The 104,244-nt window shown below is 42.4% G+C and overlaps 1 protein-coding gene and 1 pseudogene across 2 annotated transcripts; both read left to right on the forward strand.

Annotated features, from left to right (window-relative positions):
- Positions 1 to 31,333: 31,333 nt before the first annotated feature.
- Positions 31,334 to 32,235, forward strand: LOC127684756 (40S ribosomal protein S2-like; annotated as a pseudogene).
- Positions 32,236 to 45,780: 13,545 nt separating this feature from the next.
- Positions 45,781 to 79,771, forward strand: Upp2 (uridine phosphorylase 2). 2 transcript variants are annotated; one of them, XM_052182507.1, is made up of 9 exons: positions 45,784 to 45,845; positions 46,363 to 46,378; positions 53,025 to 53,071; positions 54,549 to 54,666; positions 61,718 to 61,876; positions 64,396 to 64,510; positions 68,096 to 68,305; positions 70,403 to 70,549; positions 79,615 to 79,771. In XM_052182507.1, exons 1-9 carry the CDS (start codon positions 45,784 to 45,786, stop codon positions 79,764 to 79,766), a joined length of 1,026 nt encoding a protein of 341 aa, XP_052038467.1. In that variant the 3' UTR covers positions 79,767 to 79,771. The 2 variants fall into 2 exon arrangements, with proteins under 2 accessions (XP_052038468.1, XP_052038467.1); XM_052182508.1 differs by lacking the exons at positions 46,363 to 46,378; positions 53,025 to 53,071 and having other exon boundaries at positions 45,781 to 45,845.
- The last annotated feature ends 24,473 nt before the right edge of the window (positions 79,772 to 104,244 follow it).

Here is a 104,244-nt window from a genome sequence, read left to right on the forward strand (position 1 = left end):
ATGAATAAACTCACATGGTACAGATACACAAGGTTTTCTCCTGCCACAGTGAAGAACAAAATGTGCTTCTCAAGAAAACAGATGGAACTGAAGACGGTCGTGTCCAGCCATAACATTTTACCTGTAGAATTTAGATTTAAATATATGTCTACACATGCGTGTGTATTACATTTATCATAATATGAAAGTGGAAGAGGGATTAAGAGAAAAGAGGAAGAGATCTAAAGGTACAGTGGAGGGAACAAGGGAGAGTATCGGGGTAGGAAAGAGGGAAAATATTGGATGTTTTCTCTCATACATGCACACACACACACACACACACACACACACACACACCATATGATTTATGCCAAATATCACACACATCATATCACATTACATCACATAAAAGGATGGGCAGTATTTGTGGGGAGGAATAGGACCATTAGGGAGGGATATGGTAGTGCAAAAAGCCCTTGTGGCTTTCTAAGATGAAGTAGCTACAGGCCAGGCACAGCTGGCAACTGGATAGAGCATCAAGTGACTCACTGCACGCCCAGCCTACTCTCCCCAGTTTGCAAATCTTCCTTGTTAGCTTCCCTAAAGTCTAGCAGAGGCCTCTCCTACCTCAGCCCTAATTCATTAGGGCTTCTTATACTTTCTGAACGATTTAAGGGCTAAGGAGAGAGGGAGTACACAGACGAAACAGAGTAGAGAGTTGAGTTAGGGGCAGGCAAATGCATGGCTGGAACCTTTGCAAGCCATAGCTACATGTTAGATGCTAAAGCTAGATGCTCAGCCGCAAGAGGAGAGATTGAGTTAGGTTGCTTGGCAGCTCCTCAGCACCTAATCTGTACAAGGCACAAAGCGATTGTGGGCATGGAATAAGGAAGAATCCAGGTCTGCACCATCTTCTCAGAGCTGCACTCTGGCTGGAGGGAATATGTAGCCTTGAGGAGTTAGCTGGGACAAGCCCATGGGAAGCTGGCTATTGGGCAAGCCTTGGGAACAAGGAATTTTTAGAGGGGGGATTCATTTGCTGAGTGGATCATGGAGAGCACTGAGGTGCTCAGGAGAATAAGAGACTGAGGGTTCCTTCCTCACTGGTGTTTCCTCTCAATATCAGTCTCATGTTATCTGGGTCTTCCGTGTGGGTGAAACAAGTGGGTAAAGATCATTGTTTTTAAGAGCGTTAAGAGCTTTTGCAGTGTCAGTATCGTAAGCAATGAGGTTTATCCGAGGCATGATTATTGCTAATTAAAGAGCAGTAAGTCACTAACCCTCTAAGGCCTGCTTCTGTCTTTAGCCATATCCTTTCTTTTCTGAGACCTAGCCTTTGTGTAGCTGGAAAAGGAGGAAGTCAAAAGTCCCCCAGTGTAGTGTGCCAATTTCAACCTCTCCTCTTGGAACTCTGCCATCTTGAATTCCAGTAGCTCTGAGGACCAACACCAGAGCACACAAAACTGGGATGATTAGTGTTCTATTATAGAGGAGAAAGGAGTTTAAGAGGGAGGGAGCTTACTAGCTACACCCTATGACTTAACTCTCCTCCATATATACAGGTGTTTAGCAGTTGGCTGAGTGTGGGTGGGGACCACGGCGTAGGGAAGGAGGCATTTTCTTAGGTGGTGTAGCCACCTGTAAGTTGCCCATGTTTCTCTAGGTAACTGAGATTAAATTCACTGGTTTACCAAGCTAAGCTGGGTGGGATTGTTACCCTGCTCTGGTGCTGATGCTTTGTCTTGTGTGAGTAGATATTTTTCACGTCTCCCCAAGAAAAGTTAATAGAATACCTACCATTGCACATCTCAGCTAAGCAAGGAGAAAATGGATGTGTCCCCTCTGTCTCTTCTTTGTCTGCTGTAGTATCTCTTCTCTAAGTAGCCACATTGTTTCCATGGACCCTGACATTTTAGGTATCTCCAGTGCAGCACCAGACATGACTCTTATCTATGCTATCTCAACTTGTTAACCGTTTGATTGTATAGGGGCTCCTCTAGAAGATTCCTACTAAGGAACTACACTTGAAAATAACGTTGACTCTGGATCCATGTCTCCAAAGACAGACTTAGAGTGTAAAAGCAAGACCCAAGCAAGAGACTGATTCGACTCCGTCGACATCACTGATGCTGGGCCCTGAGAAGGAAGAGTCTAGGGATTTATAAGGGTGGCATTCTCAAAGTCTGAGCACCCAGTAAATAAAAGCGTCTCTATTAACACAGTCTTCTTCCTTTAATCTAACTTGTTCTCAGGTGCATTGAAAACCAGAGGACACCAGGTTTTATGTCACCCTGTCTCCTGATTTGCCTTCATAAACCTCTTCCCTCATTTGTGGCTCAGCATTTATTAGTGGCTGTCTGGGTCTTCAGCCTCCTTTCCTTTTAGGGAGTCACACACTCGCCCCTTTCTCGTCTCGTGAACAACAGGTGCACAGAAGTCACATTGGAGAACATGCTGAAGCAATCAGGCAGACATTCTTCACGGGCAGCAGGAGAGTGGGCAGCATAATGATATCATGGCTTTGGGATCAAAGACCACTTTAAAGACCTTCGTCCAAGGTAAAGCAGTTAGTCAGGTCTCATTTGGGATTCTGAGGGGAATGGGGAGTATTACCTGGGGAGAGGACTTTTGTAAGCGTTTCATATTAGTTCCTTATGATCACATATTAGAATTGAAATCCACTGTTTGTTTAAAGCCTAAACCCTGCCGACAACTTTCCTTTGGAAAAGGCTTGAACAGAATGGCTTCATGTGATTTTGTTTATGAGAGCTAATGCGGCCAATTGCAATGTGAAAGAAAAGTTCCCTTGGCTCCCAGTTTTCTCTGTCACCTCGATGATCCACTATTTGATTTCTAATAGTCAATCTCTCTGATGGTCTCCGTCTTACTATCCTTTCATTCTTTTTCCTTAAAATAATAAGACTAGCAGGCGGTCCTCAAGTGGGCGGGGTTTTATTCCTCATTCTGTGTGCACACATTTAGCTTGTTGTGTGGTTCAAGGTATTTACAAGAAATAAATGCCTTTATAAACTGAGGTTCTCTAGGCACAAGTTTTGAATAGACATAGTAAACATATTATTCTTCCCTTCCTGCATTTTTAAGACACCGTGAGAGAACCATTTATTAAAAGCATAGTGTGGTGGCGCATGCCTGTAATCCCAGTACTTGGGAAGCAGAGGCAGGTGGATTTCTTTTTTTTTTTTTTTTTAAGTTTTTTTTTTATTCGATATAATTTATATACATTTCAAATGATTTCCCCTTTTCTAGCCCCCCACTCCCCGAAAGTCCCGCAAGCCCCCTTCTCTTCCCCTGTCCTCCCACCCACCCCTTCCCACTTCCCCGTTCTGGTTTTGCTGAATACTGTTTCACTGAGTCTTTCCAGAACCAGGGGCCACTCCTCCTTTCTTCTTGTACCTCATTTGATGTGTGGATTATGTTTTGGGTATTCCAGTTTTCTAGGTTAATATCCACTTATTAGTGAGTGCATACCATGATTCACCTTTTGAGTCTGGGTTACCTCACTTAGTATGATATTCTCTAGCTCCATCCATTTGCCTAAGAATTTCATGAATTCATTGTTTCTAATGGATGAATAGTACTCCATTGTGTAGATATACCACATTTTTTGCATCCACTCTTCTGTTGAGGGATACCTGGGTTCTTTCCAGCATCTGGCAATTACAAATAGGGCTGCTATGAACATAGTAGAACATGTATCCTTATTACATGGTGGGGAGTCTTCTGGGTATATGCCCAGGAGTGGTATAGCAGGATCTTCTGGAAGGAAGGTGCCCAGTTTTCGGAGGAACCGCCAGACTGATTTCCAGAGTGGTTGTACCAATTTGCAACCCCACCAGCAGTGGAGGAGTGTTCCTCTTTCTCCACACCCTCTCCAACACCTGCTGTCTCCTGAATTTTTAATCTTAGCCATTCTGACTGGTGTAAGATGAAATCTTAGGGTTGTTTTGATTTGCATTTCCCTAATGGCTAATGAAGTTGAGCATTTTTTAAGATGCTTCTCTGCCATCCGAAGTTCTTCAGGTGAGAATTCTTTGTTTAACTCTGTACCCCATTTTTAATAGGGTTGTTTGGTTTTCTGGAGTCTAACTTCTTGAGTTCTTTATATATATTGGATATTAGCCCTCTATCTGATGTAGGATTGGTGAAGATCTTTTCCCAATTTGTTGGTTGCCGATTTGTCCTCTTGATGGTGTCCTTTGCCTTACAGAAACTTTGTAATTTTATGAGGTCCCATTTGTCAATTCTTGCTCTTAGAGCATACGCTATTGGTGTTCTGTTCAGGATCTTTCCCCCTGTACCGGTGTCCTCAAGGGTCTTCCCCAGTTTCTTTTCTATTAGCTTCAGAGTGTCTGGCTTTATGTGGAGGTCCTTGATCCATTTGGATTTGAGCTTAGTACAAGGAGACAAGGATGGATCAATTCGCATTCTTCTGCATGCTGACCTCCAGTTGAACCAGCACCATTTGTTGAAAAGGCTATCTTTTTTCCATTGGATGTTTTCAGCCTCTTTGTCGAGGATCAAGTGGCCATAGGTGTGTGGGTTCATTTCTGGATCTTCAATCCTGTTCCATTGATCCTCCTGCCTGTCACTGTACCAATACCATGCAGTTTTTAACACTATTGCTCTGTAATATTGCTTGAGGTCAGGGATACTGATTCCCCCAGATTTCCTTTTGTTGCTGAGAATAGTTTTAGCTATCCTGGGTTTTTTGTTGTTCCAGATGAATTTGATAATTGCTCTTTCTAGCTCTGTGAAGAATTGAGTTGGGATTTTGATGGGTATTGCATTGAATCTGTATAGTGCTTTAGGCAAAATGGCCATTTTAACTATATTGATTCTACCGATCCATGAGCATGGGAGGTTTTCCCATTTTTTGAGGTCTTCTTCCATTTCCTTCTTCAGAGTCTTGAAGTTCTTGTCATACAGATCTTTCACATGTTTGGTAAGAGTCACCCCAAGATACTTTATACTGTTTGTGGCTATTGTGAAGGGGGTCATTTCCCTAATTTCTTTCTCAGCCTGCTTATCCTTTGAGTATAGGAAGGCCACTGATTTGCTTGAGTTGATTTTATAACCTGCCACTTTGCTGAAGTTGTTTATCAGCTGTAGGAGCTCTCTAGTGGAGTTCTTTGGGTCACTTAGGTAGACTATCATGTCGTCTGCAAATAATGATAGTTTGACTTCTTCCTTTCCAATATTTATCCCTTTGACCTCCTTATGTTGTCGAATTGCCCAAGCTAGTACCTCAAGTACAATATTGAAAAGATAAGGAGAAAGGGGGCAGCCTTGTCTGGTCCCTGATTTCAGTGGGATTGCTTCAAGTTTCTCTCCATTTAGTTTGATGCTGGCTACCGGTTTGCTGTATATTGCTTTTACTATGTTTAGGTATGGGCCTTGAATTCCTGTTCTCTCCAAGACTTTAAGCATGAACGGATGCTGAATTTTGTCAAATGCTTTTTCAGCATCCAATGAAATGACCATGTGGTTTTGTTCTTTGAGTTTGTTTATGTAGTGGATTGTATTGATGGATTTCCGTATATTGAACCAACCCTGCATTCCCGGGATAAAGCCTACTTGATCATGGTGGATGATCATTTTGATGTGTTCTTGGATTCGGTTGGCAAGAATTTTATTGAGTATTTTTGCATCGATGTTCATAAGGGAAATTGGTCTGAAGTTCTCTTTCTTTGTTGGATCTTTGTGTGGCTTTGGTATCAGCGTAATTGTGGCTTCGTAGAAGGAATTGGGTAGTGTTCCTTCTGTTTCTATTTTGTGGAATAGTTTGAAGAGTATTGGTGTTAACTCTTCTTTGAAGGTCTGGTAGAATTCTGCACTGAAGCCATCTGGTCCTGTGCTTTTTTTGGTTGGAAGACTTTCTATGACTCCTTCTATTTCTTTAGGCATTATGGGACTGTTTAGATGGTCTAGTTGGTCCTGATTTAATTTTGGTATTTGGTATCTGTCAAGGAAATTGTCCATTTCCTCCAGATTCTCCAGTTGTGTTGAGTATAGGCTCTTGTAGTAGGATCTGATGATTTTTTTGGATTTCCTCAGTTTCCGTTGTTATATCTCCCTTTTCATTTCTAAGTTTGTTAATTTGGATACTTTCTCTGTGCCCTTTGGTCAGTCTGGCTAAGGGTTTATCTATCTTGTTGATTTTCTCAAAGAACCAGCTCCTGGTATTGTTGATTTTTTGTATGGTTCTCTTTGCTTCTGCTTGATTAATTTCGGCCCTGAGTTTGATGATTTCCTGCCTTCTACTCCTCCTGGGCGAAATAGCTTCTTTTTGTTCTAGGGCTTTCAGGTGTGTCATTAAGCTGGTAATGTATGCTCTCTCCATTTTCTTTTTGGAGGCACTCAGGGCTATGAGTTTTCCTCTTAGCACTGCTTTCATTGTGTCCCATAGATTTGGGTATGTTGTGTTTTCATTTTCATTGTGTTCTAAAAAGTCTTTAATTTCTTTCTTTATTTCTTCCTTGACCAAGGTATCATTGAGTAGAGTATTGTTCAGTTTCCACGTGTATGTGGGCTTTCTGTTGTTTCTGTTGCTATTGAAGACCACTTTTACTCCATAGTGATCAGATAGGAGGCATGGGATTAGTTCGATCTTCTTATATTTGTTGAGGTCTGTCTTGTGACCAATTATATGGTCGATTTTGGAGAAGGTACCATGAGGTGCTGAGAAAAAGGTATATTCTTTTGTTTTAGGATAGAATGTTCTATATATATATCTGTTAAATCTAATTGGTCCAAAGCTTCAATTAGTTTCATTGTGTCCCTGTTTAGTTTCTGTTTTCCTGATCGGTCCATTGAGGAAAGTGCAGTGTTGAAGTCACCCACAATTATTGTGTTAGGTGCAATGTGTGCTTTTAGTTTTAATAAAGTTTCTTTTACGAAAGAGGGTGCCCTTGCATTTGGGGCATAGATGTTCAGGATTGACAGTTCTTCTTTTTGTATTTTTCCTTTGACCAGCAAGAAGTGTCCCCCAGGGTCTCTTTTGATGACTTTGGGTTGAAAGTCAATTTTATCTGATATTAAAATGGCTACTCCAGCTTGTTTCCTGAGACCATTTGCTTGTAAAATTGTCTTCCAGCCTTTTACTCTAAGGTAGTGTTTGTCTTTGACCCTGAGGTGTGTTTCCTGTAAGCAGCAAAATGTAGGGTCCTGTTTACGTATCCATTCAGTTAGTCTGTGTCTTTTTATTGGGGCATTAAGTCCATTGATGTTAAGAGATATTAAGGAATAGTGATTGTTACTTCCTATCATTTTTGACGTTATTTTTTAAATTTGAATGCTTAACTTCTTTTGGGTTTGATGAAAGGTTACTATCTTGCTTTTTCCAGGGTGAAGTTTCCCTCCTTGTATTGGTGTTGTCCTCCTATTATCCTTTTTAGGGCCGGGTTTGTGGATAGATATTGGGTAAACTTGGTTTTGTCATGAAATATCTTAGTTTCTCCATCTATGGTGATTGAGAGTTTTGCTGGATATAGTAGTTTTGGTTGGCATTTGTGTTCTCTTAGAGTCTGCATGAGATCTGCCCAGGACCTTCTAGCCTTCATAGTCTCCGGTGAAAAGTCTGCTGTGATTCTGATAGGTCTTCCTTTATATGTTACTTGGCCTTTTTCTCTTACTGCCTTTAGTATTCTTTCTTTGTTTAGAACATTTGGTGTTTTGATTATTATGTGACGGGAAGTATTTCTGTTCTGGTCCAGTCTGTTTGGAGTTCTGTAGGCTTCTTGTATATTCATGGGCATCTCTCTCTTTAGGTTAGGGAAGTTTTCTTCCATAATTTTATTGAAGATGCTTGCTGGCCCTTTAAGTTGTAAATCTTCACTCTCATCTATGCCTATAATCCTTAGGTTTGGTCTTCTCATTGTGTCCTGGATTTCCTGGATATTTTGGGTTACAAGCTTTTTGCATTTTGCATTTTCTTTAACTGTTGAGTCCATGGTTTCTATGGAATCTTCAGCATCTGAGATTCTTTCTTCTATCTCTTGTATTCTGTTGTTGATATTTGCATCTCTGTCCCCTGATTTCTTCCCAAGGCTTTCTATCTCCAAAGTTGTCTCCCTTTGAGTTTTCTTAGTTGTTTCTACTTCTGATTTTAGATCCTGGATGGTTTTGCTTAGCTCCTTCCCTTGCATGTTTGTGTTTTCCTGTAATTCTTTAAGAGATTTTTGTGTTTCGTCTTTCATGACCTCAGCCTGTTGACCAAAGTTCTCCTGTATTTCTTTAAGAGATTTTTGTGTTTCGTCTTTCATGACCTCAGCCTGTTGACCAAAGTTCTCCTGTATTTCTTTAAGTGTTTTTTGCATTTCCTCCTTGTTGGCTTTTGTATTCTCCTGGATTTCTTTCAATGATTTTTGTGTTTCCCTTGCAAGGGCTTCTAACTTTTGATCCATTTTCTCCTGAATTTCTTTATGTATGTCTTTCATGTGTTCCTGTACCAGCATCATGACCTGTGATTTTAAATCCAAATCTTGTTTTACTGGTGTGATGGGGTATCCAGGACATGTTGGTAGAGGAGAATTGAGTTCAGATGTTGCCATATTGCCTTGATTTCTGTTAGTGACGTTCCTGCGTTTGCCTTTTGCCATCTAGTTCTCACTGGTGTTAGTTTATCTTGTCAGTGCTAGACTCACCAGTGCAAGCTGCCCCTTCCCAGTTGGCCTCTGGTGCACAGCTTACCTCCTGCGCTGCTTGTAGACAGTGTGCTGCTGCCCAGGCTGTTCCGATCCCAAAGCAGGCACCCGAAGGCTCCCGCTGGGGCCCGCTGGATTCACTGGAGCACACTGACTTCTCCCAGCTGGCCGCCCGGAAGCCCAGCTAGCCACTTGCAGGACTTGGAGATGTAATGCTGCCGCCCAGACTGATCTGGATCCGGAAGCTGAGAGAGTAGAGCTGAGGGCTTCTGCCTGAGGCCTTGCCCCAGATTGTGTCTGTGGACCAGATGGAGCCTGTGTGCACCCCCAGGGAGTGCCGACAGTGTATGCTACTGTGACCTCCCCTGTGTTCCGCTCACTCCGCTGGGCAGCCGATCCGCCAACCGGGCTGTCGCACACAAGGTTAGCCTGGCCGCCCAGTCTCTGAGTCCAGGCAAAAGCCTGGGAGGCCAAGGTCCGAGCAAAGTTCCCCTAGGGCTATGACTGTTAATTGGGTCCACCAGGTGACTAGGATGGCGGGCATGCGCGCCCGCGCTCCCTGAAAGCGCCGGGAGAGTCTGCTTTGCTAACAATCACCTGGGCGGGTTGACTCACAGATGGCCCACCAAGCCGCCCAGATCTTGGGGTCAGTCCTGTGCCTTTTGGGGCCTGGACCCCCGCTTTGTTAGCCTTAGGCTATGCCTGTTACAGGTCTGCCTGCCAGAGCTCTCTGTCGTCCTGCAGGCAAAATGGCGGCGGCGCGCACGCAGGCCTGGGCAAAAAACCTCCTGGCTGGGTTGGCACCCCCGATGGCCCCCCGACCCGCCCAGGGCCTGGGTGCAGGCCAACGCCCGTCGGGCTCAGACCACCGCGGTGTTGGCCTCGGATTATGTTTGTGTACCTCAGTCTGTCCGATCCCCAGAGTCCGGAACCAAGATGGATGCACCTCTCCTGACTGGTGGGAGGTCGAGTTCTGAAGTGGCCTCCGTGCAGGAAAGGCGCCGCACAACTGCAGCTGCTTGCTGCCCGGCTGGTCAGCGAAGGTCAGTGGTCGTAGGTGCAGGGCCTAACTGGTCCCTGTGACGCCTTGGTTCCACTGCTGATGGCCCTTCAGCTGGAGCCGCCACTGCTGCTGCCGCCGCCGCCGCCGCCGCCGCCGCCGCCGCCGCCGCCGCCGCCGCCGCCGCCGCTGCCGCCGCCGCCGCCGCCGCCGCCCAGTAATGGCAGGTGGATTTCTGAGTTCAAGGCCAGCTTGGTCTACAGAGTGAGTTCCAGAACAGCCAGGGCTACACAGAGAAACCCTGTCTTGAGAAAAAAAAAAGCATAGACCCTTCAGACAAAGGTCTGAAGACCAAGCAGGGCCTAGTTGGGCTCTCAGTTGTTCTCAAGGGTTACTTGGCTTAGATCGCTGGTTCTCAACCTGTGGGTCAGGAACCCTTTCCCAGGGGTTGCCCCAAACCACCAGAAAACACAGATATTTACAATATGATTCATAACACTAGCAAAATTACAGTTCTGAAGTCACAACAGAAATATATTTATGCTTGGAGGTCACCATAACATGAGGAACTGTATTGTAAGGTTTCAGCATTAGGAAGGTTGAGAACCACTGGCTTACAGTCTTTTTTTTCTCATAAACAGCTCTAGCCTATATTTATATTTATAATATGGTGAGGGATGAACATCTCCATCAGCTCCAACAACCACATTTGGTCTCCAAAGTGGGCTTTGCAATGAAAGGCTCTGGCTTTGACTGAGTGGACGAGGACAAAACTCAATATTCAAAGATGTTTTTTCCAATGAACCTCTATTTGCTGCTATCCAGTGTGACAGTGGACTTTGTGGTAGGTGGAAGTTATTAGCAGACAATATAACTAATGATAAATTAGGAGCATTCATTGAATAAAAGCAATCCAGGGATATAGGTAATCTGTTCAATTTTCCTTTAAGGAATTACAAATCATGAGAGTATGTTATATACTTTATGATGAAATCAACTTTAGTGGTCACTTCCATTGTCCATTAAATTGTGGTGGGATGAAGTTGTTGGGAACCAAGCCTGGCAGTGCTGTGCTGAAGGCGTACTGAGGAACACATCTTGTTAAGTGCAAACGAATGGAGGGAGTATTAAAAAACAAATAAGCAAATTTACTTAGAGAGAAACTTAAAATCTATACCAGATCTAATACTATTCCGGTGCACTTCATTGAGTGAGCACCCTTTCTCAGATGGGGAAACTCTCAAGTAAGTCTATTTCGTGGAGGCAAAATGTGAATGATAAAATGTAGTACTTTATATAGATGATCCAGAACATGCCTTCTTGTGATAAATCTGATGACCTTTTGTCTGGTCCATGAGGCCTTTCAAGTCAATGTCTTCTCACTCTGCAGTGCATTACTCATCAAGTCACACACATACTAAACTAGAGGCAAACTTCCTAGAATTAGTGAACAACAATAACAAAAAGTATGTACAGGCTGTATATGCTCAAAATATTGTATATGATATACTCATACTAAAATATGGTCATTGTGTTTCTAGTACTCTAAAAACAACAACAACAACAACAACATCAAAATATTATACTCTATTTTGTTCAATAACTCCAGAGGAGAGGTAATGGGCACATGCTAAAAGGGGAGGAAATTGGAGTCCATTAATAAATCTAGAATCCAGTGAAGTTTGAGGGCTTCTCCTAAAGAAGAAAAAAAACCTTCACTTATTCCTTTTATTGGAAGATATAATGGTACATAGTGTGACAGTTTAGAGACCAAGATTTATCTGTAAACCAGGAAATAATTCAATTCCCAAGGGCAGTGCTAAGAATTACCTTATCTGTACTGGCCATTGCCTAGAGAAGGAAGATCTTATGTTCTCAATGGATACTGTCCTGTCACAGTGGGCACTTCTTTTATGTGGGTACTTAAAAACAGACCTGAGAACAACTTCAGTGACTGTGATAGGTCTGTTGCTGTCATCAGATCACTGATAGCGTTGGGCCTCTATAGCTTTGTTGGAATGCTTTATGGCATGCAATGACCATTATTTATAAGAATTACTGTACCTAGTGAATGGCTGATTGGTGTGTCCTCACTGTCATCTGTCACTGTTTCACATGGCTGGAGACGGACCCCTGTGCATGCTAGGTAAGTGCTGTATCAACGAAGCTGTATTCCCAACACTTATCCTCAATATTAGCTTCTCCCAGAACAGAAACTGGTAGGTATTTTCTAGAGACTTCCAAATAGTAAATATTTTCAAGCTTGGTGGGCTTAAAGTCTTTGGAGTCTGAACTCTGCCACTGTCATATAAACATAGCCATGGGAATGCATAAAGGAGTGGACTTGACTCTCCTCCAATAAGCTTAACTACACAAGGCAAACCATGGGTTTGAATTGTCCTTAGGATTGTGGTATGCTGGTCCTTGACTGAAAGGAAGGCTCCACAATTACTTCCACAAACTCTTTTCCATGGGGAAAGCCTGGGAAATCAGGGCCATGGTGCCTGAGAGCTGGTAAATAAGTTGTAATTTAATGAATCTCTGGTAAAAGATGGATGGGGTGCAGAGAGGAGAGGGCGGTAGAAGTCTTGCATGCAACACTGGTTTGTTTTTGTCAGCTTGATGCAAATGTAGACATATCTGGAAAGAGCACATCTCAACTGAGAAACCACCTCCCACAGATTGGTCTGTGAGAATGTCTATGGGACAGTTTCTCAATCACTATCTGATAAAGAAGGGCCCATCCCAATGTAGACAGTGTTCTCCCTGGGCAGGTGGTCTTTGGCTTTCTAAGAACGGCAGCCCAAGGCAGCAAGCGAGTAACAGCATTCCCCTTTTGGTTTCTGCTTCAAGCCTTGACTTCCCTCAATGATGATTTCTAGCCTGTAAGCCAAATAAACCCTTTCCTCTGCAAGTTGCTTTCAGTCAGCATTTTATTACAGAAACAGAAACCAAGATCGAACAGATGGTAGTTCTAAGACAGAATCCTAATGGCTAAAAGATTTTTAATGTGCATTTTTGGCTTTTTTTTACACAATGTATTTTATTGTATTCTTTCTCCTTTCCCAAGTCCTCCCAGATCCTCCATTCCATATCATCCTACTTCATATTCTTTCTCTTTCTCAGTAAAATATCAAAACAGAACAAAAAACCTGCACAAAAGAACATGGAGTCTATTTTGTGTTGGCCAACAATTTCTAGGTATGAAAGTAGAATATATTTGATATACCCAGTATCACTGATTCAGTATCACTCTGTTGGAGAGAACTGATTTTTCTCTCTCTCAGCAAGTATCAGTTGAAAATAGTTTGTTAGTGGTGGGATGTTGTACCCACTTTCCCTTTTCCATGATGAGATTTTGTCTGGCTTCACCTTGTGTGGGTCTTGTGTATGCTATCACAGTTTCTGTGAGTTCATATGTGCCTCTGCTCAGTTATAATCTGGAAGATGCTATTTCCTTGGTGTCATCTACCACCTCAAGCTCTTACAATTTTTCTACTTTTTCTTTACACAAAGATCACTGGGCCTTGAGAGGAGAAACTTAATAAAGACATCCCAGTTAGACCTGAGTGCTCCAGTCTCTTATTTGCTGCATATTGTCCAGTTGAAGGTTTCAGTGTTAATTACCATCTACTACAAACAGGAGCTACAGTGTTAAGGGTGATGCCCTGATCTATGGGTATGTCAGTATGTCATCAAGAGTTATTGTATCATTATATTCATTTAGCAGACTGATAGTAGTAGGTTCTCCACTAAGCTATGACATATCCTCAGGTTCTTGGCTGTATTATAAGTGCCCTAATATAGCTTCTATCTCACATAATGTGCTTTAATCCATTTTCTTTTATAATAAACAAAATGGTTGGTTACTTCTATAACATTTGTGCCACTATTCCACTAGCAAACGTTTCAGGCAAGTTGTGCACTGTAGGTCACAGGATTTTTGATGATAAGTGGGTAATATTGGTGGCTACCTTTCTCCTCCACTAGCATGCAGATTAACTTCCAGCACCATAAATGCTACTCAATAGGGATGAGGCTTCTAGTTGGGTACCAGATCAACTTCTTCACATTTGATGACAAAGAAAATGTTGTCTTCATCATTAGGGCCTTACTGTAACCAGTATCTTTCAAAATAATCTGTTATTTGGGGATATTGTTTATGGGAAGTCTTTTGGCTGACAATTCAACAAGATGTAAACTATTCCCCATAGTGGGGGCTTTTCTTGGTTACATAAATGTCTAGTCAGGGAATTATATGGTAGCTCCATTTAAATTCCTTTCATATATACAAATATATTAGAAAGTATCTTAAGTAGTAGGTTTCCACATGGATTTTTAAAAAGTTTCTTGAGTTAGTTGCCTTTTTCCATATTCCTTCCTTTACCCTCCCCTCCCCTATCTAGGTCATCCAAGACTGGGGAAATAGGAAAAACTAGAATAGGAGGAAAATAGTTTTAAATTTAATGTGTCTATGTGTATGTCTTACGTGTGTGTGTGTGTGTGTGTGTGTGTGTGTTGAGTCATCTCTCAATCTTGAACTATTTTTGAAAAGTCTCTGATTCTCAGACTATCTGATAAAGATATACTATTTGACAGAATCCTGCGAGCAATAGCTATGTTCTGTGTGGTTTTTTTTATATCTAGTGTATGTGAGGGCTTTCTCATGTGTTGCTCAGTTTGCTAAGCACTTTATTAATGCAGTTCATCTAATATATCCCTAATTCTCAAAGAACTGACATTTGTCTCTCCTCACCTCATAGAAGAAACAGACTCAGAGACAACCAGGGTAACATAACAGATATTCAGAGTTCCGATTCAAGGGCCTGACTTCTCATAGAAGGTCTGATTCATGTACAAAATCTTCTTCAGTACTGTCATGGGTTAATTTTGACATCAGCTTTCCATATATCAGAATTCTCAGTATAGGGAGCCCTGGCTGAAGAGACATCCTGATTGACTGAACTGGTTTGAAGAGACCCACCCTGACTGTGGGTGGGACCTTCTGGTAGCAGTCCAGGTGAGAAAGGGCATGGCAGAGAGAAGCTATCTTGCTGTTGCTTTCCTAGCCTTTTTTCTTGCTGCCAAGCTGACTTATCCTCCTGCCGGTGCTGCTAATTCCTTCAGCTAGTGTTTCCAGACTTCCACTGTGGCCTAAGGACCAGTGGCATCTCAGGAAGCTTCCAGGTTTCTTGCAACAGACTGGTACTGCTGAGGTACCCAGCTTCGTGTGACTACTGGGTTGTCAGCAGTGAGAGGCAGCCACTGTGGGACCACTCTGACAGCAGAGACATCTCGCCACTGCCAGGTTGTCAGCCTCAGATGTGATTCAGCTGCTATCATTATTTCGGCATAAACTGTATGTATTCATGTAAATACACACAATAATTTCAGGTAGACACACTCTTTCCATTAGTTCCATTCCTCTAGAGAACATTGACTAACACAAGTTTCATCCCATAGCATTTGCCCAACAAACAAATGAATGAGTAAATGAATGCATTTTTAAAAAGCAAAACAGCACTCTGCAGTGAGTATTGGCCCTTTACTAGAACTATCAACACATTCAAAGCCCACCAGAGATGCTCCAAAGTTACTTTCCCAGAAAATAAGAGCATTTTACCCCTGGAATGCTCAGTCATTCACATTCCTTAGTGGTATGATGAGACTTTTATCTTTTGCAATTCAGATCTAGGGAGAAAGGTGGATTAGTTACTTTTTTTTTGTGGTTCTGTATTGTTGTGGCCAAGGCAACTCATAGAAGGAAGATCATATTCTGGTTTATGCTTCCACTGGGATGTGAGTCCATCACAGAAGCAAGACACAGCATCAGGTAGCCATGGCCAACAGCAGAAGTAGCTGAGATGTCATATATGTAAGTGTAAGCACAAAGCAGGGAAGCCACAGTGGAAGTGGGGTGAGGCGTTCAGCCCAGAGCCCAGCTCCAGGGAAGTGTTTACTTCAGTGAGGCCACACCTCCTTAACTTCTCCAAACACCAACTGGGATCAAGCATTCAAGTACCAGAGCCCATGGAGACATTTCATTTAAATCACCACAGAAGCAATGAACAGATTATAGACTTTTGTAATCAGAGGTCAGAATAGTGAATAAAACAGTGCAGGATTCTTTCAAGGAAAAGGATAGTGTATCTGATGGTTTCAAATGTTTTCACATTTCACTCTGACATAGAAATAGTAGTGAATTTAGAGTGAAAAATCTATACATTTCCAAAATAGCAAAAAGGAAAAAATGCAGGCTTACCAGCAACAAGGTCGTCTTCCTTCCTTCTTTCCTTCCTTCCTTCCTTCCTTCCTTCCTTCCTTCCTTCCTTCCTTCCTTCCTTCCTCCCTCCCTCCCTCCCTCCCTTCCTCCCTCCCTCTATTTCTCTATCTGTTTCTCTGTGCCTCTGTCTCTCCCTTCCTTCCTCCCTTCCTTCCTCCCTTCCCTCCGTCCCTCCCTCCCTCCTTTCCTTCCTTTCTACCTCCCTCCCTCCCTCCCTCCCTCCCTCCCTCCCTCCCTCCCTTCCTTCCTTCCTTCCTTCCTTCCTTCCTTCCTTCTTTTCCTTCTTTCATTCTTTCAAATACAGTCTTCACACTACTTGGAAGCACACGGGTTTACTGAAAATGAAATCTTGCATCTTTTGATTCTATTGCAAAGAATCACAGACTTTGTATGTTGAAAGTCATTTCCCTGTGGTATTGTGAGATTGTGCTGAAATTGCTGTCATGGGCCATGGAGAAGTGCTTGGCTGGTAACAGAGCAGCAACACCTCCGATACAGTGGCTGCTGAGTGAAGGGTGCGGGCTGGGCTCCCTGGGTAATTTGCTACACAGTGCTATTTTCCACCAGAGTTTAGACTCTTCTCCAGAAATATCCTTAATATTTTATTCAGTTATTCTCATTCCCATGAGCATGCAACGATTTGTATATGGAAGGGACAGTATTATAAGTCAGTTATATCTCACTAATTAATTTTTCTAATACAAAAGTCAAATTCTGCTACAGTATAAACCCATAGAATTTAACATTTTAACAATTTTTAAAAGACCATTATTTAACTAATTAATTGATTGATTGATTAATCACAGTAGGGCACAGGTGTGTGCCATGGTGTGGATGTGGAGCTCAGAGGGAAACTTGGAGGACTTAGTTCTCTCTGTCCACTATGTGTGCCTCTGGTATGTAACTTGGGTCATTAGGCTTGGAAGAAAGTGACTTGAGGAACCGTGTCATCTTGCCCACCCCTTCTCACCTACTTTAAACATGTCATTAAGTACATGTCATGAACTGTCGCCACCATCTTTCTCTAGAACTCTTCATCTGAACTGTGACCATCAAACATTAACTCTCTCTACTCCTTGATAGTCAACATTCTACTTCCCATTAGTTGTACTGCTGACAGAGTGCATAGAAACGGAATCGTTAAATATTCTTCTTTTAATGACTGCTTTGTTTCACTCATATGTCTTCAAAGAATCCTACTTGAAGGCATTCATCTATGCTGTAGTGTGTTAAAATAGCCTTCTCTTTTAAGCCAAATAGCATTCCATTGTGGAATTAATTAACTAATTGTGGTCTACATCACATTTTATTCATCCCTTTCTCAGTCAAGGGACATTTATATTGCTGTTGGCTTTTTTTTTTTTTTTGGCCCTTATGTATAGTGGTGTGTTGGTCATGGCTCGGAATAATGCATTTTATGTGACACCATACGAGATCACAGGTGGAGGAAACAGGCAACTCCCTAGGAGTTTGTAGTTTAGAGCGGTATTACACATGGCCAGAAACTGTAGCATTCCAGTCAACCTCTCATGCCTGTACTCTATTTTATCAACGTTTTGAGATTTTGTTATATGCCAGTGTACAGGGGAAAAATTATTGATTAAGTTAATGTTGTGACCTTCACATCTTGGAAGCAGTCTCTGAGCCCTTGAATTTTATGCTAGTAGAGAGAGTTAATGTTTCATGGATACAGAGTTCAGATGAAGAGTTCTAGAGGAACTCTATTCTAAGGTAAGTCATACCTTTGCTTGTCTGGGAACTTTTGGTCATGCTGGGTAGTCTGATGGTGTGATTTAAAGAGGATGGCTATATTCAGAGAGGCTCAGAGCAGGCCTGAGCATGCCAGAGAGGCCACAAGTGTTCCATAGAATGATAATTTTTGATCAAAAGATAGCTGCAGGCCTAGGAACAGAAATAATTTTATGTCAATTAACCATGCCTGTGTCATAGGCCCTAAGGAAGTGTAGAGGTGCAGATAAGATTGTTGCTTGTCAATTTCCCATGAGTTCTGATATGTGGAGAGCTCTGTGTCCTGAAGCCGCATGGAGAGGAGCACAGATGCCATCATGTTTTTGGAATTTTTAGATCTGCCTACGGCTTTACTTTCTCCAGAGTCTGTATCCTTCATCTGCAAAAAACTAATCATAAAGCTCAGTCACTGTCACAGCATCCTGGGCATCCTGGTGAAAAACCAAACCAGAGAAAATAGGGTAGTTTGGAGAACCTCCTGAACTTGAAGCTGATATCAGATATGAGGTCAGTCTTGAGGACAGTACCCTCTAACTTTGGGCAAAGTTAAATGCAACACGACCCCTCAACATAAGTCAAGAGAGAAGACGGTTCCAAATGCTTCCTTCAGACTACCAGAAGACATCAAAGTATGAAAAATCACAGTGTAATGCAGAAACAGCAAGACCTGTTTCGTGTGGTGGAACATGAAGGCCGGGAGGGAGACAGAAGGGTCCCCATGTATTTGAGGCCCTGCCTCCAGAAACAAACCAAAAGCACCCAAACAGAAATGGCAGAGAAGTCTGGCCCAGCCGGTCTTTCTCTGTGCTCTCCATGTTTCTCTGCATCAGTGAATGACGTCTCCATCCATCCAGTCTGTCAGATGTAACAGCTAGGAGCTCCCATTGATTTCTCTTTCATTTTCTATTGGCAAGAGCCATTCATCATCATAGCCCATGAATTTTGCGTTCTGTATGTCTCAGGTCTAAGTCCTCCCCATCTCCTCCACCATCTCCACTGAGTCCAGCAGCAACCGTCAGCTTCCCCCTCTAACAGTGTTCTTAGCAGCCTGCCGATATGCTCTTCGCACTGTAGCCAGAAAGATATTTTAATAATTTAAAACTGACAATCTTGTCACTCCAGCCTTCCTATAATTTTTTGGTTTTTTTTAGAAAAAAGTTTTCCATTACCATTAAGGAGAAACAAAGTTCTTGTTGGCTTGGATTCCAGGCACCGTGAGGCCCAGCCTCTGCATCTCTAGCATCTTACACAGTGCAGCACAGTCATTCTGACCCAGTCATGGTAAGTGTGCTATTTCTTGACCTCTATGCTCGCTTGTGGCTGGCCTAAGGCCTTGCCTCCTGTTAGGAGGAAAGGAGGAAAATCTGCCCAGGATTTTCTTTTCCTCTTCCTTATCTACACTGTCTTCCCAGCTCAGTCCAGGTTAGACACCCTCAGGGCAGCCTCCTCTAACTTCAGCCTCTGCCTCAGCCTCCTCAGAGTTGGAGCAGAACTACAGGTGTGAGCCACTATGCCCTGCTATGAAATGGCTCTTTTAAAAATATTTTTTTTAGAATAATTTATAAGAATACGTTTTTACTAGAGGAGGAGTGGGGAGGGGAGGTTGGGGGAGGGAATGGGAGGAGAGGAGGGAGGGGAAACTGATGTCAGGAAGCAAAAAAAAAATGTTTTTACATTTACTTATTTACTCATTTCTGTTTGTTTGTTTTTGTTTGTTGGGTGTAATGTGTGTCCATGTGTGCATGTCCTGGGGCATGTGTGAAGGTTAGAGGACAACTTGCAGGAACTGGTTTTCCCCTTGTACTATATGAATCCTAGGGATTGAACTTGGGTTTCCAGGTTTGGCAGCAAGTGCTGTGCCCATAGGGCTATCTCACATTAGAATAATTTTCTATTATTGTATATATTATATACACTGCAATTGTTAAATGCTACAATGCAATTGTTAAAAACTCAAGAAGCATAGTTACAGTTCCCTTATATCACACTGAACTTGCCTGCTCCCAGCTCAAGGGATACTATGACACACTTACTGCAACTCATGCACAAATAGTGACCCATTTAAATAATCACAGCTTATGATTTATTCAGCTTTACATAGTGTTCATCTTTGCATGGATGTGCCTAATGTCCGTTTTCTCTTGTTCCAGGATCGTGGAGTAGTTTCCTACAGCTGCTTAGCAATTCCACAAATTATATGTTTCCAAAGGTCAGAAATGTCTTACCTCACAGTCAGGAATGGGGGTGGGGATGGCAGAAGCCTGAAACCTAAGGGTCAGTAAGAGGATGCTTCCTCTAAAACAGGCAGGGAAACCTTGTTTGTCTCCCCCTACACTGTGGTGCTTTCCTGGTAGTTTTGGTGGTCATGGCTTACAGCTGAGCAATTTAAGTTCCTGCCTTCACTTCCATCGCAGAAGGCATCTTCTCATGGATGGATAGATGGATGGATGGATGGATGGATGGATGAATGGATGGATGTATTGATTTACTTTTGCGTGTAAGGGTGCTTGTGTGTATACATGTGTGTGAACAGATGTGCTGGTTCATGGGTGCACATGTGTGAAGACTAGAGGTCAATATCAGGTGTCTTCTCATGAACCAGCCTGCCTCCATCTTACACTTAAAAGGTATCTTATAGTAAAGACAAACTGGGCTCACTCCTATTTATGATTAAACCTCTGCTTCTCAAGGATGGGGCTATGACCCACTTGTAACCTTCATTACAAACGGTTCTGTACAGCCTATTCCAGAAGACAACAATCATGTCTTTGTTATCATCAACCATCTTGAAACCCTACTTCTGTTTACAAGGTTGTTATGACTACCTTGTTATGACCACCTTACAGTCATGTCTTTGTCTCAGGAGGTCATTATGACTAACTTGCTATGCTTACGTTCTGCTCCCCTAACTCCACCAGTTTTTCCTGCCGACTCCCACCCCCCCCATTTGGAAACTCCCTACCCCTGAGTTATAAAAATCTTTTCTTCCTCTTGTCTAAAGATGATCTTTTGAACCTTGTTTTTAGGGAGAGGCAGCTCCTATACACAAACTGAAAAAAGATGTTTCCTTTAATTAACTGCCTGCCTTAATTGATTTGGTCATGATGATTTGCATCATCACGGTCTCTCTTCTTTTGTATTTGGGACTAATACTTCCTTAACACTTCCTGAACAAGCTCAGTGGATCTGTCTGTTTCCACTCTACCAGCACTGGGTAGATGTGTGACTCTGCACCCAGTTTTCATGTAGGTGTTGGGGATTTGAACTCAAGTCTTCATGCCTGGGTAATTTAGCAAGCACTTTATCCAATGAATCACCTTCCCAGTCCCGTGGCCATCTTCTTATAAGAAGACCAGTCAGTCATAATACAAGGGTTGTATCCTACTCTGGGTTGACCTCATCTTAACCAATGACATAGCATGGGCTTTATTTCTAGTAAGATCATTGTATGAAGTCTTGATAGTTAAGTATATTTCAAAAAATATACCTGCCTTTTTTAAAGGAACACAATTGAACTCGTAATAGATCTTGCTCGTTATACTGCATTATGTTTAGATGTTATGTGTGCTTAGGCTCTTCTTGCATATAATTTCTTACTTCTCTTATTTTCACACGACTCCACAGACTTAACTATGCTCAGTGTTTTGGAGAGGACACCACTACTAGGTACTTTGCTCATGATCTGCCTAGGGCGATAATGTTGCTGGAAGGAAGGCTATCAAAATGATACGTTCAGTATATCATTGGCTATAATGTGACTTATCTCTGTAGACCTTGACCCTCATCTAATGTGACAGATTTCTATGCTATAGAGTTACTCATTTTCTGTCTTTCCACACTGTGCATGTTAGAAGTTAACACACAGAGCTGAAGAAACTCTGTGTATGTTCTCTGAGGGTAAATATCTATATAAGTTACTTTGAATTCATTTGCGAGAAGATCTGTCTCTTTAACCTATTACTAAGCTATTCAATTATTTATGTGTATCAGTATGAACTGGTAACATTTTTATTTTATCTTTGGGTTATATACATTGCTACTTTATTCATCTTGTTAGCCAAATCAATCTGGCTTTGTTATTGGAAATTCTTTCAGTAGAGTCTTGTATTCCTTTGGTGCAGTCACATTATAGGTATAAATGTCCTGAAAATCACATAGTCAGATTAGCAAGTGATGAAAGTTAAGGATGGTTGTAAGGGTGGGACTTTATTCTACTAGGTCTGGTGTCTTCTCTTCTGGAAGGAACATTAGCTCATGCTCCCACCTGTCTCTCCCCCAGCCTCTTGTGTCTGTATGTGAGCATAGAATAAGGCCTGTGAGAACAGAGTGAACAGGTGGCCATCACCTCTAAGAGCACCTGATCTTGGACTATTAGCCTCCTGAGCCATGAGAAGGAGGAGTCTGCAGCATTTTGTCAGGTGGCCCCAGCAGAAGAATGTGAAGCATTGCTTTATTGCTTTATTTATTTAATATATTTATTTATATGATGCAGGAGGCTTGCATTCTGTATTTCCTGTCCCATTCCTACCTAGAATGAGCCCTTTCCAAGGGTTACTGGTACTTTTGATTAGGCCAATATTCTATTCATTGGCATGCAATTGGACTCACTATATTAATTATACTTTCAGGATATGTTCAAAATAGATGTCTTTTAGATGAGCTGTAAGTGGTTATCTCTGAGCTGGATAAGGAAGTCTTCTTCTGCAGTGGCTGAGGTCACTGGAGTATTTCAGAGGCTGAACAGAAGCCACCAAGCTGGAGCCTAGGTTTTCCCTCTGAGGAGAGTGTTCTCTCCCTGCAATGTCTCAGTGCACAGCCTCAGTCACAAGGTTGGAGTGGTAGTAGAGATGAATTAGCCACAGCCTGAACTCCTAGAAAGGAAGAATGCAAACATTTCCCCCTTTGCTGCCTTCATGTCATGAGAAAGCACTGTACAGCAGCATCCGACTACCTCCACCATTGCTTAGGGGCACAAAGGAATTAAGACTTTTTTCCCAGTGGGTCTGAATGTCCAGGTTTATGCTCAGCCAAGGTAATGGGAGCACAGTGAGCAGAGGGGCTGGACTTCCCACAGTTCCTAAGAATATCATGCTCTCTTGTTTAGACCATCTGTCTTGGAGGTGGTGTGTTTGGGATTAGGTTTTGTGTCTTTTTGTTTCACTTTATTTTGATGCAGGGTCTTACCCTGGAGCTCGGTCTAGACTGGAACTCATGACTATCCACTTGCCTCGGCTTCTTGAGTATTGGGACGGTAAGCATGAATTACTCTCCTCAGCTTTGGGGTTGATTTCATGAGTTCCTTTGCCTTCTTCCTTGGTCCATCTATAAATGGGTTTGTCCTGTCCCAGCGAGCCAATTCTAGCCTTGGCCTTTAAGTGCTTAGTTTTCCTTAGGCCGACTGGGGAGCCATGCAGTAGTTAATCCAGATTCTTCCATCTCTATCAGAGGTTTACAGAGCCAACACATGACTCAGGGGTAATATACAAGAAGCAAACTCGGTAACCCTCTTCTTTTTCCACAGCCCATTCGGTGTGGGTGGGCAGGCATCCTCCTCTTTCTCATACATCTGAGACTCCCCTTACAATATGCCGTATCTCCCTCCACCCTGGATAACATCGATCCCTCTCCCTTCTGAGGACTACCAGATGGATGAGGCCCAGAGATAGAAACCAGCTTAACTCTAAGGGAGGTCCATCATACTGGCATTCTAAAATACTATTCTTGATAGAATTGCTGCATTAACTCGATTTATGTGTGGTTAAAAGCTTGACTATGCTCTGATTCAACACCCATTTGTCGGATGCCTGGCATGTTTCAAGTGCTCAATCCATTGTAAGAAAGAGTCTCTGACCTGCTCCTCCCCCACCTCCCGTTTCTCTCCTTCCATACACAAGCTGACCAGCATCGCTTCACAGTCATGCCTTTGAATCTGTTTTCAGCAGTTCCAGATTGGGTACTTGAAAAGGATGCGCAGCTTTCTCTTGAATAATTTGCATCTTGTTCTCACCATTGCCTTCTGTGGAACACATTCCCTGCTCAGCTCCTGAAGACTCACATCACTCACCCACCTCCTGCAGCGTCAGCCTGCTCTCTCCACTGCTCATCTCTCTCTACAAGTTTTCCATAAGCCTCATTCGATGACGACTCCATTAGTTAATGTCCTATCTGAAAAAGAACTATATCAGCTCAGGACTCCCAAGGCCAAGTTCTCAGCACAAAGGAGATTTATTTGCCCCAGAGGGACATAGGGCAGGGAAAAAGAGACAAAGACAGGAGACAGTAGATGAGGGAGAAGGGAAGGGAACAAGAGAAGGAGAAGAGGTATTTGTCCCAGAGGGGGACAAGGACTGCCTCTGGATGGAGAGGAGACAGGCATAAAAAATGGTGCTTTATAAGGCAAAAGGGGAAGCTTCATGTTAGGATGAGGCGTTTCATTTAAATTGAACATATTAATTAGTTGAGCCAAAGGGGTTTTTTGATTGTTAGACTTTACTACTTTAATAGCTGGTAGTCAGCCTCAGAAGGATGAAAGGGCCACATAAGACCTTGGTGGCTCAATTTAGGAATGTAATCTAATGTTTGTTTGTTTGTTTGTTTGAAAAGCAGGAGGAATGAGAGAAGGGCAAGGCCTGCCAGAGCCGAGTTCGCCATGCTCGGGCTGGCTAGAGTCCCTCCACTATCTCCCTCTTGACTCACTGCTAGTTTCCCTGCTCTGTTCATAGCACACTGTGGTAGTTTGAATACGCTTGGCCCAGGGAGTGGCACTCTTTGGAGATGTGATCTTTTTGGAGTAGGTGTGGCATTGTTTGGAGTAGGTGTGGCCTTGTTGGAATAGGTGTGTTGTTGTGGTTATGGGCTTTAAGAACCTCCTTCTAATGACACCCTTCACAATAGCCACAAACAGTATAAAGTACCTTGGGGTGACTTTTACCAAACACATGAAAGATCTGTATGACAAGAACTTCAAGACTCTGAAGAAGGAATTGGAAGAAGACCTCAAAAAATGGAAAAACTTCCCATGCTCATGGATCGGCAGGATTAATATAGTTAAAATGGCCATTTTGCCAAAAGCAATATACAGATTCAACGCACTACCCATCAAAATCCCAACTCAATTCTTCATAGAGTTAGAAAGAGCAATTCTCAAATTCATCTGGAATAACAAAAAACCCAGGATAGCTAAAACTTTTCTCAACAACAAAAGAAAGTCTGGGGGAATCAGTATCCCTGACCTCAAGCAATACTACAGAGCAATAGTGTTAAAAACTGCATGGTATTGGTACAGTGACAGGCAGGAGGATCAATGGAACAGGATTGAAGATCCAGAAATGAATCCACACACCTATGGCCACTTGATCCTCGACAAAGGGGCTGAAAACATCCAATGGAAAAAAGATAGCCTTTTCAACAAATGGTGCTGGTTCAACTGGAGGTCAGCATGCAGAAGAATGCGAATTGATCCATCCTTGTCTCCTTGTACTAAGCTCAACTCCAAATGGATCAAGGACCTCCACATAAAGCCAGACACTCTGAAGCTAATAGGAAAGAAACTGGGGAAGACCCTTGAGGACACCGGTACAGGGGGAAAGATCCTGAACAGAACACCAATAGCGTATGCTCTAAGATCAAGAATTGACAAACGGGACCTCATAAAATTACAAAGTTTCTGTAAAACAAAGAACACCATCAAAAGGACAAATCGGCAACCAACAAATTGGGAAAAGATCTTCACAACCCTACATCAGATAGAGGGCTAATATCCAATATATACAAAGAATTCAAGAAGTGAGACCCCAGAAAACCAAATAACCCTATTAAAAATGGGGTACAGAGTTAAACAAAGAATTCTCACCTGAAGAACTTCGGATGGTGGAGAAACATCTTAAAAAATGCTCAACTTCACTAGTCATCAGGGAAATGCATATCAAAACAACCCTGAGATTTCACCTTACACCAGTCAGAATGGCTAAGATTAAAAACTCAGGAGACAGCAGGTGTTGGCGAGGATGTGGAGAAAGAGGAACACTCCTCCACTGCTGGTGGGGTTGCAGATTGGTACAACAACTCTGGAAATCAGTCTGGCAGTTCCTCAGAAAACTGGGCATGCCACTTCTGAAAGATCCTGCTATACCGCTCATGGGCATATACCTAGAGGATTCCCCAGCATGTAATAAGTATATATGCTCCATTATGTTCTTAGCAGCCCTATTTATAATAGCCAGAAGCTGGAAAGAACCCAGGTATCCCTCAACAGAAGAATGGATGCAAAAAAATGTGGTATATATACACAATGGAGCACTATTCAGCCATTAGAAACAATGAATTCATGAAATTCTTAGGCAAATGGATGGAGCTGGAGAACATCATACTAAGTGAGGTAACCCAGTCTCAAAAGATCAGTCATGGTATGCACTCACTAATAAGTGGATAGTAACCTAGAAAACTGGAATACCCAAAACCTAATCCACACATCAAATGAGGTACAAGAAGAGAGGAAAAACTCAGTGTAGCAGTATAGGGCAAAACCAGAACAGGGGAGTGGGAAGGGGTGGGTGGGAGAACAGGGGGAGGGAAGGGGGCTTATGTGACTTTCAGGGAGTGGGGAGCCAGAAAAGGGGAAATCATTTGAAATGTAAATAAAAATATATCGAATAATAATAATAAAAAAAGAACCTCCTTCTAGCTGCTTGGAAGTCAGTCTTCTCCTAGTGGCCTTCAGAGGAAGATGTAGAACTCACAGCTCCTCCTGTTCCATGCCTGCCTGAACTCTGCATGTCCCCGCCTTGTTGGACTAAACCTCTGAACCTGTAAGCCAGCCAACACCTAAATGTTGTCCTTATAATGTTGCCTTGTTCATGGTGTCTGTTCACAGCAGTAAAACCCTAGGACACACACTTGTCAATCATCCATACACAGTCATAGGGACCCCTGAGGCAAGCTTCACCGTCTCTCAACCAGGTAAGGTTTTGCTACCCCCCGAGTGCTAAAGTCTTAGGGTCCTGGACATGGCTGTGCCCCTGTCCACAATTCACATTCAACTGGATACTTCATTCATTCAGGACTTCCTCTGCTCCCTACAGGGTCTTCCTGCTTTGCCCAGCAGTTCTCGACCTCCAGGGGGCTAAGCTATCTTCCCACCTCAGTCTCCTAGGCAACTGGGTGGGGCACACACCAAGCTGCTGTCATCCGTTTCTCACACCCATTAAAAAAACAAAAACAAAAACCTTCATTATAAGTTCTCTGTCCCCAGTGTCAAATTCCTCTCTCAGTAGTTCTGGGTGTTTTGAAATGTGTTTTATTTGACCATATTTATTTTTGTATCCTTCACGTTTTAGATAAATAAGTGGGCTCAAGCTTATATCTGCAATTAACTGCAATATTTTCAAAATACTCTTTACCAAGGCTTCTTTAAGTTGCAGTGTGTCTTAAATCAGGCTTCTATCTTAGAAATAAAGAGGCAGTAAAGAGTAAAATGCCCAATTATTTACTTTAAATGAAGCACTATGTGTAAATGCACATCATTAACCTTGCCGAAACATTGATTGCTACCATCAACACGATCAGCAAATGCTGCAAAGACTTTGAGATCAAATTTTCTTCCTTGAGAAATTATTTAAGAAATGGAAATGGGATAACATTTAGTTACTTGATGAAAGCAGCATAGATTTCCTATTCTGGGGAGTGATAGAAATCGCTACAACCTCACTGCTTGGAGAGTAATGGCGCCAAGGACAAGGGCAGAGAGAGAAGCAACGGAAGCAGCAAAGGGTTTCTGCAGCAGTAATTACAGATTGTGAGGCAGTGGTTGTGTTTAAGGGATTTTGAATGGGATTTTAATTTAGGGAACACTAAATATCAGGGTAGTTAACCCGAGGACAAGGAAGACCTGATAAGCTCTGAGCTATTTTCTTGCCGAGGAGGATTACCTGATATTTCTTCCAATAAGCTGATTTTATGCAAATCAGCAAAGCCTCTGTGATGCAGGCAGGCCAAATCCAAAGCAAAATTTGAGAGAAATCAGTAGAAAAGGCAACTCGGATACCACCCACCTTGTGTTTTGTTTGACTAGTGGAGGTGGTAAAAGGACAGAGGTAGTCAGTATAAGTGTTAAATTGTTGCATTTCTCTGAGCCTTAGTCTAGTCATTTATTAAACATCACAGAGGAGTCATTGAGGGACCACACACTCACTGGCTTACTTTAGAAGGATCTATGTGGGGGGAGCTTGCCTATCATTTACTCTGGTGAGCCAGGCAAATATGGCCTCCGTAAGCCGGTCACATTCAAACTTACACAACTATTCACAGGGCCTGGGTTCTGTCAGCAGGCTTTTGGGTGGTTGCCTCTGGGATGAATGATAGAATGATACAGTGTATGAGTCTAAACCTTTCCTTTTGGTAAACTGATCTTGAGATCCTTCTGCATATGTTATTGAGAGATTGCCTCTCAGTTCCAAATGTGCTGAATCGTGCCTCCCCCCCACCCCCACTCTGTGCTTTCTGTAAAGTGAAGCTGGCCTCTTTATGGGCTTTTCTGTACACATCGAGTTTACCAGTAGAGGGTGCTAAAGAGACATTACAGGAGAAGAGTTTTGTGGCCTTTTTTTTTTTTTATGCCTTCACCCACTTCTTTACTTTTGGCTGGGGATTTAAGGATTACACCCAGGGCGCCTGCACCTTGAGCAGATTTTGCGGCATTTGGCTCCTGTAGGCACAGGGCTTCTCTTACTAATGCTCCCTTAACATTAGTCACTTTCCAGGAAACCAGTCTTCTGCAGGGTATTCAGCATGTCTATACCCAGCTCCAGCAGAGCATCAAGGCTGGCGACTTTCCCAGGAACCCCTGGGAAACTTTTACAGTAAAATCTCTCTATTGAGACATCTCCCTTTAGGTAGCTTCTCTGACAAGCCACAACGCCCGGCAAGGCCTGCCGGCGAGTCACTGATGACTTCATTGTTATTTTGCTAACAGTTTCACCCTTCAGCAAGGGCTCCAGCAACTCAGAGTACTAGAACAATGTGCTGTAGAAGGGGTAGGAACTTACTCCTCACAGCTCTGCGGTCTGAAGATCTGGGATCAGTATGCCAGCGTGATTGGGGTTCAGCGGACTCATGCAATGCCAGGGCTCATGTTGCTGAATTCTTGTACCCTCACAGGGGAGGCAGACAGAGGAAACTCTCTGGGCAACCCGTACAAGGTCATTGACCTTGATGCTGAAGGCTTCAATCTCAAGACCTAGTCCCCTCTAGTCTGCATCTCAGGGTTAGGCAGAAGGAGTAGCATCTCAGATACAGTATCTCATCCTTAGTTGGTGGTTAGAAATCTACCATGTCCATATGCAGACTGTTCTTTGCTTCTTAATAGTCAAATTGTCATCACTCCTGTCTCTTCATGTGGCTCAGTCTTGGTAGTAAACTCCTTGTTCAAAACACTGGGTCACAATGGACTCTAAACTACCCAAGTTGCTATGTATGTTGGTGTCCTTTCTGCAGAACTTCATGCCCAGTCAAACAAGACACCTCTGCCTATGCTTACACGGATGTCAGACAGGACTTAAAATACATGTTCAGGTCTCTTGGCTTGAATGAAGTATTAATTATCCAGATTCATTTAATAGAGGAAATATCTTCATTTAATAGAAGGAAATAGATTACATAGAGTAATCTGATTTCCTCATAATGGAATACCACGTTAAATGTGGGTGAGTTAAATAAGGGGTTGGAGGCAGAACCCTAGCATTCTGATGCCAATCCAATGTTCTTTCTTTGCTGTCACATTAAATCTATTCAGGGGGAAAACCCTGTAGCAGTTACTTGCATATGACTTCATTAGATACTCACATTCTAGGGATGCTTGTTGGCGAAGAGGACGTTGAGCAGGTGTGAAGTAGAGCACCAAAGAGTCATGTTGTGGACCATCTACCCCCCATGAGACCTAGAGGGTCAGTTGTTGTATATTTAAATATCTACATTATAGGGTTGTTTATTAAGGGAATAAAGTCTCACATACAGGAAGCTACTATGATGATCACTAGACTAGAAAAACAAGCTAAATGAAAAAAATCATTAAATCATAACAATCCACTGGAATATAATAGTACACTCCTGTGATTACAGCATCTGGGAGGCAGAGTCAGGAGGATGCCAAAGCCTGCTTTGGGACTACTATCAAGATCCTTTTCCAAAAGAAAAAAAAAAAAACCCCACGATAAACCCATCTCCCTTTACTTAATTATGTTCCTCACATGTCCACACATTCATTTTAGGAGAGAGAGATTTCAAAATCCCTTTCTAGTGTTTTTCCCTGACCTGCCATTATTTCTGCTTCATCATAAAGACTTTGTGTCTTATAGCACAGTGTGGAATGTGTTTGAATGAGTCTAAAGGAGATGGGCTTCTCCATCGCTCCGTCATCCTTCCTTTGCACGGCCAGTGTGGATGAATGGAAAGTTAGCTGCATCTGGATTCATGTGCCCTCAGAGCCTCTCTCCTGCCTACCTGGCCCCATTGTCACAGAGTCACATAGGTTGTCCTGGGCTATAATCTTCTGTGATTGATGTCTGACTCTAAGGCTGAGATCTGTACAATGTTATAGACGTCTCTTTAACCTCTCAGCAGCCAGGGAAACTCTTGCAGGACACTTTAAGAGACTTGGATTCAATGTACCACAAAGAAGTTCCCATTTCTTCATTTGCATGTTTTTATTTTTATTTTGCATGTTTAATTTTAGGTAAAAGCCCGTGCTGAGATAATAAATGATATATGGAAGTAATGGCTTAGAAGAGATGGAAGGGCTCTTGCTGCTCTTCCAGAGGAACTGAGTTCAGTTCGCAGCACCTGCATCAGATGACTCACAGCCTGCTGCAACTCCAGCGCCCGGGATCCTACTCCATCTTCTAGACTCCATGGGCATCTGCACTCACATGCGTGCATGTGGACATACATGCACACAATTAACAATGAATCTTAATAAAAAGTAATAAATGACATTGAGGTAAAAGTTGATAGACTTTGTTTTGTTTCTATACTTAAGATATATTTTCTCCTGAGTAGTAATTATAATTTTCACTTTACAGGAAAAAAAATTTAAGTGTGGGACAATAATGCTGGTCCATCTGGCTTAAAAAGATTACCTTCTCAGTTGGCCACACTGCTTTAGCTAGGTTTGTCTATCATCGTAAACTGGTACAGCCCTCATGTGTATTAGAGTTGTGCTGGCTGTTTCCTGCTGCTTCTGGAGTCAGGATTGTAGTCTTTCTCTGAAGGCAATTACTTTCCATTTATTCATACACAGATTACACTCAAGAACAATGCATCATTTGCTGCATTGGCTGCCTGTTTTTATGTCTCGACGCTCTACACACTTTGAGTTTATTGACTCTATGGTCCTCTTTCCTAGCTAGCTTAACTGGATCAGGACTGACTAAAGCCTGGCAGTGGTTTTCCTGCCTTCAAACAGAATCATGACTTTCACCACAATGCCTGCCGTCTTGTGTTTTATCCATCAGACTGCGGGGGCATGAAGAAGAGAAAGAGGCAAACAAGTAGATGGTTAGAACGAGCATCTTTAGCCTTTGTGCCACTGGCCCCCTTCTCAGCCCACAGAGACTCTTAGGAGAGGACAGGGGCTTCTTCTTCTTTGGGGAAAACACGACATAGTGGATGACCCACCCCGGTGCAGCTGGAGGGCCTGGAGGACCCCGGGTACCAGGATTAGGCGGCTGCGGCAGCTTCCGCAGATGATTTGCCAGCGGTCGTAGGGGCTGGGGCCGTGGTCGAGGCCGCGGGGCTCATGGAGGTAAAGCTGAAGACAAAGAGTGGATACCCGGCACCAAGCTGGGCCGCCTGGTTAAGGACATGAAGATCAAGTCCGTGGAGATCTACCTGTTCTCCCTGCCCATGACAGAGTCTGAGATCATTGACTTCTTCCTGGGTGCATCCCTAAAGAATGAGGTTCTGAAAATCATGCCAGTGCAGAAGCAGACTCAGACTGGCCAGAGGACCAGGTTCAAGGCTTTCATCACTTTGGGGGACTACAACGGTTACATTGGTCTTGGTGTTAAGTGCTCCAAGGAGGTTGCCACTGCCATCCAAGGGGCCATCATCTTGGCCAAGATTTCCATTGTCCCTATCCAGAAAGACTTGTTCCTGGGGGTGGGATAGGGTGGGAGGGGACAAGATTCGCAAACCCCACACTGTTCCATGCAAGGGGACAGGCCGCTGTGGCTCTGTGCTAGTGAGTCTCATCCCTGCCCCCAGAGGCACTGGCATTGTCTCTGCGCCTATGCCCAAGAAGCTCCTGATGATGGCCGGTATAGACGACTGCTACACATCAGCCAGGGGCTGCACTGCCACCCTGGGCATCGTTGTCAAGGCCACCTTTGATGCCATCTCCAAGACCTACAGCTACCTGACCCCCCAACCTCTGGAAAGAGACTGTGTTTACCAAGTTTGCTTATCAGGAATTCAGGGACCATCTTGTAAAAGCCCATGCCAGAGTCTCTGTTCAGAGGACCCAGGCCCCACTGTGGCTACTACATAAGGGTTTTTATACAAGAAAATAAAGGAATTTAAGTATGTATTTTTTTAAGAAGAAAAAAGGAGAGGAGAGGAAAGTTGCACAAAAATTCTAGTTGTTTTGCCTCAATTTGTCTCAAAAACATATTTTATACCATTTCAAAACAGTATCTTAAAGACATTTGATTTAAAGTATTTTCAAGTAAAACTTATAAGAAAAAAAAAAGTGCTGTACCTGAGTCCTGCCGTGAAGTTTCTTTCCAGGGCCATCACTTTATGCACGGGTACAGACAGGGCTCAAGAGTGACCAGGAAAGCTACAGATAGTTGCATTCTGTAAATTAAATCCCGCAACACAGCAGAAATGTGTGAGATGCTTGTTTTGGAATAAGATGTTCATACAGCCAAAGCCTCCTCACATCAACTCTTTAGTGGCCAACAAAGACAGCACCAGTGTTCAATGCTTGATGAGAGTCAAGGCTTCATTCAAGAAAACCTTATATCCCGAATCACATTCTTTATACCGTATGGGTTTCTTCTCCCCAGCACAAAATCAGTTTAAAAGTTGCCTAACTATTCTTTTGCAGTGTTTTGTTTTGTTTCTTATCGAGCAGAACACACACAGCAGCTTGGCACACCGACACTTGGACAAGCATTTTAACAAACACAGGCGTGTGCAGAGTAGAGTTTCATGGAAGTTTGCTTTAGGGACTGAAAAAACATCAAGTGACACCATCGGCTATGAAGCCCAATCAATTGCATGAGCTGATGTTACCCTAACCCAGAGGAGATCAGACTTGAGTTAAGTCTTCACTTTCTATTTCTGGGGGGGCTGCAGGATGTAGACACTTGCTTTTTCCTGGTAGGAGGTGGTGGAGGGTCATGAAAGCCTTTTATTAAGCTAAATACTATCCTTGGATATTGTGTACATTATCGCTAGAGTGGCTTAAACATTCCAATCATGAGTCTTGAGATGTAAAGAAAACTTGTGGGCAAGTACTGATCAAAAAATGGTTTGCAGGGAATCCCTAGAGTCAATTGTCAGTCATGTGTGCCTACAGAATGGTAGTTGATGGCACTGCATTGTGTTAAAGTTCTCAGATAATGTCAGTGAGAAACAGGTGCTGCCTGGGAGAGGTCCTCAGCCTTTGGCGAAAGCAAACGACAAGTCAGTGTCTAGGCACACGTCACAAGCCACTGTGTCCTAGATCCCCATGAAGGAAGAAGAAGAGATTCACACAAACATTACAGCTAAAACCAGGAAGCAATGCCCAGTGGAGAGGGGGAAGCCACAAGAGAAAAATGAGCACAAGCAAGAATAAGGTAATTAAATAGTGTGAGACAAGTTAGGGATTATCTATGTTTAAAATGATAGACAGCGGGACTTCCAGTCAGATGGGGCACTAGAAACCATGTCACAGTGAGACTGGTGATAGGCCAAGAATCAAAGGGAGCAGGAATATTTTATCACTCCATGCACTACTTCACTAACCCATGCATGGACCTGGTCAACAACCCAGACTGTAAGACCATCGGACCCACTGATTTCTTCCACATCGGACTGCACCTGCTGCTGCGATTATAACCACTAACAGTAACCGCCTCCACCCCAGTGGGGTTTTCCTCTGATCCAACCAGTCAAACTAGGCTAAAAGACTCCGGTTAGGACATCTACAAAATCAGGGCAGTAAAGGTTTCATAGAAGGGGTTCCCAGTGCTACCAGGGTCACCATCAGTACAAGGTAAAGCTGTGGGTACTAAGCCAACTTGATCTACATAATAAACTCTAGCTGGAGAGACATAACAAGGCCCTGTTTCAAAACCAACCTAAACCAGAGTCAAACTCAGTATTATAGCTTTGGTGTGCAGCGGTCCTTGACTCTCATGGATTCAAGGTTTGGTCACTCTCCTCTGGCTCTGTCGGGAGGTAGCAGGAACAACAGGGAGACTGGAACAGGAAGTGTTCTTCAAGTATGTGTGGTGGGGACACCAGTTCGTCCTCTCTCTTCCCTTCCCTGCTGCCACAAGGTGAATGGTTTTGTCCTGCGGGATTCCCACCACGTGAGCCTCCTACATCTCCAGAGCATCGGCCATGTGACTCTGAATGAAAACCTCCACAGTGTGGAGCCAAAATAAATATTTTCCCTTAAGCCGTTTCTCATGGGTATTTTGACATTGTGGTGGAGTGCTGACTAATTCAAAGTGCAAGGGCAGGAACACCTGGCACTGTCTTATTTTTCCCCATTTTCTTGATTAAATTGGTGACATAATCAGAAAGGGCAGGACAGGACAGCTGTTTATGAGGAGAGGGCTCTGTAGGACACTGCATAATTAACTGGAATAATCATCAAGAGTGTGGCTTCGATTTGGCACAGCTAGGTTAGTTACAACTAGAAAATGAGTGAAGGTGGATAGTCCAGGTAATGTCCTCAGCTTGTAGCAAAGAGGCAAATAGAATACACTAGATAAGGCACTAACAGGACAGGCCGAAGTGACTTAGTCGATATCTACTGTCACCTGAGAACCTGCCCTGGGCTCCATAGTTAGGAGAGAATCTGTTGTAAAAATTGAGCAACCAACCACAGAGGCTCGGTGATCTATAAGCCAGAAAGCCTTGTCCTGCTGTATCCCCCGAGTGAGGGAAGACTTGGAGAGGCGATGTAGAGAGCCAGGGGTGGGGTGGGGGTGAGGGGTGGAGTGGGGGGGAGGGGTGGATAGTGATAGGCTCAAGGGTGACCGGAGGCTGGATCAGGCTGGGAAGCACGTGATGAGATGAACCTCTGCTCTTGAGGTTTGAGAATTGCTCTCCTAAGTTGAGAATAAACCTGGAGTTCGATAACTCTGAGGCCAGGAGGTAGATCAATATTTTTAGTCTATCTGTCCAAAGACTCTGATGTTGTAGGGATACCTGTGTTGGTATCGCCTTAGTTGGGTGTTAATACTCATGAGGTCTGGATGGTATGAAGGTAGGTCCTCTTGCTGTGCTGCTCTTAGTGATACTCAGGCTGCCCACATCCCCAACACACCAGGAGACACCCCATCAGCTAAGCATTGGCCATCCCATCCAGAATGGCCTGGACAGTATCGGAGGTGGGGAGAGTCTGTCCAGACACAGATGGCCAAGCTAACTCGGCCAGATGAGGCTCCAGACAACACGAAGGGGGAAACTCCAGCTGGGATGACAGGCATGGCAGGCGCAGACACAGTCCTCCTCAACCAAAACCAAAGGAAAGACAAGGCTCCCCAGGTCCTGCTGAGCCCTGACTCCATGAGCATCGCTGTGGCCTCCACCTCCTAAGGACACAGAGCAACTGCTCTGGTACTTCATTTCCTCCCCTACATATTTAGCAGGGATTTTACAGTTTTTGTGATTTTATTGTTCACATTCGTATGTTCATCTAATGTGTTTACACACTTCCTTACATGTTTCTGGTAACATGTTTTCTTTTCCTTTGCTTCATTATTTTTGTTTTTCTATCCTGTGTTTTGTCTTTGCCTCTGATAAGTTTAATAGTATTATCATCTTATCTTACTGGCTTTAAAAAATTTACATGTTTGTTTTACTCCTGACATTTACAAATTCTGTTTTTGAACTTTTTCAGTATTGTAAAATCTCCCCTCTACTTCCTAATTCTCTACTTCCCTTCTTTTCCCTTTATCAATTTAGCTTTGTTTCTCCTTTTTAAAAACTCCTCCTTTCTGTATCTTATGCATTTACTGTTTTCCAAACTTACCCTAAATCCACTCCTTTCTGTAGACAGACAGACAGACAAACAGCCATAGCCACAGCTGGCCTTGAACCAGTGACTTTTTATGCCCTAGCTTCTCATGTGTTAGGATTAAAGTTTCTGACATTACAACCAGCATCATAGTATTTTTGAATGTATTACATGCAGATGAAAGATGGAATTTTTTGTTATTATGCACAGGGTCTTACTATGTAGTCTAGTCTTTGCCGTCCTGGTATTCACTGAGGAGATTAGGGTGGCCTCAATTCATAGGCCTCTGCCTCCTGAGTACTAGGACTAAATGTGTGTGCCACCACACCCAGCCCAAAGGTAGTATTTGAAAACCCAGCCTGTACATTGCTCATTGGATAAATTCCTAAAAAATATTGACAGAAAATGCTTGAAAGTACAGAACAAAATACACACCCAACAAAAGATTAGTGTGCAACATACACAAAGAATTACTAGTGAGTAGGTCAAAGATGAAAAGTCAAAAGACACACAGACGACATGTGGGTAAATCACAAAGAAGGAACTTAACTACATACCAGACATTCATAAAAATATTTAACCCTGGGCTGGAGAGATGGCTCAGTGGTTAAGAGCACTGACTGCTCGTCCAGAGGTCCTGAGCTCAATTCCCAGCAACCACATGGTGGCTCACAACCATCTGTAGTAGAATCTGATGCCCTCTTCTGGTATGTCTGAAGAGAGTGACAGTGTATGCACATACATAAAATAAGTAAATAAATCTTAAAAAAAAATTAACCTTAGTAATAGTTAAGGAACTATAGAATATATCCAATACAACAGCCACGTTGGCAAGACAATTATGTGGCTTACAATACCAGATTTAGTGGCAAGAATATGGAAAACTAGAAAATCACGCATGATTGGCAGAAATGGATCTTGGCAAATCATTATGTAGGGTAGTGTCATAATATCTAATTCAAACTGTTTACATATCAGCTTATGACCATGTGTACTAGTGAAACTCATGTAAACATGCAAATATGTATACATGTATTTATGTGTAAATATGGATGTTTGCAGGAAAACCTTAATGCAGCACAAAAGAGCAAATTGTAGAACATAGGTATATACACATTCACACTCATACACACTTGCATACACACACACACACACACACACACACACGCACATACACGCACACGCACACACACACACACACACACACACACACACACACACACACACACAGCATCTCTAGCTTAAAGATGTGAAGTCTGAGGTGCTCCAAAGTCTGTAACTTTTTGATCATGGACATGTCAGGCCATAGATGATAGGATATATATCTAACTTCTGGTGGATCATGTTTTGGTCCATGTATAAATTACTTAAAATGTTGAATACAGGTACTTTCAGGCTAGGTGTATATGAAACATCAATCAACTTTGTGTTTGTGCTTGGGTCCTATACCTATGAATATCTCATTATTCATACATAAAGACTTTAAAATCTGAAAGAAATTCTAATTTTGAAACACTTCTCTTACCTGGACTTTGGGATAAAAGACACTCAATATATATATTAGCACCTGTAATGTTTTATGAGATGTTATAGTTAATACATAATATCTACACAGAAATCTTAAATCTCCTTGTGAAATTATAAGTAAATACTAAAAAGTAATTTTCAATCCCATCTCATATGGTCGCCAACAAAATCCCTCCTTTCAATAGATACCTATGAAGTATCTATCTCCTTTTGTTTTAGATATTTTATAACTGGACATTTTCAATGTAGGGTGCACACATAGGAACACCAGTAATGACTGAAGGGACAAAAAATAAAAAGCAAACCAAGACGAAGTGCTAAAATGTAGATATCAGTGAAAATCAGGATATAACCAGACAAACCACTGACAGAAACAGAAACCCAGCCATGGTTGTGTAACAAAGGGCTCTACCTCCTTAGGAAAGAATTAATGTTTAGCCACCACTTGGAGTCACTAGTGGGGAGAACGCCATAAAACACGTTATTCTCAAAGCCAAATTAGGATCAATTGGCTTTGGAATGTCATAACCCCGTGGCGTTAGTTGTGCTGAGCAGTAACAACACAAATCTAAATTGTGTGTTTGAGGTTACTATGGGGGAATAGGGGGAGGGAAGAGGGCTTATGGGACTTTCGGGGAGTGGGGAACCAGAAAAGGGGAAATCATTTGAAATGTAAATAAAAAATATATTGAATAAAAAAAAAAGAAAAAAAGAAAAAAGAAAATTGGCCCCCTCTCTTCGATGACTGTGGTTAACTGGCTTACAGGTTCCTTCCCACCCCAAGGCTGACTGCCCAGGACACTGAATGTTCCTGTATGCATCATTGAAAAACAAACACAGGCTCAGGTCACTGGAAAGGTGAGGACAGCCAGCAAGCTGGTGAGGAGGTCATAGAAACAACCTCCGGCTCTGTGTCTCTAACTCACCTCTGTGTCCTGCCGAGGAGAACAGCACAAGCCGCAGGTGGTGTGCTGAACCAGGCCGGCTTTTGACAACATCTTAGGGAAGTGGTGCTTTTGACGTGACCTAAACATCAGGTGCTTAAATTTTAACTTGAAGGTCGAGTTAAAACCTGGCCAGTAAGCTGATTTTTCAAGTCAGCTCTCCAAACAGGCCTTCCTTTCAGTGGGGGTGGTTTTCTCCTCGGTGCCTACAGAACACATATCCATTTTAGCCCAGCCATGGCTTCTTTTTCTGTAAAGGAGTGAAATTAATTCTTATAACTCTCAGGGTAAAAGGTTGAAGAGATTAACCCAAAATTCAGATCCTATTTTACCTTGAAGACCCCGAGCAAATTCCTGTCTGTTGTGGTGTCCTTGGACTCTTGTCCTTGTCGGGCTGTACTGTGTACAAGGTGTTCCTGGTTAAGTGGGTGGGGCTTCTGTGAGTTTGCATTATTATCGGAACGCTGATCTCCATCACCTCGTTCCTTACTCTGAGCTTTAGCTTCCTAACTGAAAGCTGGGGAAATAATAACAGTCATTTCACTGGCATAAGTGTGGTGTGGCACAGAAACTGCCTAGCCCTGTTCAGCCCGAAGGGGGGAGCGGGATCTGATGCAGGCACCGATGTCACACATTCTTCTGACTATTTCATCTCCTCTCCCTCGTCCTTCAGATTTCCATTCTAGATTGAATGTGGTTATTATTTTTGAAAGCAGTTATTTTGAGCTTAGTGAAAAGCTTTCAATTTGATTCCCTACTGCTATTGATTTAAAATACCATGCTTGTTTTGGGAAGATTAACTTTTTCATTTTTCTTTTCTTTTCTTTCCTTTTTCTTCTGTTTTTTTTTTTTTTTTTTTTTTTTTTTTTTTTTTTTTTTTTTTTTTACTCCAGTCTGATATCCTGTGCTTAGTGAGAAACATAGCAATTCTAAAAATGAAAACCCAACTTATTCAGAAGCCTAGCATTTTCAGTCTTAAAGAACTCTGTTGACCATGCCATATAGGGCTATAGTGTCATTGAGTTTTGAGTTGTCTGTTGACTCCCTGTGGTACTGTGTTTGCATTCAAGTCATCCATTAGAGAATAGGAATCTTAAAAATATATATTTATCTTTATATTCTGTGCATGAGTGTTTGCCTGAATGTGTGTGGGGTTGTGTCCACAGAGGCCACCTGTGTCAGATCCTCTGGACCTGGAATTACAAGTCTTGAACTACCATGTGGAGACTGGGTATTGAATCTGGGTCTTCTTCGAAAGCAACAAGTGTTCTTATCTGCTGAGCCATCTCTCCAGCCCTGAGCACAAGATAGAAGTTTGGCCACACTCTGTATCATATTCCTAGTAAGAAAACCCAGGGTGTAAATAACACTCTTCATTTGGATGCCGCCGGAAGAACAAGCTTTTCCTCTCACTTCTCAGCTCCAAGTGTAGTTGACCGTATTTTCATCACTCTGACCGCAATATCTGATATAAACAACTCAAGAAAAGAAGTATTTATTCTGCTGTTTCCATGAATCATGCTAGGAAAAGCAACGACACCAGCTCCATTCATGACGGTGAGAGCGTATTGCAAAGGTGGCTCAGAATTAGCACATGAAGCACAAAGCACATCTGGAAAGGGGGTGGGGTGGTCAGGCTACATAACTACATAATCTACGAAGTTCCATCCCAGTGACCTGCTTCTCCCAGCTAGGCCTCCCCTACTGAACGTTCCCATCGCCATGTCCTACAGAAAGCGGCACCAGTTGGAGACTGACCATTTGAAACATGAGCCTGAAAAGCACATTTTGGATTCAAAACGGAATATCCCTTCCCTAGCTTTCAAAGGCTCGTGGTCATCCCATAAGATAAAAAGCATTTAAACACAGCTTTAGGAGCCCTACCCCAAACCTAAGAGTTTCAAGGCTGTTTAAATGTCAAAGTTCAAGTTTTCATCTAGGGCTCAAGGCCAACTCTACGTCTGTGAGCCTGTGTAAAGTAGAAAATGAGGAGGTGTGTTTTTCTAATATAGAATGCCACGGAGTAAACATTCTTATTCTAAAATGAAGGAACAGGAACATTGCAAGGGAAGGTTGCACCAATGCAAGACCAAGACCTAAAAAGGAAAACGTTACATCCTATAGCTTCCCTGTCTATCATCCTGGGAGTGTGACAATGTCATGTGAGCTCCAATAGGCTTGAATGGCTCTATATAGCCTTGCTTCTTGCAGTCTTCATAGCCTGTCTCCACTTAGTCTCTGGAGACTGCTAACTAGAAACTAGAAAGAACTCAGAGCGATGGAGGAAATTGACCCATGCGGGTGGAGTCGGGGGTGGGGGAGTCAAAAGGGACCTCACCTCCTAATTTGAAAGAGAGCAAACAGGAGAAGCACAAGACTTCCTGTTTCATTCCAAGGGATGAACTTCTAGGGAGACGGAGCAATGCATGTCCAAGTTGGCATACCTTAGCCTGGGCACCTAAGTTCTAAAGAATCACATAGTCAGAATTATTCACAATGCAACTCCTTTGACAGCCCAAAATTTCTCTATTTGTTTCCTTTGTGTCACGGTGATCACAATGCCTGGCCAAAATAACTAATGGGACAAAGATTTGTATGGGCTTGTGGTTTCAAAGAGTTTCTGTGTTGTGCTTGAAAAGAGTCATTGGCGGGCTCCTTCCACCTGGCTCTGGAATGCAAGGAGCTCTCTACTGAGCTCAGCCATGTTTAGCCCATTCAGGAAACACACCACTGTCCATTAAGGCAGTGATTCTCAACCCCTGGGTTGTGACCCTTTAGGTGGCAAAATACCCAAAGTGGAAGTTTCTGGTTGTGTCATGTGATACAGACTCATGTGCTGTTCTGCTGAGGCAAGACCTGTGAGAGGGCATGTGATGTTTGGAGAGAGTATAAATAGAACTTAACAGACAGTGACAGAGCACTTGCATACCCTTCATTGGTCTTGAGAACATGACAGACTCCTGGCATCCTGGTTGGTCCTGGTCATTGCTGCTAACTCCTGTCATTTCGGTGGACGCCTGGTGGTTTCTGCTGTATTATGCCACCACTGCTGATTTGTGTTTGGTATTGTAATACTACTGAACTGGACTGTTGGTATCCTGATTAATGGAGATTGGAATTGCCCAAAAGAACTACTTCTAAACATGTCCACATCCCCTTGTTCTATTTACCATCTTTTCTTCCTTGCATTTGGACTAGAAGTGGAGTGAAAGTATTTGAGAACCCTTGTTAAAAGTATTTTTTTTAAAAGTCTAAGCCTACGTGACCCTTTCACATGGGTCAAATTTCAGATATCCTGCATATCAGATGTTTACAATATAATTCATAACAGTAACAAAATTGCAGTTATGAAGTAGCAATGAAAATAATTTTATGGTTGCGGTCACCACAACATGAGGAACTGTATTAAAGGGCTGTAGCATTAGGAAGGTTGAAAGCCATTGCATTAAGGCTAGCCACCCTAACTGTCTCTCAGAACCCATAAACTACATGCAAGGAACCCCAGAGTCCTCAATAAAAACCCTGCAGACAATGTTGACTTGCCATCTGACAAAAGAACCAAAGAATGGTAAAAGAGCCTTCTTCCTGATGGCTAAAACCAAGGAAATTCCTTCATACACACATCACTTCATTGGGTCAACTTGAAGAGGATTAGTAGGCAGAGGGAAGCCAGATATGATTTGGACTTCTCTTAAAGAAAGTGAGCAGGAAGTTTATAGCCACTGCTCCCTGCCCTGACTCCCAGAAGGGTGAGAAATGGTGAGAAAGTCTAACTGAGTAATAGAAAAGAAGGCATCTTTGGGAGGTTTTGCACATAGCACCAATAAAATGCATTATCAAAGGAGTTAGGTGCTATTCATTAAGTGTGACTATTGCAAGTGCATTACAGTCAGTGAAACCTTGTTTGGGCACTCAATTTTTGAAATTTGATTTTCAAAAGAGGCCACTAGTGCCGTTCTGTTGCAAATATTTGGCCATGAAAACCATGTAGCACTACTAATAGGGCTTCTGGAGTTTCTAAAGAAAAATAATGTCTAACATTTCACTGCAATGAATCTACAATAAAAAGGAGAGAACTGGGCATGGGTTAGGAAAGGAAGACCAAAAGATCAGGAAGGCTGACCTTTTGAGCCAAGAGTCACTGTCAATACAGTTGCCACATGTGCTTTGACAAACTTGAGGAAGGTAGAAACTTGGGTCTTCTCCATAGATAACATATTAGTCCAAAGAAATAAGAGAAGTAAGAACTGTCTTACTTGTGCCTTTACCTGCAGCACTTCCTAGACTTCTTGGGCATGGTATATGCTCAGTTGATAATACTGAATGAAGGCAAAACTGTAAATAAACTGTGCAGCAACAGAGTGGATAGACTAAGGTGTTTTTTTAGAGTTCCTGTAGGCTAGTAACAGGCCAGTAGGGGAATCTGGTTTGAAAGGGGACGTTCTCATTGTTGCCCCATGCCTGCCCTTAACCACTCATCCCGAAGAAGGAAAACAGGACTGGGGGGTAGTATTTCACTATCACGAGGGGCATGGGTACCAGTGCATGCATGCCTGTCAGGGACGTTGTTCCTAGAACAGAGATAGCTTGCTGAAGGCCACCATCGGCCTGCATAACCAGGCCAGGTACCTTGAAGAGAAGCATCCTGAGGATTGTGTCTCAGTGCAGATAAAATATATTAACTAAAAGAGTTAAGGTGACTGTTATCAGGAGTGAATATTGAAAGTGTTTTGACATTTGACTTCTAAAATACCAGCGTGCTGAAAGAAAAAAAAAATAAAGGTCATTAGAGTTGTTTTGTTGCAAATACTTAGAAGTAAAAACCATTTAGTACTAACATTAAACTAACATTGAGCTTGAAAAGCAAACTGCTCTTCAGAGCAACAGAACACCGCTGTAGGAGGTAGGTAGGCAGGATTTTAACTCCACGTGTCTTTAGCTCCTGGACTCAGTAGAAACTGCAGCCATAGAGAAGAGACCAAACAAAAGTCATCAAGATGAACATCAGTCGTTTGAAGGCAGAACTAAGCCAAGGAGAAAACAGTCTTGGGTGCAGGATCCTCAGGGGCTGGCACTGGAGGAAGGCTGGAAGACTCGTCTCACTGCAGCTCCAACACTGCAGAGCGGGACTCTGGTGGAGTTAAGGCAGGGCCTTCCTGATCTGTGCTGTAAGAAGTCATAAAGCTTTTCTGGAACACAGCCCATGTTTGCAAACACCCAGGGGGCTGGGCCAGAGCTGACCTTTGGCATGCTCTCCCGAAACAAAACTTTCCCCCAATTCCTGTTAGGGCTTCAGGTAACAGCTCACTGTAAGAGTTTGAATTAGTTTTTAGAAGAGAGAAATCAGGAGAGAATGATTTCAGATTCCTCACAAGATATCACCTGATCTTGGCGTTTAGATCCTCCAACTCTATTCTAAACATCCCTTACATGGTGAATACCGGTCTTAATGCCCAAGGCAGGGAAAAGTTGTTATATGGGGTACACAGACTTTAGCTTGTCCTCTCTGACATTGTTAGTGACCAGGATCATTGGTTGACAGAATCTGCATTGGAGACAGACATGTTAATTACCCAAATTTGCTCGCTGAGATAATTAATTACATAATAACTAATTAGCTAGCACTTTCAACCTGTCATGAGCAGTCATAAATGCCAGATGCAATTTGGTGGTCTTCTTCTTTATGTTCTAAAGATAAACGGAGAGATATGGCATATATACAACCAATTAATAGCCTGGTAACAGTCGATGTCAATGTTTTCAGTGACTGTTGGCAAAGGGAAGCAGGTAGACCAGCTTGCAGGGTCAAGAGCCTTGAGGGGTTCACATAATTATAAGCTCCAGGCATGAGTCAAGGTCCCAAGTTTGAAGCTAACACTCATGCCCGGAGTAATTTTGCCTTGTACCTATCATTACCTTTTCTAAGGCAACTTTCATAATGGTTTTTGGATAATTTAGGTAAAATTATAAATGCCAGATGGACAAGTGTCATGGTTTAGGCTACCTTGGTTATTTCCCAGCATGCATTTGCCTTCCCATTCTGAAAACGTTGCTAGCTATCTACAGCGAACCAAACGAAGCCAAATCCATGGTTTTCAGCAGAAAGTGGGGGGACCTACACCCGAAGTTAAGAACCAGAGTATTTTCTCCTTGGCTGTAATGCACATTCTTAAACAGAAATCCACACACGTCAGGAAGTGCCACCATACACCCGCTTCTTTTTTAGCACTTGAGAATATTTTAACTTCAGATTTGCTTAATGATGCTAATGTTCTCAAAGCTCATCTTCATGTGGGATGTCAGTGGACATGAACCAGGAAAGAAAGGATCATGATGAAGCAGATTTCCTCACTCCAGAATGAAATACACTGGAAAACACAGAGAATCCATAATTTTTCTCCCTCATTTCTTCCCTCCCTCCTTCCACCATACTTCCCTCCCCCTTCCTTTTTTCCTACCTTCTTTCCTTCCTTCCTTCTTTATTTCTGAGGCAGGGATTGCTTTATTCCCATATATGTTGTAGAACTCTGTAAACTAGGCTGCCCTCAACTTCCAGCAACTCTCCTGTCCCGACTCCTAAGTGCTAGAATAGCAGCCCCGCACAACCCCACAGGCTACCAATTAACAGATTTCCTTTTATAAAAATACCATGTCTTCTGAAACTATTAAGCTATAACTCTATTCTACCTTCACTGACACCCAGAGACATGGGTTAGTAGATGGTACAGTCAACCTAGTATTTAGTTAAATAGAGAGGCCTCAGGAAACCAGCTTTGTTTAATCATCAGACCTTCTGTGTGAGCTCAGATGGGCAAAGTTCAGACAAAGGAACCTTTCTGAGGTCCTGACTTTGGATGGTCTCCTAACTAGTAATCACAAGGAACAAAAAACAAATTGACAAGTAGTGGGGCAGGATGGGAAAACGAAACATTTGAGAACTGAAAGTTCTCGCAAGTACTGGGCACATTTTTGATGAGGTTAGCATAGGATCTGAAAGCCAGCTTGTGTTCATGCACAGTTGTCTCAAAGCAAATAAGCCTGGGAGTCACACTTACCTTACTTTGGGACCAAGGTCACATGCCCTGGACAGGTGCTGTGATCAAAGTTAACAAGCTAACCAACCTGGTCAAAGAGAAAGGATACCACACCTTCCGAGGGAGCCTATCTTCTTGGGGAATGATTCCCTAAAAGCTGGGATGAATATAAAAAGCCATCCAGGGACAGTATTTTGACATTGTCAGAGGAGTTCAAAATACTCAGGGAAGATTTTAGAGAAAATTTTGGAGAGAAACCTAAGTTTGAAGGGTAGGTGTATTCTGACTTGAAGCTGCATCACTGTGATTAGCTCTATAATTTAACAGCAGGTCCTAATATTGCTTTTTCCTGCTATCTGCCCACTGCAGAGCATGGCTTCCATTTTGCCTGCTTCTAATAGATCCATGAGGCCTGACAAGAATGCATATGAGAGGTGAGTAATTCTAATCTTTATTGTTTCAGTTAGATAAGTGTCCCTTGGATTTTATTTTAAATGTATGTATTCCAATACTATTCATAATACAAATCCACAGCAGAAAAAGAGAGAGAGAGAGAGAGCACTGAAAATGTTCATTCATTCTTTGCTTCTTATGGAGTTGGCAAGTTGGTTCATGTAAGAACACAGAGCAGAGATAAAGTCCTTGCTGAGCAGGCCTGACCACCTGAGTTCACTCCCCAGAACCCGGAGACAGGTGGAAGGAGGAAACGGACTCCAGAGGATGAAATTGTCCTCTGACCTCCATGTGCATCCTGGCATGTCCACCTCCTCACAACTTTGTGAGAGAACATGATAAACAAACACACACACACAGAGTGATAATAAAGAAAAAATGAGGGGGGGGGGGAAGATAAAGAAAGTAGGTCAAAAGAACTTAACAAAAACCGTGAGAACTTTAACCAAGTCACAGGAGCAGACAAATTCAAAGCACAGCCAGGAATTCACTGTGGAGTCCAGGGCCCTGGGCTGTACCTGAGAAATAATGAAAGGGCCCCGTGGTGCCCACGGCACGTTAACTGTGTTGAGTGTGTCGAGGGGTAATTTCATATGCTTCATGATGGACGGACTTGACAGAATCGACTTCTGAAATACCGTGAATGTTATTCATTTCAAAGGTAGACATAAATCTGCCCAAGCTGCCTGCAAATTAAACTCTAATTTCTGCCTCCGGTTAACAGAACATAATAGAGCATTAGTCTTCATGAGGCTTAAGGAAGTTTTATAAATTCCCTCTGATTCGCTGAGAATTGTGGGAAATGTCTTGCCATGACGTCAGCGTACAGTCAGTGCTCCACTCCCAGGCTCAAACAGACCCCTTCATTCCTTCAGGGAAGCCAAGGAGAGATGGAGAAATATACAAGCGAAGGCAAAGGAACATGGAAAGCCTCCCAGCTAGCACTTTCCTTTGGTGATGTAGAGCACTGGTTAGGAAAAAGAATAAAAAGGGGCTTTAGGCATGGAGAGATGGCTCAGCAGTTAAAAGCACTGACTGCGTTCTTGAGGATCTGAGTTCAATTCCCAGCAACCACACAGTGGCTCACAACCATCTATAAAGGGATCCGATGTCCTCTTCTGGTGTGTCTGAAGACAGATACAGTGTATTCATAAAATACAACAAATAACTCTTTTAAAAAAGATTTGCAGAGGAAACAGTATGTATGAGTCTATTTAGTGGTAGAGAAGGAGATTATTAGAAAGAGAAAAGTGTTGGAAGAGCCAGGTTCACACTGGTTTGAATTTGGCATGAAGTCTCAGGCAAGCCTTTCCTCAAAGATTCTTAAGATGTTAATTTGTTTTTAGTTGAAAGTCTGTATTTATGAGGTATGGTGTGTTGGTGGGTTTTTGTTTGTGTGTTTGTTTGTTTGGTTGGTTGGTTGGTTGGTTTATGGTGTTCTGGACTGAAGCAAAGGCATGCTAAATCTATCTCTGATCTATATCCTCAACCCATTGAGAGGTTTTGAACTGTGTGCGTGTTGTAGAAAATTCTATTGATCTAGATAATATATCCATCACTGCAACAATATCTCATTGTTTGGTGATAAGATTGTTCAAATCTATTTTAAAGAAGTTGGAAGTATATGCGTATCACCTGTGGTTACCAGACAAGGTAGTATAGCTCATTCACTGAAGGCAAAGCTGCTTCAGTGGAAGTGTTCTCTTAGACCATCTCTTTCCCGCACCATCCTGGTGCCTGGTCTTTAATATCCACCACTCTTGGTTTCAGTTAGAGCAACAGTTTTAGAGTCAATACAAAGGAGAGGTAGCATAGTATTTGTCTTTCTGGGATGTTGTTATCCTTAGCATACTCTGAGTTCCATCCACATCACAACTAACAGAATATTCTTCTTTATAAAATCTGAGAGGCCAGTGAGATGGTTCAGTGTGTAAACACTTGACACTAAGCCGGGTGACTTAAGTTGGCTCCTTAGGAGCCACAAGCTGCCCTCTGACTTCCACACGTGTTGTCGTGCTGTGATAAAGTCCAAATTGCATTGCATTTTAAATATATATTAATAAACCTATATTTATAATATATACAAATATGTAAGTAAATATAGTTCACTATTATATATAGTGCTATAATCAACATGGGAGTGCAGACATCACACTGACACACCAATCTCTAGTTTTTAAAAAAAAGATTTATATATTTTTATGTCTATTAGTGCTCTATCTGAATGTACACCTGCATGCCAGAAGAGGGCATCAGACCACATTACAGATGGTTGGGAACTACCATGTGGTGCATGGGAATCAAACTCAGGACCTCTGGAAGAGCAGTCATGGCCTTTAACCTTTGAACCATCTCTCCAGCCACTCCCCCACCTCAATTACTTTGATTACATAACAAAAATTGAACTTTCTGTAACATGATAGTTCTATTTTAGTCTCACCCCCAATATTTTCTTAGACTAGTTATATTAATTTATACTTCCACCAGTAGTATACAAGCTTTCTCTTGTCTCTAGCCCTCATCAATATCTATTATCACTGGCCTTTGATAATACTAATTCTAACGGGTGTGAAGAGATTCCTTATTGTGTTTAAATGTTCATTTCCCTAGTGATTAGTGATATTGAATAATTTAAATATATTTGTGGGATGTTTGGATCTTTGAGAACATCTGTCCTAATCTTTAGGCTGTACTCAACCATATTCTACTTCCTACCTATTATATTATTTAGCTTGGATAATAGAATCCTGTCAGATGTATAGTTTGCAAATACTTTCTCCCAGCTCATGAATTGTCTCTTTACCATATGAGTTTAGTTTGGTACAATCCCCTTTGTTTGTTTGTTTGTCTGTTTGTCTTTTCTTGTGGAATCCAACCCTAGTGACCACTTTCCAAACAAATATGGTGGAATTTTCCCCTGTGGTCTACTGTGGCACAGCTTCAGGTCTTACATGTGCAGCTGCTGTCTATTCTGAGTTGACATTTGGACATAATCCAAGGCCAGGTTCAATTTCTTTCTTTTGCTGGTGGGGATCAAATTTTCTCAACACCATTTATTGGAACATTTTTCCTTTCTCCATTGTGTGTTTTTGGCAGCTTTGTCAAATCCCAGGTGTCCATCTATAACTGGGTTTATTTCTGGATCCTCTATCTTACTTCTTTCATTCATGTTTCAGTGCCACACTGTTTTGATTACAATCATGTGTGGGTTTTTGTTTCTTTGCTTGCTTACTTGCTTGTTTGCTTTTAGACAGTATTCCACTGTTTGGCATAGGCTGGCTTAAAGCCTTCTATATATCCTAAACTGGTCTTGAAGTTAGGATTAGTTTGTCTCAGCTCCACTAATTAGCAATCAGACATCACAGAAATCTAAAGAACACCTGCAAAGCATGTTAAGAGATTATTATGGAGCTGGAGAGATGACTCAGTGGGTAAGAGCACTGACTGTTCTTCCAAAGGTTATGAGTTCAAATCCCAGCACCCACATGGTGGCTCACAACCATCCATAAAGAGATCTGATGCCCTCTTCTGGTCTGTCTGAAGACAGCTACGGTGTACTTACATACAATAAATAAATCTTTTAAAAAAAGAGATTATTATAACAAATAAAATACAAGAGAATGCAACTAATGACTATACTGCTTTGAGATTTTCTTCTTGAAAACAGAAAAGATGGACCTTTAAGGCTCAGGTGTCCTTGTCCAATTGAATCAGAAATCTGGAGAAGGGATCGAGATGCTCTTTAAAGTCCATCTAGTGATTTCACTATGTGGCTAGAGCTTAGTTCCATATTATAGGTGCACAGTGTCACATATTTTATATTTCCACTCCCTGAAATAGTTTTGTATTTCCACTCAAGGTCTATGATGTCTCTAACTTTGTTATTTAAAAGACATTAAATTGCCAGATGGTGGTGGAGCATGCCTTTAATTCCAGCACTTGGGAGGCAGAGGCAGGCACATTTCTGAGTTTGAGGCCAACCTGTCTACAGAGTGAGTTCCAGGACAGCCAGGGCTACACAGAGAAACACTATCTCAAAAAAAGAAAAAGACATTAAATTAAATACACATATATATGCATATATGCTTGGTGTGCGTGCGCGCGTGCGCGCGCACATGTGTATACACACACACACACACACACACACACAAACAAACCCCAATAATTGATAAATTCAATGAAGTTGTAAGTTAAAAACTCAGCAAACAAAGATGAGTAAGTATTTATATATACTAACAAGAAACTGCCTGAAAAAGAACTTGATCAAACAATCCCAATTAAATAGAGTAATACTGTATCCTGAAAACCACAGAATACTGGTGAAGGAGCTTCAAGATATCATAAAAGGATAAAAGGATAGTTTGTGTTGGTTGGCAGAGGGGCTAGTGAAATGTTCATAGTACCCAGCGTGGTCCGCAAATTCAACACAATTCTACTTAAGATTCTAATGCCCTTCACCACAGAAATAGAACTATCCTAAAATCTGTGTGGAACCAGAAAGATTTCAAATGGCTAAAGAGCCTTCTCTGGTCACTAACAGACTAGTCCCCTTAGCAGTGCGTTTTCATGGACCAGTGGGACAAGACTCCCTGTCAACATCAGACTTTAGCTTTAAAGTTGCTCCAGCGATTAAAGAGTCGTTGGAGATGACTGACTGTGTTTCTTAGTGGTACAGTTTGTAGATTCGGTTGGAAACCCAAAGGAAAATCTCCAGATCATGAAATCAGCTTTGGCAGAGTGAAATCAAAAGTAGAATCGAGTTTGGAGGCGGAAGTGAGTGGCAGTGTTTCCAGAACTTTAATGTGCATATGACTCACTGGGGTTTATTAGAATGCAGGTTATAATTCAATGGTTCTGGGGACGGAACATGGTTTGCCTTTCTAACTAGTTTCCTGAGCTGGGCTGTGATGCCCTGAAGCTTCATTCAGCACACTGCAGAAGGGTTGGGAAAAGGCTGACTCATTCCTCCCAACTGTAGCAAGGAGGTGTCTGTGTCTGCCCTGCCTGGGGATGCAGGGGCTTGTTCTGAAGTAGTGACAGTACAGCAACATCATGGAGAACCCGTCTGTCTGTCTGTCTGTCTTCCTTCCTCCATCCCTCCCTTTCTCTCTCTCTCTCTCTCTCTCTCTCTCTGTCTGTCTCTGTCTGTCTCTGTCTGTCTCTCTCTCCCTCCCTCCCCCTTCTTTCATTTTTATTTTTGTTCTATCAAATTTGGCATGACTCACCAACTAATTAACAACCTGTTACTTATAATGTTTTTGAGGAGGAAAAAAAACTAATAGTATTTTGTTCCACTCTCTTAACAGTTAAATTTAGGTTAACAAATAGGATTCGTTAAGTCTTAAGAGATTAAAGAAAGACGCATTAGACAGCCTGCATCAAGGAGTTTACAGTCTTTTTGAGGAGACAGAAAGTTCACTCCATTTTAATAGCATTAGCAGAACATAGATGCTTCAGGAACAACAGTGAGGGGAGATATTGATTAGGGATAAAGACTGCTTAGAAAACTCTCCCGGAAGATGTTGGAGTGGGAGTTAAGGAGTGAGTGGCGTTTGATGAGGAAACGGTGGAAGGGAAGAGGGACTGGGAGCTCGTGAGCCAAGGCTTACTGCCGGAGCTCTCAGCATCAGCAGCACATTTGATGGCAAACGATAAAAAATACTTTCTGAGCATCCAGTAGATTTTGCTCCGGTCACCAATGTTTTTCCTTTGAATCCCTTTGGTGGGTTTTAAGGCACATCCCGGATCAGATGAGAGTCTCTGGAGATGTCTAAGGTCATGAGGTTAGTTGAGATGGTTTAAAGTATTTAGAAGGAAGTAGGAAAAGCTAAGAATTTTTCCAGACTATTCTTGGTAAGAGGTCTTGACCACTGCACTTTGGGACAGATAATTTGTTTTATCACTGATACCCAGAGGAGTGTTTTTTTTAAAGATTTATTTATTTATTTATTTATTTGTCATATGTAAGTACACTGTAGCTGTCTTCAGACACTCCAGAAGAGGGCATCAGATCTTGTTATGGATGGTTGTGAGCCAACATGTGGTTGTTGGGATTTGAACTCAGGACCTTTGGAAGAGCAGTCAGTGCTCTTAACCACTGAGCCATCTCTCAAGCCCCAGAGGCGTATATTATGATAAACAAAGTAAGTGAAGGCTGTTAAGAACGTGCTTTGTAATTATAAAGTAGGTTGAATTAAGGGCCCACCTGTAGGGGCAGCTCACTACCTTGTATCACATAGATTTGCCTAGTGAGACGGGAAGGACTGGTGACCCAGCTAGGACTGCTGTGGGGGGCGGGGCAGTGGCCTTAGGTAGAAAGCAAGTATAGCTGATGGGTTCTAAAAGGCACTGATGCTTGAAGTGTTTCCATAAACCAGTGTCATAAGAATGTACACATATGTGCACATACAGAGAGAGAGAGAGACAGACAGACAGACAGACAGACACACAGACACACAGAGACAGAGAAGCACAACAGAATCTAGATTTCTGAAAGAAGAGCCTTTTCAGGCAAGAAAATTTCAGGCAATTCTTCATGATTGCTTTTAAGAAATCCTGGCACATGGAAACGAGCACAGGACTCATGCATTGTTTACGCAGGTATAGCCAGACCAGGAAAGTGGAGAAGGAAGCCAAAAAATGTGTGGAGATGGAGACACAGTGCTGAGAGATACCTCCTCAGTGGAGCACATGGGACACGGCTATTGAAGCATAGAGTTGCTCCCAGGGAAGGATACAGTCAGGAAAGGAGCAGGGTTCTGTCGGCCGGGCAAAGGGGTGTTGGTTCAGGCCTTGAGTGTGACGCTGTCTCCGGGATGCAGGACTAAATGGAGCAATGGGCTGATGCCAAGAAAAGCCTCTAGGCCTCCCACCCTTTCTTCTCTCTCTCTGGGGCAAGTTTGTCTTTCCATTGTGTTCCCATCCCACACTCTTCTGATTTGGTAAAAGAATGAATGCTACTGGGCATTTTCTGCCTTAAAGGACATGTCTTTAAAAGAAAACGAAACAAAAGACATTTTGTTCTGTTGTTTTTTGTTTTTTGAGACATGGTTTCACTGAGAGGTTTCTAGCTGTGGCCAGTGAACTTGCAAGTGATCCTTGTTCCATTAGAAGGTTTAGGTGAGAAAAAGACCTTCGAGGCCGGAGAGGTGAGTGCAGAGAGGTCACCTGGTTTCCTGTACAGACCAGGCTGCCTTCAAATCCACAGGTCACAGCCTGCCTCTGCCTCCTGAATACTGGGATTGAATGCATGCATCACCATGCTCAGCTAAAGAGTTCATTTTATCACACCCTCTGTTTCTAAGTTTCATATTTTTTACAATAGTTTTTGATTTTGTTTTATGTGTTTAGTAAGGTCAAATCCCCTCTCCTCACCTCACTTCCGCTCTCCTCAAGCTCTTTAGGCATGCTTCTTCAGATTTCATCTTAAGCATTTTTTTTTTTTTTGGCTGGCTAACTTTTTTCCCCAGGACTGTACCTTTATCACTGTACCCCAGTCTTATGCACCTCAACTCACATTCCCTGGGAGGCGGGTGACCTCTCTACACACATCTCTCCATCCTCTGGGGTCTTTTTCTCACTTCAACCTTTTAATGGGATGAGGATCACTTCCAAGCTCCCTGACCACAGCTAGCAATCTCTCCAGTGATCAGACACCAATGCAGTCTGAGCTCAGTGGCTTCTTGCTTAATGCAAATCAGGGGTGAAGAGGGTATTGACTCCAGATAGCCATTAAGATAATGTAACCCAGAGTTAAACAGTACAAAAGACAAGTCATGTCCCCACACTCCTTTGTCCAAACTCAGTCATATGACATTATCTTACTGGGGATTTACCTAGTAGTGTACCCCCAAATAAACAATTGGAGGTTCACAAACACAAAGCACTTTGGGTCACACTCTTTTTCTGGTTGATCTTAATAAAGCCTATTACAATATCGCAAGTATAGCGATAAAGGATACTTCTATCACTACACCTAAGGCTTTTTACAAGCATCATCTCCCCACCCTCTCTCTCATGTGTGTGTGTGTGTGTGTGTGTGTGTGTATGTGTGTGTGTTGCTAAGTCTCATGCGTGAGGATAAGTGCTTTGTCACCATATATCCCAATGCCTTATAATTATCACGAAATTCAGGGCTCACAAACTTGCCTAGTAGCAGTTTTCACCATCCCTACTTCACAGATGTGGAAACAGAATGACAAAGTTAGCTTGCTAATGCTTGTACAAAGTGTGTATGTCCAGTTGGTTGAGCACCAGAACAAAGGTGACAGTCGGAGAGGCATGTCCCTATATTATGTAGCCTCACAGTAAGAGAATGACAGTTAGGGACAGAGCAAACTGAGGAGAGATGACTGTAGATTTCCTGGTTGCATGGGATGGCTGAACTTCTAAGTGTCTTCATTTGTAGCTTAGATTATTAATATTACTCATTAAATGAATGGTTATGGTATTAAATGAGTTAATGCATTTATTTCATCATTTCCTGGTATGGTATAGTTTCCATGCTTAGGTATAAATGTGGTATACAGAAATTGTAAAACAAATGTCAGATATATTATAGATTTATTTATGAGAGGTTTGTGTGCAGTTGCTGTGTTAGTGGCGATCATGGGTATAGACTGTCATCCTGTCTCAGATGTGCTTTCTCTCCAAATACCTTGACATCTCCATTGTGTTTTCCCTAGGAGAAGGTCTGTGTACGTAAAGAATCCATACCTGGATGCTATGGATGAAGACATTCTCTATCACTTGGATTTAGGAACCAAAACACACAACCTGCCAGCAATGTTTGGAGACGTAAAGGTAAAAATACTGCGAATGTTGGGAAATTTACTATATTTCCCCTGTTATTTTTTTCTTTTATTTCCAAAATAAATTTCACAGCCTTGAGTAGAGACAGGTCAGAAGACCCAAGAGCACATGAAGCCACTCTAATTTGGAATGTGAACATCATGAATGGTCATTCCCACCCCAACAAGATTCAAAGATTTCCAAACTAAGTCCGATGCAAACATGATTATTTCGCTGCTCTGTTCCCCGGAGATAAATATAATTTTATTGACAATACTGTTGGGTATTCAGAATTCATTATGTCTTAATAGATTCTGCTCACAGCTTAACATCTACATTTATTGCTAAACCTCACTAATTCTCATCTTATTAAATCATAAAAGAATCTGAGACTAACAACGCCTTATTATTCTCTTCTCAAAAAATGACCATTTGCCCATATTTTGTATCATTAAGATTTTATTATCTTATAAGAAATATTTCATGAGAAAGTTGTTTATGGAATAGTAATGGGAGAATTATATTACTGTTATTTATTTTATCATATTCATAGATTGTAAAAGCGATTCTTGGTCCTTATTTAAAATTAGGAAAACATAGGCAAGAACATTCTGCTTTTAAATGATGCCTTATAGCTCTTCTTCCTAGACCAAGACACCATCAACCCACTTTCTTTTCTTCCATTTCAGTTATTATTTTTTTCCTACTGGTATATATTCATTGTACTTGGTACTAGGTTACATATGGACATTTTCTTACAAGCACATAGAGAGCTTTGAGAAGATTAACCCCATACGGCCTCTTCCATTCTTTTTTAATAAAAATATTAAAATACTTATAAGACTAAGGGTACATCTCAGCATAGACTGGTGGAGTGGTGAGAGCCTGTATCACCAAAACTTGGGAAATTGAGGCAGGAGGATCAGAAATTCACATTTAAGATCATCTTTGAAAACTGGAATACCCCAAACATAATCCATACATCAAATGAGGTACAAGAAGAAAGGAAGAGTGGCCCCTTGTTCTGGAAAGACTCAGTGAAGCAGTATAGGGCAAAACCAGAACGGGGAAGTGGGAAGGGTGGGGTGGGAGGACAGGGGGAGAGAAGGGGGCTTATGGGACTTTCGGGGAGTGGGGGGCTAGAAAAGGGGAAATCATTTGAAATGTAAATAAAAAATATATCGAATAAAAAAATAAAAAATAAAAAAAAAAGATAGGAGATGTTTTCATACAGACTGGCCTATTATCTACATGTCTAAGTGCCTGTCTTTTCTCATCCATTTATGGACCACCTTCTTTATATATGATTCTACCCAATCCCACCATGATGTGGGTGGGGCTCCTTCCTTTCTTATACCTACATGTGTGTAATCAAAGCACATAGGAGATATAGGCAAAAACGTCAGGAGTTAAAGTCAGGCTTTGGTTGCATTAGAAACTAGACATTATCTTTTCTATATAGAAAAGGACACTAAGTCTCAAAATGTATGTGGTATTAAAACACACCTGTCATATTTATCAATCTGTAGGAGACACAACCAGTAAATGGAAAAGCTGAGATTAAACCCTAGGTTTCCCTGATGAAACAGTTACTCTCCTAGATTGGCAAATTATGTGATCGATAGCGTTTTAGAACAATCACACATGTTATGTGTGTGTGTGTGTCCACACAGACACACACACAGACACACACACACACACACACACACACACACACACACACACACACACATGAGTGCATATGGTCATATCTCTGTTACATCAGAAGTTGGGACATCATGCTCCCACTTCTCTACCTGGCTGGATTTCCACCAGTGTGTTTGCCACACTGACTCTCAGAACCACTGTCACCCACCAGGACAGTCCTTTGAATAGCAGACATGTGCCATTTCAAAGAGTTTTGTCCCTGACAGCACCCTACTTATGGCCCCGTTTTGATGGATAGGAGACAAAAGTGTGTTTAGTTTAAGAGCAGAAGAGAAATATAATCATAACAGAAACAGAATATTGGGAACAGAAGATTAAAAACCCAGTTGTATTGTTGTAGATTCTGTCCTCAAAAGTGTCTCTTCACCCGGCACTCTCTTATCTCAGAGTGAGAACATTGTAGATTCAATTTCTTCCTTAAGTCTCAGGTCAGCAATTCTATCTACAAAGCACAGGACACAACCCACCAATAACTAAAAATTCACTTCTGCCCCACAAATGATGGTGATAATTATTTATCAGTACTAACTTCAAAAGGAGGGAAGATGGTTAAGATACACAGTTGAAACCTGAAGGAGTTAGGTATGGTGGTGCATGCTTATAACCAAGGCTCATGGGAGGTATCCCATGAGGGTCAGGGGTTCAGGCCCAGCTTTCACTGCATAATAAGTCCAAGACCATCCCCGATTACATGGGATCCTGTCTTAAACAGTCAAATGCACAGAAAAACAAATTTGACCAACTCTGACTGTCACCCTTATTCCTTCATAGCCTTCTAATATTTTGAAGGATTTTCTTGCTTGGTATTATATAGTTTCTGTGGCTCGGTACAATGTAGGTTGACCTTTAGTTCATAACAAACATAGAGAGGGTGATGGCTGGCCAGGTGGAAGAGAGGCCCAGAGACCTGGTCCTTGTGCATCCTGCTGTTTATAGATTGTATATATGTACAATATATCCTCCTGTGGGATGGGGGTGGGGTGCATCTGTGAACCAGGCAGGAAGTGGGCCACTTTACTTCTGCTCATATTTCAGGGGCTGGAACTCGGGCATACGGCCTTGTCTACCTGGAAAGAACCCTGGGAAATTAGCATTACCTGTAAACCCAGAATGAAGAGGAAATAGTCCTGGCATAACTCACCAGTTTCTGCCATACACATAGGAAATGAAAAGAATTGAAAAATATGACAGAGGTGCTAGAAAGATGTTTTCCAAATTCATTACCCAAATAGATATTTTATCATGTTGTCACAGATGCCTTTTATAACATCACTAACTGGTGCCCTCTGCTTCGTCCATGCAATTCTTTTAATTTTATTGAGCTTATAATATAATTAACATTTCCCCCTTAATTTTCCTCTCTCCAAACCCTCCCCTCCTTTCCTTCAAATTCATGGCTTCTTTTTGGCTAATTGTTATTGCATGCATATATGTATATACATACACAATCTGTTATTATCTGGTTCTGTCTATATAATGCCTATATAATGTTCGTTGTATGTATGTTTTCAGGGCTAAGTATTTGGCACTGGCCAACCAATTAGTGTACTCTTCACTGAAGAAGAACACCTTACCCCTCCCAGCTTTCTTTGGTTGCTCTGTGTGTGTGTGTGTGTGTGTGTGTGTGTGTGTGTGTGTGCTTGAGGTCTCACGTGCTTTTCTCCAGTGCATGTCCATTGGTGTTGCTCTTGTTCAGCTTACATTTGGGTAGTTAGTTACCTTGGTGAGATTTTAGGAGTGCAGCTTCTGATGTTACTGGGTGATACCATTTCCCAACAAACTCCCTGGTCCTCTGGCTCTTACAAGACTTCCCCTTGCCTCTTCCATAATGCTCCCTGATCTTTAGGTGCAGGAATACTTTGTAGTTATATCCACTGAGACCAGGCTCCACAACTCTAAATTTTGACTGGTTGTGGTTTTTGTTTTGTTTTGGTGTGTGTGTGTGTGTGTGTGTGTGTGTGTGTGTGTTGGTTTTTTGGATTTGTTTTTTTCGAGACAGGGTTTCTCTGTATAGCCCTGGCTGTCCTGGAACTCACTCTGTAGACCAGGCTGGCCTCGAACTCAGAAATCTGCCTGCCTGCCTCTGCCTCCCAGAGTGCTGGGATTACAGGCATGCGCCATCATCACCCGGCTGGTTGTGGTTTTCTATAATGGTCTCCATCAGTTGCAGAGAGGTTTGCTTGATGGGGTTCGAGGTAAAGATTATACTTACCTGTGGTTATAAGGACAAGTAATGATAGATTGTTGTTAGGAATTGTGCTGGTTTAGTAAATTAGTGGTTGTAGATTCTCCTCCAATAACCATGCCTTTCCGAGTTCTGAGTGATTAGCTAAGTTTCCAGTCCCATGAAAGTTTTCACTCTCGTTGAGTGGATATTAAGTCCAATTAGAGAGCAGTTGGTCACTACCAAGATATGTGTGCCACCATTGCACACTTAGGGTAACCATGCCATAGTGGTCATGAATGTGGTTCATAGATATCATAGCTACACAGGACTGTAGGTTGCCTACCTCCTTTAGAAGCTTGCATGATGCTTTCTGGTACCATGCAAGCTCATCTTCAGGTAGGGAACATTCAGATCAGTTCAAGCTCAGGGGGTTTTGGACCATGTTTCTGAAATACATGTTTTTTTCAGAATTTTAAGTAACATGGAAAGTCCTTGCTTCATAAGACTTCATAATATGCATCTAAATGTTTATAGTCCTTCTTAATACACAAAATGCATGAACTCCATTTATGTTGTAAATTAATGCCATATGGCAAAATCTTTTAATCTATTGAGGATATTTGAAAGTGAGTTTGTTCTGAAAATCATTAGGCAAAATCCTGAACATATTTTTTATAACGTTTCTTATTCCTGCCTGATGCATTTCTACCTTTTTTTTGATAAATCTTGGACAATGATCATTTTGTTTGGAACATATATCACAATAAATCACAGTCAGTGCCACCAAAGACCAGTGTTGGCTGGTGGTTTTTAGCTGTGTGTTCCTTCTTATTAAAGTGGCCAGGCTGGTCCTGGTGTGTCCAGGCGATGAATCTGACTTGGGAGTAGGTGTCAGGAGCTAAACTTGCTTCTGTCTACACATGTCTCCAGACATGCAGACATTCTGGTTGATTACTGCAGTGTCTACAGTTCAGAGCAGAACACAAACCGCACACTTTTCTAACATCTGTTTTGGCTTTATGGTCAATCAGAATGATTGTAATTTAGATGTACTGGCACCACACAGTGAGGTTATTTTCAAACTCCTGTATTTTGTATATTAAAAGGGGCCTCCTTCTACTCAGACCTTGACCTACGCGCAGCAAGAAAGCGCTTAACTACTCACAACAGGAAAGGAGCAAAGTCCCTGAATAACCAACAGTATCCAAAGCTTACCTTAATGTTGGCCTGCCATCTTGTCTCTAGACTTTATGGCTGGCTTCCATTGTGCATTACTGCCTTAAAACCTCTTAGGAAATTCCAGAGAAGGCAGCAGTGAAGGTAGATGAGAAACTCAGTGCTCAGATGAAAAAGAATAATTCTGTGCTGTGATTGAGAGTGGCTGTATGCTGCCCAGGAATTATTGTTAAGTGGAAACAGGATGCATTGTGAGAGCAGACCACCCAATACTTCTGATGATCTTTTGCAGGCGGGACACCCACTCAACAACCTCAGGAATTTCTTCAGACAGCCCCTGTGAAGGCCCTTGCTGGTCTTCCTTGGATCCCCTGCCCAATACTGCCCATATCAGCCACATCCTTTGCTATATTAAATCCTACGTCATCCTGATCAAACCTGAGCATGCAAAGATGGTGATCTGAGGAATATAAAAGTTTCATGTATTGCTGAGCAAGTGACTGTATCAGTGATGAGCTAGTGCTCAAAGCCAAGTGTGCTTACATTCAAATAGCAGCTGCCCAGCATTCCTTGGCTTTTGCTTTCTGCGCTTCACTCTACACCACACCATATATACCATACCATATATGGTATGGCACTGTATATAGCACATCACATATACAACACCTTATATACCACACCATATATACCAACCACATATACTGCATCAAATATACCACACCACATATACCACAGCATATATACCATATCACATGTACCACACCATACATATCACACTATATACAGCACATTGACCACATCACATATACCACACCATAGATACCATACCACATATACATCTCATACACCACATATATCACATCTCTTACATTATACCATATAGACCATACCGTATACATTATACTGTACATACACTATATACACTGCATCTCTTATAACACACTGTACCACATTTGCCCCACACCACATGGCTTTTGTTTCTGAGTAGATTTCCGTCTGAAAGCCTTCTGTGTGCTCTGCTTCTGTGTCCTCCTGGCCTTCAGACCTTCCTCTCCTTCTCTGACCCTGCTTGGTGCCCACCTGGATGCCTACTCATGTAGGCTCCCAGCAGGCTTCTCTTCTCCTTTCTCTCTGGCATATTCTCCCGTCCTTGGGGTTGATGTATCCCTAACAGGTTGTGACATGATCAATTATAATTTTCTTTTGAGATAGGCTCTCACTGTACAGTCTGGTCTGGCGTCAAATGCACTATTCATATGTATGAGCTGCCCTCAAACTCATAATCCTCTTGTCTTTCTACCTCAGAACTCTGGCACAGGTACGCATTACCTTGCCTTACTGCCGATTATTAAGATAATTCATTAGACATAGCAACCTTTGACTGCAAAATCTACCCTAAAGTCAGAGAGTCAGATCAATACAAAAGCAAATTAGTGGGATGGATGACCCACTGCAGTCAAGTTCTGAACCTACAGTAACAAGCCTTCTTCCATAATGATATTTTTTCTCAGTGAAGAACAGAAAAGTCTTGAGATGCTTCCTTTAAAGCTTGAGGTTATCATAGTAAATTGTAAAATAAAGGCTCCTGGTTAGGGTGGATAGCCAGAAAACACAGTAAAACTGGCAGGTGTCCCTTTGCTTTCCAATACATTCCACATCCTTAGCCCTTGACACTAAACATGTCATGTGAGACCCATGTCATGTGAGCACCCACCACTAAGATGATCACATCCATGAAGATGCGGTGGATGCCACTATAAACAAAGCCATCTCCTTGAACATTGTGTACGCTTACATGATTTTCTTCACTAATTTAGTCCATAACTCATTTCACCTAGTTGCCTTCTTTTGGGTTAAGGACACAAATGAGCCAAATTTTGAACACAATCCAAGACATCTATACACACTCAGAAGGAAACTAAACGTGCTACCAAACGAAAATGTTAGAACTGAGTGCTGCCCCTTGCTCTTGTCACGGTGACGCTAGTAGGCACCTGTTCATTTTGTCGACAGTTTGTCTGTGTTGGTGGGAGCCCGAACAGAATGAAGGCATTTGCACAGTTTATGCACAAGGAACTCCGGTTGGAGGGAGATGGAGAAGACATTGAAGACATCTGTGCGGGGACAGACAGATACTGCATGTTCAAAACAGGCCCTGTGCTCTCCGTCAGTGTAAGTAGAGGACAGCTCCTGGTCAGCCAGCTTTTGTGGGCTGGACACCAAAGAACATCCGAACACAGTCCCCCCAACTCTGCTGTGTCTTCTTACCCAAGGAACACAAGTGAAGAGGTTAATACAATCCAAAAAAGTTTCGGGACAGGGCAGAGCTTGCAGAGTCACTACCTGCCTTTATACTCACTTCTTAACTATTAGGTAAGGGTAAAGGTCTTCAAGGCTCCTGCCTCTATCACGCTCCCCTTCCCAGCCATGTCCTTTCCTCTCTTTCACCCTGCTTTAGGAGCCTTGAGCTATTCATAGAGGCCAATTCTCAGGACTGCTAGAATTTAACACAAACAAACTTGCTAAAAAGCAGCAAGTGCACTTGCACAGAGGTCTTGTGATGTGTTCTGCTCTCGTTCAGAACCTGAGAGGTCTTCGGGACTTTCTAAGAAATGATGAAAGAGGAGTGATTCTTTGAGCAGCCCCCAGCAGTGGCAAACACTTTGGAGGGTGTCTGTACACAGTCACCCATTCTACCCGACTCAGCTTCCCACACATGGCTATATTCTGAAGAAAAAAAAATTCAGGTCTGTCATGGGTTTGGATGTGGTGGTCATCTTAAGGGGCATAAGAAACAATGAGTAAGTCCTGCATCGATGTGGCAATTCTCAAGAGTTCTGTTGTAAAATGCTTTTGATGTTAGGGGACCATCACAATTCATTAATCTTTTATGTGACTCACATTATCCAGTGGTGGAATGTCCCAAGAACAGGGAACATGGGGGAACCAGAGAAAACATGTATAATAATGCTACTGGGGCAGTGGAGTGGATCTTATGGGGCCAAGAGTTCCTGAAGCCTGTTTTGACTTCTAATAGCAGAATCCATTCACAAATTTGTTCAGTCAATTAAAAAATTATAGACTACCTACCTTAAAAGAAGCTAAATGTCCCCTGATATTTTCCTATTAACTTTTCAGTTAAAAGTCCTTTAAACAATAATTATTCACTCTATTTTGTACAATAAATGGGGAGAGAAAAAAGAACATTCACACACACACACACACACACACACACACACACACACACAATGAAACTTCTCTAAATGATCAGAAACACTTCATCATAAGACAAAGCCAGAGGTGATCCTGGTGTCCTGTCAAGAACCATGACACAAATGGTCAAAGCTAGCCACTTAGAGTATTAAACAGACAGGCCCTTCCCAATACAGATCCCTTTGCAAATCTCCAGTAGCTACAGGGAGAGAGGGAAAGAGGGAGGGAAGGAAGTAGAAAGAGAGAATTTTAAGAGAGACGGGAGTTTATTTGTAATTGTATTAACATATTGAAACTAAGTGCTGATCCTAAACTTAACAAATGGCTGATTTTGAAGGAACCTAGGAGATGAAATAATAGCTCATCTGCTAATTTATGGTTGAAGCAAATGACAGTTTATTCATTCACTTCAGAGTCAGCGCCAAGGCCCCAAACTTGTTAATTTAGAGCACATAGATCAATATAGACTTGATTCTTGGATCCAGGGGTTTATGAAGCTTTCAGAAAGTAGGGCATATTGGATGGGAATAAAAAAAATGGTGACCTCAGAGGCCTACAGTTTCCACAGTTTAATATTCTTGGTGACCAGAAGGAGAGGGAGCTCTGGTTGTGACCAACGACCGCAACTCTACCGGTTTTCCATAGTCTCTGCTGCCGTGGATCAATACACAAACTCTGCTATCAGGTTAGAAGGGAAGTAGCCACTGATAAAACCCAGCTCCGGTTTCTACAAGCCACTGCATAGAAGGTCTTTCTGAACATTTGTTAGACATAACGGAACCACCAGAAGTGGCTGAATCTTCTAGTTCATGTTGACTGACCCTCTAGTCTGGTGACTGTGATTGTTTTGACATAGGTACTGAGTTAAAGCAGGCTGCCATCATGATCTATGACAATTTAAACTTCTTCACAGGTTCAGCATAAGTTTGAAACTCTTGAGCGGGAACTGAAGCCACATTTCTCCATTAGAGTCCTTCTGAACTCACGCAGAATTAACAGCAAACGATCAAGACTACATTTGAACAATAAAATTAGTTTTACTATTTCACACACTAGGGTGAAAGTGAGGCTGTGTGAAATGGAAGCCAAAATTGTGCTTCCTCTGTCTCCTGTCTGATGTGTATAGCAGCGGAGTCCTCTTCACATAAGCTCATTGGAAAGAACCCCACAGGGAGATGCGAACTGAAGCCGCCCTGACATACCTGTGCTCTCTGCCATCCACCTCTGCGTTTGACAGTGAGGGATGACTCAGTTTAACTGGCTGTAGGATGCCTCTCTCTAGTCCTCACAGATGGACGCATCCATTGGCATGCCACGCAGGCATCACTTAGAGATGACTTACGTTTTCCCAAGTGTTGGCACAGTCTTAATGGTTATGTAAATTTATACAAGGGCTGTTAACTCATAAAGAAGGAAAAATACGTTCTGCTCACTTATGCGTGTGTGAGATGTATAATGACTCTCCTCTCTCTCAACAGCACGGGATGGGCATCCCCTCCATTTCTATTATGCTCCACGAACTCATCAAATTACTCCACCATGCACGCTGCTGTGATGTTACCATCATCAGAATTGGAACGTCAGGGGGAATTGGTGAGATGGATTGATTTCTACCATTAAAGCTGAGTGATTCTTCTTCATACGTCCCTGTGTTAATTCAAAGTACACCAACATATGTAGAGCCTAACAGAAATCCAAATGGACTGCAAAGTACTGGAAAGCTGGGGCTTGAGGGTTTAAAGCCCCCCCCCCGTCTCTCTCTCTCTCTCTCTCTCTCTCTCTCTCTCTCTATGTATATGTGTGTGTGCACACGCGCGCGATTCCACTATTGTTCAAAGATGTTCATACAAAGAAGAGAAGAATTATTAGGATGTATCATTTCATGGTATGTTCTACTTTGTTTCTTTGTTGTCCTCAAAAGACTGACCAAAATCAACATGGGGAGAACAGGGTTTATATGGCTTACAGCTCGCAGCCAATTATTGAGAAAAGCCAAGGAAGAACTCACTGCAGGAACCTGGATGCAGGAACTGAGGCAGAGGCCATGGAGGAGCGCTGCTAGGCCATTCTTACAGAGACAGTTCTTCAGTTGAGGCTCCCTCTTCCCAGGCGACTTCACTTTGAGCTAAGTTGACAAAAACTCATCAGCACATAGTAAGGGTAGGTTTGGGGCCTGAGAAATTCTATGTGACAGGAGTGGAGGTGTTCAGGTAAAGAAAATTGCAAGGATTTACCTGTTTCATCGACTCAGTATCGAACCTCATGACTGCTAGCAAAATGTTGCCTTTGGTTCCTCTCAGTGGTTACAGCTCTTTTCTTGGTCCTGTCTTTTCCACAGCTACACAGCAAAAAGGACCATGTAGGCTTTTAGGAAAGGTCCAGTGACTGCTTAAGTTTGTCCAAGAGCTTCCCCCCCCCCCTCCACCCGCCAACCTTCAATTGATTCTTAAAGATTAGTTCTTACCAGGGTGTCATCTTACCATGTGACTACATGCTAATGCAGACACAGCATTTTAAATGGAAATGTTTGATAGACAGAGCAACAGGACCACATGGTTACGTAGAAGGGGGTGAGTTTTTAAAACGACAAACCCCCTTGAATTGCTTCAGTAAGCATTTGGGAGCAAGAGATGATCTCAAAAAGATCTTCAAATGACTAGAGAAATGGCACGCTCACAGACGATTCTGACTAAGATGGAACAAGTTAGAAAGGACCATAGCCTTTCTAGGGCTATAAATCCAGAAACAAAGCCAGCCAAAGCACCTCACATGTGAGCAATTTGTGTGTGTGTGTGTCTGTCTGTGTGTGTGTGTGTGTGTGTGTGCTTGTCTAAATGGAAAGGGAGAATGGAAGCAGTTAGTGTTGGCCAGACATCCTTCTAGATTGTAGTTTCCCAAATGATCAGTTTCAGGGAACAAAGCGCCTGGGAAAGACATGGGAACCGTTATTTAGGCTGCTTGTAATTCTCAGTTTGTGGTCTACCTTCTGAGCTCACAGCTACACAGCCTGGCCTCTTGACTGCTGCAGTTGCCATTTGATATAAGTGAGCCTCCAGCTAGTCACTCTGGTGACTGTCCAAATCATGGTCATGGTCTTGTGTTTCATGATAACACGGTAAAGGCTACAAGATTGTACCGACATCATGGAGGCCTATAAATGGAGGCAAGGCAAGCTACTGCACTGTTCAAAGAGCTTCATTTCAGTGTTGCATCTAAGACAGGCTCGTCTGCATTGTTTGAAGCAACACTGTATTCGAAGATGAAAAATATAGATATCACTTATTCTTTTGCTGACATGATCATTTCTTAACTGAGCAAAAAGAATATCTTGATAAAGGAACTGTACACAATTAAAAAGAACTTTTGTCTTAGAGAGACTAGGTTATAAATGCTTCAATGTATCTACATGTTAAGCCAGTATGAGGAAAACACATTTTCAACTGCCTTTTCAGTGGTTTAGGGCATTCTGAACAAGGTAAGGAGTCCCTTGTTTGGCTTACTTACAGTAAGAACCATATCTTCAGAAGCTACTGGGATGTTTAGCTTCAGTTGACACAACCTAGCATCTACCTTGGGTTGGCCTGTGGGTGTATCTGCTTGGAGATGGTCTTAATTCAATTCGTTGATGTGGACGTGACCATTCCTGAGGCAAGAGGTCCTGAATTGTGTAAGTGTAGGGAAATGTAGCTGAGCATAAGAAAGCTAGCAGGCGCATATGCACCCATTTCCCCCCTCTGCTCGTGACTGTGGATGAGACTGCTTTGTAGTTCCTACCTTAACTTCCTCACAATGGTGGACTGTAAGTCAAAATTGTAAACCACATAAACCAGATAGATCTCTCTGCTTTTCTTAGGTTGTTATCACAAAGACAGAAATTAAACTCTGACAGCCACCTTGTGTATCTAGTAGGAAGTATAAAGTGCTCCCTAATTAACTTTACTTTGGCATATTGGAATATATATGAACCCAAGATGAATCTGCACTCCATAGCCAGGGTTGTTCAGAATTTTCCCTGTATAACGCCAGATAACAAAGGTTCTGTGCTTTGCAAACTGTGCGCTTTCTGTTGCTACTTCTTAGTATCACATCATAGCTCAGATACAGCAAGGACGTTATGTATAGGAACGTGTGAATCTTGTTGCAACAAAGCTTTGTTTGCTAAGACAGGTGGCATGTGGCCTGAGGACCAGGATTTGCAGGCCTGTGTTTTGCGGTATCTTGACAGAAGCATGTACTCACTGATTTCTATTGACTACTCATGATGTGCTGGGTACGGTTCCAGGCCAGGTGAGAGGGAAGTGAACTGACACTGTTCTTAAATATAGCTTTCATCAGAGAAATAGTAAAACAAATGACAATTTAAACAAAAAAAGAATACTATGTAGATATATCGTCACACTTAGGCTGTCAGTAGAAATTGGCATAAATCAAAAGATGGGTCCCCGAAGGCCTTGGGAAATTCTCTGGACCCGTCATTGTTACCTTTCACTTATTTCTGCTCATTTTTCTTTTTTCTTTTTTGGTTCTCTCTCCATGGCTCAGACTTTTGGAAGGGAGTGACTCCAGCTGACACCTGAGGAATATTAGCATTAGTGTGAACCAGGCAGGGAGAGTCAGAGATGACAGGAAATTGCATCTCGGTGGGTCCACCCCCTGAGCAAGCCAGACTTTGCAGCAAGGGAAGGTCAGCCATGAGGCCTAATTTGCATGGAGCCTGGGAGAAAAGGGAGGGTATGTAATGAGACTCTGAAGGAAGAGCTGGAGAGCTGACAAGAAATTATAGTAATCGAGGAGTTTGTAGGAAGATTAAATATCAAGTAGTCACATCACTTTATGAAAGCTACTTGCTGGAAGACTCATTTACTTTACTCCTGACCTAATTTATTCAAATTTGAGCCTGAAGGCTGGTACTAATTTGCATGTCCAAGAGTCTTGAGTGTTTGTCTTGAAACCTAAACCCCACCACATTGTAAATGCAAATCAGCAAAGCCAATGAGAATGCCTGTTCTAAAGGTTATTAGCTTGCACTTAGGGAAAAACATATTCTTAAAGATGGAAGCAGGAGGAATCACTAACAAACAGCATTAATTAATGTTGACAGACTAGGTCACATACTCCATGACCCAAAAGTCAACTGGAAGCAATCTTCTGGGATCACTTATTTGTTCCACGTTGCAGGGATCGCACCAGGCTCTGTCGTGATAACAGATACAGCGGTAGACTCCTTCTTCCAGCCTCGGTTTGAGCAGGTCATCCTGGATAATGTGGTCACCCGAAGCACCGAGCTTGACAAAGAGCTGGCTAATGATCTGTTCAACTGTAGCAGAGAAATCCCCAACGTTCCAACCCTCATCGGACACACGATGTGCACCTATGACTTTTATGAAGGTAAGAATCATGTGCATACCAGGAAAACAGTAGGAAAACAACAGCCGCTTGTCACACAAACCCATGATTTATATTAAAACTGCATGCTAGAAAATTAATAGTGTGGATTTTCAAGGGGAAGCAAATAGCCTTTTTACTTACTAAAGCATAGCAACATAAGGGCTTAATAAGCAGCTGAGAAACATGCAGAGTGACTTTATATCAAGAAGGGGTTTAATCCTGTATCAATTTGAATACTGAAATGCAATTAGTGATATCGACAGCATCTTCTCTGTACCCATGTCTTTTGTTGAAATTGCTGACTTTAAGAAAGAGGAATATGCTGGTTCTGTGCCTTTGTTGTTCTCCTGAACCCCAGGCAAGAAAGAAGACTGGGGAATGGAGAGAAATGTTTAATTAGACAGCTCCTATGGGGATGCGGTGGTCTCAGAATGGGGCATTTAGCCTATAGCCAAGAGTAAATGGTCTCCACACCTAGTGTAGAGTGGAAGGTCGCTGTCCAAAGGATGAGAGGCAAGGCAAAAGAAAAACAGCACAAAACAATCTCCAAGGATTCTGCTCATTACAGAAGACTCAGCACTGTCTTGACACCATAGAATTTCACAGTAAATCTTGTGCTGTAGTTATGTTTATGTAATTATTATAGTTAATGTTAAGATTTCATTGTCAACTTCTACCTTTATCTCCATCAAAATTTACATATTACTTAAAACGTCATGCATGTAGATTGGGTATTCTGCTTGCATGTGTTCAGGCTAGTAAAGGTGTTGGAGGTGTTTATACAACAGGCAGCAGGGAGGTAGATGAACAGGGTGAGACTGTTCTAGGACGTCAGCTCTTAGGCCCTTCATTTAGAGCATCACCCACCCCTGTGTTTATGCCACAGTTCATTAGCAGAAGCCTGGTAGAGTCAGTGTTTCCATTGGTCTGTGAGATACTGTTTCAAATATGAAAGATTTTTGCCAACATTTGTAATTTCTAGAGCTTTCCATACGAAAATCCAGATTTTTGGCTCTCTCTGACATAACATAAAGTAGCATTAAAAAGTACAAAAGAGTTGATTCGTGACAGCCCTGGAAAGATCTGGCCCACATCTGGGGCTACTTGTGCTGGGCCTTCCTGAGGTGAGACAGCTCCTATATGGCCCCATAGACACTCACATTCTCATTACCTAGGGCCTCTGGGCCAACTGAGTTTGACTCAGCCGCAATAGCACAGAGGTGTTGGCAGGCAGCACTAAAGAGGAGAAAAGAGCAGGGGAAAGTTGGTTGCCAGGATGGAAGTCAGAGGGAACAGGAGGAAAGGAAAGGAAAGGAAAATAAAGGAAAGGAAAGGAAAGGAAAGGAAAGGAAAGGAAAGGAAAGGAAAGGAAAGGAAAGGAAAGGAAAGGAAAGGAAAGGAAAGGAAAGGAAGGCCTTCCTGTGGAAAAGACTGTGCAAGTGATGAATGGCCAGTAGCATCCATCCGGGCACTGCTGGGTACAAATGGTCGGGACACACACATGGTGAAGGGATAGCCTCAGATTGTTCTCCACTCCCTTCTGTGCCCACTGGTCAACCCAGTGAGGTTAAGCAAGGCAGAAGTAATAGGAACAATCTGGCTGGGAAAACCTGGGTGAAGGAATAGCATAAAGCCTACCTAGGGGTGTGCGAGGGACACAGCACACACCAGTTGCTTATGTCTGGCCATGGTGGCTGTAGAGAGTGGCAGTATCCAAACCATTTGTCTCCGGGGCATCACTGAGGTATGAAGTCTTTCTCCCCTGGTGTTTCCACATGGCCTGTGCCCCTCTCACTAAGCCAGCTGAGGTTCTCCTCAAAGGACAACTTTCTCTGTGACCCCCCTCACCCCATTCCTGATGTCCCCACTGTCCTTTAGAACTCGGGCTCTCTGGTTCAGACATTCTGCCCTGTGTATAAGATGTGAGCCAGGTGAGGCCATGTTCTATAGTCCTTTGGAGGAAAGAGCACAAAGTCAGGTCCCCAGAGGAGGCTCACTCAAGAGGTAGGGAGGCAGGGACATAAGCAGACAGCCTTCTGAGGAAGCACTGTCACTGAGGTGAGTCAGGAGCCACTAAGTCACTCCATTCTCTTTCAGGCCAAGGTCGCCTAGATGGAGCGCTGTGTTCCTTTTCGAGAGAGAAGAAGCTAGACTACTTGAAGAGAGCATACAGAGCTGGAGTCAGGAACATTGAAATGGAATCGACAGTGTTCGCAGCCATGTGTGGACTGTGTGGCCTGAAAGGTAAAGTTCTTGTGAGTTCTAAAGGTAACTTATGTTCATTCTTCAGGAAAAGGAAAGGAGGGGGTCCAAACAAATTTATTTTGTGCTGAACCGGTGCCTTAAAGTTATTTATACTGTGCATTATCCCACGGAGATTTGTGAGTAGGTAAGACACTGTTCTCCTCAGGGATATGAGAAAAAGAAGCTCAAAAATCCAAGGACTCCTGCTGGTTGATGACGTAGCTAGAACTTAGTTGCAAGTTCATCCTTCTCTAGCTTGGTAGTGGGTGCTACTTTTTTTTTTTAATCATAATTGAATTTGTTGAGACAGGATGCAAATGAGAGATTCCTAGAATAGTTTACCAGTCATAATTTTAATTAGCATGGTCAGGTAAAGGTAGGAGGAGAAGGTGCCATTTGGGAAAGGGCACATGGAAACCTGGGAGGCACGAAACCTGGAAGTGTAAATGTAAAGCTAAATATATATACAGGAGCATGCAGGTGTGCTGCAGGAACAGGTGGCGCCAACTGTGTGTGTGGGGGGGGGGAGGATGTGGGGTGTGGGGGAGGGGGGCCAGGATGCAGGTATCACCGCTAAAACTTTGACTTTCTGACTGGAAACTGGAAGGTCCTGGAGGACTCTGAATACATAAGCTTCCGTAGGCTTTCTCTGAAGGCCAGGGTTGGGGAGAAGCTAATGGGAACAGGTCTGAAGTGAGAAGAGGATTAAGGGGCCAAAGGCGGCAGTCTAGCAAGGCAGGAAAGGTAGCGGTGACAGCAGACAGCTGTGGGTACAGTCACACTCTACACAGTTCAAAGGAGAAACCCAAAGAGACTGGCTAACAGTTTGGCATGAGTTTTAGGAAAGGGGCAAAGTCTAAGGATACCCAGAAGAGTGAGCTCATCACACCTGGGACAGACGTGTCTAGGTGAGGATTTTGTGACTGGGACCTTGCAGAGAGAGGACAGGTAAGCAGTTGGACCTGTGTCTCTTGGGTTCAGATGAAGGGTTTGGACTGGGGGAATACACGTATATGTTGACGGTGTAAAGTGGCATTTGAAGCCCATACAGTAGGTGAGATACAAAGAAATAGGCACAGACAGAAAGATCAAAGCTAAAAGTTAGAGAGATGAAGACGACCAAGGTAGAGTGACCACTGATGTCACCAGGACACCAGGAAGGAATTCTCTGCTACCCTGAGAACAAAAAGGCCCTGCACCAAAAGGATCCTGCTTTCTAACATCTGTCCTTACAGCCAATCCATTTCCTTATGTGTGTAATAAACACTGTGCATGTGGTAACAGGTCTGAGAGCATACTTTGGAAATAGAGAGAGTTCATAAGAGATTAATTGCAGGGACACTATTTTTAACCATTATTACCTCAGGATACATGTGCATGACAATCCCTCCTTGTGCAGTTTAGGTTTTCTGCTTTTATGTGTATGTGTGTGACATGCAAGTTTGCATGTGTGTGGGCACATGTGTATGAGTGTGCATGCCACGCGGAAGCTGGGGGTAGGGAATCATCCTCAGTGGCTCCCCTTACCTCAGCCGAATCCCAAACCGATGACATGGCTTAGTCCTGCTGGCCAGCTTGCTCTGGAGAAGACTTTTTCTCTGTTTTCGAAGCTTACGATTTCAGGCAGGTCTACACCCTTACTAAGGCATTTAGTTAGGTTTGCATAGAAAGTGCTTTAACCGCTGAGCCATCTTCCCAGACACCACCGCACACACTTTTTGTTTATTTGCAAACTCATCCTGAATGCCCAGTTCCAGAGAAACTATAACCCTAACCAATGAACAAGAGTGGGGCAGTTTGGCCTTGCTTGAGCCGCAATGCAAAAGATTTCTGCTCCAGGAAAGGCCTTCTGAGGTTTCCTAATTATCGAAACACGTGACCGCTTGACTCATATCTCTGCTAATATGTAAATGAGCAGATTCTGGTAACCAACATAGTCAAATAGGAAATGCTGAGCCAATCGGCTTCCAGGTATAAGTGTGGTGATGACCACGAGTTGCTTCTGTAAAAGTTATCTATTGGCCCCCAGGGAACACTGCAGGCTAGTGAATCCTGGGTATCTTTGTCTTTTGAGAATGCTTCAAGAGACTGGAGGGAAGCATTCTCTTAAGAGAACCTTTCTGTCCTTGTGGCAGATCTCATGACCTCGGTTTCCCCTGCACCTGCAGACAGATATCCCTGCTTCATAACTTGCCTTCCTTGATCTTTCTACAGCATTCTGTTCTTGCTGCTGCGGCGGCTGCCGTTGGAGCTTCTGGCTGCTGGTTTCCGCATCTAGGCATCTCTCTCTCTCTCTCTCTCTCTCTCTCTCTCTCTCTCTCTCTGTCTCCACGCAGACCCTTTTCAGCTGCCAGCACACACCCCAAAGGCTCTGCCCGCAGCTCTGCAGTTCTGCAGCACTGCAGTTCTGCAGCGCATCCAAGTATTACTGTGCAAATTTCTTCCCGGTCACAAAGACTGTTAATCTCCCCAAGACATTATTTTAAAAGGTGGCTTTCTAATATGTTGGCTCTGGAAGGTCAACTCTCAGGGGCCAAAGGTCCATGGATGGGTTTCTATCATGTCCTTGTCTTTCATTGCTACTTCATAACATTTTCCCTTGCCCTTCCTGGTGCTAAAGCATGGACACTGCCAAACAACCCTCTTTCACTTTTGCCCATTTACTAACTCACTCTGTGCGAGCTAAGAAAGCTTGGGGCATGGGGGAAGGGCCGAGGGTGCAATCACACTCTGCTGTTCTAGCAAAAAGCCAGGAAGGACATAAATGACAAGCAGTGTGGAGATGTCTCACGTGATCCCAGAGTCCAGGTTTCATGGGTTTCTGGCTCTCAAGACCTGACTACCCTCCACAGTTACTACGGGGCCCATCCCACTCCACTCTCCCGGCTGCCTTCTCTGGTGGACATGGCTCTCTTTTTATACTATAAAGAGATGGCAGAGCAACCAATTCTCACCTGTGTGAGAACTCATGCAGTTTCTGCCTCCAGACTACATTGTGCATTAATTCCACCCTTCTAGGAACCACAGTTCTAACTCAAGGACTCAGTCACAGAGTTAGCAGAGACGTGTCACTCTGCATCTGCCTGCCTTGGGGAGGGCCTGTGCCCACGTAGGTCAGCATTCATCTTCACAGCTAAAGGGACTTCGTCTCTCAGGAGACCATTATATGACCACACAAACCCAATCACACATATTTATATCATGTATTTGACCTCTATGTTGCATATTCAACACTGTTATCTTTATTTCTGGTGTGCTTATACATTAACTTCTGTATTGCTTTATATAATGTCCTACTGTGCTTTCTGTTGCTGGGACACAACACTCTGTCAAAAAACAACTAGGGGAGGAAAGAGTTTATCTGGATGGCTTACACTTCCACACCGAAGTTCAATATTGAGGGGAATCAGGCCCTGTGATGCTTGCTGGTTCGCAACCCCTGGCTTGTTCAGCCTGCTTTCTCATATAACAGAGGACTACCTGCTTGCAGATGGCACTGCCCACAGTGACCTGGGCCCTCCTCTATCAACCATTAATGGAGAAAATGCTGCATAGGCATTTCCTATAGCCATATACAATTCCTCAGCTGAGGATTCCTCTTTCCAGCTGACTCAAATTTGTTTCAAGTGATAAGAACTGAATCAACACAGTGCATAAAGGTGAACCTTCATTCTCTCTCCATTGTGATGTGGCGCCTGAAGAACAGGCGCTTTGCCGTTGCTCCATGCCCAGCATTATTCTGGAATGATGTCTGTCATGTGGGAACTCAGTAAATATTTGCCGAGTGAATGGATGTAAAGAATGATGGTGAGACTCTACTTGACCTTGGGAAATGGCCATAGAAAACCAGATCCTTCATTCTTGGATCACATGAGTAGTTCAGAACTGTTTGAAGGATGGGAGCCAAGAGTTCCCTTTGCTGTTAGGGTTATGCAAACCTGCAGTCCCAGAGCCTGCTGTTATTTGTAGGTGAACAAACCACCTGGAATAGGGCCACCAATACCCATCTGCCGCTGCTGTTCTTTGGCTCATCGTCCCCAACAAATGCACCACCTTAACAAAGATCGAGGTTAGGAAATAAGGGACTTCAAGTCAGCCCACATCAGAAAGCTGTACCTTCAGAGCAATGCAAGCCTGGATAGCAGAAAAGCAGCACAGTGCCCAGTAGGTGCATCTACAATGTGTCTGTCCCTGTCTTATGGTGAAATTTACTTCAATAAAGCCCCTGGCTTCTGATCAAAGATGATAACCCTCTTGGGCTATGAACTCAAGATAAATATATTCAGCCTGTACCTAGTTTTTATAGATAGAACTGCGTTTTGACACAAACTTGCACAGCAATATATAAAACCTAATATTTGTCTAATATTAGGCTCTGCTCAATGCCTTTAGTTGTCTGTAACTCGCTGCGATTTTTCTTCAGAGTAAAGGAATAATCCCATGTTATTTCTTTTGACAGCTACTTGTAACTTAGGGAGGTATTCATTCTTTAGAAAATTAACTCTGAAACTCTTCAATAAAAGGAAGCAGAAACTTAGCTTGGATTGGACTTTTTAAATTCTTCTGTGGCTGTTTCCAGCAATGAAGGATTTTGGTGTCTGGGACCTGCATGCTGACCAATGACGAAGGCAAATGATGTTACTGCAAAAATGAATGATTATTTTAGGTTTGTAGCTAGTATATTTCTTAATCCCAAAATAGAAGTGAATCGGGGGAAAAAAAAGAAGTGAATTGGGTTTTTGAAAAATCATTCTACATGGATATTTGGCAACCACTTGTATCTCTCCACGCCTTCACAAGAAGAACAGTGGCCAAGCATTCCTTTACTTTTGCACCTTTTCCCAACTAAGTCTCTGGGCTGGAATTTGACCCCAGTTCTGTGTGTCTGAGTTTGCTGCAGCTGCAGAAACACTGCTGCCTCTGGCAAGAGCTTCTCCATAAAAACACAAGGCTGGGGCCATCGGGAGGGGGTTGGAGGGCAGGGCAGGTGGGGTGGTCCTCTGGACCAAAGAACCAAAATGTGCATCATGCAAAATCAAGAGGCCAGTTTTGTGCTGTCAACATTGTGAGCAAATCATCACCTTGCTTCAGCAAACAAGCTGTGAGGACCGGGTGGTCCCAAGAGTTAGTGCTGGAGTCAATTACAAAGCTCAGCAGCCTTTGAGTGACGTTGCATAGCCATGCCATGGCGACCCGACTTGCAAATCTTAAAAATCAGGTGTAAATAAGTAGTTAGTTTATTACTTTGTTTAGGGTAGTCATGGTGAGATGTTATTATATGGCTTGGGCTGGTCTTGGATTTGAGATCCTTTGTCTCAACCTCCCAAATTCTGTGATTACAGTTGTGTGTCACCCCAGCACACCTTGCACTGATTAATAACCATGCAAGTTCCAATATGTGTAGCTTGTATGCTGGCTGGTTTTGTGTGTCAACTTGACACAGGCAGGAGTTATCACAGAGAAAGGAGCTTCAGTTGAGGAAATGCCTCCATGAGATCCAGCTGTAAGCCATTTTCTCAATTAGTGATGGGGGAGGGAGGACCCATTGTGGGTGGTGCCATCCCTGGACTGGCAGTCTTGGGTTCTATAAAAAGCAAGCTGAGCAAGCCAGGAGAAGCAAGTCAGTAAGAAGCATCCCTCCAAGGCCTCTGCATCAGCTCCTGCTTCCTGACCTGCTTGAGTTCCAGTCCTGACTCCCTTTGGTGAAGAACAGCAATGTGGAAGTATAAGCTGAATAAACCCTTTCCTCCCCAACTTGCTTCTTGGTCATGATGTTTTGTGCAGGAATAGAAAGAAACCATGACTAAGTCAGTCTGTATAGTGAGCAAATTGGGCATATCTATCACCACAAACATTTTTCTATTTTTTTTGAGATGAAACATTGAAAATACTGACATTTAGGTATTTTGGGGGCTGTTAATTTGACAAAGACAAGGTTAAGAAAATAATACTTTGCAATATTTTAATGTACTTTAACAGAAGCCAGTACAGTTTTGGTCGAGTGGCTTTAATTCTAATCCCCAGCTTCTCTCACTACTGCCAACACGCCTTGTGTATGGCTGGCACAGCCTGTACTGGCCTCTCTTTGCTATGGCCCCAGAACCAGAGACCAGGCCTAGGATCTCGGGCTCCATTGCTCATGCTTCCCAAGACACCTTTGTTTCATGGCCCAGCATGCAGCAACAAATCACGGCCTCATGCTGCCGGGCCTCCTCAGGGATGACAACATGGTCTTCCTACTGACAAGATGATGTGAAGCCTGAGGTGGAAATTGGGGGCTTGGGAGGCCTCGGAAAGACAACCTTTTCTGAGAGGATGAAGCCAGGTCTAGAGAGAATAACAGAGCAGCCTAAGGAAACACAGCTAAACAAGAACAAGGATGGATGAGATCTGACGTCACTGCCTTCCAACGGATGCTTCCGTCATATGGTGCTGCAAACTGGCAGATACTGTTGAAAGGCGATGTACACACGCCTGTGCTGGAGAAAACACTAGCCACAGCTTTTAGTGGAAGAGGAATGTTTAAACAGTATTTAAAACAAGAGAAAAAGACCAAGAGGTGGTTATTGTAAGGGAGTGGATGTATTCCTAGGAGCCTCAGTATCAAAGAAACTACCCAGGGATCCAATGCTAAATGTAAACACCTAGATTTAGTTCTGGGCTTCAGGGTGAAGATGAAAGCACGCTGTGTTGTTCAGCTCTCCTTATATAACGAAAGAAAGCATTTGAGGTGTTCTCTTCTTTTGTTTGTTTTGGCAAAACTTTATCCAAATGTTAAACTTTCCCCAATTATTAAACAAGAGGGACGGTCAGTAACAGGAAACATCTTTAGTGACACTTTCCTAAGAGATCCAGGACAATCAAGGATGGAATGTGAATGCTCTAGTTAATTCAGCATGTCTGTATTGACCTAAAGGGTCAGGGTCTAGGTAGAGACATTTGTGGCAACTTCGATTCAAGAACAGAGTTGAAAGTCTTTAGCTTTCAGATAGTCAGTCAGCCAGACCTGCTCTAAGTATTTACTGTCTCCTCCCCTCCCCCACCTGCACTCTGGTTCAGTGTGTCCGGAATGCAGCCTATGAATCTGAATTACCTGCAGTCTCTGGCTCAGACACAGGTGGCCAGCAAACCAAGTTTTGAGAGACCTGAACATACAAATAAGTTATTCGTAAGTCCCTGGTCCTGTGGCCCCTCTGAATGTGAACTTTGCTCCCTGCTTTGTGACAGGTTCCCAATGGCTTGAGATCAAAGTCTCAGAGGAGACACAGGAAGTGGAAAGGCTTTGGGTGAATGATAACATGATTCTAGTATCTTCTACAGGATGAAAGTGTGTTGGCTTTGTAAACTGAGATGCTGAGGAGCAATAGCAGCAGAGTGGGAGAAGCAGAGGTTGGGGATAAGGAGAGAGAAGCAGCAGACAGATAAGCCCGGCTGCGAGCTGCAGCACCAATCTTTGCTGTTGCCCTGTTCGTCCCACAGCCAGCTCATTTGCTTGCTGCTGTGTGCACGGGTCTTGTCTCCCAGCCCTGTTATCTTTGTCCCCCATTAATGCAAAACCTTGCTGGAGTTTTGATCTGAACCAGAGAGGCACTGCTAACACAGCAGAGCAGAGGGGTTGCATGAGAACCTATATTTAATGTATGAGCTTTGAGGCCCTGGGTCCCCCAATTATCCAGAGGTGTTTTGTATGCATAGAAATCCACATAGTTTGCTATGCGAAAAAGGCACAGTGGCAACTTCCCTCAGCTTCTGAAAGAGGCCATGAACGATGCCAAAGGGCTGAGAATTGCTAGGCATTACTGACTGGGCTCAGAACACAGTAAGCTTGGCCTTAGAGCTCTGTGTTCCCATTACATTCCTCCTGGGTCAGGTAGCTGACAATGTTCTTGGTGACAGCTAGGTCACCAAATGTCCCTGTGGCCCCAGGAACTACCCACCATGCCTAATCTAAGGATTATGGCAACAAAACCACAGGCTTCGTTTTGACAGGTTGTTTTGAGTAATTAGTCCCTTTCCTTGTTCATGGAAATAGGTTGGTGACAAGATCATTATACACTGGTTGTTAGGGGCTCTCCAGGGTGGCGGAAGCAAAGCCAGAATGACTGTTACTTGCTCTCTCTGGATTTGACCTTGCCCTTGAAATCCAAGGGAAACATTCTGCTGTGTGCCTGCTCTGTGGAGAGTACAGTTTCCTTTTATCCTTCTGCCAAGGGAGGGACCTGAGCTGGACTCTGAACGCTCCCTGCATCAGCTAGCCACATCAACACTTCACAGACCAGCTGCTCATTAACTTAAAAAGCATGGCGAGGGCTAGCTCACAGCTTCCCTGTTTACCTGCTCAGGCAAGTTGCTTTACAACAAAGTGAGTGGGGTTTGAGTAAAAAAGGGTCCTAGGGGATGGATTATTCTTTTGCAGTTGAGTATTTTCATTGGGTCTTACTTGACTGTAAGCATCAGTTTGCTGGGCAGGCCAGGGCAAGTTCTAGCAGTTCACCAAATACGAGTTCAGGAGAGGACTGGATAAGGCTGTTTAGGAAGTTGGGGATTTGCTGCCTACTTACTTAGCCGTTCTATCCTAATGGGCCATTTGTTTACCCTTTCTAAGCCATCCTTTCATCATCTCTCTAAGGGAACTAAAATATTACCTCATTCATGACATGGCTGCCTGAATTACGATATCATAAATGCTTGGCATGCAGCAAGAACTAAACAAACAATAAGATGCATGAATTGGGAAAGTATCCACAAATTGAATAACAAGATGTTTACATACAAACTACAAAGGAATTCATACAGTGTAAGAGCAGGGAAAGAAGTAGATTAGTGATCATTGAGCACCTGACACAATGGCTATGAAAAGGCAAAGAATTGCAAGTGTTGTGAGGAGATAAAAAAAGAAAGAAAGGAAGGAAGGAAGGAGAAAACTAGAAAATCCAGCAGATTGTGTCTACATTACAGGAAACCCATTTAAAATGTGCATGTTGAAAATGTGAGTGCTATAGACTAATATCCTATAGAACAGGCCAGTACATTCACTTCACTGACCATATGGCTTTCCTTACTAGCTGCTGTGGTCTGTGTGACGCTTCTTGACAGACTTGAGAGTGACCAAATCAATTTATCCCATGAAGTCCTGGTGGAGTACCAGCAACGGCCACAGCTCCTGATCTCAAATTTCATCAAAAAACAGCTTGGACTTTGTGACCAGATGTCATAACTCCAAATCCCTCCCCTCTCCTGAGAGTTGGTACATGTGTGGTTTGTAGCATTTTTATGTAATTCTCATCCTTGGGCTAAAATCATAAAAGATTTTTATGAAATTTTTTATCTTAAAGTTCAATTTATTGTAAGAGAATGTAATACCCATGTGAAATTAAGTTCAAATTCCATTTTGGAACAAGTTAACTAAAGCAGTCTAATAATTAATATTTTAAATTCATGAAATGTGACATTTGGAGTTTCACATGTAGCATTAATTAAGCTTACATCAAAATAGACCGCCATTTGTAGATGGTTACCAGTTGCTTGTTGAAGCAGATCCAGAAGTGTATGTGAGGATGGCATCAGCACTTCTAGGTGTTGGACAAGTGACAAAATTTGATCATGCACACTCAAAATATTTACAAAAATGTGTCAGTGTAATATAGGCTGGTATGGAAGAATTATCCTTGGGGAAATGTGGCCATCTCTTTTCTCTTGTCCCTGTACAATTTCAGTGTACACAGAATGGAATTAGAGACTTATGAATGTATGTTCTGTGAGAGTCACAGAACATCACAGCTTGAGATCACACTTTTTTTCTTTTTCAAATGAAAAACCATTGGTAATGCAAAGACCTTTATTTGCCCCCCAGAAATCAGAAGTGACTCAACTGCCTTCTCACAATCTTTTTGTTTCTATAAGGAAATATATCATGAGAAAGCTGTATTTGTTGTTTCAATAAGAACTGAATAAGCTACAGAATTAGTTAACAACCAATTTAAACTTGAAATCAAGATAATAACTGAATCCGTCTAGTAACCGAATCTGTCTGTGTAACTTTGAGGCAGGTCTCCTTCAGAGCCTGCACATAAGCCTCCCCTGCTTGGCCCCAAGAGGCTGCATGTGACAGAGGCTCCAGGAACTGATCCCACCTTCAAGGTTCTTTTGCACATTTGGAAACTGGAGACTGGTTGGGGTAAGAGCGGAGGAGGGCTTGCAAACTTGTATAGTATGTAATATTGTGTGTGTGTGTATATATATATTTATATGGTTGTGGAATGAATAAAATGTATCTCTCACCATGCTGTAGAATATTTGGATCCTGGATCATTTGTTCATTGTATGTGGCTGAATAGGTGCTCAGGGCAGGATTCTTGCTGGAGACAGCAGGCTCCGGGCTGTCAGAACTGGTCCTTGCCTCTGAAAAGGGTGGATTTCTCTTTCAAGCAGCAGCAATAAAGGATCCCCCAAAAGTGCTTTGGTTTGTGAACTTTTTGGGGCAGCAAGAATGCTTGGAGTGCTACTTTCCCGGTCTCCCAATAACTGACCATCAGACACAAACATCTAAACTCCAATATCGAAGGGCAAGGCAGGAGAGCATCCACTTGTTTAGCAGCGGTTTTTTTTTTTTTTTTTTTTTTTTTGACTTCCTATTTTGTTAAGTGAAATCTACTTCAAAGCACTTCAAGAAGCTTTTGGGTTGAACTTTTATCTGGCTGCCCTTGAAAGACTTGTTTGCTTTCTGCTTTGCCTCCAGAAGGAGAGATTCTGAGAAAGAGATGAATGAAATAGTGACCACCTGTTGCGTCCTGACCAGGAGCACACTAACGCTTTCTCTGCCGGTAGTTCCTGGGTCAGCAAATAGTGTCTAGTGTCCATCCGGATGCCTGCAAAACCCTTTGAGGAGTCTGCCTTCCTCATTCCATCCTTCAAACAGCTGAGGAGTCAGATGAATAGACTCTCCTGCATCCCTCCTCAGTCTGTCCCCCGTTTCCGTCTCCCTCATTATTCCAAGTCCAGATACCCTTTACTGCCTTGTAGACATCTGCCAGGGTCTCACCATTTCGATAGCCACACCTCTATTCTGGAAGTTCAATTGAGAGTCCTAGGTGGATGGGCCCTACTTCAATTCCTGCTCCTGGTTTAAATCTGAGCCCAGTGTTCCCCTCCTTCTGAGCCTCCAGTGGATCCCATGTGGTCTTGCTTCCCTCTGTGCCCCCTACTACTTCTTCAAATAACTCATCAGGGGCTGGAGAGATGGTTTAGTGTTTAAGAGCACTGACTGCTCTTCCAGAGGTCGTGAGTTCAGTTCCCGGCAACAACATGGTGGCTCACAACCATCTGTAATGGGATCTAATGCCCTCTTCTGGTGTGTCTGAAGATAGCTACAGGGTACTCATGTAAATAAAATAAATAAATCTCTTTTTTAAAAAAAGAGCTCATCACAACTTGAGTTTTATTGTGATTTGGGTCACTGTTTAATGGATGGTTAATGCCTTGACAGTAAGATTCTGGAGGGCAAAGACTACATCTGCTTCATTTCCTGCTGTACTATCTGTCTCTGGGTACCTAAACCAGTGCTTATCAATTGCCCAAATGCATGTTTGTCAAATGAGGAATGTATGTGTGCCAGAGTACTTCCCTTATAAACTCTTACTGTAACAAGCACAGTAGGGATGTCAATTGACTTGCTCCAGGATACTGCCTTGTGGTTCTCAGCATTGGGGCATATTGGGATCTGTCAAAACCTTTCAAAAACACTGCCTGAGGCCTCACTCAGGCCAACACAGCAGGATTCATTGAGAGTAGTCAGGTCTGTGGTGAAGCAAAGCTGGGAAGATAGCCATTGATTTAGAAGAATGTGTCCTGCGGGTGCCCCTCCAGCCGCACTGTTAAATGCCTTTGAACCATTCTCCACTGGAGCTCTTGTCAGAAGAGCAACTCCTTGACACCAAGAATAGAATCTTAATATCCTTATATACAGCTGCTGACTGGTGCAGAGTAAGGCTGGATGTATTAATCATATATGTGCGCATTATTGTCTATACCTGTTAATAATATAAGAATCTTATACAACTATAAGTCAAGAATACCTTAATAAATAACCATTTCTATAAGGGTATATGCCTGCACTTAATAATTCTCATGGCCTCTACAAAGACTCCAGCTTTAGAAACATGGTGTTCAACTAATTCTGCTAACAGGCATCATATGTTGGGTAGAAATGAAAACTTGAGTAAAAGATAAATGGACTCCATTGCTTGCCTCCAAGGCACAAGTTCTGTCTTTTGTCATGGAAGGAAATTAAAATTGCTTAACACATACTGAGTTTCATAAAGCCATACTGTTCCTCTGCAGATCCAGCATGCCTCTGGACATATCATAAGTAGATGTTCTGAAGATCTGGTCTACAATCTTTATATCAGATTTAGAGCTAAACAAACTGATCTTGCTAATAAGTTTTCCTTCAAAACTTTCTAATTTCAAAAATTATATGTGTGTGTATGTGTGTGTGTGAATGTGAGTGTGTGTGTGTGTGTGTGTGTGTGTGTATACCTGCTCACACACATGAACACACCCCCTTCATTCCTTTAGGACTCTATCTTTTAGGAATCCTAAAATAATAAAAGGATCCTCATTACAATATTGCCTAAAATGAATAACTGTAAAACTTTATAATTTTCAGCCTGCTCCCTTATCCGCTTCCCAGTGATCCCCCACTTCTGATGTACTCTGCCCAGTAGATGCCATTCAAAATAGAATCAACTTAACGTTTATGTTTCTACGAGTGGAGGATTGCAATTTCCCCAGAGAACAAAACCAGCATTTAACTGCTCTTTCTTCTGAAACATTAAATGTATTATTAATAATATTTTATGAGTATCAAGTAGTTTTAAATTTCATTAGGCGAACAACCTTGAAGCCAGGATCATATACTTTGTGGAGAATTGGTCTAGAATTACCCTGCCAAATAGTAATTTAGGATCCTGCCTGTTTTTCTCAGAATTTACGTTTTCTATGAAAATGTTTTATCTTCTATAGAAGCCCAATTGTTAACATTCTAGAGCACTATGGCTATTCCAGGGTAATAAAAATTATCTAAGTCTTCCGATCTTGTCCCATCTCCCATTAGACCATGAAGAACAGATCTTTAAAAATATAGGTTATACTTTTTCATCTGAGAGAGAAGCCACGGTGGAGTTACATCTGACCCCTGGCTCACTCCCCTCCACCACACTACAAATCACAAAACAATGACAAAGTAAGAGCAAGAAGATGGGCTGGAGAGATGGCTCAGTGGTTAAGAGCACTGACTGTTCGAGTTCAATTCCCAGCAACCACATGGTGGGTCACAACCATCTGTAATGGCATCTAATGCCCTCTTCTGGTGTCTGAAGATAGCTACAGGGTACTCATATGAACAATAAACAAACAAATCTTTTTTTTTTTTAAGAGCAGGGCCTGTCAGGCAGGGCCCCACTTGGGGTCAAAGGTCAGCATGAGCACCATACTCCTACACAGACCTGCTCCCTGTACCTCACGGGCTGTTTGTCGGCACTAATTGCCTTCTTTCCATCGAGATCCCAGAAGGCTTGAGCCAAATAGAACTAGTTCTATGACTGTTCTAAGGTTTTAACGGCGTGGACTCCAAGCAAGCTAGCACAGGGCAGAACAAACAAGTACACATCTTAAGAACCGATGCTTGTAAGTCACAAGGTTAGGTATCAAGAGACAGCAAGACGATCGCTTCCACTGAGCTATTACAGCCTTGTATACTTGAAGCACCAAGACTGACACTCGAGCCACTGTAAAAAAGAAAGGAAAAAAATGGAATGACCATGTACATATGAGAGGGTTTCCAGGACAAAGTGAACATTTCAGATGAACTTTACTTGAGGCCGAATTTTGGCAAGATCTCCATGCAAGGCGATATAACAGATGAGATGTAGGAGACAGGAAAAAGACCGACTCCTCCCTGGTTGAATCTGGACAGGAAATTTGGGTTCTATGTTCTATAAGAAGATTAGACTTATTGTGGGGGCAAAGGCAGGGGCACTGACAGGGGTACAGTCAGGTGTCTGTCAAGGGGAGATGGGGAGGGGAGAGGGAGATAGGAGCCTGCAGCAAGAAAATTTGCCTGAGTTCAGGGGACTAAGACTGGGCCACCTACATCCCATAATACACACACACACACACACACACACACACACATGACAGAGCAAATGGCTTCAAATTGTCACTGTATAGGTGAGTTTCTCTACTACAGAATAAAAATCCTTTTTATGCAAAGATGATGCATTTCCTAAGTCTCCTCTTGCTGAGAGGCCAAAGAGAGTCCAAATGTGACAGAGCTAGGCTGTCAGAGGTGGAAGAGTGTGGCGTTTAAAGGGCTGATGAGTGACGCCCGTGATGACGTCAGTGTCTCTGCGGTGGAGACTGGCAGCAACTTGGCTAATGCACAATTAGCTTTCCGAACGCTGTATGCATAAAGCGTAGCTTATTAAAACGTGAACCCTCGGGGGCATTCTGATGTTCGCTGCAACAGGGCTGACCCTCTAGGACACCATCCACCATAGAACAAATATTGACAGAGGAAGTACTTAGTGTAATCAAATTCAGAGAAAAAGCAGGTAGAATAGCGGTGTCGGGCCTGAGGGGAAGAGGAAGGGGGATTCTTGCTGAACAAATATAGATTTCTCACTTTGAAATAGTAAGAGCTCTAGAGGTTGTGATTATGGTTGGAAATGAATGTAAACGTCCTTGAAGAAAAGGTTGACGCATGCATGCATGCATGCACACATGCAAGCACGCACACACGCAACCATGCAACCACGCACGGATTTCTAGGGGGAAAGTTCATGTCTGATTTTCATACCTGGGAACTGGCATGTCTACATGTCAAACACATGGCTCTGAGAAGTTTCCTTAGGCCGGAGAGCCAGAGCAAACAGGCCGGGTCCCAGCAGGGGAGAGTGGACCAGTGTCTACTCCTGATGCATCAAGATGTCTGCAAGGAGCCCTGAGCTTTGTGTCAGCCGGTCCCACCCCCTGGCTCAATATAACGTATCTGACTGAAATCATTTCCCAAGGCATAATTCATCAGAGTTAGGAGTTCTGTGAGAAGATATGACTTACATATCAGCGGCTATCAGAGGGGATGATTAAATCTAAATGACTTACTGGAGAAAATGGAGAAGAAAGGCACCTGAGACTATTTCTACTGAATCAAAGCCTGCGGGTTTAAATGAAATTTCCCCGCACCAGCCCAATGTGCATCGTCCTTGGTATAAATGCTTTTAGTCTCACCGATGGTAAAAAGCCACCTAATAATACAACTTCTCTTTTCCGGTTGTCATTTTATGTGAGATTCAGTGGGACCAAATGTACTGCCAGAGGAGGAAAGAAACTGGTGTTAAGAAAAGGAAGACAGTAAGAAAAATGGCTGAAGGGGTGGGGTGAGGGGAAGAGTCACTGGCGAGAGGATGGTAGTGGTGGCGAACGCCTTTAATCCCGGCACTTGGGAGGCAGAGGAAGGTGGATTTCTGAGTTCGAGGCCAGCCCGGTCTACAGAGTGAGTTCCAGGATAGCCAGGAATACACAGAGAAACCCTGTCTCGAGCCTTCTCCCCGGGTCCCCTCCCCCCCCCCCCAAAAAAAAGAAAAGGCTTCTGGAAGGATGAAATTTATAGGGTCCTGGGGGTGGAGCCTACGAACATCTGCGAAAACACACAGAATGCTTTTGGAAGTGAATCAAAGGATTTGGGAAGGGGATGTTAAAGACAGAACTGAGGCCTGAGGGTATTTCTGCTAGTCCTGTGTAGACAGGAGGCCCCTTGTCTGGGGAAGTGAAACGCTGGCTGTGAGGACGCAACAGAAACCATCTCTTGCTGGTACAAGAGACTCTCAGGTTGTCGTTTGTCTGCCTGGTAACCAGAACAGGAATGGAAGGCCCTAAGAAAGGCCAGCTCGCTGCTGTTCGTCGGGCTTGGGGTTTGAGTTTGCATCTCAGGGGCTCCCATGGTGAAATACAGACAGAAAATGTCGTTAGTTTTAAGTCAAAAACATTTCTGGCTTTCCTGGTCCAAAACCCCACAAACATGCGGGAGAGCAGACACACCAAAGTGGAAGGGGATCCTCACCAGACAAGAGGGACCCGGAGGGCGACTGCCAGAGAAAAGCGTTAAAATGATAAGGCTAAAGCAACGGAGACACAGAATGAGGGGTGGGAAAGGAGAAGGGACCACAAAGGATGTGGGTGATGCCGGAGATGCTGGAGATGCTGGAGATGCTGGTGATGCTGGAGATGCTGGAGATGCTGGAGATGCTGGTGATGCTGGAGATGCTGGAGATGCTGGAGATGCTGGAGATGCTGGAGATGCTGGTGGTCCCAACAGCCAGGCACTGGCTGCGTGTTGAAGAGCCTTCTACATGCACTGAACGGATTAACACATTTAATCCTTTCAACACGATTCTTACATGTGCATGAGATAGTCTTCCCATGTGTATGAGAGGAAATAGGACCAGAGAGGTTAAGTAACTCAAGTAACAGAATTATTATTGACACAAGGTTATTTGTTTGTTTGTTTATTTTGCCCATTGTAGATGGTCTTAAGTCTGATATTAATCCAAGGACCAAACTTCATTTTAAAATGAAATTTCCAAAATTATATAAATTGAAATCTTAAAGACCAATTCACAAGTGAGTTAAAAATCAGATTAGGCACAACCAAGGCAAGAACTGGTGACGGACATGACAGAGTTGGGGAAGTCTGGGGCCCAGAGAAAAGTGAAAGTGGCAGAAGCCAACAGCCAGAGACAGTAAAAGGAGAAGAACCAGCAGTGTCTGACGAGTCCCCGGGATGAGGTCCAGCTTCTGCTGGGTTCCCCGCACACAGCCATTTTCGCTCCCAAGTAAAATTTTGATTTTATTATAGTAATCCACAAAAGCAGGTGATTTCAAAGTCATATTTCTAAACTAAGTTTGGAATAGTCAGATCATAGAGCAGTTTGGCAACATTTTGTTTTAAATATAGAAAGTGAAGGGTCTCTGGCCAGCTCGAGCTTGTTGGGCACAGCTCTGGCCGGCCTCGCCCTTCTCTCCTACTCCCTCTGCCTTGCTAAAAACCTTTAGGCTACATTCCTAAAGCTAGCCACCAAGGCCCATTCCCTCGTTCGGCCATTTCCTCCTCCTGAGGCTGACCACCAAGGTCTACCTATCAGAGTATCAAAGCCCAGCAGTCAAAAGCCCCCTTTTGACTCACCTTAATTAACATGTACAATTAAAACTAAACATTTCCTCCTCTACCTTTATAAACTGCCAATTTTCTACATACCATGTCTGTCTCCTCTCTATCCAGAGGCAGTCCTTTGTCCTCCTGCAGGACAAATACCCTTCCCTTCTCCCTTGTTCCATGTCTCCTGCCTATGTCTTTATTCCCTGTCCTATGTCCCTCTGGGGAGAATAAATCTCCTTTGTGCTGGGAACTCGGTCTTGGGGGTCCAGAGCTGATACTTTTCCTTACAGTAAGCATTTCAGATTAACATAGTGTTTATGCAACATCACAGAAGTGAACTCAAGTTGTCTGTAAAGTTGTTTATAAATATTAAGAATCTTAGGCATATGTGGTGCTAAGCAATATTGGCATATCAGGGGAAATGTGTAAAATAGAAGGGAAATAAGACAAGTAAACTTTCCTATGTATAAAATAATAAATTCTTTGAGGAGAAAACGATATTTGATAAAATTATCGAGGATTGCAGTATCATTAGAAACATGCACGGGTCACATGGGATGACTTTAGGTGGTGGCAGTGGACTGTGTATTTCAAAGAACCGGGAAAAGAAGGACTTTTACTGTTTTCATGAAAAAGTTGATATGTGTTTGCAGACATTAAAATCCTTACCCTAATTTGAACATTGAACAATCATTTTTATGTTTTGAAATACCTATTGTGGCCATAAAAAGTTACAATGTAGCCATAAAAAAACGACAGGGTGCTAGGGATATGCCTCAGTGAGTCAAGTGCTCGCTGTGTAAAAGCTTGAGGAACTGAGTTCAGGTCCCCAGCACCCAGGAAAATCCAGCCAGGGTGTCATGCACTTTATCCCCGTGCTTGGGAGTCAGAGCCAGGGAGATGCTTACTGAGCCCCAGATTCATGAAAGATCCTGTCTGGAAAATAAGGTAGAGAGGGATGAAGGAAGACACCTGACCCTGACCTCTGACCTCTGACCTCCACACACAAATGCACACTTGTGCATGCACTGTTAGTGTTCTGTCTAAGCTCCACCCCACAATTACCTGGCAATAGTCACATATGCCCTGTCCCATAATTGCCTGGCAAAGGCCAGATAGACCTGGCCCACTATAAAAGGGGCTGCTTGCCCCTCCTCTCTCTCTCTGTCATTGCTCTTGCCTCTTGGCACTCTCACCTCTCTGCCTCTCTTGGGCTCTCCTCCCCTCCCCCCTCTCTCCACGTGGTCATGGCCGGCCTCCACTCCTCCATTTCTCTACACTCTCTCTCTCTCTCTCTCTCTCTCTCTCTCTACCTCTCTCTGCCTCCACTCCCCCATTAACTCCTATCCTCTACCCTGAATAAACTCTACTCTATACCATGTCTGTGTGTGTCTGGTCCCTCATGGGGAAAGGGTGCCTGGGCATGGGCCCACCTAGGCACCCCCTCCCCCACACTGCCATATACCATTCTCTAAACCTGTCTCTCTTTTCATGAACCCAACATTTGGTGCTGAAACCCGGGAACAACATGCACACCTGCACACACCCATACACAAACCTTGTGAACATATACAGGCAGCACACACTACACACAGACTCGAAGCATACCCACAGCAAAAGGGGGTGGGGGTGTGAAACTTGTTTATGAAAAAAAATTGCAAAGAAATCTCATCTTCAAGAAAAAAATGTATTTGGGGGAACTTTCTAGAAAGCTGACAGTCTGGAGGCTGCCTCTGTGTGGTGTGGTAGAAGAAGGAAGTCAGAACAAAACAAGACAGAATCTATCAAAATCGAGGTGAGGTTCAGGAATTCAGAATGGTGGTAAGACACCAGACAAGGGAGAGGCAACAAACAGGCAAGGCTTGGACAGGAAGCTAAGGCGAGCACAGAGCCTGCCGTGTGGCATCCTTGTGGGAAAGGAGCAAAAGATTCCTTCAAAAGGTAGGCCAGGCCACCCTGGTGCAGAGACTGGTAGTCCTACCTACAGGACAAGCCACCAGTCAGTCTACAGAACCTCAAACTCAGGATGCAGCTTTTGGCAAAACAGCACTTCTTCCTGCAGCTGGGTCATCAGTGGAGAGGAAGCCCATTCTGTTCCTCTCACTTGATGTCCAGAAGCTGGGAGCCACCTTGGATGACAAGCAATTCCTGAAACTATCCACACACGACTGGTAGATATAAGTCGTGCTGGTTCTATGACTTTTACTACATTAGGACTATATACACTGACTATATACACTAATAAAAGAACTTTTGATACTGGGAAGTGAGCTGTGCTCTTCAGTGTAGAATAAAATGATCTTACAGTTGGTTCTGTATAGAGTGGAAATTACTGCTATGAAAATCGGTACTCAACAATTACAACGATGCTCAGAAGAACTAGATGTTCCCGTCAGTTTTGTGCACAGAACGAAAATGGTAGCTGAGAAGCTGGACTATCAGGTCGGAGGGGTTATCTACAGTGGCTGTGGTCAAACAATCGAAGCACTAGAAAGAGATCCTGGCTCCATTACATTGACGGTAAGGAACAAGGAGTTCCCTTGAGTTCCTTTAAGTGGAAAGGCAGTCTTTAAAAGAGAGCAAAATAATTTCTAGAAGTTCTGGGAGGGTCACAGAGTCAGTGCTTAGGGCTTTCCAAACAGGAAAGATGCTCACCTTGCATCAGGAGACTGCTCCAGGGGAAACCGACTGTTCCTTTGCTAGTCCTACAAACCTTTGCCTGCATCCACTGACCTGAGTAGTAGGTACCGCAGACTGGAGAATTATTACCCACCAAAGCCGAGGGCTTCAATTGGTTCTATCAAAAATGCATCCTCACTTTGTCATGTAGGTGTTTTATGAAGTCCTAAATTAGTGTGGAGAGACAATAAGACACTAATCATAAGCTACTATGGAAACTGAGCCTCTCATTCTGGGACATGGATGTGTGATTTAAGATATTTATTGATTGTGAGAATGGTTTTTGGGGGGCAAACAAATACCATCTATCAGTGGGATGATTCTAATTCGGGCCCTAGAAAGTCTTGATGGGCTACATACTGTGTGAGAGAGAAAGAAGCAAGGTAATACGACAGGTGACTAGCTTTCATGTCAGCATAATGCAGTAGATGATGGTACCATCACTGAGATAGAGTAGATTTGAGGAAGGAGAAGGTTCTGTGTAAGTAAAACATTTACATCTAAGAGTTGGCTTTGAGCAGATAGATGATAAGAAGACAACAGTAGCTTTTTAACAATCCTCAATGTAAGAACATAGAAAAGGGGGGTGGGGGGAGTCAAGACCCCGTGGGAATGATTTTGAAAACTAATTGACTATGACTTGCCATCAATGACAAAATATGAGTGGGCAAGGAAACCCTTGGCACTTTTAGCTGTGATGCCAGAGGAAGGCACAAGCTCATTACAGGGACCTGAGAGCCTCTAAACTAGCCAAAAGTACTGGCGACTTCTGGAGGTAGGAGGAGGTTCACAGTCTCTACTAATGAGTGAGTGCCCTGCCTTGAAGTAAAGTCTGGAGAAACCACAGATTAGTGGGACCCATGAGCCAAAACAAAACACGTGGAATCTGTCCCAGAGCAAAGTTTCAAGTAAGGAACTATTGAAAAAAACAAAAACAAAAACAAAAACAAAAGCTGCAAACTGGGCAGTACAGGAACGAGACAAGTCAAAGAAGGGAAGTTGGTTTAGCTAAAAAGTAGGGAATACACATTCCAGGAAATACCTGCCAATGGTTTTGAAAATTGTATGAGATACCCAAACAGAGAGATCTGGAGCCATAACTATAACTATAACAATTATAACTATAACTATATAACTATAACTACTTCAAGAAGGTAAAGGGTGGTAATACCAAGACAAGAGAAGGAGTAAAGCAATAACGTCTTAAAGTCAACACTAGGAAACAAGTCAAGATGCAGACTAATACTTAAGATAACGAGTGTGTACCAGGAAGACCTTACAAGAATAAAAAGGATGACAAAACAAAAACAATAAAACAACAACTAAACTGTAAAAAGTACTAAGAAAAATTATAGGGGATATGAGTGAACATTAATTAGAATTAAGAAATTGGCTAAATAACTTGGGAGTTATTATAAACAAAAGACATATATTTCTAAAAAAAAAAAAAAGACTAAACCAGAAGTAACAGCTGAAAAAACAGTCAGAAGAATACGTAAGTGGCCCACCACCTGCCAGAACTACCCCACTCCCCAGATTAGGTTCCCAAAGACACACACAGACACCACTACCGTCACCACCCACCCACCCACCCTACAGCTGTTCCCCTGCCCCCAACTCCAGCAGACTTCCCCTGCTCAGGTGCAGGCCACATCAGTGAGAAGAGTGCAAGCCACACCAGTCCGAAGAACACGGACCAGAAGTCCAGCCACCAACCTGGACAGAGACCTACCCCCCAGCCCCTGTCACTGGATCAGAGGTCACACCAGCAGCCACAAATCACAGGCCATAAAGAACTTAAGACCAAGGAACAAAATACTTATCTAACAAAGATGAACTCAGAAATCATAACCTATAACTCTAATCATCCTAAAGCCAGATGCTTAAATGCCAGGCTAAGATCACAATCAACAACAGCAGGGCAACATGGCACCCTCAGAGCCCAGTTAACCTATGACAAGACCTGACTATCCCAATCCAGCAGAAGTACAAGAAAAGACCTTAAAACCAAATTTATGAAGATGATAGAACTCCTTAAAGAGGAAATGAATAAATCTCTAGGAAAACAGAAACAGTAAGTTGAAGGGAATCAATACATCTCTTAAAGAATTCCAAGAAAGCCAAGAGAAAACAAACAAGTGAAGGAAACTGTTCAAACCTGAAAATGGACAAAGAAGCAATAAAGAAAACCCAAACTGAGGGCATTGCAGAAATTGAAAAATCTATGTAAGGAAACAGGAACCACAGATAGAAGCATCACAACAGGATACAAGAGAGATAGAAGAGAGGATCTCAGCCGTTGAAGATGTGATAGTGGTAATAGAGTCCTCAATTGAAGATGAAAACATTAAATCTAAGAAAATTATTAACACAAAACACCCAGGAAATCTGAGCACTCTGAAAAGACCAAGCCTAAGACTAATAGGAATAGAAAAAGGAGAATATTCTCAATTTAAAATCCCCTCCAAAATTTAACAAGATCATCGAAGAAAAATTTCCTATTCTAAAGGACATGCCTATGAAGATAAAAGAAGCTTACAGAACACCATATATATTGGGCTAGAAAAGAAAGTCCCCATGCCACATAATAATCAAAACATTAAACATACAAAATAAAGAAGGAATATTAAATGATGCAAAAGGAAAAGGCCAAGTAAGCATCCAAAGAAGGACAGTAAAGGAAAAAGAAGACAGAGAGAACAAGATGACCCAGGACATGATGGCCCAGGAGCACATCCCCCTGCTCCCCAGAACAGACTGCTGAGGCAGAAATAACCTTTGAAGACTCAAATGGCAAGTATTTGGAGAGCATGGCTAGGAATTAACAGACTAGTGAATAGAAATATAGATTAGGGTTAATCCCTTAGTAATTGTGCAAAGCTAAATAAATAAATCATACTCTTGAGTCTCACTCATTTGGAAGCTAGATGGGGATAGAAATAATTCAATTAATTTACAAGCTTGAGTAGCTAGTTTAATATATAACATGATAGACTTCAAAGAAACATTAATCAAAAGAGATGGGAAAGGACATTTCATACACATCAAGAGAAAAATGCACCAAGATGACATTTCAATTTTTAACATCTATGCCCCAAATGCAAGGGCATCCACATTTGTAAATGAAATATTACTAAAGCTTAAATTACATGTTGAACTTTACACATTATTCATGGGAGATTTTAATATCTCACTATCACCAATGGACAGGTAATAATAATAATGATAATAAAAAATAAACAGAGAAATAATGGAGATTACAGACATTGTAAATCAAATGGACCTAACAGATATCTACAGAACTTTTGACCCAAACACACAAAAAATATAGCTTCTTCTCAGAACCAAATGAACCATTCTCAAAAACTGACCATATACTTGACCACAAAGCAAGTCTCAACAGATACAAGAACAATGAAACTGACCCCTGTCTTCTATCAGACCACCACGGATTAAAGCTGTACTTCAACAACAGAAACAACAGAAAGCCTACAAACTCATGGAAATTGTACAACTTCCTCCTGGGTCAAGACATAAAGAAAAAAGAAATTAAAGACTTCCTGGGATTCAATGAAAATGAAGGCACAGCATATCCAAACCTATGGGACACAATGAAAGGAGTGCTAACAGGAAGTTCTAACAAGTGCCTTCATAGAGAAATTGGCGAGATTTCATACCAACAACTTAACAACACGCCTGAAAGCTCTAGAATAAAAGAGAAGTAAGCACACTCAAGAAGAGTAGTCAGCAGGAAATAATCAAACTGAGGGCTGAAATCAATAAAATAGAAACAAAGAGAACAATACCAAAAAATCAATGAGAGAAAAGGCTGGTTCTTTGAGAAAATCAACAAAATTGACAAACCCTTATGCAAACTAACTAAAAAAAGACAAAGAGAGACTATCCAAACTAACAAAATTAGGGGGAAATTTAACAACAGACACTAAAGAAATTTAAGAAATCATTATGCCATACTTCAAAACCTGTATCCCACAAAATTGGAAAGCCTAAAAGAATGAACAATTGGGTAAGTATACAGCACTTACCAAAGTTAAATTAAGATCAGGTAAACAATTTAAATAACCTATAAAGAAGCAGTCATTAACCCCCCCCCCCCAAAAAAAAAGCCTGGGCCAGATGATTTTAACATGGAATTCTACCAGATCTTGAAAGAAGAACTAATACCAATACTCAAATTATTCCATAAAACAGAAACAAAAGAAACATGGCCAAACCCATTTCATGAGGTCACAGTCGCCCTGATACTCAAACCACACAATGATTCAACAAAGAAAGGGAATCACAGACCAATTTCTCCTTTGAAAATTGATGTAAAAATACTTGATAAAATACTATCAAACTGGCAGCTGGAGAGATGGCTCAGTGGTTAAGAGCACTAACTGCTCTTCCAGAGGTCCTGAATTCAATTCCCAGCAACCACATGGTGGCTGACAACTATGAGTAATGGAATCTGATGCCTTCTTTGGGTGTGTCTGAGGAAAACAACAGAATACTGACATACATAAAATAAATTCTTTACAGACCTTAAAAGAACAACACTCAACTTCATATAGAGAAACAAAAAACCCAGGAAAGTTAATACAGTCCTGAATAATAAAAGAACTTCCAGAGGTATCACCATCCTGATTTTAAGCTGTACTACAGAGCAATAGTATTTTTAAAGAGTTTTTTATTTAATGTATAAGTATCTACATGTACACTCATGTGCCAGAAGAGGGCCCAAGATTTCACTTCATTGTGGTTGTGAGCCACAATGTAGTTACTGGGAATTGAACTCAGGACCTCTGGATGGGGTCTTAACCAGTAAGCCCTAGAGCAATAGTATTAAAAACCACATGGTATTGCCATAAAAACAGACACGTTGACCAGTGGAATTGAATTGAAGATCTAGGCATAAGTCCACTCACCTATAGGCATCTGATTTTTTTTTTTAATAAAGAAGCCAATGGGAAAAAAAGAAACCATTTCCAACAATTGATGCTGTTCTAACTGGATGTCAGCATGGAGAAGAATGCAAATAGATCCATTTGTGAACCCTGCACAAAATTGAAGTCCATGTGGATCAAAGACCTCACCATAAAGCCAGATATACTGAACCTGATAGAAGAGAAAGTTGAACACATTGGCATGAGAGAGACTCTCTGAAAAGAACACCAACAGTGCAGTCACTAAGGTCAACAATTAATAAATGAGACCTTACGAAAATCAAAAGCTTCTGTAAAGCAAAGGACAACAGCAATGGGACAAAATGGCAGCCTACAGAATGGGAAAAGATTTCACCAACACCATATCTGACAGAAGAAGGAAGACCAAAGTGTGGATACTTTAGTCCTTCTTAGAAGGGGGAACAAAATACCCATGGGAGGAGATAAAGAGACAAAGTGTGGAGCAGAGACTGAAGGAAAGACCATCCAGAGACAGCCTAGTTCTATATGTATAAAGAACTCAAGAAATTAGATACCAACAACTAAATGATCCAATTTAAAAATGGAATAGAAAAAGTACCATGAGGTGCTGAGAAGAAGGTATATTCTTTTGATTTAGGATGAAATGTTCTACAGATATCTGTTAAATCTGTTTGGTCCATAAATTTTGTTAGTTTCACTGTGTCTCTGTTTATTTTGTGTTTCCATGATCTGTCCATTGATGAGAGTGAGGTGTTGAAGTTCAATTCTGATTTTTTTCCTTCAATGAGTATGAAGTGTCCTTTGTTATCTTTTTTGATGATTTTTGGTTGAAAGTTGATTTTATCCGATATTAGAATAGCTACTCCAGCTTGTTTCTTGGGATCATTTGCTTGGAAAATTGTTTTCCAGATCTTTGCTGTGAGGTAGAGTCTGTCTTTGACACCGAAGTGCATTTCCTGTATGCAGCAAAATTCTGGGTCCTGTTTCCATATCCAGTCTGTTAGTCTACATCTTTTTATTGGGGGAATTGAGTCCATTGATGTTAAGAGATATTAAGGAATAGTGATTGTTGCTTCCTGTTATTTTTGGTGTTATTTTATGTTTGTGTGGTTATCTTCTTTTGGGTTTGTTGAAAGAAGATTGGTTTCTTGCTTTTTCTAGGGTGTAATTTCCCTCCTTGTGTTGGTGTTTTCCATCTATTATCCTTTGTAGGACTGGATTTATTAAATGATATTGTGTAAATTTGGTTTTATCATGGAATATCTTGGTCTCTCCATCTATGTTAATTGAGAGTTTTGCTGGGTATAGTAGTCTGGGCTGGCATTTGTGTTCTCTTAGAGTCTGCATAAGATCTGTCCAGGATCTTCTAGCTTTCATACAATTCACAGACCAAATGAAGCTCAAGAAGAAGGAAGACAAAAGTGTGGATACTTTAGTCCTTCTTAGAAGGGGGAACAAAATACCCATGGGAGGAGATAAAGAGACAAAGTGTGGAGCAGAGACTGAAGGAAAGACCATCCAGAGACAGCCCCACCTGGGGATCCATCCCATATACAGTCACCAAACCCAGACACTATTATGGATGCCAAGAAATGCTTGCTGACAGGAGCCTGATATAGCTGTCTTCTGAGAGGCTCTACCAATACCTGACAAATACAGAGGTGGACACTCTCAGCCAACCATTGGACTGAGCACAAGGTCCCCAATGGAGGAACTAGCAAAAGGACTGAAGGAGCTGAAGGAGCTCGCAGCCCCATAGGAGGAACAATATGAACCAACCAGTACTCCCAGATCTCCCAGGGTCTAAACCACCAACCAAAGAGTACACATGGAAGGACCCATGGCTCCAGCTGCATATGTAGCAGAAGATGGCCTTGCTGGACATCAAAGGGAGGAGAGGCCCTTGGTCCTGAAAAGGCTCGATGTCCCAGTATAGGGGAATGCCTGGACAGGGAAGTGGGAGGGGGTGAGTTGGTGAGCAGGGGGAAGAGGGATAGGATATGGGGTTTTCAGAGGGGAAACCAGGAAATGGGATAGCGTTTGAAATGTAAATAAAGAAAATATCTAACAATAAAGAATATATAACCCTAAAATTTGTAATATGCGTATATAAAGAAGTTACAATGAAATCTACTTCTTTGTACCTTCTATGTTTGATAATAATAAAAAAATAATCCAGTCAAAGAATAGGTCAAGATCTAGTTATAGGCTCACCTAGTCTGTTCACTGTTTCTTCAGTGTTTCATAAAAATACTACTAGTTTATCAACCGAAAGTAATGCCTTGGCAAGTTATGAGAAAAAGAACTGTTTCTTGGTACAAAATCAAGTTTACTTCATTCTCTCACTTGGCACAGTTTCTGGTTTGGGGTGTTGTTGTTGTTGTGCTTTTTTATTTGTTTTTGTTTTGACCATTTCTTTGCCTTGGTATTTGTTTTATTCAGGGAAGGAGACAATGTTGTAAGAGGCCACACTAGAACCATTTTTATATTCAAATGATGTGACAGATTGTAGTCCCCATTTTTTGAAACCACTCTTCTATTTGGTAAAGCAAAGATTTAACTATGTACTTAAATGTGTGGGTACTACCTAGTATCCAGTGATGGAAGCCTGAATACATGCTAATTAAGAGTCCAAACACTGATCTAAAGGCCACTGGTTTTGTGTGTCAACTTGACACAGGCTGGAGTTGTCACAGAGAAAGGAGCTTCAGTTGGGGAAGTGCCTCCATGAGATCCAGCTGCAGGGCATTTTTTCAATTAGTGATCAAGAAGGGAGGGCCCCTTGTGGGTGGCACCACCTCTGGGCTGATATTCTTGGGTTCTGTAAGAGAGCAGACTGAGCAAGCCAGGGGAAGCAAGCCAGTAAGAAACATCCCTCCATGGCCTCTGTATCAGCTCCTGTTTCCTGACCTGCTTGAGTTCCAGTCCTGACTTCCTTTGGTGATAAACAGCAATTTGGAAGTGTAACCTAAGACAGGCCATAACATGAGCAGAGTTGTCCCAGCACTGCTGCTGACAGACACTTCAGAGAGGGCAGGAGATTATATTTCTCTGTTTTAAAATAAATGCCTAGGTGTAACTTGTGTAAATCACTTCCAATTTTATGTTAGCTTTTCAAAAGTTCTTAATGTACTTTTGTTTGTTTGTTTTACTCATGTGTCCCGCAGAGATTTACAAATAAATATTAAGCATCCATTGGACAAAACAAAAATAAAAATAAAAATGGGGTAGAGACCTAAACAGAAGTCTTAACAAAGGGTCTCAAATGGTTGAGAAGCATGTAAAGAAATGTTCAACATCTATAGCTATTAGGGAAATGCAAGTCAAAATGACCCTGAGATTCCATCTCACACCTGTCAGAATGGCTAAGATCAAACACAAGTGACAGCTCATGCTAATGAGGATGTGGTACAAGCAAATACTCCTCCACTGTTGGAAGTACAAACTAGTACAGCCATTCTGGAAATCAATTTGGAGGCTTCTCAGAAGATTGAAAATAGTTCTATCTCAAGACCTAGCTTAACCACTCTTGGTCATATGCCCAAAAGACGTCTCACTATACCACAGGGACACTTTCTCACGTATGTGCATAGGACCTTTATTTGTAATATTCAGAAGCTGGAAACAACACGGGTGTCCCTCAGGCAAAGAATGGATCAAAAATTTGGTACATTTATACAATGAAATATTATTCAGCCGTTGAAAGCAATGGCATCATGAAATTTGCAAGCAAAAGGATCGAAGTAGAAAAAAATCATCCTGAGTGAGGTCATCTAGACCAGAAAGACAAATATGGTATGTACTCAGTATAAGTGGATATCAGCTATAAAGTAAAAGGCAATCATGCTACAGTCCACAGACCCAGAAAGGCTAAGTAAGAAGGAAGGCTGAAGTGGTGATACAAAGATCTTCCTGGGAAAAAGAAACAGAATACATTTTAAGGGTGGACTAGGGATGGAAACAGGAGGCATTAGGTGGGGGGATGGAATGACTAGAATAGGGGGTGCATTTCCAGGGGCTACATGGAAACCTAATGCAATGGAAACTCCACGGAATCTACAAGAGTAAACTTGGCAATGACTTCTAGTAGTGCTGAACATGGAGCCTGAACAGGCCATCTTCAGTAACCAGGCAAGGCCTGCAGGGATTAGGATACCAACCCAGCCACAAACCCTTTGACCTACAAGTTGCCTTGTCTTCAGAGTGTTCTGGGACTGGAGCCTAGGAGAATTGTCACCAAAGAGACCAGAGAGACTTCATCCAGCCACTGATGGAAACAACTGAGTAACACAGGTAAACATTAGGTGGAACTTAGGGAATTGTTGGGTGGAAGAAACTTAGGTGGAAGAGGTGGAGGAAGGATTGGAGGAACTGCTGGTGTCATGGACACCAAGACCTATGTGATAGCATAGGAACACAAGAACATGGCCCATAGAACCAACCGACTGGGATTTATGGGGACTCGAAGAGATCAGAAATCCTAGATGTAAATGTCTGAACTAGGTCCTCTACATGTAAGTTATGGCTAAGTAGCTTGATGTTCTTGTAGAAATCCTAATAACATTGGGAGCACGGGCTGTCCCTGACTCCTTTGACTACTTGTGGAACCCTCTTCCTCCTACTAGATCGCCTTGTTCAGTCTTAATGTGATGGTATGTGCCTAATCTTATTATAATAACTTGTTATGCCCTGTTTGGTTGATGTCCCTAGACCCTGTTCTTTTCTGAGAGGTGAAGGGATTGCATCTGGGGGGAAAGAGGTGGTGAAGAGAGACTAGGGGGAGGGGAAGGAAGGGAAACTGCAGTTGTAAAGTAAAATATAAGAGAATAACTTTTAAAAATTAAAATCACACACACACACACACACACACACACACACACACACACACACACATGCGCACTCACACACAGGCAACAAATAACAAGTTTTGACTAAGTCCCCAGGGAATGGGTGTAGGATGGGAGGAGAGCCACCTGTAAGAAGTCGATATTCCCACTTACAGTGGACTATAAAGAGCAGGGGGGGCGGGTAAGGCACGTGAAGTAGTGATGGAGGACCGGAAGGAGGGTGACAGTCACATACCCGAGTTCTAGCCCTGTTTGGTCACTGGCGATCCCAGGTAGAAATTATTTTGAGGTATGGGAGTTGACAAAAAGGAATTGGGTGGGCTATAACTGAGAGCTGAGAGGGTCACAGGAAGGAGCAGAGCTGGGTCCATGGGGTTCTGGTGGAGTCTCCAGGTAATGGAGGCACGGCAGATCTAAACAATTCAAAAATTAAAAAAAAAAATGAATATTGCCCTTCAACCAAATGGACATTTTAAAAAAGATTTATTCATTATTATATCTTAAGTACACTGTAGCTGTCTTACAGCTACACCCCAGAAGAGGACATCAGATCTCATTAAGGATGGTTGTGAGCCACCTGGTGGTTGCTGGGATTTGAACTCAGGACCTTCGGAAAAGCTGTCAGTGTTCTTAACTTCTGAGCCATCTCTCCAGCCCCAAATGGACATTTTTGAAGATTATATTTCTTGTTTTCTTTTTTAAAAAAATCTAGCAGCTGAATTCATCAGTTTATTAAAAGTGTTGTAAGCCATCAAATGTGGATCTCTTTTTGAATGTAGAAAACAATATGTCATATTTTAGAACAAAGAAGATAAATAAATAAATTGATGTAGAAATGGCATTTGACAAAATTCAATGTTTTGCAATAACAAAAAATACAAAAGTAAGACTAGAAAGGAACTTCTACAACATACTAAAGGTTATATGTGGAAAGCTCACTCTAGCACCTCCCTCAGTGGTAAACGACTAACAGTTTTAGCTATCTGTGAGATCAGGGATGGAACAAAGTACCCCCTCTTTCTCTACTTCAGTTCAACATGGTATTAGAGTATCTAGACACAGGGATTGAGCATGAAAAAGAAATAAAAGCATATAAGCCCAGATGGAATCAATAAAATGGTTCCATTTGAAAAATCCTACAAAGCTGTGATCACACAAAAAATTGCCTCATCCCAAGTAATAAATTAATTCAATGATCCCACACAAAAAAGCAATTTCATCATAAATCGTAAATGAATTCAGTGAGGCAAAACTCAACTTTGTTTCTACACCAAGCGTGAACAGTCTGAAAAGAAAATCAAGACAATATTCCTATTTACAATGGAATCTAAAGAGTAAACACTTGGGAATTAGTTTAGTCAAGAAGGTGAAAGACTTTTATTGTAAGATTTATCATAAAAACTATGAACTAATACTTGACATGGTAACACCTGTAATCCCAGCATTTAGGAGGTAGAAGCAAAAAGGACTGAGAGTTTCAGGCCAGCTTATGTCGCATGGCCACTTCCAGGCCAATAAATAGTAAAACTTGTCACAAAGCAAACAAGGAAAAGAAACCAGCTACAAAACAACATTCAGTGAAGTGAAAGAAAAGCTGCAAACAAATGGAATGATTATTCATGTTCTTGATCTGGAAGATGTAGTATTATATCCACACTATGCATGAACAGAAGATTTAGTATTATTCTTATAAAAATTCTAGTGGCATTTTTGTTGATGTTGCCGAAATAGAAATCATTTACCCTGAAATTCATAGGGACTATCGGTGGACCCCAAATTGTCCAAACAACCTTAAAATGAACAAAGTTGGAAAGTCTCGAATTTCCTGATCCCAAAATAGAACACAGAGTTACAGAAATCAAATAGTATGATGTTGGTATGTCTCTCACTGATGAGACAGACACAGGAGACAGTGAAATAGCATACACAATTAGCCTGGAAAAATCAGACCCTCGTGGGTCTGCTCAAGTGACTTTTGACAAGGGAGCTAAAAGAAATCAATGGAATTAAGGACAATGTTTTCAACAATCAAAACTGGATGGGATCATCACGGGTTAAATGTGCACTCTCCTCTTACAGCATGGAAGAAACCTTTCTAAACGGAGTAAAGACAGAAACAAGCTAAAACTTTAAAACCCTTAGAAGAAAATGGAGGGAAAGCATTGTGGCACTGAATTTGGTAAAGATTTCTTGCATGTAGCACAAAAAGCATAGGCAATAAAAGAGTGGGAAGGGAGGAAGAGAGGGAGAGCAGGAGGGAGGGAGGAAGGGAGGGAGGAAGGAAGTATCATACCATCAACAGGGTAAAAATCTAAACTCCAAGGAACTGGAGAAAATATTTGCAGACCATTTATTTAATAAAGGATTCATGTGCAGAATATGGAACTATCTCCTACTACCTTTTTTATTAGATATTTTCTTTATTTACATTACAAATGTTATCCCCTTTCCTTGTTTCCCTCTTGGAAAACCCCCTATCCCATCTACCTTCCCCCTGCTCACTAACACACCTACTCACTCCCTGTCCTGGCATTCCCCTACACCAGGGCAATGAGCCTTCACAGGACCAATGACCTCTCCTCTCATTGATGTATCTCCTACTACTTAAGGACAATAATGACGAGCAAGTAACCCACCTCAAAAATGTGCAAATGACTTGAATATGTATTTATTCAAAGAGACTTATAAGACACACTGAAAAGATCCCCAGTGCCATTTATCAGGGAAATGCAAATTGAAATCATAATGAACCATCAATATACCAAAGGACACCCACCAGGGTGGCTATTGTAAAAGGGGAGATGGGGTGTAGAATAACATGTGCTGCAAATGATGTGGAGAAATTGGAGCATCCGCATATCCCTGTGGGAAAGAGGCAGGTAAATCCCTCTAACATTAAATGCAGAAGTATTAGATCATCTATCAATACCCCCCACAGGTATACTCTCAAACGAATTGAAAGCCAAGATTTAAACCAACTATACATCAATATTTAAAATAGTTCTATACAAAATACACATGCAACAAAATATTATTCAGCCTTTTAAAAGAATAAAATTCCGATTCATAAATTATACAGATAAACCATGAGAGCATTGTGGGGACTAAAATAAGCCAGCCAAATACCTTCCTGCCACAAATAAATTATGCATAGTTCTACTTACCTGATGTGCTTACAGGACACAAGTTCATGAGGATAAAGGTTAGAGTAGTGGCTGCCAGTGGCTGAAGGAGGAAGGAAGGTGGGTTTGGTTAGTGTGTGCAGAGTTTCAGGAGGAAATGGCAGTTCTAGAGAGGACTGGTGGCAATGTTAGAGGACCTCAGTGCCACTCAAGTACACTTTACAATCAGCTAACGCAGTAACCTTTACGTTACGTATATTTACCACAAATAACAAGCCAATATCCTAAAAAACAAAGCTACCGAGATGGACCGATTAAAAGGAACTTAAAGAGCCAGCAATGAAAATCATTGGCCAATTCTGACTGAGTCTTGATGTGAGTGGAGATGCTACAAAAGCTTAACCGGATCAGAAGAGAAAGCAGAAACATGGAGACTAGAATGGAAGGCATCGTAGCAGTGATCCGAATACTTCATTGTATTTGGCTCTTCTGTGCTTAGAAAAGCTAGTATTCTTACCCTTAGTTAGCAGATATAGACTGATAGATAGGACAGACAACTTACTCTCAAATGGCAAGGAAAAAAAGTGTGTGTGTGTGTGTGTGTGTGTGTGACAGACAGAGAGAGAGAGGGTGGGGGAGAGAGAGACAGAGACAGAGACAGAGAAAAACTGACAAAAAAAGATAGAATGTGTGCACATGAATATGTATACATATGTGTGCATATGTGTGTGTATGTATGTATGTATGTATGTATGTATGTATGTATATGTGTGGATATTCGTGTGTGTCCACTCATGTGTAATGACACAAAAATGATAAATCACCTTGAATGTAAAACAGTGTGTGGCTCTCAGCTAAAGGCATTACTTCTTGGTGTTTAGCTTTTTCTGTAGTATTGTACCTA

Source organism: Apodemus sylvaticus, chromosome 5, assembly GCF_947179515.1.
Source record: "Apodemus sylvaticus chromosome 5, mApoSyl1.1, whole genome shotgun sequence".
NCBI classification, from domain to species: Eukaryota; Metazoa; Chordata; class Mammalia; order Rodentia; family Muridae; genus Apodemus; species Apodemus sylvaticus.

Bases quoted from the DNA above. Each gene is read 5' to 3' on its own strand.
- Upp2 (XM_052182507.1), top strand. From the start codon at position 45,784: ATGGCTTCCATTTTGCCTGCTTCTAATAGATCCATGAGGCCTGACAAG. The intron at 64,511-68,095 runs GTGAGATGGATT...TCCACGTTGCAG, and splicing joins TGGAACGTCAGGGGGAATTG to GGATCGCACCAGGCTCTGTC. The intron at 70,550-79,614 runs GTAAAGTTCTTG...TTTCCTTACTAG, and splicing joins TGGACTGTGTGGCCTGAAAG to CTGCTGTGGTCTGTGTGACG.